Source organism: Bradysia coprophila (genome assembly GCF_014529535.1).
Source record: "Bradysia coprophila strain Holo2 chromosome IV unlocalized genomic scaffold, BU_Bcop_v1 contig_84, whole genome shotgun sequence".
NCBI lineage: Eukaryota > Metazoa > Arthropoda > Insecta > Diptera > Sciaridae > Bradysia > Bradysia coprophila.
In genome coordinates, this window is record NW_023503376.1 from 6,168,707 (window position 1) to 6,312,885 (window position 144,179).

At 34.9% G+C, this 144,179-nt stretch overlaps 4 protein-coding genes and 1 long non-coding RNA gene across 5 annotated transcripts; 1 reads left to right on the top strand and 4 right to left on the bottom strand.

Annotated features, from left to right (window-relative positions):
• Positions 1-5,966: 5,966 nt before the first annotated feature.
• On the bottom strand, positions 5,967-27,865 carry LOC119072966. The gene is made up of 4 exons (XR_005086966.1): positions 27,855-27,865; positions 21,369-21,372; positions 18,910-19,019; positions 5,967-5,977 (listed from the first exon to the last, which is right to left on the bottom strand). It is a non-coding gene; the product is annotated as an uncharacterized LOC119072966 (long non-coding RNA).
• A 17,180-nt stretch (positions 27,866-45,045) lies between these two features.
• Positions 45,046-50,147, top strand: LOC119072963 (toll-like receptor Tollo). Its single transcript, XM_037178283.1, has one exon. It carries the CDS (start codon positions 45,340-45,342, stop codon positions 49,315-49,317), a length of 3,978 nt encoding a protein of 1,325 aa, XP_037034178.1. The 5' UTR covers positions 45,046-45,339; the 3' UTR covers positions 49,318-50,147.
• A 24,389-nt stretch (positions 50,148-74,536) lies between these two features.
• On the bottom strand, positions 74,537-79,104 carry LOC119072967 (coiled-coil domain-containing protein 170). The gene is made up of 11 exons (XM_037178284.1): positions 79,027-79,104; positions 78,081-78,191; positions 77,879-78,019; positions 76,824-76,960; positions 76,225-76,762; positions 75,995-76,165; positions 75,670-75,927; positions 75,335-75,607; positions 75,096-75,266; positions 74,869-75,036; positions 74,537-74,812 (listed from the first exon to the last, which is right to left on the bottom strand). Exons 1-11 carry the CDS (start codon positions 79,102-79,104, stop codon positions 74,612-74,614), a joined length of 2,247 nt encoding a protein of 748 aa, XP_037034179.1. The 3' UTR covers positions 74,537-74,611.
• Positions 79,105-95,303: 16,199 nt separating this feature from the next.
• Positions 95,304-97,797, bottom strand: LOC119073007 (oxygen-dependent choline dehydrogenase-like). The gene is made up of 9 exons (XM_037178332.1): positions 97,552-97,797; positions 97,276-97,472; positions 97,014-97,215; positions 96,834-96,959; positions 96,647-96,771; positions 96,382-96,552; positions 95,863-96,325; positions 95,571-95,796; positions 95,304-95,506 (listed from the first exon to the last, which is right to left on the bottom strand). Exons 1-9 carry the CDS (start codon positions 97,700-97,702, stop codon positions 95,362-95,364), a joined length of 1,806 nt encoding a protein of 601 aa, XP_037034227.1. The 5' UTR covers positions 97,703-97,797; the 3' UTR covers positions 95,304-95,361.
• Positions 97,798-140,594: 42,797 nt separating this feature from the next.
• Positions 140,595-142,476, bottom strand: LOC119072968. The gene is made up of 3 exons (XM_037178285.1): positions 142,344-142,476; positions 141,564-142,285; positions 140,595-141,495 (listed from the first exon to the last, which is right to left on the bottom strand). Exons 1-3 carry the CDS (start codon positions 142,400-142,402, stop codon positions 140,684-140,686), a joined length of 1,593 nt encoding a protein of 530 aa, XP_037034180.1. The 5' UTR covers positions 142,403-142,476; the 3' UTR covers positions 140,595-140,683.
• Between the last annotated feature and the right edge of the window lie 1,703 nt (positions 142,477-144,179).

Genomic DNA, 144,179 nt, shown 5'->3' on the forward strand with positions numbered 1-144,179 from the left:
TACAGGTTTGAAGGGTCAAGTTTTACTAAACCGAAAAGACACATAAAAGCCATGAAAAAATTGGCAAGCGAACACCGGAAACTAATCAACCGGTGCCCAAGATTTGATGCTGTAACACATTTCTCTACAAATAGTCATCTGCAACACAGATTCTGCACCATGTGAAATAAATAACTTGAGTCTGTGGCGCACTCTCACATTTTATTAAAATAATTTTTTTTTCGTTGGAATAGATCGTCTATTAGATGAGTGAAAAAGCGAGTTTGCTCCATTTTTAAATGATTATTTCATCCGCGTAAATACGCATTAAATCAAATTAAATGGTATGAATGAGCCATCAGTTCGAGACGATCATCACATCTGAGAGTATAAATGAAGACATTGCTAATAGCTTCATCACAAAATCATTTTGTTGAATTTTATTGTGCGCATCGTACTGAATTATGAAATGAAAATTTTTTGTTTTTATTTTTCTTTGGTTTGTTTTTTCATCGGAGACTTTTCTCTTCAGATTCGCTTTTATTTGTGGTTCTTTTTCTCAAAAAAATTTAATTGGCGCCACTGAATTACTATTTTCGTTAAAAAAAACGACAAAGACTCATCTCTTTAAAACGATTATTGCGGCTGTCAGCATAATTAACTGCTATTATTACATTTCTTCTGCAACATTAAATTCATATCACGTCAATTTATTTTTGGAGTGGTGACAACAAAAATATATAATGCACGCCAGTGCGTTTACTCGTATTATACACAAAATATTGAAATATGTTCCGCACTAAGCCAATATATATACACGAAAGTAGAAAAGAAATAAACACAAAAACGTTAAAATGTAATTCCTTTGGTGATTTGTTTGTAATTCTATCGTAATTAAAGAGTGCATGAAAAACATTTTACAAAAAAATTTGTCTTGAATAATTTGTGTAATTAGTGGCTTACACGGGTGTGTATGGGTTTTTACATGTACGAAACATTATTTCACTAAATTCACTTCAATCTCAAAGGAATTGAGCGAGACCATATTCACGGTATAAGACATCGAGGATATGTTCGGTGTGTGTATACGACTTTCTTTCATGTTCCATAATTCTAAATATATAAATTATTTACTGAATGTGTAATGTACTAGCTGTACGTCGAGCTGTACTACATAATTCCCCTTTTTATTTTAAAATATAATATCGTGTGTACGTACACACACTCAGCATACCTCTGCTCCACATTTTAGAAAATTTAATGTATCCGAATTATGTAGATTGAGTACCGGGGTCTGGGTTAGTTATCATTTATGAACAAAAGCATTTGCAAAATTCATTTATTAAGATTACTTTCTGTTGCTAACGGTGGAAATCAGCACTAAGACTGAGCATCTCCTCAGAGTTTTATTTTTTAGAAATATATCCAACGCACATGTTGAACATTTTTTGGTGTTCAATACGGTACAGCAGGTTATTTGTTTTTCCAGGCCAGAAACATAAACAGTTGCTGATGTGCTGTGCGGTGCTGTTATTGTTGATGGTTTTCATATCAACCGAAAACCGAAATTCTGTTGTTGATGTCGTAACTTCTGCAGTGTTATTGAGGAAACATAATTTAACGGAAAAAAATATTCGTCCTTGTCCTGACGATAACCTTCGCTCAGGGCCGGATTAGCATTTACAGCGCCCTGGGCAACGAGCCTTGCAGCGCCGCATGAAAAATTTATTAAAGAAATTGTTTCGGAAACAATGTTTCCTACATTGTCAACCAAATCAAATAAAATGTTTTCAACATTTCCTCAAGAATATTATTTTCTAAGTAATGTGTAGTTAGAAACGGCGAGCGAGGCGAGGTGGCAAGCTTATGATAACATATAACCATATATGAATGAGAGATATATGATATAACCAGAGTTTTCGTGATTAATTCGCAAAACTTTCCCACAAACAAAAATCAAGTAAAGTTATAAAAAGGTTTCGCTCGTATTTTTCGGGATTTTAAGTTTGAAGTTTGTAGAATGAATCCGAAACAATTTTTTCTTGAAATTCTTCTTGAAGAACAAATCAAATCAAACAAATTTATTTAGCAAATAGCTATTTTCAAATACAAAGTTCCATAATCACAAACATTGAAAAATGAACACTACAATTCAAATTTACATCACAATTCTATAGTTTCATTCAGGTGTTCTTTCAATTTACACTCGAATGTCCTCTCATTATTCTCACTTTTCACTTCCCTTGGAAGATCGTTAGAACATGAACGCGTTGTGAGGAAAAACCAAGAAAAAAACGTGATTTTTTGACACAATATTTGTGATACTGTTACAGTTTCATTATATTGCGAGATTTACTCTACTTGGTAAGGCAACGCACTGCTCCTAGCATGAACACTACTTTGACAAACGTCGAATTTGGAGGCTTTTGTGATGAGAGCTACCGCTTAAGATTGATTGTATTGTGTGTTTGAGCTCACACAACTAAAACAAGTCACCTATCTTCACAAAAGAAACGCAGTGCCTACTGTGACTTCATCAGCCTCCAAATATTTCTTATGTTCATGCTAGGAGCAGTGCGTTGGGTAAGGTCATGATTCGGAAAAAACGACTTGCGTTGAAGCAATTTCAAGGATCTAGGACTCGGGATCCCAAAAGTGTTAGATCTTGAAATTTTGGTAGTTGGCCTTGGATTTCGACAAAAAAAATCGCGAATATATGCCATGAAAATATATGCCAATGTGCGGAAACGGATTTGTTCGGCAGCTTTTCCAGCTGCTTTATTTGTTCCAAACTCCCGTTGTCCGGCGATCATGAGCAGGTTTCAGCTCATGAGGAATTTTCAAAATTTTCGAAAATTCCTCATGAGCTAAAAGCTTTTCATCATCCGACTATCACCGGCGGCTGACGAAAATGAAGCAATGGAATGGTTATTGAAAATTATTTATTGTGTCTTCAGCCAGAAGCCTCAAAGTTCAACTTTTCTTAAGCAGGACCATCATAAAAACGCTTTAAATAACCAAATACGAACAGCCTTGGGTTAGTCGATGTGCGTGTATTATTCAAAAATATCAAGTTAGATATATGCATTTCTTGTAGCTCACATTTACCCCAAGAATGTAATGTACAGACGCAAGCGAAGCGAGCGCGAATTTTTTTTAATCGACGTTGATTTGTGCATGACTTATGTTGAACGTGAAATGATTACATTGTCGAGAAAATTTAATTTCTAAGCGTCCCTATTTTCCCAGCGCCCTGGGCCGGGCCCACTTTGCCCATGGGTTAACCCGGCTCTGGCCTTCGCTCGTTGTTTACAGAAAACATTTTGGAATATTTCTTTGTATATAACTTATGGATTGGTTGAGGCATATAATGCGCAAATCCATAAGTCAATGTTCAATAATTCAAATCGCATGGTTCGAGTTAGGTAGTTTTGGAAGAAAAAAAAAATAATTCCTTAACCGTTTTAGGTACAAAAGGTTTCCATTTAAATTAAAATCAGGTCGGACGTATATTCGAGTCAAGGTTACAACTGCAGATGTCAATGAGCGACTCGTCTATAGATACTATAAACTCTGTTTTAAGTCATACCCAGCGGGTAAAGGCGAGAGAAAAGGGTGACACATAAATCAGTCACACTTAAAAACGCAATGCCACTTCGGCCCTGCGCCCAACAATTTTTTTTTTGAAGTATTTCTACGTAAGACTTTGCAACTGTATTGTTGAATTCCATAATAGGCAACTACCGACCATCGTCAGGAATTCCAGCGAAAGACTTGCGAATTTCTTTGTTCAAAGAATTGAGTTTTCTTACGACTACCAATAGTTACTGTCTTGCTGGTACATTTTTTGTTGAGGTGTATGGTAAGGTTGCATTTTGAGCCGAGGGCGAGGAATCAAGGAATATATCGAACTTTGACAGACCATGATACCCACTTACACTAAAGAATGTTCAAAGTTTCCCTGTTGTTAAAGTAGATTACGTATCTATGGGAGAACTCATGGAAAATGAATACGAGGAAACCCTTGAGCAAGGACACATTCACCGAGTAGATCCATTTTCCATCATAATCCCATTGATAAGTAAAAGAAATTTTGAGACACCCACTCAGCTCTGTATCAGGCTCATTTAAAAGAGCACTAATTATGCAAGACATTTTTTAGCAATGAACGATACTTTCAACCGAATAAACGACAGTCGACGATACGCTTGCCGTTTAGTTAATAAATATAGGTTTTGTGATTTTAAAACTTTTGACTGTTTCTCTTAACGATTGTAATTTAAACGAGATATTTTTTAACCTTTTTTAACCCGTTCCAACATAGCAACATTAACGTCATTCTAATTTATTGTTAATTCGAAAGGAATTAAAAGTTCGAGTGGAACGTACCATTTTGTAATATATTCAGTCAATTAATCGAATTAATAATATTTTCGATGAATAAGCTGCTGTATGCATGTTCTATACGAAACAGAATGGCATACAACCAATAAACAATTGCATATTTATTTAAAACACATCACTTTTAATTGAAATTTTTTTTTCAACTTAAGCAATTCAAAATATAAATTAAAATGAAGAGAAAAAAATCACATTTCTCAAAACAAATTAGAGTCAATTGAATTGAACTTAATATTTTTTTTGTGTGGATCTTATTGAGTGTAACTAATTTCATATAAAAAAGTTCTTTCAGTGAAAGTGTTTTTTAAGTGGAGAATAGTTTCAATTTTAATCGGAAATTTCAATTAAATTTTATTGGATATTATTTTTATGGTACCTCGGAATATAACATCACATGATTGTCGTAATGTACAAATTTTCCGAAGATTAATATTGCTCACAGTGCGTAATGGAAAGGTTCTTCAGGTATAACAAGTCATATTTGATTCGATTGCCGTTCGCAAAAATTCATAAAACTTACGAATTTTCGGTAATTTACTTATAGTTATCTCTGACCATAATTCCTCTAGGTCGTCTAGCTCTATGTCTTTGACAGATTTTTTTTTTCAATTTATTCATGGAAACTTGTGTACAGTTATTATAAAATGAAATCATCCGACAATTTTTTACCAAAATTGCCCAGTATGCACGCTGCATTTCCTCTTTGGATCGAAATCGAAAGTTTTTGCAACAAGAAATCCAAAGTCCGTTTCTCGCCAGTTTCCTTTTTAATCATTCTGCCCACCGTAGACAAGAATTTTTTCGTGTCGGGACCCATAGGACCAAGCGTCTCGAAAGCCACAGGTGTAAAATTGTAATGCTCTTTGAGTTCCATGTAATGATTGTGTTTACGCCTTTCCGCTTCTTCGGCAACCGATGCAGCAGTTTTTGATGATTGAGACAAGTATGACACAGCCAACGTATTTCGAACAGTAGAATTCCAAATAATTGCTTTCCCTCTGCTCCATGGGATCAAGGACAAACCATCCGGCGTTTTACCATCGGGGTGTGATAAGCCAGGTGATTCCAGAATGCTTGGAACTCTAGCTGATGTTATTGCTGTTGATATGATTTTGTTGTAGTCTGCATGACGTACATATTGTCCACCTGTCTTCATACAAGACAAACCATGGTGACCATTCGTATCTACCATGTTGCCATAAACACATCGATGTTTTTCACAAATTTGACACCCGAAACGTAAAGCTATTGCAATTCTCCCTGAATTATTGTCCAATAGTAAACCTAATCGACGGTATTACTTGCAACCACTTTGATGATTCATTGTTCAATGATGCGAGTAATCTGGCACGGTCAACTTGCTCACTTGAGTTCAACAACTCTTCGAATACAATTCTCATATTTGGAAGATCCCCTTCATTTTGTAGTTACTTTCTTTGCCTTATAACATTCTGGAATGTATACATTATCGATATTGTATTGACTCCATTTTTCTTTCACATCCAAATTGAAATTTTGCAATATTATATTGGATAGATCAGCCGAGCTATACAACGATGACCAATAAGCAGGATGAGATAAATCGGTGTTAAGGAATCTCGCGCCGCGTCATTCACAATAATTCACAAAGTGACATCTTCCTTATACAAAATGTGTCAAAATGTGAATTATTGTGAATGACGCGGCGCGAGATTCCTAGCAACCGATAAATCATGCAACCGACGTCCTAAGCCATCTATAGATATTGGTAAAGACGCTTGGAGCCAATTGCGACCGTCAAGTTTTGTATTCGATATTGATTCCAGGGTTGCACGGAAAAGTTGGTCTGCTACATGAAGAAGATTAGTACTTTCGAATGTTGGGCTGGTGCGAAGTAGATGAATAAATCTCGGCGATGATAATGAGTGACAAAACAGACACAAAACTTGATGAACATCAAGATTCTTTAATCGGTTACACATACTTGCGATGGATTCGATTTTGGATGATACCATTCTTGCCAACCCATTTTTCATTATCGGTGCACCAAGAAGCACCAACAGATGGCAAGAAATTCACTGCACATGTATCGAATCTAGTACTTCCTCTCACTTAATTATTTCCATCCTCAACATATTGAAAAAAATCTTGTACTTCAGTAGTTTCAACATAACTTTGCAATATAAGATAAAATTATATCCGGAGCGTATCAGCTATTCTTGTCTCGTCGATGGTGATAGCAGATGGAAATGTACGATAAGACTAGACTTGGGCTTTTTTCAATTTTTTTTACACCCTACTAAACATTTAAGCTTAATATTCATCGCTATTAGAGGACCAATGTGATTTATACATTTTTGTATACATTTTTGGGGAAGACCTCAATGGAACGTCATCGATACACTAAAAAATATGAAAATGATTCAGTCGGTACGTCTAAAGTATGTTTTTTTTTTTGCCTGATATTTATGAGCTAGAAGGAATAGGTCAATGTTCACGCAAAGAATTTTATTTATTCATTTTTTCTTGAAATCATCTGTGTGTAGTATACGTACAACCGCGTACAAGTATAATTTTCAATCACGTCGTGATCATAATCGATATTTATTCAAAAAAATGTTCTTATAGTTCGGTCCCATGAGCATTTTATCAGATTTAATTTGTGAAAAGCCATTTGTACGATTGAGTGACATTGGAGATATGTTGTAAAAATGTTGAATTTGTGGTGTAAAGTCAATATCATTTAACATTGCCACATTAGCACCGCACTCAAAAACGTTTGACTTTCAATTTTAATAATTTGTTGTCGCAATATAAAATGTTATTGTAACCACTGTGGCGTTTCAGGAAATCAATGCACTTTGAAGCGGCGTAGAGTGATTGATACAATTTGTTGTTAGCCTCTTCTTCACGCATTATTCGTCTGGAAATTCTCCGGTCGATTGATGTACAATTAGCTATGGATGTACGAGATTCTTGGCAGAGGTAAGAGTTGAACCAAACCGTTTTTTCTAAGTCTCGTTTTCTTATAAATATATTCGGCACCGAACTATCCTAAAAAAAATCATGTTAACATATTTGTTACTAGTAATGAGTCATTGCGTAGATGTTTTCTTGTTGTTTCGACGCTTTGCATATTTCTCAGTTTTATACCTCAACGCAATACATAGGCCCCAGAATACCATAAACAAATTACAATTTATTCCATGCATATTGACATACATCAATTGTTTGTTTAGTCATTTTGTGATTGAAATTTTAGATAAATTCTTGTTTGGTGTCGTACAGAAATCTATCTCGGTATTATATGTATATCTGGATATCACCGCATACATTTCCTTAACGAAAAACTGCTGTGTGTTTTATTAACGGTTATAATGGTTGTTTGATCGTATAACATTTACTTTGCATAGAGAGTGTGAGATCCATCGATATACAATAAAGAAAAAAATAAGAACCAAAGCCGGCATGTTTAGTCTGTTGTTTTACTAACATAAGTTGTTTTTGACCTGTGTGCAGAGCAAGTGAAAGGTGATATTATTTCAAATTGGTTAACAAGATGAAAAATACCTTTGAAACAACAACGTTCCGATGAAATATGAGGGAATTGTGAAAAACAAAACCAAGGTCTGAATTGCATAGCTAGCAAATTCTATGCTACCGATTTGACCGTCTTTTCTACGGTCGGTTCAAATGAATTGAAAATAAATCAATAAAGTATCAGTTGTTGTAATGAGAATATGGGATTCGTTTTTATCGAAATTAGACTGTGGGAATTTTTGTTGTACGGTCGGTTAAAATCATGAAGGAATGAAGGTGTCTGAGACATAGTAGATGCAATTGGATCGATACAAATTTACTTAATAATTTAATGTTTCTTTCTTCGCGAATTGATGGATAGTCTCAGGCTAAATACAAATGCAAAAATGGGTGAATTGTCGAGCTTTGAGATCGAAACCGGTCGATAGTCCATCTTCATAGCCGGCAAAACTATTCTCAAGTTTGTTATGTATTAGGAAATCTGTTACTTCATTAATTTTAACATACTGCGCTATACTAGCCAGAGTGAATCGATCATTTCTATAGTCGGTGAGAGATGAAATTATTTGTTTGTTTTTTTCTAGCTAAATCCTCGCATGACTCTTCGTTAGTTTTAGTGTTTCGTTTCAGCCACTCAAGTCTTTAAGAGAATAGTTCCCTAAACCTTTCCCTCTAGTTGATGTGTAAAGAATTTTCATTTATGTACAATAGAAAATAAATCCGAAGAATATATATATTCAAACCAAACCACAATACCAGTTAGTCATTTAATCAGTGAAATTATCTTTTTATTTTTAACAATCTTTCATTATGATAATTAATCTTTTATAGACGACAGACATATCATTAAAACAGCTATTGAATCTATTACTTCATTTGATCGCGAAGCATATTTTCAACAGACTTAAGTAAAGTCTTTTAATTCATTGGGCTTAACATTCATTTTGCCATTATAAGACGACTTTTGCTAGTGCTCATTATCTATTTTTGTCGCCGTTGTCGGCAGATAGTTGATAATATCAATACTTAGACAAGTTAGTCTGTGTATATTAGGGCGTATCGAATTTTGCAAATTTTAAGGACCGCGATAGCCTGTGTGCGGAAAACGTAGATCATCGAAAACTGTGTCCGGGCATGTGGTTGATGGATCCGATGGAGCCCGGGAAGAAGTCCCCCCGGACGACTTTAAGTTTCCGATGGTCATAACTCGGAAAATTGAAAGCATTTTTGAAAACAATGTTCTAGCGGAATGTATAGCTTTGAAAACTCTACAAAACTACCGAAGAAACCGATGGTCCAAAAGGTGTCACTGCCAAGATTGCCTAACATCGAAAATGTGACCTTTTGGTTTTTGACTTATATTTCCTGAGAGACAAATGATTTTGTTTAGCCTGTGGTATGAGATGGTAGAGGAGGTCGAGCACTACCAGTACACTAGGCATGTCCCGATCGGATATACTCTTGAAATCACTTTTATAACATTTGTGAATGGAATTTTTAAGAGTGGCCACGTCGCCCACGAAGCAAGTGCAGACACTGCAACCGGTACTGGTGAGTCGAGGACACCTTGGCCAGTAAGTATGCATAATATTCCATGACAGTAGCTGAACTCTTTCACAAAATATTTGTTATTTCGATGTGGCACATGAATTGAAAAACTATACTACGAACTTCAATTTTTCGTAAATATATTCTTACTACTATTCGTGGGTGAAATAACTAATCAAATCGATTATTTCTCGTTTTTCTCATAAATTCAATTTATTCAGATTTTGTAGTACAAAGTGTGCCACATCGAAATCACAGATATTTTGTGAAAAAGTTCAGCTACTGTCGTGGAGTATTATGCATACTGGCCAAGGTGTCCTCGACTCAACAGCACCGGTTACAGTGTCTGCACTTGCTTCGTGGGCGACGTGGCCACTCTTAAAAATTCCAATTAAAAAGGTTAAAAAAGTGATTTCAAGTGTATAATGGATCGGGACATGCCAAGTGTACTGGAAGTGCTCGACCTCCTCTACCACCTCATACCACAGGCTAAAAAAAATCATTTGTCTCTCAGGAAATATAAGTCAAAAACCAAAAGGTCACATTTTCGATGTTAGGCAATCTTGGCAATGGCACCTTTTGGACCATAGGTTTCTTCGGTAGATTTGTAGAGTTTTCAAAGCTCTACATCCCGCTAGAACATTGTTTTCAAAAATACTCTCAACTTTCCGAATTATGACCATCGGAAACTTAAAGCCGCCCGGGGGGACTTCTTCCATGGCTCCATCGGATTCATCAACCACATGCCCGGACAAAGTTTTCGATGATCTCCGTTTTTCGCATACAGGCTATCGCGGTCCTTAAAATTTGCAAAATTCGATACGCCCTAGTGTATATACGATCTATAGGTTCTGAAAGATGAGGTTAAGACACTTACAGTTAGCAGCAAAATTTGAATGGTTCAATGGATTTTTTTCATATAAAATTCTTGGTACACAAAACGCCCTTTCCGCAGTCGATGGGGGAGCTATTAGAGCACAAGTCTGCTACAACTGCCTTTGTGATCTCAGTGCTTTCATATCCGGTTTTTTTCTGAGTAACTTTCCTTTGTAATTGTTTAATGACATCAGATCATCAGCAAAAGATTCTGGTAAGAACAGATTTGCAATTGCCCGTGTATTCACAATGTGTTGGCAATACTCTTTCAACAATGAGCATAAACATTTCGATAACAACTATGAGCGAATGCTAAGACTTACGTTGATCATAAGGTAATTTTGCTAATTAAAAGGTCTAACCAATTGTAACAGTCGCGATCATTGTCTTGTAAACGTTTTTCATCCCGAAAATCTCAATAAATGTTGGGAAATTGCATTTACTTACTCAAGGTTGTAAAAACCGCTTATGGTAAGCTTTTTGGGTTTGCAACTCTTCCGTCGCTGTTATTTAGACATGTTTACAGAATTTATTCCCTATTTATTCCCTAAAATCATTGTGTCTGTTACTTGTTTCAACAATTTTTTCAAGCTTTTTGTGCGAAAACGAGACAACAACAGTTGCTCTTGTCAACAATTTCCATTTATCCATCTAGACAACCGATTATTCTTCATCACAACATGGCGCGAGTATGATAAAATCTATTACTTCATTAGTTTTATTAAACATTTTGTTATATAAGAGAAGACTGAGCAGAGCTCGCTGTCTATTTTCGTGGAAGTTGTCGGTAACAAATGATCAGCCGTTTCTAATAGGTTGAACACAGGGGCTGATTATGTAGTTTATAATCAACGACTCAAAGATTGGAGGGGACATCTGTGACTCCAATTAAGATCCTTCCATATGACACGTATTACGCTGTGTTGTCGAGGCGGTCAAATTATTACTAGCTTCGTTGAGTTCGTTAATCCAAATCCTTATTTCCTCAACGTAATGTTGTTCCCATATTTTTTTTTTCTTTTTCCTATTTTTTTTACGATCAATATTAGTGTCGTTACACAACCAGCTCTTTGTCAAATTGATATTGTACACATAAATATTTTTGTATAAATAAAGATTTTTTTTTATTGGATACATAAAGAACGAGAAGACTCTGAAATGAATGTCACACGTATATACGAGTATTTTTGGTAACGAAACACAAAAATAAAAGAAATCAATCTTTCGACCGCCCAGGTGTCAAAATATTTAGCCGTAAAGCCAAACAATTTGAAAGAATAAATTTAATATTTTACAATAAAAATGGATATGAGTGTAAACACAATAAAATGGAATTTTCAATAGGATTTTAGGGTACACAATAAAAATTCTATAATTCTAAAGAAATGTGCAAAAAGTCAACTGTTTACGAACAATATCGCGCGGGTAACCACACATTGTGTAAATGAAACTGAATGGTTGATTTTCCAAAATTCTCGACTTCTCATTTTTTCTTTCATTGCTCTAAACACAGGAATTAGACACAATTTAGGGTAATATTATACCTACCTACTCTTTATGTTCTATTGTTGGTAGTTGGTATTGTTGTTCTCTGGTTTACTATTAGGTAAAAGGTATAAATGAATGCGATGGCATTGGATTAATGGTTTTTGCACCAGCATGAATCCAGGTCCTGCAGTAGGACATTTAGTGACTTTTGCATTTTTGTTTTCGATTTTAAATGGCATGTGGTTGCAAAGTGATGTGCATTTTTTTTACACAAGAGTTTATTTGGTAAAGGAGAAATTCAATGTTCATACGACATTGTATGTGGCTAAAACGCCTCTTTTCTGATAAGATATTGTGTTGCCCTGGTGACAATAAAAGTCTTAAAAGTTCAAAAAAAGCAGTCCCATGGTCTCACGTTCCCTATATCTTGCAGTTCCATGTATTTTAAGACCATAAAACTTCATATTTCGAGGTTTTAAGACTTTTATTTAAACCAGGGTACTGAATTTAATCAAAGAATTCGCTTTCTGAGAATGATCATTTTCCTAACTCTATTTCGTTTTCGTTTAAATTAAACTACGCGTGTAGACTACTGACTTACAAAAACGGATTGTGACCTCTTCTTACGTGCCCGAACTACCGCGCACACTCATTATGTCTAGTACAATAATTGTTATACACAACGCATCCATTCACGTTTTGTGTTGAGTAAAGGCAGCTGCAACAAGTTGCAATGGATTGTGACTCGAATTTATTAGCCTTAATTCTAACCAGAACATACGCCATGAACAATGACACCCCGGGTGAATTGTTGGATTATATTTCCGGTATATACGTTCATATCATGTGAAGAAAGCTTGACTTGTCACAACAATTGTTCAATGCATCATATCTTATCACAGTAATTCGTAGATTAGCGCGATGATTTTGTTCAAATTGAGAATGCCCAGCTGGCAACACTTTGAAGCCTGTTTGGCGTGTTGTTTATTAATTTTCATAGGAAAAAGTCAAGACGCAAATATTTCCTCATTGACTGAGTTTTTTTTATGAATAGTGAATTTCACTAAGTGAATTGCAGAAACATGTCACATTAGCTAATTATCAGAAAAATGAAATTTCATTGATGCATCTCCGTTTCAAATAGGTTGACGATTTCAAAAGAAGGTTCTTTATAATTAAAAACAAACAAAATACATAGCAAGGCTATTCGAAACAGAGTTGAATGAATATAATTTCATTTATCTTATAATTCACCAATGTGACACATCTCATTTATACATTTAACTATTCGCATCGGTCAGTGGTTGTTCAATCAAAATAGCCTCTATACAGGTAACGTGCACTCGTCATGGATAACATAGGTATAGTCAAAATAGTGATCGAGTTTTAAGGTGGTTCCAATTGAATTCTGAACAGTGGTATGTACCAGCAAAGTAAGATTATTTTCTATTTATGAACGCCCAGCCCATTCAACATTTTGTCATTTTTGTACGTTTTGGCTCAGCCTTACAGTAATTTTTGGGTGCATTGAGTGTATTGAGTTCAATCGGTTCTTGGCGTCATTTGAAAAAAATGAGTCACGTGATCACTCAATAAATTCAGTCCACACCACATCCGTCAAAAAGTACCCAAAACAGACTTTCTTTATGGTTTCTTAATAAATTCTATAAACGAATAATTTATCGTTGTATTACTCACTGCTGTGTGCAATAAACTATCGACTACAAATAACAACTTTACCCACCCCAGCCATTTTGCGCAATAAAAACAACGTAAATGAATGTTATCGACCTGTAACAAGTATACAAAATCAGTTTTACGACTTTGAATATAAAAACAAAATCAGCAACGGCTGGCGGTTCCATGTTCAGCTATCCATGAGGCAAAAAAAAATGAATGGTAAATGACAATTTTACACAGCTCTTGCGACATTACATTTTATTAGAGTAGTTAAGTTTCAATTTTTCTGTAATAAGCCTCCCAACACGACGCGATGGTATAACGTAAATTCATTAGACGCACGTTATACTGTGTGGAATATCAAATTTTATGAAAATTGACTGGTCTATTTGGGAATACATCACCTGCATGTATTTTGATGTATCTACTTAGCATGAAATGCTGTTAAAACTAACGAACTACAACATGAGAACATAGAGTATAAACCGATTACGAAATAAATATCGTTAATAATTCCCCAAACGAGATAATGGCCAAACACATATAGTTTTTTTGCTTTTATAGTTTTCATAAGGCATATCGCCATCGGAAGATTGAATCTTTCCGATGAACTACATCATGTTCAACATTTCGAAGAAGATTAACCGACCTGATATGGGTGGATCGTCGAAACCAATATTTGTTTTATTATAAATAATATCGGCCGATGGATGATGAAGCAACTTTTTGGAATATTTTTTTCTTCTTTTTCTTCGTTTCATTTCTGATTCCATCACTGTTTTTTTACCATGTCGAGAAATTAATAATATAAATTACCTGCATATAATTTTAACAAAATAAATTTGACAGAACATTATTTGGTTTTTCGATTTTTAAGAGCATGATGTTGCACTAAATAATTTGATATTGATTTATGATTGATCTTGTAAATAAAAATTTAAATTTTTCTTATTAAATTTCGGACGAAAAACATCTTTTCGAAATGCATTTTCGGTTACGGAAATGAGTTGATATTTATACGGGTCGTGGTCATGTTATTATTGCTTTTTTGGAATTCTGTTGTATAATGTAGTATAGACAAAAGCGTGTGGCGATTGTTATTATATGAATAAATGGTTCATTGCCATTTGATGGAAATTATTTTATGGAAGATTGTTATCGTACACAGTGGATTTTAATGAAATGCAGCATGTTTGAGTTTATAATTAAAATTTAATTGCTTTGGATGGCAGCCAATAATAGAGTTTGCAATGACATTATGCGAGCATCCAACAATCCTCGAACCAGCTACGGTATAGCGAGTAGTCCTAAAGATGTTTAGTTATGTCCGAAATAATGCAAACAATCGGAACAAAAACCAAAATCTAAAAATATTGAAATCCTTCTTTCTAACTTATTCTTTTTGACAAGTGTAAGGGTTATAGCCCTTATAGTGCCAAAGGTAAGGGCTGCAATAACACAAAACAAGATACACAGTTGCAGACAATGACGTGAGTTATTTTACTCATACAGTCCCCGGGAAAACAGTTTACTACCTAGTCCAGGTTCTTATGTCGAAAAAAACCGTCTCGCGCGCTAGAGAGTTTGGTAGAATTTCGACCATGGGATATTGTAGAGCGGGTCCAAGTTACCTAACATAATTTTTTTTTTGGGGTTCCCGAACCGGTCGAATCGGTAAAAAACCGGTTTTAGTGTAAAACTAAAAACATCAATATCTCCGTTAAAAATCAATATTTTTTTATTGCGGTAAATTTTATTTGAAAGGCCGATCCATTGCCGACATTTCGTGGAATAATTTTTTTTTGGGATCTCAAAGCTGCCCGAGCTATCTGGGATGTCCTAAAATGTGACACTAAAAAACCGCTAACTTTGACAATCACTGCGGCCTGTAAATCCTAACTGATTTTAATGATCAGAGATGTTTTGGAAAGCTGGAGACTAACTCTTTCAGATCTAGCTGGCCGAGCATACACGTACCATAGGAAGTGTAGATATGGGCCTGGAAACCGAGCATAGCTATAACCGCATTTTTTTCGTACCAATATTATTGATTTTATGAAGTGCCGTGGCTTAGTTTTCCCTATTTTATACTCAAAACGACTAACAAGTTACTCTTAGAGATTTCCTAAGTAGTGGCTTGAGTTTCCTGTAATCTTGAGAGATCCATAACGCTCCCAACACTAGAAATTGATGAATTTAAGGACTTTCCTCAATTTTTCTTCATTCCCAACTGGATTTATAACTTCTATGAGTTGAGAATAGGTCAGTTCCTAACGTTGCACTACTTTTCAGTGCTCATCCTCCCTCCACATCCTAGAATTCATGCACCCACATCACTTCCGTCTATTTTTCTTCATTCCCAACTGGATTTATAGCTTCTTTGAGGTGAGAAAAGGTCAGTTCCTAACGTTGCACTAGTTTTCAGTGCTCATCCTTCCTCCACATCCTAGAATTCATGCACTCACATCATTTCCGTCTAATTTTCTTCACTCTAAACTGGATTTATAGCTTCTTTGAGGTGAGAATAGGTCAGTTCCTAACGTTGCACTACTTTTCAGTGCTCATCCTTCCTCCACATTCTAGAATTCATACACCCAGATCACTTCCGTCTATTTGTCTTCATTCCCAACTGGATTTATAGCTTCTTTGAGGTGAGAATAGGTCAGTTCCTAACGTTGCACTACTGTGGGGGGAGGATGAGCACTGAAAACCTGCCCCATTCAAAAGTTGACCATTGCATATCAACTTCCTCTTGCGAAAGTTATCAATTCCTTCTGGCAGGTATTAAACCAGAATACATTGGATGCTGGTACGTACTTCATTACTTTAGAAATAATTTTGTGATACTCGCAAACTCTCTCGTTTGTTTTTGAGCAACTTTCTTCTGCAACTGTTACTGTTGCTCGACAAATTAAGTTGTATACCTCGCCTTCGGCTCGGGTATCATAACTCTTGAATTTATTGAAAAGACAGTAACCGAAGCTTCTGTTGCTTGAAAGCCTGTGTGTTTGATTTTATCACAAAATTGTTACGATATACAAAACGATATACAAAACGTAAAAGTATAATTTTCGAACATTATTAATCATTATCAAATCTTCTACTTCTTTTGTTCGAAGTTCTTTCAAACGATCGACGGATCGACCCAAAATCTTTTACTTCGTCACTTCGTTACTCATGAAAGTTGGCCCATCACCCATTTTTGTCATCGCTGTAGATAACAGATGATACTTTGGGTTTTTTGGGTTTTCGGTCAAGAATTTTGGATTTGAGTTACATTTGATCTAATTTTCGTCGATTGAAAAATGTGTTTACGAACTTGAAGTGTGTTTTGAGTAATGTTTTTTTGATATTTTCGTTCTTTAAGAGTTTCGGCTCTTAAATTAAAAAAAAATTCGTTGTGGAACAATAAGGCGCAAAAAATTTGTCGATTAGATGATACTTGTCTGGCTTTCAATTCTGAGTATTCTTGTATCACCACAAAATTTTACATTTGCCATTTCCAGCACTAGCTGTAATTTTCTGTAATATTATCAATTACATCTGGCAGGTATTAAACCAGTATACATTTGATGCTGGTACGTACTTCATTACTTTAGAAATAATTTTGTGATACTAGCAAACTCTCTCGTTCGTTTCTTCTTTGCTCGGATATACAAACTCTACAATTTATTGAAAAGACAGTAACCGAAGCTTCTGTTGCTTGAAAGCCTGTGTGTTTGATTTTATCACAAAATTGTTACCTCATGCAGCATCGAATGAAACCTACTATTTACTACATTGAAGTAGTGATTCTTTTACTGTGGATGCAGATCGTATAATCTGTTAAACGATACACAAACCGTAAAAGTAGAATTTTCGAACATTATTAATCATTTGCAAATCTTCTACTTCTTTTGTTCGAAGTTTTTTCAAACGATTGACACAAAATCTTTTACTTCGTTAGTTTGAACATACATTGATGCTATATAACTCATGAACTCATAACTCATTGACCCATCACCTATTTTTGTCATCGCTATCGATAACAGATGATACGTGTCTGGTTTTCAATTCTCAATATTTTCGTTCACCACAAAATTTTACATTTGTCATTTCCAGCACTAGCTGTAAACAAGCATCCCTTTATTCAAACCCGACCTTTTAGTGAATCAAACAAATTTTATTAGTAATAACTTACAAAAAGTGGTTGTCTCTGCCGTCAAATTACTCTTTCGATACAAGGGCCTAACATTCACGATGGAATGGTGCCAGTTAATCATAAAGCCAATTATAAAACCATTACCCGATTGAAATGGTGTTGTAATTTACATTTTATTATGACAAACAATTGCTGGGATTATTACAAGACGTTCATTTTTTGTGGTCAACATTATGACGAATCCGGAAATTTCCATGAATAATTGAATCATTTTTCAAAATAAACGGAGAATTTGTTTTGTTATAATTCAATTTCATAATAGAAACATCAAACATATTAGCGGAAATAGCTTTACTTTTCCAACGTTTCTTTTTTATTATAACGAGACTCAGACTACACGTCACCATGTGCCAGTGGTACACAATTGTAAATTTGAAAATAGAAAAAAAGTGTGCACACAGTGTCGGAAAAGAGAATTTGTTTATAGACGAATAATTACACAACATTTAAACTAATTAGCATAACATTAAACTGTTTGATTTGTTTCCAACAATGTTACGTCTAATGATCAACCGGCAAAGAGAACAAAACCGACTTAAATTAGAAAATTAGAAAACGTGTGTTAGAGTGTCTACTATTTATCACTTCGATGTTTGTCATTTGTTATAGACACGATGTCAGGACGTGGGAAAAAACGGTTTGTAGTCTCTGCTTATAAGAAACGAAAATAAGAAAGAAAGAAATGTTGAGGCTGGCTGTGATACTTTTTTCGGTGGACTGTAGTTTTGACAAAAACAACCTTGAACCGAATTCAACGCTACGGCTATTATTAACTTCTGATGTCTGCGAAATTCCCAATCACTCTTCACAAAGAACAATAAACATTTTTTCGTTTTTTTTTGCTCTAATTTATTCAAATAGTTAACGCATCTGAGGGGGTAATTACTCTGAATAACAATTGGGTAATCGTTGGTTTATCACCGATTAGTCACTATGTAATCATTGGTTAATCATTGATCAATCATTGGTTAAGCATTGATTAAGCATTATTCAATCATTGGTCAACCATTGGTCAATCATTGGTTAGTCATTGGTCAGTCATTAACCAATGATTAACCATTGATTGACCAATGATTGACCAATCATCTAGTGTTAATCAATGATTAACCATTGATTGACCAATGATTGACCAATGATTAACCAATGATTGACCAATGATTAACCAATGATGACCAATGATTAACCAATGATTGACCAATGATTAACCAATGATTGACCAATGATAAACTAACACCAGAAAAACGTGCCATTATCTTTCTTGGAATTCTGTAAAGAAATTCCTAGAAAGTGTGGTCAATTTGACCGCACTCTCGTTTTAGTGTTAACACTAGATGATTGGTCAATCATTGGTCAATCAATTGTTAATCATTGGTCAATCAATGGTTAATCATTGGTCAATCAATGGTTAATCATTGGTTCATCATTGGTTAATCATTGGTTCATCATTGGTTAATCATTGGTCAATCATTGGTCAATCAACGGTTAATCATTGGTCAATCAATGGCTAATCATTGGTCAATCAATGGTTAATCATTGGTCAATCAATGGTTAATCATTGGTCAATCAATGGCTAATCATTGGTCAGTCAATGGCTAATCATTGGTCAATCAATTGTTAATCATTGGTCAATCAATGGTTAATCATTGGTCAATCAATGGTTAATCATTGGTCAATCAATGGTTAATCATTGGTCAATCAATGGTTAATCATTGGTCAATCAATGGTTAATCATTGGTCAATCAATGGTTAATCATTGGTCAATCAATGGTTAATCATTGGTCAATCAATGGTTAATCATTGGTTAATCATTTGAGTCAAGAAACGAGTGCTTACCCCCTCGAACACAACATACTGTGAAAACTTGTCGAAGAACCAATCAATGGTTGTTCGTTTTATTGACACATACGAAGACGTAAACTTCCATGAAAAATAATTCATCACACCACATGGTACATAAAAACTTCCCATTCGCCGACACTTATGTGTTCTGCGGTGCACACGAAATGAAATCATTAAGAAGATGACATGATTGGTCTTCCAAACGGATTTGATCATTTTATGAGGGTAAGCTCATTTCTAAAATTGTAAAAGTTTCCAATTCAGGTTTTTCGATGCGCAATAAATTCATATAAATTAATTAAGTCTAACACGACAGCCGAACCGAAATATCTTCGGAAAAACAAAGATAATTTTTATTAATCTGAATTCTTTATCTTTTCTCTCCTAATTAAGCAACGCAATTAATTAGTGGAAATAAAAAGAAAAGAGAAAAAATGCTTACCAGTTATCCGATCATATACCAATTAATCTCAATAAATTTAATTATTTCATTCTTGAGTTATATTTATAAACGTAATCTCTTCTCAGATGGTGTTACATGAAGAGCCGAGAGACGAAACTTCCTCATATGCATTTTTTTATCGCATACAACACAATAAACTATGAAAATTTATGTTTGTTTTCCTTTAACTAATTTTCGGATGAAATTAAATGAACAGAAACAAGGGCTATATAAACACCTAAAAATAACAATTTGTTGAACAGAGTGTGGGTGTTTTTCTTCGTTCATTGTAGTCATAGAAGACGAGAGCCAAAGATGAAAAAAAATCGTCTCGAAAATAAACTGATTCTCGTAACCCAAATGCGACACCACCGCGACACGTATGTAAACAAGACCCGTGTGTAGAGCTCTTAAAGTGTACACTTTTATTTTCTTTTAAATTTGTTTTGATTTTAATACCGTGAATTGTTGTATTATTATGTATATACCGGACCGGAACGTATATATACACAACACTATTTTATATATTTATGCTAACTCTAATTTATTTAGTATTAATCGTATTTATTTGATAAAATGTTAACGACCACAAAACGAAAATTAATTATTATGATGATCATTTGTATTTATATTTTTTGAATTTTTTTTTTCATCTTCTGTATTTGATATGCGAGCGATACCTATAACACACGATGCCCACACGGATTTTTTTTATTTTCCTTCGCTGCGTTCTCTTCTTCTGTTTATTTTCTTGACATCCGCTAGATGTTTGTAGAAAGATTAAATATTGACAAATTATAAAATTAACGAGGAGGAAGCGAATGATAGAAATGCCCTGTGGCCACTGCATAGACCCGTACGAAGGATTTAGTGCTGATTTTATTCACAAGTTAAGTTAAATGATATTGACGACCACCCAAAATTTTATTCAATTACATCGTTTTGTCCCATGGCGTATTGTAGCGTTTATTAGTTGTGGAAAAATTATTCACTTAAAAGATCTTATAAATGAGCCTGTGAATAGTGGAACAAATTGGAATTTACAGAAAGGTACGAAAGATGGTATCTGCAATTCTTTTGATGAAATTCTATTGATAACCGGCCAGCCACATCAAATACGGTTTATTGAATCTGTTTCTTCTTTTATTCTAAGAAGTATTCACAAAAGATTGATATAAAATCTTGTACTTCATTTAATGTTAACACAGAGGCAATTTACCCTAAAAATATCTGGAAATCAGCTTTAACCGACTCCAGATACACGTAATTAATGTAAGAATTGCTTCAAATAACTTATACCACTTATTTATGAAGAATGCATAACAATTCCATTCATTCTAAAGGAACGGGCACTTGAAGATAGATAGTAAATTGAAAATTTCGTCGTAGAGTGACCTTGCTGCAAACAAAATGTCGTAACAGATGCTCGTTGTGAGGCTGGTATGGCTAGTGTGGTTTCGTTGTAAAGCTTAGACTGCAGGTTGATCAGGCACTATTATTTTGTTGCAGACAGGGTCAACCTGTGTATTACGTGGTCAAGTTGTCGAGGGGAGCCATTTCAATACGAATTAGCTTAGAATTAGTCCCTCTATCCGTTGCGATAACAATCTGTATTCAAATTGACACGTCGGTCCCGTACGGCCATGAGTGCCGGTTCTCCGAAACGGCTGGAAAATTTTGCGAACTGAGTGTGGTTCCTTATAGTACTCGAGTCCCTCAATAAGAATATAAAAAAAAATCAGAGGTAGTGTCGCGACTCTATTTAAGTTTTGTTCAACCCCACCGTGGACAGCTGCCATACTTTTTTGGAAGTTGTTAAGATTATGTTACTTTCATGTGGAATTTCCAATCGAACTTCCACCGAATAAAAATTTACGATAATAAAGAAGAGTTCAAGAAGTTTATCGCTTATCATGTTTGCATACTATCATTAAAAGATCAAGCTCATCAGGCCTGATGCGAATACAAAGAACTCATTGTATCATAATGCAAACGCGCGGGCATGATAAAAGGGCCGAGAACCCATTAGAAGAAGTACAGTGCAGTTCCACTTTCCAACGAAGTAGGATTGGAAATTCGAATAAATTTATTTGCATACGAGAGGATTTCAATTTTATAAAACGAAAATGAAATATTTTCTTCCACTTTTCGCTATTGTGATTTCCGTCCACATCTCTGGCTGCAGAGGTGACACTCTATTCTGAGGAGGGCCATCGAGGTAATCAGAAGATGTTTTCAATTTCAGTGACAATTTACACTAAACATTATGTGGCATGTCAATACAAGTGATGCAGTGTATATTAATGTGAACGGTTGCCGGAATGTTCCGGTTTGATAAGTTAGCGTCTTCGGCTCGTACACACTGGGGCTGTATATATCTTTGTCAACATAAAAATTGCAGCGGACGATGTGAGAAATTGGACAGGCCAGTTGAAGGCGGCACAATCGAAGGTATGTGTAGTAGGGTTTTTTTGTTGTTTGTCTTTCTTTTTCGAATAATATTCTCAACCTATTCGTTCGTAGATCATCATCACTTCAGCCGGTATAACTTCCTTCGAACTGTTTCTTCAGTTAGATCTTGCTAAAATGAATCAACACCGAATCCTTTTGTTTCATCAAAAAAATAAAGGCTAAAAACGCTATGTCTTTCAGTATTTAATGACTATAAGAATCAATCGACCTATCAAAAACATTCATGCAAATCAATCGACCAATGCAGATCCGTAAATATTCCTGAAATTAATATTTCTTGTGAATTGAGAAAAGCGATCAAAGTAGTTATTTTCGAGGGAAGCGAGGTCTGGAATCGATTTTGCTAAACAGCCTTTTAATAGTTATATTTATATGTCCTCAAATGCGACAACTGAAACACTCTACATACATAACCAATCACTTCCGACTAAACAGCAAATTTGTAAGCATCACTTTTACCAATTTATAACATTTTTGCTGAAATCCAATATGGCGGCCGACAGCCATTTTTTTAGGCAACGACAAAAAATCATGAAATTCGGCCAAAGTTTGATTGATTGATTTTATTCAAGAGTTTTCTCTTACAAATTACAATTGAATTTACAAGAAAAAGGACACAGATGCCATCCTTGTTGGGCCCATTGTGTCGTGCTCTTCGAGTGTGGTTGTTGGTGTGATGATGACATTGATGGTATTGTTGGTTTGTGTATGATGTGGTGTGGTTGTACCCCACATTACTCGTCTTTCATTACTCATCGTCATCACATTACTCGCCAAAGTTTACTCGAGATGTTAGCAAAAACGCACCACATTCACTGTACGGCCGAGGAGCCGGATTAGCGCTCGTTCCAAAGAAGCTCACGATTTTGAGCACAGAATGTAATGAACTCTTTATTTTTCCTGGCTGGAATGGTCAATACATATCTAATCTGGATAATCGTTTACTCCAAGTGACCTAGCTCACGATCCGTAGAACCGAATTTCATGAACTTTCAAAAATGGTCGCGCCCTATTTTGTGGTGAAATATTTTCACTCTTCAAAAAATAGATCGCTGCCATTATTAATTTTCAGAGAGTTGATAACAGGTGGCGTCTGCCATCTCCGTGGGGCGGAAGCAACGCCATCTGTTATCATCTATCTGCTAATTTTATGAAGAATTGTGATAGAATTACACAAAGATCTATTACATTTGAGCTTTAGTTTCCAAACAGCATTTCCCTATAAGTCTATCTGAAATTTTCTAGAGTGACTGGTGACCACATTTTCGTAATCAATTCGTTGAGAAAAATATCACCACTGCAACTACAAAAATTACAATACACTTGATTGAACAAAAAAAAAACCTTCACGGTTGTGTCGCCGGAACAGGTCTAATAAAATAAAATAAAAATTAAATTTTGACTAATGAATTCAGATTCGAAAAGTGTAAAACAATATTTTTTCGAGATATTAAAATACGATATCAATATATTCCATGTCAACAGTTCGGTGTACCTATAAATTGTATTATATACCTCTATATGAACGTGTAACCATGTGAACACTGAGATGTCGCTCGTATTTATTATATTTACATATCACAGTCACACGATTTTTTTTCAGTTCTTTTTTTGTTGGTTTTAATACTTTGGATATGAAAAAATGACTAATTAATTCAACGTTTCATTTAATCTGAAATAAAATTATTTTTGATTGCTTCAATCATAAAAATTATTGGAATCGGCGTAAATTTTCACACCTAAATGCTAAATTAAATAAAAAAAGAAGTTTGTTATAAAGAGACTTCATATTTCATTTACGATCGTAATATGTGGGTTTTTTGTTTTTAAATTCCATAAAGCCGATTTTTATTGAGGATTTAAAAAAAAAGAGTTTTTGCCTTATGATGTGCCGAGACTGATTGTTTTCGTGAAACGGAACCCTTTGAATCACCAATTATATTCCAACTCACTACTCACATATTCTATTAGTCTACAATTTGAGTTGAAGTTCTTTTTACAATTTTTATGAATGGCTAGACCACCAGTAGTTTCTTGAAGTTTTTTTTTTGAACCTGCACTGCACTTTAGTAAGCGGGCGTGACGCAAGTCCTCTACTACAAAATTTTCCAAAAATATTTGTTATGACTAAGGAATCATGCCCGCACGTTAGTAAGCGGGCGAGACGCATTTTTATTTTTAGGTACTAAGGAACGTATTTACAGCAACTTTTTGACTTCTCGTCCATGGCTCCAGTGACCCCCAAATGAGACTTTGTGACACTGGTTTTTTTGTAAAATTTTCTTTCAAAATTTTTTTATTGATAAACTTTTGCGTACAGGCGCAGAATGCGTCACCCTCAACGATATCAGTAATTTTGTGAGACATAAGCAGGGCTCGTATTGAAATTCGATTCGTCCTTATAAGGAAATAAGGACAATTTAAATGCAAAAATGAGGACATTCTAAGGACAATTTTGAACTGAAAATAAGAGCAATTTCGCTTGAAAGAAGTATTTTATTTGCGAAAGAAAGTTGTAAGGTAAGCGAGGTAGTAGCTGACCGTCTAAGCAATTTTTCAACTTTGGTCATCAGTATCTCAGGATGATTTCGATGAAGCTAAGTTTTTCCTTCGTCAGAATTTAATTTGCTCTGTTCCCATTCCGTAGAATATCAGAAATATTGACAATTAATTAATTTTTATTGTAAAAAACTGATTTTACTGAAACACTGTTTTTGATGCAGTAGCTGACCACTAAAAAACGGATGTTTTTATGCCTGACCAGTCTTGTTGCAGTAGTTGACCGCTACAAAATTAAGACATTTTTCACATTTTTCGCAATAATTTCGCATTATTCGACACATTTTCACTCTTAATTCACTGATATTAACCAATTTCAATGATAAAAACTCATAAAAACACAAAATATCAACGAATATTAATCACATCATTTTGTACACAATAATGCACATGGAAGGTGAATTTGTCACATGAAGAAAAATGTACGGAATTTGGTGCGGTCAACTACACAAACATGGCATATTTTTGATGCAATGTTTTGACCACCATGTAATTAATCAAATATTAACTTTTAGACGCTATTTACGTTAATCATATTAATTGTCGAACTATTTACTACCTAAAAACACCAAAACTTTGTCCATTAATAATTCTTTTGTCAATAAAAACCTTAAATTAGACCACACCGATCTTACGATTTTCTTAAGAAATGTGCAACTTTGTACTGAGATGGTGCACTGGTTTCATTTTATGGTTTTATCAAATAAGTGAACATAATAATCGCATTATTTTCATGAAAAAATTAATCTTTAGGCTCTAAAGATTAATTATAACGTTCATTTGTAATTATTTTCCAAAACTGATAAATAATGTAGCTGGTCAGGTACACCTGCACGGTCAGCTATACCCCCGCTTACCTTATAGTAGGGCTCACTAGTTGAACAAAATACATCTTTTGGTGCATTTTGGTATAAAAGCGTGAATTTTCTACCATTGATAAATATACATTTGGGGAATCAAAAAGAATTAGGAGACTTTGAAAAAGTGATCTCTAGCGCCATCTACTTCCGATTGAAGTTTTCGATGCAGAGGTAACTTTGATGAATTTCTGTGTAGCGGGAATCGAAGCTACGCAGGTGATATTGGTGTCAAACGAAAGCTAAGGGTTCAAAGTTTTTTTTAGTGCAAAACAATTTCACGAATTTTCCGATTTTCCCGCAGTTTTTCCGAATTTTCTGAAAAATGATATTTTAAAACTGAGGTGAAAATTAAGTAATTTTTAAAATTGATTCAGAAAAGTTTTTTTTTCTTCGCTATTATCGTTGCACATTCAGTTTCCAAAGTTTTAGTTTTTGGATGTTCCGCAGCAGTGGTAACTAGTTTCAGTTTTCATCGAAAATTTGATCCCTTTTGCATGGCGAATTTTTTTCGGCGAAATTTTTTTTCGTAAATTTAATGAGACTAGTACTGGGAATGCTAAGCATGATCTAAAAACAAAATAAAACCAGTTTTTCGATTTTAAAAAAAATATTAGGTTTCCGAAATCTGCTAAAATCTGTAAATTTTCCTCCTTCGACGAACTTTGACAGACCCTAAAAAATCCATAAACGTTTCAAACAGCACAAGATTACTTATAATGCTATGCTGGGACCCTCAGCTTTCAAACGATACCAAACACTCTACTTCCGGATCAAAGGATGTATGCCTTGTGATGTGAGATATGTGGTTGGACCCAATTTCAAGCAAATTTCGAAATATATGAGAGGTAAGTGGAAAAGCTGCAAAAATCATTTTTAAAGGGATATTGATTAGAAAACGGAAGTTGTCAAAAGCTGACTCACTCAAAATAATTAAAATTGAAAACTGAAACTAGTTACCACTGCTGCGGAACATCCAAAAACTAAAACTTTGGAAACTGAATGTGCAACGATAATAGCGAAGAAAAAAAAACTTTTCTGAATCAATTTTAAAAATTACTTAAGTTTCACCTCAGTTTTAAAATATCATTTTTATGAAAATTCGGAAAAACTACGGGAAAATCGGAAAATTCGTGAAATTTTTTTGCACTAAAAAAAACTTTGAACTTTTAGCTTTCGTTTGACACCAATATCACCTGCGTAGCCTCGATTCCCGCTACACAGAAATTCATCAAAGTTACCTCTGCATCGAAAACTTCAACCGGGTGTAGATGGCGCTAGAGGCCACTTTTTCAAAGTCTCCTAATCGTTTTGGAATCCCCAAATGCATATTTATCAATCGTAAAAAATTCACGTTTTTATACCAAAATGCACCAAAATGCTACTATTATGGTGTTTGCGTTTAGCTTGATTTTTTCTTTACAATTTTTTGTTTCAGTTATAGGGTGCCTAATTTTTTTTTTTTTTAAATCACATTTTGATTTTTCCATACAGATGTTGCGTTGGAAAATTAAAGAAAATAAAATTATTTAGAGCTACTCATACTTTTATCTATTTTTTGATTCTGTTCTGTGAACAAAAAAAATCATAAAAATTCAAACAGAAAATAAGGACAATTAGTACAGGAAGGACAAAATAAGGACAATTCTCGAAAAGTAGGAAAAATAAGGAAATAAGGACAAGAACGACCCCTGCATAAGGACTTGCATCACTTTAGAGTTTTTTGACTGACACTTCAATTCGACCATTCATTCCAATTCTTTCTTTCCCGTTCCCTCTTTTTCCCATTCCATCCATTCACATTATATTCCGAAACGAATTGTGTTTGCAAACTAAATTCAATCAACGAACCGAATTATTGGTTGTTAATATACGTGCAACTAAAAAATTATCGAACCAGAACCGCCACCCTTATAATGACCGCATTATTAAATCAAAAATTATCGACATTTACTTTTAAACAATCTTCATATTACCCCTATCATGAATAAACGAACGTCTTCATTTCAATGAAAAAATCATAAACAAAAATTTCATTTGAATGTGAGAAATTTCGTCACCATTGCGCCCGCATGTGAATGGTATGCGAAACCTATAATCTTAATTTTTACGATTTTCAATATAATATACAAAATTCACTCCACATCCATATTGTACCACACACACCTACTTTATCTCAATTTTTGATCGCTTTTGGTGAGAGATTTAATTTAACAAGAAAATAATTCCAATTGATTTTTAGGGTCCACTAAAACTTGGAATTAAATGTTTGGTTGATATGACACATGGAGTAAAATGCTTTTAACATGTCAGTTTCGTATAATATAATGCTGGTGATTTGGGAACGTAAGAATTAATTTTTGTATTATTTTGTATATGTACAAAAGAAGCCGATATACACTCGGGTATATAACAATGACGTTTAAGATGGCTTTTGTAATGATATGGAAGAAATCTTCTAGAAAGAGGTATGGAGATTAGATCATAATTTGGTTTATGTAACAAGTTGAAATCGTCATATTGAGTAATGAGTTGATTAGCAGACAGAGAGTGCTTAATGTAAATCTGAAGTTGTTTGTAGATTTATTTTAGTCAAATATCTTCTGTCGAATCAGTCTTTCAACTGCTATTCCATTTCTTTTATATCCATAATCTATAGAGTCTTAGTTTCCTATTGTGTACAATTGGCATTTGAGACATAATTGTTTGTCGGGGAATTTGTGAGCTGTAAATTACTGCCTGTAACTTGTAACTTGTTTTTGTAAGATAGGTGATGGTGGACCGATACAGTAACTGAAGCACACGTTGCCGATATTGAGAGCATGTCTCGATTTGTTGCCGAAGCACGATATAGGTTAAGGGATGAAAATGACTTGATTTATAGAAAAAAAGTCACTGGCAGACAGGTCACAATGTCAATCATTATTAACGTTTAAAAGAAAATTTTATGTTTACCACTCTAGCTTTCGAGACTTTAGGCTGTATGGGATCTGAAACAAAGAAATTCATTAAGAAACTATAGGAAAAGTTATGAAGACTGCATCAGGGGAACCGCGTTCAATGGATTATTTATTGCAGAAAATTTCAATTGCGATCGAAAGAGGCAACGCTGCTGAGGAAGCTGAGGACTTTAGGACCGGATAATTTTTGTTTCTGAAACATTTAATTTTTGAAAAGATCGTTTTTTACGGGATGTGCCATTTTGAGCAGTCTTTTTTTTCGTCTATTTACATAAAGAATTTAAAACATAAACCTTGGGAGTTAAAAAAAATCTCAATAATAATCATCATAGCCCTAAGACCATAACGTCACCTTTGATCAGTCAATTACCTATAACATGCACGGTATCACATCTGGCACTTAAACTCCTATAAATGAAAAACGTGATACACGCAAAGTCGACAAAAATGACCGACTTCCATTATATGAAGTTATAGATTTCGTGTCAAACAGTATTCGATGAACGAGAGAATTACCAGATTCAATGGAATAATATGGTGATACGCTCACTATTTGCAAGTGAACTTTGTACTACGTGTTCTACCTTATCCACTTCCTATAGTCGTGGTCTCCTATTGCTTACAATCGGTATTTACCTTATGTGTGTCGTGAATTAGAACCTGTTGGAATCATTTTTGAAAGAGCTTTTACCAACCATGAGAGCCGCCATATTCTTCATTCGTCTCTAATTGTCAGTTTGAGCATTAATCGGTGTATATTTCTTCAGGTGTAAGCTTAAAGATAGATATGGTAACTTAGAGAACATCTTCTTCATCTTCATCTTCTCAACTTTAAGTCTGAGATTAGCATAATCTGCAGGTATTTGTTTACCGAGGGAAACATCAATTAATTATTCAATTTTTCAAAACAAAGCTGAGACTACTCACTGTCGAGTAAGATAAACGACGACTTCTGGCTAGTCTTCTATTATAAAGCAAAATGAAAATTTACAACTCATGAAGTAAAAGATTTTTTTACAGTTTGTTCATGTCATTTTTACACAGTTTTAGATATGTCAGAGTTTTAAATGTACCCAGTCAATTAAGTTCTTCCCAAATTATGAATTTTTGGCGCAAAATTTAAAATTTCTATCGCGAATTCAAATATTGCGCAATTTGTGAAGAACTCTGACATATCGACAATCTTTAGAAACTGTGTAAAAATGAAATGAACAAACTGTACCAGCCAATCTTCGTTTTTCAGTAATCAAAAGAATTACCAGATTCAATGAAAACATGGCGATACGCTTGCTGTTTTGTAAGAGTACAAATCGAAAACTTTTTATTAAAAGCCAGCTAAAATACCGATATTATGAGTCACATTGTAGCGGGGTAAAGGGAACTCAACGAAATTAAGCTAAATAAATAAATTGGTGAAGCATCATAGCTGGATACGAGAATGTAAAAACTGAATCTTAATTAGCCTATCCTTTACCGCACAGCACATCAGTTCTATACTTTTACGATCGATTCGCCTCATGCAATTTTAAATTACTGCACTGTATGTTACTACTCCTTCGTTTTTTTTACGGACTTCAATTCCATTGTTACCGTTCAATAAAATGTATTACGACCGGTCGACCATTCATTTTCAATATTGACTTATTGGCAATAAAAAAAAATATCTTACGCGTCTACCACACTACACACTCCACTCATTCCGTATCAAACAAGTTATGGGACGTATTATAATTGTGAATCATCTCGCTTGTACAATATGTTCCCGGGTTATTTATGATATGTTAAACAGCTATGGAAAAGAGAACTCTCCACTGTGGTAACATGATTTAAAATTTAATTTATATCGCGTCAAGAAATAGACATATTAAATGCAGTATAACTTTTATTGATCAATAAGCGATTTGTCTTCATAAAAAATTTATATTTATTCGAAACTTGCTCGGGCATGGCATGGACTATGTAGCCTTGTTTTACGTATTATAAAATAATATTTGTGCCACCGAGAATTGAAATACGACTCTTTTCAGCACTCATTTTAGTGTTGTAAAGTGACTTATTTTAGCATCCGTTTGATGTGATATTACAACTCTCAAAGCAGTGTTGATATGGAATTTGTATGAGTTGTTACAGCATTCGTTTGAGAAAATGCAAAGCAATGTGATCGATCAAATTTGAAGAGTGATTGTTTACAATGAAAATTATGATTTTTTGTGCTATTGTCTATTTCAATTCTCGGTTGGCACAAAGCATGATGTGTTACACGTATTGTAATGAGATTTTTTCAGCACACGACCCAATTTTCCTTACTCGCTCCGCTCGTAAGGAAAACTTGGTTCTAGTGCTGAAAAAATCAACATTACAATACTTGTAACACAACATACTATTATACTTCTTGTTGAGTAAGTAAATGTGTGTATTCGTTTCATCTTCAACGAATTTTTTTTTGTGTCTTGTTGCTGTTGTTTTTGTTTCAACATGAACAACACTATTTAGCCATGGTGTTGAAATGTAATGTGCACGGTATGTGTAACGATATTATGGGTAATTCCAGCTTTTCGAAATATTTTTACCAAATGAGAACCGATTTGAGTAAACTTTTTTTCCTTGAAAGCTGTTGACCAGACGCGTCGTTTAAGTTTAGGTCGGTGGCCGAAAATCTCGGGGAGAAAAAATTAAACTTAGACGATTTGATTTTGATCGGTTTAACGTAATTTTGACTTAACGACGACAGAGATTTTGCCTTTTTGCGTTGTTTTCTGGTTTATCGAAATACGTCAGACGAATGGCTCGCGATTAGTATAATAGCTTCGCGCTGTGGGATAGTGCTAATGTTAGAAATAGTCCGTTGCGCAATGGTAACGTTAAAAAGCACTTCGCATATGTCAGAGTCACGGATGTTTGCAAAATTTATGCAATCAACCTTAATATGGTGAATCTGTTCATGATGTGTCTGAAATATTCTTGTTTTTAGCAAATTTTTGAAAATTCTAGTTTATTTCACGAAACCTGAACCGATTTCACTAAACTTTTTTTTTTGCTGAAAGCTATTGACAAGACGCGTAGTTTGATACCAATATGAGGTCATTTGCATAACGTCTCGGGGAGATATGACCAAAAAGTGTTTGTTTGTATTCGACATTCCAAGATATTCTCAATGAATCTCAAATGATATCTGTAAACTTGTTTCCCTGTAGAAACGATAACGCTATAATTCCACAATTGCACCAAATGACACGAAGTTAAATTTTTAGAAGATTTTTGGTTCATTCTGCTTCGAAGTAAGGTGAAATCACCTCGTCCTCGACCCAAACGCTGCCAAAATTACATTTTTTCATGAATGTATGAGGTTGGTAGCTTAAAATTTGTAATAGATATGTCTATAAAAGTGACATTTTTCGGTGGTCATTAATAGCCAGAATTTTTTTTTTTCGTAATTGGTGGTTGTTGCCCCGCAGAAAATGTTGCTTTGGCTCAAAACCGTTAAAAAAATGATAACAAAATTTTTCGAGATAGCCTCGACGAGTCAAAATTCGAGGATGACACTTATTACCACTGGGAAGCTGATTTCAACTACTTCACTCACCCAATTAACCTGATCGAGCCAAAGTTATTTTTTTCGTGAAGTCATATGCTTTAGCTGTCAAATGACACCGATCTTCAGTTTTTATATATAAATCAGGTTAATTGGGTGAGTGGAGTAGGTGAAATCAGCTTCCCAGTGGTAATAAGTGTCATCCTCGAATTTTGACTCGTCGAGGCTATCTCGAAAAATTTTGTAACCATTTTTATAAACGGTTTTGAGCCAAAGCAACATTTTCTGTGGGGCAACAACCACCAATTTCGAAAAAAAAAATTTCTGGCTATTAATGACCACCGAAAAATGTCACTTTTATAGACATATCTCCCACAAATTTTAGGCTACCAACCTGATATTGGGCTTAAACTGCGCGTCTTGACCATACACAAGTCACACTTCGCAGGCTAAAAATTCTTGTTGACATGAAAGCACTGGGTCTCCTGAGTATTCTAAAATTTATAGACTGATTTGTTACCGCAAAACATAGCCAACATAGCTCACTTTATGCCTCAGAAATGACGAAATTTGTAGGGCAACTAACCCTGGAGTTACCCATATAGTATATCGTATTGTATTTTAAGTAGAGGCATACGGAAGATTTGCATCATTTGCATAATATAATCTGTAGCACATCGAGAGAGCAATGTGTACAGTATATATATAGAGAGATGTGGATATATAATGAAAATAAAATGTATTCCGAACAGTTAACAATAAAATGTAAAATCGAATGTAAAAATACGAGGAGAAAAAAGAATGCCAACGAAGAATATTTACGAAAAAGGAAACAGAAAACTATTATAAATTGCCATATATATTTTTGGAGGGCAATTTTTGGCAGACAGAAAGGACATTGCTTAAATAAATTATTATTTTAAATTATAAAAAGATACAAAAGAACCGCAGTTTACCTGCACCATGTAAACATCCAGTTGTTTGGTTTCCAAAGCGAAAGAAAGAACAGAAAATTACGAGAAGACGGAAAAAAAAACCCCGACTCTCGACAGAAAGGTTCCTTAACCAATAATTTATTAAGCAAATAAAATTCCAATAACATTTTGAAGAGTAAATAACCGACGCATATTATATGACTGAATAAATTAAAGAGCAAAATTTTGTGTATATATTTTCCAAGCCCATTAAAATGTTTCGTTTTCAATTCGAGATTTAATAAACGCTCTAAAAAAAAATCATATACAATAATCGAATGTATGGTACACGTACACAATATAGACGTGCATTATATTGTGTATGCACATAAAATGCAGTTAACATTTAAACTTTCCATCAGATTCCTCTTCAATTTTATTCTTTCCTTTCATATAAAAGTTAAATGAATTGAATTACGGATTCCACACTTTTTCACATACCAATTTTAATTTGAATATTCTCAGTTTTTTCTCTTCGTCTTCATATTCACAAAACAGGAGTTAAACAAATTGTAGACACTCCAAAAGGTTAGTTAGTTTTTAATTTTTACTTTTTTAATATTTTTGATTACCTCGTCTCTTCATCCAATTATACCCATCGCCCCGTATAATATATGTTATGTGTATCATCACGGCATAAACTTTTAATCATTTTTCGAAACGTAAATGGTGTATGGTATTAAAATGCATGTATGGTGGTGTGGTATGGACATAAAAGTTTACTGGGTATACAACCAACCATTCCGTTAAACATGTACCACATAAAATGAAACTATCTGCAACATGATTTATATCGTTATTTCGACAACATGACGACTTCTAATTGTAATTTATTTTATACGAACACAAAAAAATCAACTCCCCAATATTTACGAAAGAAACATTTTGTTCTCGGTTAGTAATACTCATTGGGAAATGGTTTCGGTTTTTTTTTTGTTTTGTTGGATACAAATATATGTTGAGGGATATTGATATCAGGTAACAACAGAGCAGGTGATGATGGTTGTGTGTTGAGTTTTGTTGAATGTTCTTAAACTGTTAGCTCATCGTTTGATAATAGAAAATGTTACCGGAATGTGATACACTATTTAAACCATAAGTGTCGCCTGGAGGAGAAATCTCAGACCCTTTTCCATTTGCAAGAGATATCTGATACAAGAAAAACTTGATTGTTATTGTTGCTACTCGTTTACTATAAACCACGCATCAGTTTTTTTTCCTCTTTCATCTCAATCACTGTGGATTAAATCCAGAAAACAACTACACCTCCAGCTATTCATTCCTCAGTAACCGAAGCGTAAGTCTTATAGAAAAAGAATTCAATTATCTGTTAGCAAAAACGTCTGTGCAAGAAAATGAATTTAATTTTGCTGAACTATAGAAGGAATGAAATCCAAATTTAGTTTCATTTGTCATAGCTTCCGATCAATTGTCTATATTTTTCAATAGGAACAGCTCATCAAACATTCCACACTAGATTCGATTGCCTATTCATATTCGAGATATAAATATTGATGACAACAGACTTGCAGGAATGTATTCTCAAAATAACAATGCAAACCACAGAGGACATTCAAATTTTATTTGAATGTTTTGCTTCTCGATTTGATTCGTTGAAATTTGGTTTCATTGTCGTTTCGTTCAAATTAAATTTTAGCATAAGGTTTTAGCTTCCTGGTTATTTTTAGTCAGCTTGGATGAAAAATGTCTGCTGTGTGGTGATAATCAATTAACGTTAAATTTCTAGTGATTTTATCAGAACCGTATGCTGATTCCCCCTATACGTACCTACACTGAATCACCAAAGGAAAGTTGAAAGGAATCCATGTGAAACAATTCGAAATTATTCAGTATATAACAGATTGTCAGAGTGGTCCAGGCTCAGACAGAAAGAAAATTTATTAGGGAAAGTCATTTGCTTTCGATATCTGAGGAAAATGACCTACCCGAAATATTTCTGCTCTTGTGTCATGTTTCCAATTTCCAGAGCATTTTAAAAACGCTGTGAACATTCGCACGCGCGTGCGAATAACCATTTCACTCTGTTTTAGACTATTCACACGCGCGTGCAAATAGCCATTTCACGTTGGATTTGACTATTTGGACGCGCGTGTGAATAGCCATTCCACTCTGTTTTAGACTATTCGCACGCGCGTGCAAATAGCCATTTCACGTTGGATTTGACTATTTGGACGCGCGTGTGAATAGCCATTCCACTCTGTTTTAGACTATTCGCACGCGCGTGCAAATAGCCATTTCACGTTGGATTTGACTATTTGGACGCGCGTGTTAATAGACATTTCACATTGGATTTGACTATGGAATGGATATTCGCACGCTCGTACGAATACAGCCTTTTTAAAACGGTTACTAATGAAATCTATTACTTCACTTGTTGAAAGGATTTTTATGAAACTTTACAAAATCTACCACTTTAATGGTTTTGTCATACATTTTTCTAAATAAATAGCACACTAACCAAGGTTTATCGTTTATAATTTTCGCTAATGTTGATAACGGATGCTTGCAACGGGTTTAATGCTCAAATGTGTATAAATGAGATTTCTTCGGTCTATATTTGGAGGAGTAAAGGTGAAATATAATTTCTTTACAACGAGCCCGATACCACATTCATCAAAATCAACCAATATCAGAATAGGATGGTGAGCGTATTAAATTCTTGGTTAAGCGTTAAAAACAATTCAATTTACCAATATTATCATGAAATTAAAATATCTGTAAAAGGGAGATTTTCCGTGGTCAATCCAGCAGGGCCTATTATTTGGGAATTGATTTTGGGAATATTTGGGAATATTTGAGAATATTTGGGAATATTTGGGAATATTTGGGAATTTTGGGAATATCTGGGAATTTTTGGGAATATTTAGGAATTAATTCCAAAAATCGATCCTTTTGAATATATTCTGCCAAAATGTTAGGTTTCTTTTTTTGTATTGTTATCAACCAGGCTTTATGAATCGTGTCTAAATGCCACTGACATTTAATGTCATCCATCAGAAGTTTATTTTAGAGAATATTCTTTTGAATTTCGACTGACGGAAATCGGCGCTATTTTTTCCGGGACTTTCTTATATACTACCACTACATATAAGAAAGTTCCGAAAAAAATGGGGCTGATTTCGGTCAGTCGAAATTCAAAAGAATCCCTCTTAGCTGTTCACGAGTGACTTAGGAATATCCAGCGACATTACAGCAGGTATTTTCTATCGTCTACACTTCTCCATCCCTCTACTTCCCAAATATTCCCAAAATTCCCAAATATTCCCAAATATCTTCAAATATTTCCAAATATTTCCAAATATTCCCAAATATTCACAAATATTCCCAAATATTCCCAAATATTCCCAAAAATTCCCAAATATTCCCAAATATTCCCAAAATTACCAAATATTCCCAACGACATCTATTCGCGAAGTAGCAAAGCGAATTTATATCGACAGACTTGAAGAAGAGAATATGATAGAAAATAATTGCCGTTCTACGGACTCAACTCTACTGGATCATCTCTTTTCTAGAATCAGGGCCGACTAAAACTAGATTTATTTATCAGAAATCAATTTAGGGACTTAGATGACAAGGTTTTTGAAGTCAAAGCAAAAATTTGGAACCTCGGACGTAATGTGCTTGACGTGATTAGGCAATGTCAATGCATATTTCTTATGAGCGAAGTGTTATTTTCATTGCACTTAAATTTTTTGGGGTTCCTCCATCAGCTTAAAACAGGTCATTCTGTGTATTGAAAATTTTATAATGATAATATCCACTGATCGTTCAAATATTTAAAGGGTAGTTCCTGAGTGAAAAGACGTCTGCGTCTCTACGACTTCCTCAATTCAGTTCAATATTTGGGAATATTTGGGAATATTTGGGAATTTTGGGAATTAATTACCAAATAATAGGCCCTGCAACCCAGAGAAAATAATCCCTCGCGTAGAATTTCCCAACATTTTTCTTTTGTACTGCTTGAATAGCATTTATTTCTTTCTTTGTACTTTGACAGGCGAACAACAGGAAAATTTGAATCAGGTCTTCGCGTCGCTATGTATAGCTAGAGTAAGTTAGAGAAGTGTGTTAAAAGTACCGAACAAAGAAAAATCGATTCACCTTTTTAGAAGAAGAAAAAAAAAACGAAAATTTTGTAAATTCAAAAATTTCATTAAATTTTTCACCTCTCTTGAGAATGACGTACCCTTTACCCCGAAATGCATTCGTGAATTGATTATGAAACGGCATTATAAATTGAAGCGTATCAATAATACCGAATGATCAAAAAAAATGAAGAAAAAAGAAAACAAAAAATAAATGCAGCGAACGAAGGAACAAAAATACTAAAAAATTATTGTTTATTAAAAAAACATGCAAAGCAAGCAACATTTTAAAGTTTTTTTTTGTTGTTTTGAAATAATAACAACAGTTTATGGGAAATGTAACTATTATATCGATTGATATAGACAGAAACACACCGCACCGAGATATACCACTGATACTTCAATAGCAGGCACCCTGCCAGCATATCGAAAATTGTTTTTTTATTGCCGTGTTATTGTTATTTTTACCATTTTTTCTTCTACCAAATGTTCAGATTTATACTTTACAAATAAAAATTATATCTGTGATAGGATCAGCTAATGTTATTTCGTTTTGTAGTGGCATTTTTGATAGGACGAATTATTTATGTTAAAATTATTCGGAAACTTTCAATCAGCATTGGTTGTATACACAATTTTATATCCTCCTTGTAGATGACAAGGTTACAAAAAGTTTTGCATTTGTGTACAAAATTTAAGTGGTGCGCGAAACATCAACAAGAGATTGCTAGAGGGGAGATGAAGTAGTATACAGAAGGAAGTGTGTAACATTATCCTACAATGTTAAAGCTGAGCGAAACAAAACTTATTTGAAATTCAATACATTAGGTAAAACGAGCAATCAAAGTAACTTTCGATCTAAGTATTATCTGAAGGGATTGACACAATACACGAAATCTTTTACTTCGTTTGATTTAACAAAAATATGTCGATTCATTACACAACACCACTCGAATCTTTAACAAAAATATCGATAAAAAATGATAATGTAAAGAAGACTCATTTAGTCACTTCACCGGATGGGAAGACCGAGCCAATGAAGACATAATTTTACTCAATACGGAAGAATATTCCCATTTACGATATGGTAATCTCTGCTGTTTGCTATCCGCATCACATTATTTTCAAACTTTGATATCCTTGGATCCCATGCAGCACCATCATAGATTATACAACGTTTTTCATACAACACATATAACTAAACAACATTTTAGATCATGAAAAAGCGAAGGAACTGAGAAAAACCTGGTGAAGTGTATGTAACATGGATAGCAATTTCCAGTTTTTAGCTGGAATCAGGGCCTATTATTTGTGAATTAATTCCCTTGACTGAAAGTCATGGGTCTTACGGATGATAAACACTCTAAAATGTTTGTCACACAATGTTCACTACTATGATTGAAAATTCATGAATGTATGACCAAAAACCTTAAATACAGAAAATGTTTGTCACACTTTGATGATTCGTTGATAACACGATAACTCGATTAATTCTCAATGGATTTCCAAAAACTTTTTTTTATTCGACGGGGAATTTAATTCCTGAGGTTAAGTTCGAAGATGGGTTGTAATGAACGGGTGATCTCTGAGATATTCCTAAAAGAATTTTTGTCTTGTCGTTTGATAACACGATAACTTGAGCAATCTTCAACGGATTTGCAAAAACTTTTTTTGTTCGACGGGTAATTAAATTCCTGAGGTTAAGTTCGAAGATGGGTTATAACGGACGGGTGATCTCTGAGATATTCCTAAAAGAATTTTTGTCTTGTCGCTTGATAACACGATAACTCGAGTAATTTTCAATGGATTTCCAAAAACTTTTTTTTGTTCGACAGAGAATTACATTCCTGAGGTTAAGTTCGAAGTTAGGCTATAACGGGCGGGAGATCTCTGAGATATTCTTAAAACAATTTTTGTCTTGTCGCTTGATAACACGATAACTTGAGCAATCCTCAACGGATTTCCAAGAACTTTTTTTTATTCGACGGGGAATTAAATTCCTGAAGTTAAGTTCGAAGAAGGGCTATAACGCACGGGTGATCTCTGAGGAATTACCAAAAGAATTGTTGTCTTGTCGCTTGACAACACGACAACTTGAGTAATTCTTAACGGATTTCCAAAAAACTTTTTTTTATTCGACGGGGAATTACAGTCAAAGGCAGTCAATTTTCAGCATAAATTAGCTTCAGCTGTTTTTCAGCTGATCCATACAAACAATCACAACCGTTTATACGTCTTTATAAGGTTTTACCACTATCATGCGCGTGCGTGTAGCAGCTTCAACCGTATGAACAAGGAAAACCAGTTATGATTGTATGTGTGGATCAGCTGAAAAACAGCTGAAGAAAATTTATGCTGAAAATTGACTGCCTTTGACTGTAAGTTCGAAGATGGGCTGCAACGAACGAGTGATCTTACAGATATTCCCAAAAAGTTTTACTCTCGTCGCTTTTGATAACACAATAACTTAGGTAATCCCCAACGGATTTCAAAAAAAATAACTAGATTATCTGTCTATATAATAGTCATAGAGGTAGACTACCTAGAGGAATTATGCCCCGAAATTCATTGAAAAATTATATCACACACACCACTAACACGAAAACGTCAACTTTGCTTTATTTTGACATTATGGGTCCCTTTACTTTTGACATTAAGAGTCCCATAATAGTCTCCTTATCATACGGAGTAATTTTCGACTTCCCAAAAATTTTTTATTCGATAAGTACTGAAATAACTCGGGTTAAGTTCGTTAATGGAAAATACTGGAATAATAAACTGTGATTTATTCCAAAAAATGTTATGTGTGATTTCTTGCTGTCTATGCTAGAAAAAAATGAATGAGTGTGAATTTTGCATTCAGAGCGAAGCGAGGGCCGTAATCACACGAGTTGCATATGCACACCTTATTCATAAGTAAATGGGGCCGATTTTCAGTAGATTTATTTGCTAAAAAAGTCATTTTTGATCAAGCAAGAAAATATTTTCACCACCGTTTATAGCAGACAATATCACTTAAGATCGTTTGAAAATGTAAGGCATAGCTCGCCTTGTTTTTTAAAACTTTGTTTTGAATAAAATAAAAGGAATAAGCAATTTATAAGAAAATAAGTAGCGCAACGATTGCCGTGAATTTAAGAATTCTCAACGCGTAAAGGTGACAACTGGAATTCTTAAATTCACGAGAATCGACGCCCAGGTGCAGATTTTCGTATTTTCGCAACTGCCAAGTTACGAATATTTAGGGTTACGATCGCATGAGAATCGATGTCGCAAAAATTGATTGAGAAAATCAGAGAAGATCAGAAAATCAGTGGGGCCTAGTTCCCAAAATTCCTAAAATGAACTGAATTGAAAAAGGCGTCTGTAGAGACGCAGACTTCTTTTCACTCAGCAATAGGTATGCAAATACCGTTTGAATATTTGAACGATCAGTGCATGGAATCCATGCTATGGATATTATCCTTGTACAATTTTTAATACACAAAATGACCTGTTTTAAGCCGATGGAGGAACCCCAAAAAAATTTACGTGTTACTGCAATGGAAATGGCACTTCGCTCATAAGGAATAGGCATTGACCTGCCTAATCACGTAAAGCACATTACGGCCGACGTTCCAAATTCTTTCTTTGACTTCAAAAACCTAAATTGATTTCTGATAAATTAATCTGGTTTTAGTCGGCCGAGATCCTAGAACAGAAATGATCCAGTAGAATTGAGTCCTTCGTCCACCCTGGAGTGGTAGTACGGGAATCATTTTCTATCGTCTTCCCTTCTATAAGTCTGCCGATAGAAATACGGCTTGCTACTTCGCGAATAGATGTCTTTCATGGCTTACTATTTGGAAATATTCCTTGGAATTGTCCATACATTCATTATCACTAACTTTCTCATACACCAAATATACAACAATTAGAATAGCTACCTTTGAACTGTTACTGCATAGCACTGCTTCTAGCATTAACACTTTAGTCGCATTTGGATCGATAAATTGAGTAACTTTTAACGAGTAATTTCAATTTCTCATTGCCAAGATCAAGAAACGTACCAATTCTTTTGGTTAACAAACATTAACACTTGTATGTCAGACGTCAAAAGGCCTCCAAATTTCGACACCGAAAATTGACCGAGCCAAAAGTTAAACGAGGAAAATCCCAAATCAACTTTTCAAAAGCAGCAAAACATCCGTTATTGACAGAAACGATCACAATAAGCGATAACATATGTTTAATATGGCTTATAAAGCAAAATGTTCAGTTAAACGATTGAAGTAACAGATTCTGAGTCAGACATTACGGTGTACTTCTAACAAAGTAAGTCACAGATTTATTGATTTCCGCTTCAGAGATTCACAGTCGCGATGTCAGTGAAATTTGGTTTGTTTGAGTGGAACAGCCGGAAAATCAACTGAAGAGAATTCATGTCTAAATTTCACTGACGTCCAATCTATTTTGTAAATAAAATCAGAGCCCTCAAAGATCAAACTAATTTAACTTAACATATTAGAAAGAATCGACTAATACTTGATACAAAATCTATTACTTCGTTAGTTTTCTCATCCATTTTGATATATATGAATGACCACATTACCCGGAGCAACGCACTGTTGCTTGACAGTGCTTTGCCCGGAGTTCCTTGTTCATTTTTTCTCGTTGCTGCTTTTAACAGATGAATAGAATTGGCATTTCTTAAAAGGTCCTACTTCGAGCTTTACTGTGTGGATACAGTTGAGACGATCCAAATCGAACTCAGTTGATATACCGGGCTAATTAAAACCATCCATCAACTCAATTTCTTTTGTTCCATTCAATTACTCCAGGTCAAATTACAAATGAAAAAAACTCTCAAATAATCTTCATCTTCAAGGAAACACAACTTTTCCATCAGTGTGTACTCGTATGAGCCTAAATATGCTAAGCAATCAATCTACTCCACTTTATAAGTTAACTGTATGTGCGTGCGCAAACAAAACTATCTACATGAGTGAATTGAAATCGAATAGCAGTTAAAAGTATTCAATTCTTGTGTTTCGTCCTTTCTCCGATCAAAAAGTGCTCAAGTTTCAAATTACAAACAAAGATAATGTTTTATCGTTTGTTGATCTTATACATTTCTCGTTGTGTGTCGTTTTGTTGTTGTTTTTTTTCTTCTTTTACTTTTACGTTTATATTGTTACATTTAAGTTGCCAGCCCATAATAATGCCTTTTATAACAATACAAAATAACAAAATGTTAAATTGTATCTACATCAATGAAATGAATCGAAATAAAATAGCGAACACAGTTGGAATTTCTTTTATTTCAATATATCTTGGCATTTGTTCAATGTTCATTCAATAATTGTTTACGTTTTTGGACGAAATGTATGTTATATGCCAGCATTTTAAACGTTGGCTCGTTGCACACTGTATCACTTTAGAAAATGTACTCCAATTACCGATCACAGATCTAATAAAGTATCCATTTCTCCTTACAGATAATCCGAAAAAAAACTTTTCTCTTGAATTTATATCTCCCTTTCTGTGTGTTACGGAATGAACGACATACCACATTTTGCAACAGTGAAATTGAATATGGTTTTACGGGTAGATAATGCTCAATCTTTTGGCGCACCAGCACGGGATCGCACACAATTCATGACTGTGTTTCTGTTTCTTTCATTTCCATTTTATTTTGATTCAATTCATGAACAACAAATTTTCCATGGTTTTTGTGTAATTGATAGTGTTGAAATTAATCTGCCGCAAAGGAAATGTTATCACATTCTTATATCGTCAAACGATTAAAACGTCCCGTTTGTAAGGGGAGAATTGCGACAATTCCTTTTTGAATATTTCTTTCGGTCTTGATGGTTGAACTGTTTTAAATTCTTCCAGCTCGTGTTAATGTTCAATTCCATCCAACATTTTATTGTCAGGAAAAATTAAATTTTATTTAAAAAGTGCAGACCTTAGAAGTGGAAAGTCCTCAAGAAAAGAACTGCCACATGATTCACGAAATCACTCAAGAAAACCCCACGAACCATCACATATATGTTCATTCTGTCCTTTCAGATCTTTACAATCAATGCCACGAAATATCATCCTTTGCAGTGTCGGACTGGCCCTATGGGCGTGCGGGCGATTCCCGAAGGGTCTTTAGATTTTTGTATGAAGAAATGGCTACGATGGGCCTTTTGAAAAATTTCCTCATATAACGCCCGAAGGGCTTTTTTGAGCCAGTCCGGCACTGATCCTTTGGTGGTTCAACCTTTCGTTTGTTTAGTAAGGTCAACAAAATTTGGTGTTCTGTGCATGACTGTAACCTAACTTTTTCACATTTCAATGCTGATGATGGCTAGACGATGCGTCTTTCACACTCTACAAATTTTATTAAAAATAAAAAAAAAATGAGAAAAATATTAAGCGTTTTGTGAACGTTGAATAGATCCCATTAAAAAACGAAACGCGGGAACACAATAAATTATAACATCGAAGTTTATATCATTAATCAAATCGAAGTTTCGGCAGTTTAATCGATAAAAGTTTAAATTAGACAAATTTGGGGTGGATTCAATCATAATAAGTAAGAAAAAACTGTCAGCACTCTGGTGCTGAATAAGTCCAAATCTTAATTGTTTCGATTGCTAAAATGTTTCTATCTCCAAATATTGTGGGAGGGCATCTTGAAAAATAAAAAAAATAAGAAATCGTCGGACCCAGACATTTATCAAAATTTCAGACGTTAGAAGAATTGAAGAGGCGCAACATAATAAGCAATTCTTCTTTCTTCAACAAACAACGTCCGAATCGTATTGTATATCTCACCACTAAATGACTGCTAAATACCATCTCAGTTCGTGAGTTTGATTTTAATGTTGACATAATGTTGGCATATAGATATCTACAAGACCCATCCAAAACAACCTATATCCATTGATATACCCATTAAAAATCGGTTAATTGACGAGAGAAAAAAAACTTAAAAGAAAACCAATAAACAAAAGAATCGTCCGAAATCCATTCATAAACAATCACTAAACACATCTAACAAGCGAGCTAACAAGTATGGCATTAATTATAATTTGTCATGATACCGAGCTTGATACACTTTTCCTCTTGCAAATTACCACATAATAAATATGCCGTCGCGGTTTTCGTCCAACACAATAACAGATAATCTGAATAAACAATTAAAATCAAAACACATGGCCGGCAAACATGTTCTGCATCTGCTGAACTAAAGGCACTAAAGGCGGAGTTATCTTGCCAGAGAGATCCCCTTCATACAATGAATTATTATTTTAGAACAGCCGAGCGGACCAAAAAATTTACTCTGCTGCGAAAAGGCGCAAATGTGTACCAAAGAGAAAATGCATTTCCAAATTGTTTGAGTATGTTTATCAGTTGAATCTGCCGGTACAAAACCAGTTTCTGAATGAATGACTCTCTCTGTGTACAAACCATTCAGAGAATTTGTGTACTCATTCAGCCAGCTCGCTCTCATCGTATTTTTAGTACCATTCATGTACGGCTCTTTTCAACTATTATTTTCTCTCTGTTGAAAAATTTGCTTCTGCTGCACGAATGGCATTATACTCGGCTGCTTATTCATTTTAAAATTAGTCTTTCTATAGCTACGGAACGGTTAACGCGTGAAAAGAAACTGCGCTCGTAGTATATCAAAAGTTAGAAAAATTTTAGTTTGAAAAACCAATCTTTTGTTTTTCGTTTCTGAGCTCATTTTAGTTTGTAGTCGAAAATACAACAAAAAAAAACTCAATTCATGAGTTATGTGTGCTTCTCATAAAACGGACTGAAGGAAATTAACGTTTTTTTACACTTATGTGAAATGTAACCATAAAAACGGACATTTGTTTCGTTAAATTTTTAAGTTTTAAATTTTCAAATAAATTGCTGAACAATGGCTATCGGAAAAATAGTGATTGTGATAAGTTTATGCTTTGCCTTAATTTCGGCCAGATCAAGTTTATCGTCACGTAACGATGCAACGCCGAAAGGTTGTAAATGGCAACGTGTTCTGATTGATTCGATGGACGGTATAGAGAATTCAATTAAGCATACACTGTCGTGTAAATTACGGACTATTAGCGGTGTAGATAGTTTGTTGGGTAATTTGAGTGTGTACCAAACGGATCGGATATCATCGCTTAAGTTGGAATGCAGTGATGTGTTATTTTTCGAAAGTTCGTTGGAAGGTGGCCAGCAGGCGGGTTCTTTTTTCAGAACGTTAAGAAATTTACAAGAACTCAATATCGAATATTGTAAAATAAGATACGTGCCATCGATGGCATTACGTGGATTAAGGGATCTGAGAACATTATCGCTACGAACACATAACACAGATTGGAGTGCGATGAATTTGGAATTGCATCCGGAAAGCTTTCGTGGATTAACCGAGTTAAGGCAATTGGACTTAGCCGACAATAACATTTGGAGTCTTCCAACCGACGTTTTTTGTCCGCTGTTTTCGTTGAAAGAACTGAATTTAACCAGAAATCGTTTAACCGATGTCGGACAGCTCGGTTTTTCCGATTGGGGTAGTGGACCGAATGTTCCCGGAAAGGCGTGCAACACCGGGCTGGAGCAGCTTGATTTGTCTTACAATCATATCGCCAATTTCCCGAACAGTGGCTTCTCAGCACTGAAAACGCTGACAATGCTCAACTTACAGGAAAATCTACTCACGTCTCTTGCGGATAAAGCATTCGCCGGACTGCAATCACTGAAAATGTTGAATATTTCAAGCAATCGATTGATTGCTATGCCACCCGAATTGTTTCAATCAACTCGTGCCTTAACTCAACTCTGTTTGCATAACAATACGCTGGCGGTGCTGGCTCCAGGTTTACTCGAAGGTCTCGACAGACTGGAAGTGTTGGATTTATCTCAGAACGAACTGACATCGACATGGATTAATCGTGATACATTCGCCGGGCTCGTACGGTTGGTTGTTTTAAATCTCGGTTTCAATGGACTGAGCAAAATCGATCAGTTCGTGTTTCACGGTCTGTACAGTCTACAAATATTGAATTTGGAACATAATGTCATCGAAACAATTGCAGACAATGCATTCAAAGATTTGAAGAACTTGCATGCTTTGACATTGTCGCACAATAAATTGAAAAGCATTGAAGCGCATTATTTGTCTGACTTGAGTGTGCTGAACCAATTGTTCTTTGAATCAAACGAAATTGCTAAAGTCGATACTCGTGCGTTCGATAATTTAACCGATCTAAACGACTTAAGTTTGAACGACAACTTATTGAGTGACATTCCCGAAGGACTACGCAAACTACGTTCGTTAAAATCATTGGATCTGGGCAAAAATAAAATCCATTCCATCCGGAACGATTCATTTGTTGGATTAGAAGAATTGTTGGGCCTACGTTTGGTCGATAATTTACTGACAAACATATCCCGGGACACATTTAAAACACTCGCAACCATACACGTTTTGAATTTGGCATCGAATCAAATAAAACACATCGATCAATCAGCGTTCAGCTCGAATCCAACTCTGCGGGCAATTCGATTAGACAACAATGAACTCGAAGATATTTCAGGGGTCTTTACCTCTCTACCTGCATTGGTTTGGTTAAATGTTTCGGACAATAAATTACGGTGGTTCGACTACAGCCATCTACCTGCATCGCTCGAGTGGTTGGACATGCACAAAAATAACATCACCGAACTGGGAAATTATTTTGATGTGAGAAATAATCTTCAAATGAAAATGTTGGACGTATCATACAATAGTTTGAGTCGACTCGATGAGGCAAGCATACCAGACAGTCTCGAAACGCTGTTCGCCAACAACAATAACATTGGTGAAGTTGCACCGGGTACATTCCTGAAGAAGAAGAATATCGAAAAAGTCGTTCTCTACGGCAATTTCATCAAGAAAATGGACATATCGGCGTTCGCACTGACACCAGTTCCCGAATCGCGAGAAATGCCAGCATTTTACCTAGGCGATAATCCTATCCATTGCGATTGTCATATGGAATGGTTGCAACGGATCAACGAATTGAGCCATTTACGACAACATCCACGAGTCTTGGATTTGGATTTGGTAATGTGTACGATGGAACACGAGCGAGTAGAAGTCGTTCGACCGTTAATGGACCTGAAATCGCAGGACTTCCTTTGCAAATACGAAAGTCACTGTTTTGCACTGTGTCATTGTTGTGATTATGATGCGTGTGACTGCAAAATGACCTGTCCAGATCGATGCAGTTGCTATCACGATCATACATGGAACACAAATGTGGTGGATTGTGGAAACGCCGAATACACCAAAGTTCCGGAAAGAATTCCCATGGATGCAACAGCCATTTATTTGGATGGAAACAATTTGGGTGATCTTGCCAGTCACATGTTCATCGGGAAAAAGAAATTGGAGTTGCTGTTTTTGAACAACAGCAAAGTGACCAGTTTGCATAATCGTACGTTCAACGGTGTGCCCAGTTTAAAAGTGTTGCATATTGAAGAAAATCATTTAGCCGAATTGCGGGGCTACGAATTCGATCAATTGACGAACTTGAGTGAACTGTATCTCGATCGCAATGACATTTCGTTTATCGGTGATCGGACGTTCGATCAGTTGAAAGGACTTGAAGTGTTGACGTTGAGTGATAATAAAATCGTAAATTTTGTGCCATGGAAACAATTGTCGGCCGCATCCGAATCGGGAACATTATCACGTGTAACATTGCGCGGCACCAAGTGGAAGTGTAATTGTGAATCGGTAGCACGGCTACAAGAATGGATTAAAGACATTAGCGGTGAGTTTGATATAAATCAAATGATATGTATGGACGACCGGATAGTCGGCGAGGTAATTAAGATATGTGGCGATATGAACAAGGACAGCTCCTACGCCACACCAACTGTGCAACGTAATGTATTGATGGGTAATACTCTCATTGGTGGAGGATATGTTCCGCTCTTGGCTGCTATTCTAGTTGCAATTATTGGAACAGCATTGTTAGTTGCGCTTGCGTGTATCTTTCGACAAGATGTACGTTTGTGGGCACACGCAAAGTACGGAGTACGATTGTTCAAAGATCCGACAATAATCGCCGACAGCGAACAGAATGAAAAACTTTACGATGCCTACATTTTGTACAGTGTCCGGGACTCGGATTTCTCAGCTCAAATCATTGCCACAGAACTGAATCGTACCGGCTACAATTTATGCCTTCACCACAGGGACATTCATTCAACCACCTACTTCAACGACTCATTACAAAGTGCCACAGACGCTTCAAAGAAATTGATTCTGATCGTGTCGATGAACTTCTTACAATTCGAATGGTCACAGCCACAATTCCGACACGCCCTGCAAACGGTGATCGAAAACATTCGACCGGCACACCGGAGTCACAAAATCGTGCTAATACTCACAGCACCCATCGAAATCATCAACGTCGATCCAGTCATGCAAATACTAATTCAAACCTGTCCCACGATATGTTGGGGCGAGAAACGTTTCTGGGACAAACTGCGATACGCTCTGCCCGATCTATCACAGAATCGAGTTGTGAAGAAACTGGGCAATGTGTCGCGAAGTCCGAATCTGCGATATACACCAGCACCAACGACACTGGATTCATGGTGTAAAAATCATCCCGGCGCGGCGATACCAGTCATAATCGATCAGCAACAACAACACCATCATCAACCGCAGCACATTCCCTCACAGAGCACTAGTCATACCGAAGACGGATCATCATCGTGTGCATCGTCTCAACACTACGAAGCAGCACCAATCCAAAATTACGTGTGTCGATCGACGGCCTCATCGCTGGGGCATGTGTATTCGACGATACCGGAAACACCACAAATGGGACGCAATGAACGAGCTTACTTTGTGTAGTAGAATTTTGCGTTTGTCTTTTTCGTTGTAATTTTGGTTTTGATTTTGTAAAAATTTAAACAACAAAATCCGTGTCATTAATTGCCAATTGCCAGTGTACTTATTAAAAAGAAAAGATACAAAAAATGACGAAGCCTAAAAAGCCTATTTTATTATGCAAAAATGAGTTGAATATGATAAAAGAAAATTAAAATTAATTGTGCGTCCAAAGAGCAATTTGAAAATATGGTTGAGCTCGCAAAAATATGTTTAATTGAATATTGATATACAAATTGATGGATATTTTTCTTAAACAAACACGTGATATTAGTTTTGTAATGGTTAAGTGTAAGTGTAAAACTCGAAAGGATAAAATAAAAAAATTTAAAAAAAAATCGTAAAATTGGCAATTATTTTTTACAAGAAAAGACGTTTTTTTTTGGTTACCTAAACCTATGTTGTGTGCGGTGTTCATTTCGATAAAATGAGATTTTATAGATAATATAGGAAAAGGAAGGAAAAAGATTGATTGTAATTCAATGCTTCAATAGTTCTCATGTTTTTGATATAATATACACACAGGTAATGTTTACTCAAACGTTTCTTTTCACCAACTTTTTTTTGTATTTTATTTTTAAATTTAATTATTCATACTACACACAGCCAACTCGAGAAACACAATAGACCTGCCACATATATATTAGATCTCTCGTACGTAATTTGTTGTTGTTGATTTTTTTCTTCTCTCTTTTGTCGTCACCCAAACATTTTATTAAAGTGAAAATATAATTTCCATTTCCTAAAACGAACCAGCAAAAAAACCAGTCAAGTTCTGCTCCAATTTGCCAACCCGAAAAAATAAGCAATGATGAGGTGTTCATTTCTGATCATTTCTGATCATTTCTGATCATTTCTGATCATTTCTGATCAAACGGTAGATACTCTTCTTCTATGGAATAGACGTTGTGGGTATGGAAATGTATTACTTTGGTGTAAGATACACACAGAAAAAAAGTAATAATAATGAAGCAAATATAACACACAGAAGAAATAATAATAATAAAAAAAATTTCAAACAATTATAATCTGACAGCATGCCGTCTTTGAACTCGATACAATATTCATTGTTCGGTACCCACTGCTGGTTAAATCTCTTCTTAAAACTTTTTTTTAATTCGAATTTAAATCAGAAAATGACAAGCGTTTTTCTTTTCATTTCTTTTTTTTCGTCTGATCTCTACTACTTTTGATGGGATGTGATTTTTTTTTTGTTCCAGTCTTCATACAACAATATAACACCTAACACCAGGTCATGTACTCTGATAAAAAGTACTTGTGGTAGATAAAAGAAGAACACAGTCGTCATTTTACGGAGGCTGAACGAGTGAGATTCAGTTAATTCAGTTACGTAATGATTGAGAATTTTTCGATTGGATTCAATTTAACGAGTCAATTTTTGGAGAGAAGGTTGGGTCGGTAGGATTTGGTGATTTTTATAACTTTCACTGACGATAGAGTTTTAGAGTATTTTCAGAATTTTTTTTCGGATTTTCAAGATCAAAATCTTTTACTTCATTAACTTAAACAATCCGTTTATCTATTAGACAACCGATATGAACCAGAGTTCATCACTTATATTTTTGTCGTAACTGTCGATTACAACTGGAATACTGAAGGGCCTTCAGTGAAGGCAAAGTTTAACTTCTTATCGATCAAATAGCTGATCTTGAATCTCGTCTTGAATTTAGTACAGTTGCTAATCGATGTTCTCTAAAACCCTGGTGGTCTAAGGCTCGGAACGGGTCGGGTTCGGTCAGACCGGAACCCGAACCTGATCTTGACCCGAACCGGAACTTGACCCGAACCTAAATTTTCGATTTCGGGTTCCAACCGAACCCGACCCGAACCCGAAGTTATTCAACCCGTACTTGACCCGAACCCGAATTTCCATTTCGGGTTTGACCCGAACCTGACCTGAACCCGAGATCTTCAAATAAATCAGGTCCGGTTCGGGTTAACCCGAAATTTTTGGCATTTTTTAGTGTAAAATTTTCGGGTCACCCGAACCGGACCTGATCTATTTGAAAATTTCGGGTTCAGATCAGGTTCGGGTCAAACCCGAAATGGAAATTCGGGTTCGGGTCAAGTACGGGTTGAATAACTTCGGGTTCGGGTCGGGTTCGGTTTGAACCCGAAATCGAAAATTCTGGTTCGGGCCAAGTTCGGGTTGAACCCGAAGTCTTAGTTCCGGTTCGGGTCTAAGACCGGTTCGGGTCATAACCTGAACTGATCAGGTCAACCCGAACCCGTTCCGAGCCTTATGGTGGTCCCACAATTGATCTTGTTACAACAACTAATCCAAGTACACCTTCTAATCAGCAAGCTCTTAAACCTCTATTGCTCCTACAACCGATCGTGTTACAACAACTAATCCAATATAGATGCTAATTCAACGTTCAAACAAATAATTTTCAAAACCGAATTCATTTCAATGCTTTTCAAAACCAAATGACTTCAATGCAACCTGTACACCACAACTACTCAAGTACTGCAAATCCACGTTACACCATTCGAATACGTATACAAGTTCAGGAAGAATTTTCTTTCCAATTCTTTTCTTTTTTGCAATTCGTAGTTACGTTTCTTTCATGTCAAGCCGTCTTCCTCGTTTTCAGTTGAATATAAATTTCAAAGTGTTACAAATAATAAGGAATGGTAATAGAAGACCGTTGTTGATTTGATTAATTTTTTTTTTTGCTCCGAAGAAGAAGAAGAAGAGTATGAGATGAGAAGAAGAACAAAAAAATGCCTCATCGGAATCCACAGAATGGGCAATAAGATTTCTTCTCGATGCGATGGTTTTAAAATGTAACTTATATTATATTCAACCCGCATAGAAAAACATTTTTTATTTCTTTAAATTCAATAGCGTTACCAGTGTAGAGAGAAGTCGAGAGACGAAGGAAAGGCGCACAGAAAAAAAAACTTTATTAACCGGATTGTTGTAAAGTGTGTATAGATAGATATAAATTCTATTTTATTCCATTCATATCATTCGTGTTTGAAGCTCAACTTTACGTTTCTCGTGTACGTATATTTATAGACGTACATAACATATATCTCTCTACGATTACTACAAACATTTTTTTTTGCTTTCTTACTTCTACTCTATTCTATTTCCAAAGAAACCTCCACGAAACATGATCTTATGATTAATATTTTATTTTTATGTAATACTCATGTTAGTTTTTCAAAGGCATTGTTACCTTATTTTTGATACGGATCAACAACATACAACATAAAAAATGAAAATAATAAAAAAAAAGAAAAAATTGTACATTAGAAACCTTGATGTATATTCACTATATTGGTTACACCGAGCAAATGATATATCATTGAGAATGTTTTATACAAATACAAAATCGAGTATTTGAAACACTTTCGAAATGTATTTAATTCCAATTGTTATTATAGCAAATTCATGCTGTATATCTAGACCTGAGGTATACCTATATGACTGAGTGGTAGAATTTATATCGATGGATAGATAGATAGAAAGACGAAACGAAAAAATAAATCAGATCGATATATAACTCTTTACAACAATTATATTTTGTCTGTTTGGATTTATATATAGAAGTACGGATTGGTATGTATACTGTACATTCGTTGGAAGGTTCATCAAACATCATAAACCAATAATAATGATAATGACGTTTTTTTCCTCTCTTTATTATGATTATTTCTGATAGAAAAATAGAAGCACGGTTTTATTGTTATTGAGGTTGCCTTCTGTGGTTTTTGGCTTCACAACGTTCAATATTATTATTTTTCTAAATAAATTATTTCTTTTTTCTTCCATTTTCAATCAATATTATCCGAGCATAAATCAAATTTTAAAAATAACTCTTTTTTTTCTCTCTTCCTTCCATTTGTTATTATCGTTAACCCCAACGATTTATCATCAATCGGAATGGGTTTTTATCCATTAATAAACCATCTCGTTGTTTCGAGCAACAGAGGAAGAACTATATTTTCAATTGATTATTACCGTGTGGTTCAAAAGATCAAAAACTCGGTAACGTTGTGTTGGAAATAAGAAAAGAAAACACGAGCATCTTTCACAGTATACCACTGTCAGACAGTCTTGCATCACAACTATCGTACGAAAATTTTTTGTTTTACTATGGCAATCATTATGAAAGACCAATGACTCCACTAACAGTCGATTATTCGATTGAACACCAATCACAATGTTAATGAAAATCCATTTTTAATTACCTTAATAACATGCTTCCATTTGATGTATAGATTGATAGAGAAGAGAAAGAGAGAGAGAGAGAGAGAGAAAACAAATTCATATTTCACAGTCGTAATCGAATCAAAATGTTAAACTCGGTAATTAGTCCAGCTGGAAACAAACGAAACAGAAAAAAAAAACTTGAAAGAAAATATTTCCGTCCGCATCAAAACTGTTGATTAAGTGTTTTAAATGATGAGAAATTTATCTAATCCGTTAACCATAAGGGGTCTAGAAAAATTACCCTTTTATGGGCTGGTTCTGGTTTATTATTATCAAAGAAACATTTTATTACGCGGCGATAAGGAAAATATCTTCGCCTTTTCGTCGAACATTCGTTTAACATTCCACCGTCCATATATTATCGTATACATCGGTGTGATGCCAATGGCATTAATTATGTCGACAAAAAATATGAATGATAAAAAAGTGAATACGATTTCCCCAAACAACATCTTTTTACCTCGATATTATATTCACCATTTTGCTATATATCAAACATAAAACATTTCCATAATCGAAAATTAAAATTCCTTAGCCTACATTTGTGTATACGGTGCTTAGGTTTTCGGTTACAAATATTTATGTGTTTTACTCTTCACATGATCAGTTTTTTCCTTCGGTCTTCGTCTTCTCAAAATTTATATATTTATACAAAAATATCATAACATCTGACGGTTGATTTACAAGTTGTTATGATATTATTATTAACCCACTTGATTTGTTGTAAATTGTTGATGTTATATTGGAATGAAAAGGTGAACTGAGAGAAAGAGAGAACGCAATTCCGTTTTGAATGTAACATAAAATTGCAACAGATTGTTGTTGTTTTTGTTTGTTACCTTAACCGTCCTCGGATCGATCTACTTGAGGTTATATTATAAAGCATTGTTTCGTAGCCTTAAGGTACAATTTAGTTGAAAACGATTTTTGTTTTGTTTTATTTTGCTCATTCTCTCTTATATTCATCCAAACTTCTCGGTCGAGAAAAAACGAACCTAATCTTCCCACCAGCACATAATTAAAAACATTACAATTACATCTCGACTTGTTGAAAATGAATTTAAAAAATAAATAAATAATAAAACAATGTCCATATACACCCACTAAAAAAAATAATTTGTGCTGTGTATAACCGAGGCATCTTCAATGGCTTCACCACAATACGTATTTAGCAGCACTAAATGTATAAATTCAGTTTCGAGATTGCATAAATCTGTTAACGCCAAAAGAAATACCTAAATTGATCTTTATCACATCGCAAAACATATTTTAAACGTAATGTAATAAGATAGCGAAACTAAATATTTACTCGGCTTTATGTATGTGCTATACATATCTCGACGAAAGAGTTTTTAAACGATAAACACAACAGAATGGAGAGAAAAATGAGGAATAAAAAAAAGAACTTATTGACCGTAATGCTGCTAAATAAATCTAGCTTCTTCACTCTAAGTTCTACTCCACTTTTATAAAATTTATAAATGTAACGAAAGCTGCTGAAGAAAGAAAAAAATCATCGCCTTTTAATATCATAAATAAAAGCATGCCCCGGCTCTAACTGCCGACGGATAAACGATTTTATCTTGCATGTGTAAACTAATATCAAGTAATAATATATATAATCAATTTGATAACGAACAACAAGTGGTTAATATATAAATTGAACTCTGTCAAGTTCAGTATATGTTTTCTTATTGTAACATCTCTCTGTGTTTGTTGAGTAACTATATGGTAATATATTATAACACAAAACCAGAGAACCACCATACACATATGGGGGATTTGAGATTATTTTTTTTGGTTTTGCTTCTTCTGTGAAAACAATATCTCTTCCTACTTTACCTTTATAACAAGACGAAGACGAGGTAAAATATAGGTGTATATCGAAAAGGTATATATTGGAAGGTTTAAAAACATTGTTAAATGGCTAGGATGGTGGTATATCTATATCTCGTCTATACATGTAATTTTTGTGATGTTGGTTTTTATATCGAAGACGAAGAAGAAGTTGAAAAAAAAAAATATTCTTGTTCAACTCATGCTGGTTTAACTATGTGCTCAACGAAAATATTTTATAATGCCTAACCTCTAGTTAAATTTTCTTGTTTTTATGCTTTTGTGTTTCGGTTTTTTGTATATTATACACACTGGTTAATACCTGACTGGTATACCTTCTTCCAATCTCGCTCTCGCTCTCCGGTTAGCTTTTATTAAAATACGATGGATACACATTCGTGGCTGGATTTTTCGACGAAGAACAGCAACAACCTTATAGCAAACAAAAACATAGCGAATGCATAATAAATTAAATGTTCACTCAACTTGAGTGTGTTGTGTGGCTGTTATGTATATTACAAGCATCCAATATTCCTACCGATATATGTAGATATATGTACACACAGAAAATTTTTGTTTGTACATTTTATATTCTACTGTGTACCACGAACCGAACCGTGTATCAATTTTTTAGTTTTGTTGTTGTTGTTGTTGTTGTTGGGTTTTGTTTCGTTCAAATATTCATTTCGTCGTCGTTATTATTTATTCTCAATATTATCTTTAAATGAACAAAATGAAGAAGAAGACGAAAAACAAAAAAATCCATGCAGATTAGTTGTAGGTAACTGGTTGTACGCTGCCATATCACGCGGATGGTAAAAACGAAGAGAGCTCTTTTTTTCCGTCTTCCATTTCGTTTTACTTTAATTGCTGCCTATTACTATTGACAGGTTATAACGAGCTGTTAAATTATCCGAATAAATGCTTTTATGAATTAGATTGCGTTAGTGTAGCCGTTTTTTCGTATTATGTATTTGGTGTGGCTTTTTTTTGGATATGTTGTTCGACGTTACACACGGAACACATTATTATGCGTGTATGTAGAATGGGCACATTATGTTGATTCCATGCATTAATTTCAAATTTAATCCATGCTCGTGAAGCGATAATTTAAGACATATCGAGACAAATATGTGTTCAAATGGGAAGATCATCGCGGTATTTCAGACGTGTTGTGACAAATATGGGAAGATCGGCAAGGTAGATTTGAACGTTAATGTTTGGCCAATAGATTATATGAAAGAGCTGTTGAAGAGCTAAATGAAATACTGACTGAATCTTTTATCGATATCACTTGAACGAAACGTATGAAGTGCTGTGTGAACGACGGAATACCCATCACATTATCGATGCCATTTTTCTCACACATTACCCTTAATCTACCCTTTGACTACAGCGTACAGCTATCACAAAAAAGATAAATTTACGCTGCAATTGCGCTACAGAGTAAAGTACCGTAAGAAAAATTTAAAAAAAAAGATTTTCCGAAGCCGCATCTGAGCTTTTCATACAAAGCCGATCGATCGTCGTTGAATTTATCTTTTTTGGGATATCTGTACCAGTCCAACATTTCATTAATTTGAGAACAACTAATTTGTTTTCCATTCAAATTGCTTATTTTATCGGGTCCGCCTGCATTTCAAATAATTTTTCGAATCGACAAATTGATTCGGTAGTTAGGTTTGAACTTGACGAGAGCTGATTAATTTCTTGATATTTAGAGAGAGACAATTATGGAACTTCGTTTTCTTGTAGATTGATTGAAAAGATAACCGAAAGTACTACTTAAAAAATCATCACATGCCGAAATGAAAAACGTTTTTGTACACAATTTCGGTTATACCCCTGAGTAGTTAAAAATCATTTATTATGTGGAAGGTAAAAGGAAAAAAAAATGTTTTTTTTTAATAAAATCTACACACAGAATGACGTGGGTTACTTACCAAAATGAACGAAGACGGAATAAAAAAAAATCAAAAAATGTTTTTATATCCATCCAGACATAACATAACTAATTATTAAATTTTCTCTTTTTATAAATTATATTCTGTTTTCAAATAATTTCATGTTTGGGGATATATATGAGAGAAGTTTAAAAAAAAAACGATATCGACAACAACAACAAACTCAAAATTTCATTTTAAGTGCGATAACCAGAGAAATATTTAATCACTATAATTACTATGGCAGTTAAATCGTCAGACGTCAGACTTTAACAAATTTTACAGATCAATAATCACAGAACAAATTGAAAGTAAAGGAAAAAAAATCAAATTTTTTCGTCTGTTTATTTATTCTAACAGTCATAATGTGTTTCGTTTTTCCATCAAAGCTCTCAAATGTGTATGAGCTGTGGACGGTTACTTGATTATACGGTTTTTTCTTCATTGCATCATTTAAAGAAGAAGATTTTTTTTTGGTTCGGCTATTTAATTCCTTATCCACCTTTCCGAAGTCAATCAAGTAATCGTTAAAGTGTAGTTTTGAATTTATGAAAAATAGTAATTAAAAATGGATTTAACAATAATCAGACAGAGAATGTGGATATAAAAATATAATTTACCTGAGACGAGGAGTTTTTTTTTATTTATTTATTCCGATGATATTTATAAATATACGAAAATGATTTCGTTGAAAGAAAATTTATATTTAACCAGACAACCCAGCATAAAACATCAACACACGACAAAGAGTTTTAAATTATAAACTTCGGATTATAACATTGAGGGATTTTTTTTTGTGAACAAAATTTCATTCCGAACTAACGATTCGATCATTTAATTTATTAATAATAAATATATTTGGAAATGTACACGAAAAAAAAAACTGAAAAATAAAAATCGACACACAGACAGTGAGAGAGAAAAACAATTTTTTTTTCAATAAACCTAATTATTACCTAATAAAAATTTATTATTAACGAAAAATACGCTTACTATAATAATAATATAACTTAAATACTGTGTCAATAATAATTTTGATAATAAATTAAACAGACCATTTAGCTATATAAATATTATACGAGATATAAGAGAATGAGTAAAAGTATAAAGAAAAAAAAAATTATAAGAAACATAACTCAACAAGAACAACAACAACAACAACAAAAAAATCAACACAAACCTATAACATTACCTTGAGAAGAATGAGAGCATTAAAAAAATAAAATAGATTTTCAAAAAGTAAATATTATAGGAAAGGTTTACACACACTCGATATAATATACCCAACATGTTGTTGTGTCTTTTCACATATATAAATATAACTTTTAATTGGTTTTTTTTTTCTTCTAAATAATTTTTATTTTTTTTATTTTTCCTTTCCACCAAAGTGTTTGATGTACCGACCGATTATAGGCACAAAGCATGGCGTCCAACGGACTAAAACTCATTGAATTGTGTGAAATATTTGACATAGTTCTGGTGTTTTTTTTTTCTCTTCTGTTCTGTGTTTGTTTTAAAAATCTTTTTTTTTTTTGCTTTTATTTTGAATTGTTTCTGTAAATCAGATGAATTTACGATAATTCAATGAAAGTGAAATTCACAAATCTAGATGGATGGTCGATTTTTGTGTGTGTGTAAAACCGAGTCTTTTACAGAATGAATAAAAAAAAAGAAGAAAAAAAAGAAATAAAAATAAATATTTATATTCAAACTCTATATTGCTGACAGAGAAATGTTACGAATATTTTTTTTTTGTTTGGTTTGTTTGTTCGTTGGTTATTTAGCAATGTGTAATAAAGAACTGAGAAAAGCATTATACCTACTTATGTATTATATTAAATTAATTAAAATTTAAACTTAAGGTTTCATTACGAATGTACTTGTAAATAGATTTTTTTTTATATTTTATTTAAATTATCGAAAACTTTAAATAAACAAAAAATAAAACTCAAAAAATCAATTTGAATTCTCTTTTATGTTTTGTTGTTTACACAAAAACGCAAAAGTTTTTTTGTTGAATGAACGCAACACGTAACATAATATCCACTTAAGTACACACTCATATACCCAAAAGGTAAGTTCTTTACTCACACCTTCTGATCAGAATCAGTTCAAACACAAAAAAAAACCTGAAAATTTCAACTTTGTCCAACTTTAAATAGATGTGTTCGATGCAGGACCATTGAGTTTAGTGTTTGTCTCCCAGGTTACTTATTTACTTCGACATGGTAATATTGTAGCCGTTTTCAATCGGAAATAATTAAGATGATCCATAATATAAAGAACTAGACTGTTGTGTTAAGACAAACCACCGTATCGCAATTGTGTCTTCGCTTTTAAAGAGTTTTCGATAGCTTTAAGCTTCTCTTGTATTTCACTTTTCCTGTGGAATCCAAAAACAGCTTAAAGCTTTCGAAAGCTCTGCAAAGCACACAAACAATGCTACACGTTTAGCTTAACCTTAACACGACAGAAAAGTGGTTTGTAACTAATTACACGACTAATCGAGTACGTTATTATTCGGCACTACTTTAAAGACAAGTCCTACGGAGAGTTGCGTTACCGGATGGCACAGTATTGGAGTATCTGGAGGCCAATCTGTATTCGTCTGACGAGTCTCATATTGCACACGTTTCCATTGCGTCCAAGTTCGTCCAAGTTAATACGTAGATAGAGCGAGTTCCGCGAACTGAAATGACACCGATTGAAACAATTCCATCGATAAGCAAAGTGTATTGAAAGAAGTCAGTGTCCACGTCCAGTGGGCACACGTACACTGTGAAAGTGACCGGTAAGACTAATAACAACGATAGGATTAATTGAAAGGATATGAGATATGACTATGGTTGGGATATTGAAATATCCTGCGCGCCGAATATTATTTCGTAAGATTCTAATAAGTGGGATGGCATTGGGTGGCAACAATATTTTTCAATAATTTCTATAAAAAAATTATATTTTTTTTTTCAACTTCATCATTTCATTTATTTTAGTTTCAAAGTGATTACAAATACAAAAACATCTGCGTAGCTCTAGTGTGACGAAGTCAATTCGAAAGAGCTCCTTCTTTTTATTGAAATATGAAACTCAAAATCGCACACGGTCTATTGCACTGAAGGCAATTCGTATATTAAAATCTGAGTTCACATGAACTGCACTTTCTTCTGAAACGTTTTGTTATGCAAAACCAACCTTAAACATAGGTCACCATGCATCTAATCACACTACCCTGTTCGTTTTCTAACGAAATTCGAATAACGAGCGAAAATTGTTACTTTTTTCCAAGTTTCTACAATTACTTCGATGCCCCTTTGGATATACTCCACTGCAAATTTCATAGCACGTCGAAAATTACGCTGTAAAATTGAAAATTTGTTGTCGAAGATTTGATTAAATTTCTTCCATGCAATTTCGCAAACAAAAACAATTACACTTGCCGTCCAACCACACCAAACAAACGTTGGCACAACAGATTCTATTCTCGATTCAGGTCTTATTAGATGATGACGATTCATTTCCCACATACTGGCAACGGCTTCTATAATATCGTCTTTATACCACTTTTGCATCAATCCTGCGCTATTCAACTGGTGTGCTATGTCATTTACGGGCTCAGTGAAAGGAAAATCATCAGTGACACCAACTGACATCCACCGCTTATAGATAATCTGTTTCATCCAATGGTACACTTTTACGTTCAACCGTTTCTGGATTTCTAGATATAATTGTGCGTCTTCGGTGCCAGTAAAAAAAGCCGTTGAACCGTTCCATTTATCAAATGCCCACGATACATAATCAATGCCCGGTGCAAACACTTTACTACTCCATCCACCATAATTCGTTATGTTTTCCAAAAGTTCAACATACGGATCTTTGGGTTCACCTTCTTCGCGTACTAAAATCGGGATTGAGGACGTGTACAAATCCTTAAGTGAGCTGATTTGAGGCTGGTAAATTGGTAACGTAAGGTAACTTTGGAATAGCGAAAAAATGCCGTTCATGACGATCAGACCAGTAAATGTCAAGGGTACAATAATAAAGGCCTCTCCTCGGTGAAGACTTCGATATCTGATGCCGCCGTTATCGTTCATCAAGAGATTTATGACGTCAGCCATACTTTGAAAAGGAAAAATTTTCTTTTTTTTCAAATGGCTGAAAAGTATCAGTAGAGGAGCTGACACCGCAAACACGATTAATAAATAAAAGAAGAGATGCGCCCAAGTGCCATTTTGCAAATACACCATAAAATCAGAATACGGGGTGGCATGAGGAACTATTATACCATAATCTGACTGTCGAAAGGGATACACTATTCCTCTCAATTCATAAAATTCGTCATTTATAGCAATTTCGTAGGTAGACACATCTGCGTAAATTACTTCGTCTGTCTCGTCAGCCCCTTCGTCAATTACTGATGCATTAAACACATAAATTACCGCTTCCCATAAATTGCCAATGGGACCTCCCAATCCAACTGGAATCTTTCCAAATCCGGTCCTCCGGTAGTTTGGAATTTTATCGAAAAAATAGTCCCGAAGTGACACACATCCTGTCACATTAATCAAGTGAAAGGTTCCGAAGGGATCGTACTTGAAAACGTTGAATGAAGCGTCTCCATCCTCAGAATACGAGGGAAATGCACAGAAAATGTTCACAATACCAGCTTTCCAGCTCCAACGGAACAATTGCACTACGATATCGAAAGAAGTGATGTTGCGAGCGAAAAAAACACCAATTTTCACTTTCATGTCAAGCTTGCGTTTGGATTTAACCTGCGCCAACAACTGCGAGCCATCTTTAAATTTTAAAGCCTCGATGACAATAACGACAAAAGCATTTTTGCCAATTCTAGCACTTAATGCTACTTGTTCAGTAATGGTTACGTCGTCAATAGTGTAAATTGTTTGAGGTGTGAAGGTGTCCAATTTCCCTGCAGAATCAGTTGACACCGTTAGGAACCAACGGCTCACGTCGATTGAGGAGTCTATAAGAAAAATGTTGTGATCGAAGCGAAAAAAATTATTCAGTCGATTGATTAGATGTACGCCATCCTGGTCACAAATAACCATCGTCGACGACAGGCATATGATTTTTGTCAATACAATTATGGAATTCATATCGTTGGTTGTGGTTCAACTGGTGAAATTTTAATCTGCGCTCTGCTTTCGATAAAAATCATCGAAACACTGACTGAACAATAAATGGTACGTTAACCTCAGACACGTTGAAATGGTCGTCGAGCAATGGAATTGGTGGTAATTAAATCGGAGAGAGTCGTAAATATTAGGGTGGCTAAATTTTAATCCAAATTGGACATAATGGTCTTCGATAAAATGATCAGTGATCTCTGGCGGTTATGGTACACCATGTCCATTTTGCATTGAAATTAAAATTTTAAAATCGATCCACCCTATGACACACTTTATGTTTGCGCAATAAATTGGGGGTTTTCTGTCGACCCGTCGACTGCGACCGCATCGATTAACAAACTGTTTTCTGATACAAAATGAAAGTAGAAAAGGAAATTTCATCATCAATTATGCAATAATCACGTTTAGTCACGTGTAAATTTTCGTTTAACGTTTCGATGATCCAACAATGTAACCAATTAATTAAACTGTCAGCAGTTGGTTCAATAGATTTTCGACAAATGCTTGAATACTAGTTCTGGTACAAGTCGTTGAAAATACTATCACATCTCGAGGCCGCAACAGATTCAATCACGTTCACTTAACGTGGAATTTAAGGGTAAGGGAAGAGGAAGTGGACCTATGCTAGAGCATGTTTTAGCTCTTCACATTGCTCTCATATTTGTTTTGTTGTCTGCATTTGCAATTGACTTTATCGCACTAGTGCTGACGTCACACAACGAATAGTTTCGATATTTATTCGATTTTCTTTATTACATAAAACGTTGTATGCAACATGAATCGTATGCTGGTATATTATCGCACACGACGTCTCACCAACCTCGGTTTCGCCTCGGATTGGCAATCTGACATTGAGAGCGACAATATACCTTCATATGATTCTTGTTACATAAAGAATGTTTAAATTAATCCCAACAAAAATCTCTTCGAGAAAAGTGTGACGCAGTCTTTAAAATACAATTTCTAAAATGAATGATATCGCTAGAGTTGACGCTTTCAGCTTCGTTACGCAAAAATTAAATTTTACACCCAATTAGTTCAAACAAGCTGGCTTAGGTTTTCTCATCATCTGCCAAATAATTTTTACAAAAAAAAATTTGACTGGAAACAACCAAAATTTTACCAAAAAAATCTGCGTCGCAAAGTGGCAGATGTTCAGGAACAGACCAGCAAGAAAATTTATCTGCCACATGCGACGCAGATTTTTTTGGTAAAATTTTGGTTGTTTCCAGTCAATTTTTTTTTTGGAAAAATTATTTGGCAGATGATGAGAAAACCTAAGCCAGCTTGTTTGAACTAATTGGGTGTAAAATTTAATTTTTGCGTAACGAAGCTGAAAGCGTCAACTCTAGCGATATCATTCATTTTAGAAATTGTATTTTAAAGTCTGCGTCACACTTTTCTCGAAGAGATTTTTGTTGGGATATCAGTCGTTTTAGAAGTGTAGTCAACACTGCTTTTTATAACAGTTTACAGTTTTAATTCAAAAATTTTACGAAAATCGAAAATTTGACGAAATTCGAAAACTTGACGAAATTCGAAAATTTGACGAAATTCGAAAATTCGACGAAATTCGAAAATTTGACGAAATTTGAAAATTTGACGAAATTCGAAAATTTGACGAAATTTGACGAAATTCGAAAATTTGACGAAATTTGACGAAATTCGAAAATTTGACGAAATTTGACGAAATTCGAAAATTTGACGAAATTTGAAAATTTGACGAAATTCGAAAATTTGACGAAATTCGAAAATTTGACAAAATTTGACGAAATTCGAAAATTTGACAAAATTTGACGAAATTCGAAAATTTGACAAAATTTGACGAAATTCGAAAATTTGACGAAATTCGAAAATTTGACGAAATTCGAAAATTTGACGAAATTTGAAAATTTGACGAAATTCGAAAATTTGACGAAATTTGACGAAATTCGAAAATTTGACGAAATTCAAAAATTTGACGAAATTTGACGAAATTCGAAAATTTGACGAAATTTGAAAATTTGACGAGATTCGAAAATTTGACGAAATTCGAAAATTTGACAAAATTTGACGAAATTCGAAAATTTGACGAAATTTGAAAATTTGACGAAATTCCAAAATCTGACAAAATTCAGAAAATTTGACGAAAATCGAAAATTTGACGAAAGTAATTCTCTATCTGCCACCATTCAAGAAATATCTCCAAAACCCCAATTGACCCACCCATTTCCAACTTTCGACATTTTTCACATATGCCCCTCTGTTCTACTCGTAAAACTCTGAGACTTTGCCGAAGAAAGTAATTCTCTATCCTCTCATAACCCAAAAAAATATTAGTCCTTTCATCCTACGCTCGAGTAGCTCAAAATTTGGTCACTCTAATCACTCTAGCTCAAACGAATCTGCCCCGATTTTTTTAATTATTTTTTTGTTCGAATCGTGTTACGAATACCTTTCATTTGATGGGTCGCACGCCTCTGTAGGTTTCAATACAGCTAAGCTACAGCCGAAAACGCGTTCCCGACCCTCGAAAACCACACTCAGAAACCACTTCGAGGCCAATAAAACAAAATTCTGGTTTTTCCTAGGGTAATGGCGTATCACATTTTCATTTTTATGCCCACCCTGAGGTTCCTGCAAAATTTCATGGAGATCGGCTGACTAGTTTCCGAGATCGACCGTCGATAGATAGACAGATAGATAGAAACATACAGAGTACGTTGAATGATTTTGATTGTTTGGAAAACGTTAATTTGGTGCATTTTCTATCAAAATGACCAACTTCAAAACGATGTATCTCCGGCAATTTTAAAGTTACATAGTCGAGTGATAGCTCGTTTTGCTCGTATTTGAAGCGCGAATAAGAATAGGATTTGTGGTGATACAGGCTAAAGGAAAGAAACTTAAATTCTCGCCTATATATAGTTGCCGCGTCTCAAAAAAATTTCTTCGTTCTTTTTTTGGAAGTTAGACTGCGGCAAGTCCTCCGCTATCGCTCCGGACATGATTTGCATTAAAGAGACCATCCAAACCTTCAAAATTTCAGATAAATTAATTAAGCCAAAAACGATGAGTAATTTGTAACTCAATTCAGTGAACCTTTTTTTCGCGTGTTAAGACACAAGAATTTCAACTGTTCGATTGAGTGATAAGCTGTCAGTTTACAGCATTTTGAAATATTGAAGCGATAAATTTCGTGTGAACACTATTGCATGGACCTAAGCGTTAGAGGTGAATTGTGTTGTTATCTAAAGTGCGAATCGAATACTGAATTAATATCCGCAAAAAATATACGACGAAATTGTGCCACAGACGAGTATTGCTGTATAGATAGACACATTTGTACGAATTAATTTTTGTTAAAAGAATAACAAGAATGCCATCACCAAAGAGTGATAAAATATAAGTGCGGCTGACACGAAAAACGACCGTCCACAATGTTGGAATATAGAGAGTGAGAGAGGAAACTGTATAATTAAATGATTATAATTCAAAGCTGTATCCCATAAGGCATTTTGCGTCGTCAAAGTGTAATAAAATCGTTCGTTTTTTCCCCGTTTGTTTCAAATAAAATTTTAATGCAAAAAACAACAACTTTGAGTTAGAATTATTTTCGAATCATTTCCAGCTTAAAGGCAGTTGCTCAACAATTAAAATTCAAAAGAGCCAACGATTATTATACCAATTTTATTTCTTAGAAAAATATAATTCTTTAATATGTGCAGCAGCAGCAGCAGTAGAGCATAGAAATTTATATGTGATGATGACGATGATGACACACAGAGACTGCTATTATTATTACTTATGTTGTTTTAATTAAACGTTTCCAGCCATTAGGCGGAATAATAAATTATTTTTTTTATTCGGAAAGTTATTGTTATCGTAACAGCATCGCAATAAAGATGTCTTTGAGTCAGTAGATAAAGTCGGCCAAAGAGTGTCAAAAAACAAATTTTATTACATCGAGACATAACTAAACGAGTATTATACATGGTACACAAATCCACGGCACTTTTGATGTATATACGGCATAAACCTATTAACACTAGCAGATTCTTTATTTTTTTGTGCCCACGCCCGTGAAATATTATATTGAAATTTAATGGATATAAATCGAGACCCGAAAAACCGTTTTCGTATAAATAAATATCGAACAGAACGAATAAATTATCGACACATATACTGTCACATTCAAGGAAGCTTAAAGGCTAAGAAAAATGTCTTATTTGACCTTCTCGGATGCGGGAAAGTCTCAGACTTCATGATTGCCACAAATTAATTGGTTTGCGTTCATCATCAGCATTAAATAACGGCCGTGGTAAATTATTATTTTTTTGGCAATATTTTACGTTCTGTGCTGCAAAAAATATGTTTTTCATATGTGCGATTGTGTGATTTACTTTTATTTTTCCCCCTCAAAGCGGTTTGATTGGTCGAATGACATTTCTAGTGAGAGAAGTTCTCCCGTGGTGAGAAAATAGAGTTTTTCTCGCGTGAACGGTAAATCTCTGAAAGAAATAGGAAATATCGCTTTGGCTACAAACATCCCACTTGTTGGAATTATCTGTTTTCTACCCATGGTAAACAAATAACTATTTTAGTAGTTATGCGAGTTACCTTTTAGTTAGAGCTTGTAATACTGCAAAGGGATTAGTCTTGGGATACCAGAATTCGCTCTCAATAAATGATGAGATGTCAATACAAAATACAAAAAGCTCATCAAATTTAACTTCTAGCTTCACTTGATATTTAACCTGCCACAGACGGCAAGCATATTAACAGTTTTACTATCTGATCTATTCATTTGATCGAAGATTTTCATAGATTTATTCAGAAATCTTTTACTTCATTTGTTTCGAACATTTCTTTTGCTATATAAGACCTCATCGGCCAGAGATTGTCGTTAATTATTGCTGTCGTTGTCGATAAAAAATGAAAGCCGTCTGTAACAGGTTAATACAGGCTACGCAATCTAGAGAAGTCTGTGGCTTTGCTATATGAGAGAACGTTTTGTAATATAAGAGAACTTATAAAGCAGCGCTCATCTCTTATTTCTGTTGTAGTCAGTGTAATTTAGACATACAATTGCTTCAACTGTTTTTCGGTTGGTGCACTAACACAAAAGAAAGCTTGTTTATTGGGTGAAATAGTTTCACGCGCGTGGTAGTGGTAAACCCGTGTAAAGACGAAGGACGATGATAAGACATTTGATCACTGTTTGGATCTCAGATCTAAGATCTGTGAGTTAATACGTCTTTCCACGTTTGCCTTTCGACTATGCAGTTCATTGATACCATTTCTCATCGGGTCATGGCGACAGTTGTACTCGATACAGTGCTATATCGAACACTATACCGATTTGCTTACGAAAAAGTCTAGCGAATCATAGTTGAAATGTAATTTCAACTCATCACCAAACTTCCTAACTCGTGGCCAGTCCTATGATAAAGCTACCACAAAGCGAACAAAGCAAAGCAGGGTTTTGCATATACGTAAGTCCCAATATTCGGAGTCTGTAAAACAGCTGAAGCAAATTCATCACTAAATTTAACTGAGTCAGTGACACTGACGTTGACTATGAAAGGTTAATAATGTTTGGCTGATCTATAAAGTGATTCTCACCGATCAAAGTCCATTCGGGATCCAGGGGGTGATTGGACTACCTATCACCAAAATTATCAATGCTTGGTGTCTTAAAAAACTTAAACTATGTGATCAGTTGATTAAATCTCACCGTGCAGCCGTGCTAATTTGTTTTGTAATTGTTCAGTCTCAACGGTTCTTCGAAAGTAAATTTTTACCAAATATCTGCTTCAAATCGATACATCAGACCAGCATCAGTTTATCTTTTTGCAATAATAATAAACATAAAAGAAAAACACTACTTCTGTAGAACGATCAGATTGGCCAATATCACCGTCGTAAATCAATGTAATAATGTTTTGAAAAAAAAAAGATGAAACGGTTATGTAGTCATACGATTGCATGATAATCTAAAAACGTTTGCACTTTTCAAACATAAAATGCTGCTACGTGCATTATTATTATTGTTGTTAAAATAACAAAACTGAAACTGGCCATTTGAGACGGCCGACGAGAGAGGAAATGATGATGACTGGAACATAAAAATTAAATAATAAAAAGAACGAAAAAGATTGCTTCAAACAAATTGCATGTTCCAAAAATGTTGAGCCAATAATGCAAAAGGGAATAGTAAGGAAAGGATTAAGTTTTGTATAGAGAGAGAATATTGTCCATCAAGATTATAAATAATAAAAAAAATGTGTTTGCCAATAAATCTATTTTGTTCTCACGATTTCGGTGTTACAAGTTGGAAAAATATATTTTGCCATTTTATAAAAAAAAAAGTTTGTGTGTACAATAAAATCATCTAACTCTAATATATCAAACCAACACAGCATAAAGGTATCAAAATGGTGTGGCATGGCGTAAATATCACCATCACGCGTATTTCACATCGTGGTTCGGTGTTTTTTTTTTTCTTCTTTCTTTCAATTCTTCATCATTCCTTCAAATATTCGTTTCGTTGCGTTTCGTGTTAATGTAAATGTGTTAGAGTTTTATCGTATGCTTCAATCTACCAAACAAGCCATTTACAAAAATTAAATTGATATAAAAATATTTAAAACAAAACACAAAAAACCAACAAAATAAATAAATAAAATTCTACATAATATGACTCTATGTAGCATGTTATGTGAGTAACGAAATGTACATTTTATGCATACGGAAAAAAAATTTAATTTAATATGGAAAAACATATAAACAAACAACATATAAATATACGGGTGGTGTACATACCTATAACTTCGATAAAATGTTTAAAAGTTTTTTTTTTATATATTTATATGCATGCAGGTACTAATAAGAGAGTCCCTATTAAAAATAGGTATATTCATTTCAGCGCGTCGCGGATTGGTTAAAGCCATTCCTATACTCATGTGGAAATGACGTGAGTATATTATAATTTGAAATTAAAATAAAAAAAATGGTTCATGATACTTTGCACAACTATTCGGGCCTACCGAAAAAAAAGTGTTTGAGAAACAAGACAGAAAAAAAAATGAAATAAAATCCAAACAGTCAGACAAGTATGTTTTAGCTGCTTGAGTAATTTGATACTGACAAATCACACATGCGGCTTTTATAATACGCTACAACAACAACAAACAAATTTATTTATCTCGATTTGATTCGGAAAGACTTCTATTCAACAGCTATGACACTCAAATGCACACTAAGCCTTTGAGGCGTTTTTTTGATTGTACAACAATGATTGGCTCTGCGACATCGAATTGATAGCAGAATAACTGGCCGATATAGAAACAAAAAGAAAGGACTACTTTTAGGAGCTGTTAGTCATCTATTAGCAATAACAAATTACAAAAATAAGCGATTAACCAGATGCGGTGTTGTTTTATATAAAACACTGTGTGAACAAATAAATGAAGTAAAAGATTTTGTATTAAAGAAGCAATAGATGTGATGATTCTTTCGTGATACGTTGGCTGCTTGAAAAAAAAAACAGAAAATTTCTTAATTTTAATATAAGAAAAATAAGAATCCTGTACTTCGTATGGGTCTAACAGTTCCTTGCCTAAAAGTCATCAGATTCACATGTGTGGACATTTTCATATTGCAATCTGTGCATAAATTTCAATGAAATTAAAGAATCTGGATGCCGATTTGAATGATCTCTCATTCTTAATCAACTTTTTGAATTGGAGCACCGTAGGATATAGTTTTAACCGTTTTTGAATTTCTCCTATAAGATCTGGGATATGTTGATGAGTTGTTGCTATCCGTCTTATTCATAAATAAATCGTTATCCATTTAAACATCTCCATAAATTTAAGAGTGGATTGTCCTTAAATGACGGTCAACTATTTCTCCAGCTTTTTAGAATCATCCATGATTTGGTGGACTGAGAATGTGTGACACGTTATTATCGAGGCAAAGACTTTAAAGACACATTTCGAGTCTGGCTTTGTTTGTATGACAAAAGAGTACCAATCTTTGTATTAGAAACTATGTCAAGAAAACTTAATTTTTACAAATTACAGTATACTATGACTAGAGAAGATATAGAGGTACGACCTTTTTTACACTCTCTAAGTGTATTTCTCAAATTTTACAAAAGAGGTTGCGCAACCCCTAGCTCTTTTTCTTGACATAGTTTCTTCTAGTTTCTTAGTAAGGTTCAAATCTTCCAGAATTCCTCTGAAATTAGTTACACCATTTCCATTTGTGATATTGTACAAGGATAACCATTGCCATATATAGACAACAAAAATAAGAGATTAGTTTCGTCCAGTGTGCTCTTATATGACATAATGTATGAAACAACAAATAAAGTAAAAGATTTATTAGCTTCAATATTCTTAAAATACTTCGGTGAAATGAAGCAACAGACTTGATAATTACACTAGTGATGTGGTGAATAAGTTTATGTACCGTACGTCACAAATATTAGGCCGGAAATTCTATTAGACCAACGCACTTCAAGCAAAAGTGTTTCGAGTGACAGCTGCCAAATAGAGTACAACTTTGTATGAAAAATGTTTCCAGATTTTTTTACAGTACCAAAATTCGTTTGATACCCTGTCCCGTTTAGTACTCTATTTGGAGTACCACTCATGCACATGCTTGAAGTGCGTTGATTAGACATAATATTGGTCTGATGGTCGTTATTCTGTAATCATTTCTGTAGAAATTCTAAAGGGTGAATGTGATTCGCTAGTGATTACTTAGTTGCTCTTAGTTCGAGTTTTTTGCTTAGATTTTTATTGGTTTTCTGACTTAGCCGCGCGAAACAATTTCTCAATTTAAAAATCATCGTTGATTAGGTAGGATTTCGCCACAATACTGCTCTTGGCATGAACATTGAATTGCCATGTGTCAAATTTGGAGGCTTTAGTGATAACAGCTACCGCTTAGGATTGTCTGTTCTGTATGTTTCTGTTTCTGTATGTACAAACGCAATACAATGCCTCCGAATATTTTCTATGTTCATGCTTGAAGCAGTACTGTGATTTCATAGAAGATTGCGATTTTACAGAATGATCTGTGTCGACCAATGCAAATTAATAAAAATTTCTCTGAAAGGAAATAACGCTTCTCTGTCTGGAAAGAAAATTACAAACGTGCAAGAAGAAAACGGCAGGCAAACAACTCTCTCATGTATACAATTTATTCGAAATACTAATGAGTCGACAATTTATTGTCTTTTTTATTGTGCACACATGTCACTTTTTCACATTTTATGACGCTTTATCAATGTTTACAGCAACGTTTACAGCGCCCCATTCGCATCATTCTAACTGTGTTATGTCTCTATAGCCATTTGAATTCAATTTCTTTTCTTTTTTTGTTTTTATCGAAGCCATAGCCTCAAAACTTATAGATATAACCCAAAATGATATTTTATAACGTAACCGTAAAACTGTGTGTTGTGTCTAGATGAGTGGCTTTAATGTTTATTTTTTTTGTTTCTTTCGTTTTTCTGTTACTTAACAATACGTGAAAGATACTGACCGGACCGTTCATTCAATAATATACCCAAATCCAGATGATTATCGGTCACCATTCACTTAACATTTTTCTCAGCATCATATACTTATACACAAATGTATATATTTCATCCAAATATTTGTTGGAAAAAAATGTATTTTTTCTGTAACTCTTTGCATAAGGTCATTTTTCCGAGAGATTGCTAAAGTAATGATAAATATTATCTCAAGTCAAATTCGATGAACTGTTACATGAATTTTAAATTTATTTGTTCACATTTGTAAATGTTCAATGTGGCACTCGTTGTTATTATGATATGTGTGTGTCTCAACATGAAAATAAATGCGCTTTAAAATGTTTATTAATTTGCTTTCATTAGGACTGATGGGCATATATACACAAAAACCAACATTCGGTTATCGTAATTTAATTATATTTGATATTGTATTTGGAGGAAGTTGTGTGATACTTGAGTAATTATCGCTGTTGTTGGTTGTACATAGAGAATTATTGGGCATCTTAATGTAATGCGTGTTGTGGATTTACAGTAAACTGAATGTGTAGAACTATAGCTGCAAATCTTATCAGTTTGTTCTTAATACAATTTTGATATGCTTTCGGCAATCACAGTTTGATTTGAAGCGGAACAAGACTCTTGTTACAAGAGTATGTATTTCGTATGAGGAGAAGTGTACATTTATTGTAAAACTATTTTCTGTCGTTGTAAACAACTATCTTCAAATGTTACTATCAACCGTACTACACTCACCTCAAAATACTTAGCAAAATTCATGCACTTCTCGGTTTTTCTTAGTCTCACACGTTCCACAAGTTTACTGCTCACTCGTGCACGCGACCACAGAGGTAAAAATGCAAGGGAAATACTGTTTGTCTTTAAAAATGAACCAATCCATACAAATTCTTGTCCCTAGTGTTCTGAAAGGATGTATTTACAAAGAAAATTTGTAAATAGCCCAAAGTCAAAGAATTGTGAACTTTATGTGACGTATTAGTAAATTATAAGAAGAATGAAATTCGTGTTTTTTAAAATGTTTTCGCACAACTACCTCATTTTATCGGTTTATAAACCATAGTCATCTAGAAGACAACTTTTCTCAACACCATGGACAAAAATGTGTATGGATTGGTTTAGTTTTAAAGACAAACGGCATTTCGCACTAAATCCTTGCATTTTTACGTCTGGGGGCATGGCCTATTATTGGTAAATTTAGTTACAAAAATAACAGAAATTTACCAAAATTTACAGTGAGAGAAAAGTGAATTTTGAAATGTTTTCTAATTTGTTAGTTTTTGCGGTTCGTAATTTCGTTGAACAAATAAAAACCTAGACTTTTATTTTCTGAATTTTGGATCGACACGCGATCTCAACAAGAATGAAACACTGAAAAAATCTAGATTTTCATTTTCATTTGTTAAACCAATTTTGTGGGGTATCATTTACAGCTTTCAAAATGTCGAATTTCACTCTTCTCTACATGGATCGATAAATTCAGTAAATATTCGGTAAATTTCAATAAATCTTGGTAGATTTCTGTAAATTCTGTAAATAATTCGGACACGTGATAATTGAGACAACTGAAGCAATGTGCACTGAGTGTATTATATTGTGAGAAGGGTAACTGTTGACTGTCTTGCTAACTATTTTGAGGTGACTGTAGTGACCATAGCTCGGGATGTATCGAATTACTTACCATAAAATCTGCAAGCATTTAACAGTTGCTAAGAAATTGAAAATGATATTGACCAGGTGCCATCCGTATACCTCTTACATAACATGATATAACATACCGTGCACCTACTAATTTCGAAGAGAACTTTGTCAATATTGTGCTTAGTGAACCCGGGGCTTTGGAGCTAGAGCTGTCGACTCATAATCAAGAGGTCCCGTGTTCAAATCTTACTCATAGACATTCTAATAGTCCGTTGCCAAATTCGCAACGTTAAAGTCCTATTTTTTAAGGAAAAGGCTCATGATCCAGTGAATCGTGCAGAACTGGACTCATTTTGATGTTCTACTGATTTTTAACAATTTCGGAATTAACCTCATAACTTCGATGACCTTTGACCTTACTCATCGGAATGTTCGACACAAATAGACATTTTCGGTGTCATTATCCACAAATATGAAAGCCAGTACCATATCAAAAACAACTACGGCACATGGCATATTTCTTCCATTTGCCATGCCATTGAAGTGACTCAAGTCAAGAAATGACAAAACTTTCTGACTCAATCTTGTTGCGTGCTATATTGCATGCAATATCATTTTGGGTAATAAATCTTGATTATTCGGTTAGACAGATATTGGTATTGGTACAGTTACATTAGTACGTTGTAACAGAATAACTCAGAAATTTGGCAACAAGAAACAAGATTCAAATCGATAAAGGACTCGTCATTTGTTTTACGATGTTCTAAGGATGGCGAATTATAGCTGGCTGAGTGGATTAAGAAAACTTTGTTGAAAATTGGTATTGAAATGCTCTATTGCAAAAGTATTACGGTGAAGAAATGAAAAAAGAACGTCGCTTGATAAGCAACGATGAGTCCTAGAATTTCTTGTGAAATTCAAACTCATCGTCAAAATGGTCGTCCATTCCGGAGTCATCGAATCTGCGCATATGAATGGAACTTGAACTGAGTGGACGGCATTGAGTTGTTGGCGGTACAAGTTCATCAAACCGTGGACATGGATGTTCATTCACCAACGGTGATGTGGTATCATATCGCCGTGATAGGGTTGTGAATTCCTAGAATTTTGGTTAGTAGTATCAGAAGAATTTGAACATCTTATTGTTTGTCGAACCTGATGAGCATGGCATAATGTTTGAAGCCGTTGCAAAATTCCAGCATGTGGAATATCTCGTAGATGCAGTAGACGAGCAACAGAGCTCCGGAATGCTTGCAATTGAGACAACCGATGATTTAAGTCAGATAGTTGGACCTTGATGCGGGATAACTCTTCCCTCAAATTCTAAAAAAAAATCGAAAATTAATTTCCGTTTTCGAAGGTCCGGCCTCCGACCAATTTACATGAATTGTTTGTTCGTCTCGTCGACCTTTATCGTTGGAACATTCGACCGCTGACCGTGCCCTAGTCTTATAACTAGCCAATTGAGTAATCAAATTAGCTTTCTCTCCTTCCATATCCGCAATCCGAGTTTGTAGGTCTTCAATCTTACGAGCCCGTTCCAGGGCGGCAATCTGATCATTTGAAGAAAGAACTTTTTGCTTTAATTGAACAGCGAGATTTCTACTTGCTAAAAATTGACCTTGTAATCAGCCGCATCAGCTAACTGTGACTTCAATTCCGAAAGCTGGGCTTTCGCTTCGATTAATTGTTGGGCGGTTTTTTCAGCCTGTTTGGTAGTCCTTCGTGCTCGGTTCATAGCTTCATCTCTCTCATTCAGTGCGATGCATTTTCCTCTGGCTCCGTCTTCCAACAGGGCTAATTTTCGTCTGAGCAATTCTAAGTGCAAATCTCTTCGTTGAACCTGCTCTCGGAGAACTCTAACGCGTCTTTGAAGGCTGTACATGGCTGTGCTCTGAAAGGAATATTTATTTTTCTAAATTTTTCATCTAAGATCCACGCGATATGCTGGCATACCTCTTTCAATGGAATGTCATGACATGATCTCTCTCGACGTAGTTTCAACGAATGATGATGTGTTGGAAGTGTGTGATGGTGATCGGCGTGGTGCTTATCAAACGATGAGTGAATGTGATTGTCGTGATGAATTGATAACCGTTCGGCTCGTTCAAGCAACGTTTCAGCCAAGACTGTCGTATCAGTTCCATGTTCCGGAGGACTTGTGCACTCACTCCAGCTAAGTGCTCGGGACAGTCGAACCAAGTAGTCACTCAACTGCAGGCGAAATTGAATTAGATTTTTCTCTTTGTCGGTATCAGAAGCCAGACTCTGAAACACTCACATTGCAATGTTCAGCTTTCATTTTTTGTAATTCGTCATGGGTTTTTTCCAGCCGTTCCTCCAGACTACACTTTTGAGATTCTTCCGTTCGTAAACGGCAAGTGGTCGCTTCCATTGCTTCTCTGTGACGTCCTGTATCCGCTGCAATTTGTTCGCGCATGCTCACAATTTGCTGCTTGAGAAAATAGATTAATTTTCTCAAAGATTCCAGTGGTAATTGAATTAAACTACCGAGTGCTGTGACTGATTTTCTGTCAAAATCTCGCGAATCTTATCCTTAATGAGTGTCTCACAAGGTTCAGGTACACAAAGGATCGACGCAATATTACGTAAGAATTGCAAGCGATCATTTTGAAAACGGTCCAAGTTATTTTGAAGTCGACAACATCTCGATTCGAATCCTCGAAGTTCTTCGCGTAACTTATTACCAGTTACGTCGCATTCGGTTAATCGATCTCTCGTAATTTGCAGGTCTCGTTCAGCCTGTCGACTTCGGTTCTCCAAATCTTGACTCAATGCCTGCAAAGCCTCCACTTGGGCTTGCAATCGTTGCTTATCGGAACATGCTGTCGTACGTGTATTCAACAATTCCGCTTCGCAACCATGCAACGTTTCGGATGTTGTGCCTAATTTGGTTCGTAGACGTTGAACCTCAGCTACAACATCGGTGGCTTTAGCCACAACCGTTTCTGGTGTTAAATGATTTGATTCGCAAGGATCGATACCCAGGCAGAGACACAAGCGACGGACTAAATCTTGTAGTTGACATCTAAATACAACATTTTGATGAAAAATGAAGCGACAGCTTTTTAGGAAAACTAGTAAATTACCGCGCCTGTTCTCGATGCGTTTCTTCTGTAGCCAAGTCACCTTCCAATCGTCGATTTCGCGAAACTAATTCCTTGTTCTTCTCTTCGAATGATCTTTTCTCACGTTGTAACAGTTGAGTAGCTGCCTCGCTACGAGTCTATCAAAATTTTGTTAAATGTTTTTCAAATGCAGTAAAAGGATTCTGGATTCTGGCTCACACAAAATAGAATGTCTCCCTCGTGTTTACCGAAACAAAAAATGAATTCATGTACTTGATTGCATCCACCAATGTATAACAAAACACTTAGGACTACATAAACCTTCACAAAATGATCATCTTCTTCTAATAAACGCAACCTACCATAAACGGCAAGGATATTACATTACAATTAAATCTGTTACTTCTGTTGTTTAAAGAACATGTTTGATGGAAAATCTACTACTTCACTAGTTTTACTAAACTTTTTGCTATTTAAGAGTACACATGTCAGAGGTGATCTCTTATTTTTATCGTAGTTGTCGATAACAGATAACTGCCCGGTAAAAAAACGTATTTGAAACTCTCTTTGAGATCGAAACTTTTGTATAGCTGTGAGACTACGTATTTCGAGCCTTTGAGAACATTTGAGACCGAGAATTTATAGGAATTGTTCATTGGAGTTCATCCAAGATTCATGAGACCTGTCATGGTCGTTTTTAATAGGGTATTTAGAGATTATATTCGCAATAATATCCCAAGTCCGATTTTCAACCACTTTCAACTACTCATCGAAAGAAATCGGTTTCCTTCCCAAACTATTATCCCGATTAGTTTACAATCCCAATTTTCAATTTCTTTTCTTTTGTGTACAGGAATGTTTTATTCATATCGGACACGAGAACACATAATTGCTTTTACCATCTCTATACACACAGCCCCCAAATTGAATGTCGCTATATTTTCCATTATAATGCTCATATACTTTCAACATTATTAAATCGATAGAGGAAAAAAAAACCGTATTTCGGCTCCATTCCTTGGTGTACAACAGACATTCTCGGTGTTCCCAACAAAATAATGACTTTAATGTCATACCTGCAAATTTCGTTCCCTGTGCTCAGTCGCCTGTAAACGAGATTGTAACGACGAAATTAAGGCCGATTGTCGTGCTGTTTGAGCTCTCAATGTTTCGCATTCTGAATCACGGGCAGATAAACTACTTTTTGTATCCGAAAGCTAATGGGAACAAAATGTTGTAGAGAAAAATCACAAAAGAAAAGAAAATCTGCCACTTCACCTCAGCTATCAGACGATCCCTCTTATATGTTGAGGCAGCTAGTTCACTGCGTAAGGTTGTCACCAAATCCAGTGAATGTGTTAAATGATCCCCACAAGCTGGTTCAACTATCTGTGAATGGTAGAATGAAAATTTTATGGAATGATTTAGGTGATAGATGAATTATGATATGTTTAACATGATGATGATGCATTGGTGGTGGAGGATGTAAAGATTGATGATGACTCGAACGATGAAAATCATTATGACGATGATGATAATGGTGATCTGACATAATTCACTTTTTATAAACAGATATTTTAAGCAGCTCGTTAAAGAAGTATGGTCGAAAAGGGACTACGCTGTACGGCTTCAATATACCAACTGAACGTAACAAAAATGTGAAAAGGTTAAAAATGGAAAACAATCGAGACTAAATTTAGGTCGTGCCTCACGTGATCGGGTTCAACTGTTATTCGAAGAAAGCTTTAGGTTTCACAAAAATATCTAATGCGAATATTCTAATGTAGGCTATAAATAGACTGTGTAGTATCGAGTTACGTTCCCTTTTTTTAGTGATATAAACCCACATAGAATACCCCAATGGGGTGGTTGTAACTATGTTCTATAATATTATCATGCATACAAACTATGAGAGACACATTCTTTGACACAAACCACCGTAGGCATTTTATGTTTGCCTGTACATAACAGATATGGGTTTCACCGGTATACAAAACAAAACAAATCTGAGTCTGTTGGTTACCATGGTTAATATATATCCGTTTTACATGGCACCGGATCATTTAATGCATTCGTCGCAAATATTTTTTAATAAAAAGAATAAGATTCGTGCCCGAGGATATTTAGTTACGTTGGGATCAGAAATAAATCAAATTGATTTTTTTTTGTCAGACGGAACGAAAAAACCAAAGTTTGCATTCGACGGAAGGCAAAACAAACTCACATCCTTGCACAATACATCGAAAATTTCCCAATCCTGTTCACTGTTTCCGGTCGATTCTTCGTCGCACTTAACCGACATCGTTCACAATCATTTTTCGAGACAAAATTAAAAATTTGAAGAATTTAATTGGAACTGATAATGCGTTCCATTATTTGTGCTTTGATAGAAATTATCGTGTCCCGTCTGGAATAAACATTGAAAGTTACTGAAAAAAGGAATGAGGGAATATTTGTTATGTTTGTGGTGGATGGAGCTTTATTTACAATTTATTTTCGTAGTGTATGCATTGGGGGTTACAAAAAGGGTAGTTTGATTTTTGTAGACCAATTGTAGCAACGACAATAACACTTCCTTTATCTAATGTGAATTGTGACTTTGAAATTTAGCACAAGATGACCTTAAATCTCACTTCATATTGCTACTTCAATCACAATTTGCTGGAGAGAAATTTATTTTCTGATAAAATAGTGCAATAATGTCTAAATCTGTTTAAAGAATCGAATCAGGTTGATGAGAGCCTGATGTTAGCCCGAACCCAAACATAAGATCAGGTTCAGAGGTAGGAACCTAAAAATTTCGTTTCCAGATCCACCTGGAACCCAATGGCTTTTTTGAAAACTGTTTTGGTTGAAAAACAGTAACAGCTGAAGCAAATTCATGATGCAATTTCATCGCTGCTGATTGTAAGCAATTTAAGAAAGCGTTACCTCCAACGATATCAGTTGTTTTGGAAGTAAACACAAGGACTTGCGTCACTTTTTACTCTTTTAAGGGTTTTTGACCGATCTATACTACGCCGTAGGTGAAATATTCGATATGCACATGATCGCAAAACATCTCCAATTTGTTGAATTGCAACAGGTACAGCATGCATATAGTTCTCGGAATCGATCAGTTATGGGCTAGAATTCTCCCCCAGACAAGTTACTAATAAAAAAAAACTATTTTGGACGAGAATTTGGTTCAAATTTATTCTTTTATTACAGCCGGAAAGGTCAACTTTTTTTCAAATGGTCCGCAAATCGTGCGACACAAAACTTCTGAGGTCAAATTTTGATATGTGATGGTGGCTGAGGTCAGCTACTATAATATGTAGTCAGCTCCTCAGAACAATGATGTTTCAGAGATACAGCACTCTTTGAAAGTTGACCATACTTTGACTGATGGCTGGCCATTGGTGGTGAGTGTGGAAGTCAGGATGGGCTCAAATTGTCGGCCGTGGACAGGTCAACAATCCTACAAAGTTTTAACTTTTTGGATTCCTCTTTCCCCAAGATATTGCTAAAAAAAGTGTATTCACCACCCCTTGACATCATATGACATGTACACACATTACACCCAAACTGGATTTTTTTTGTAAAAAATGACAGACGAACGGGTTAGAATTGAACGACGAATCGAATTAGCTATAACTCAATAATATCGGAGATAGCTTGTTTTCCAAGTGGCCGAAAAATTGGCGAATTGACTCTTAAAAGACAGAAAATAATTCTGAAAATTTCTAATATTCTCAAATAAAAGAGTTGTCAGAATATTTGATTATTTTTAAGAATTTAAGAATTTAAGAATTGAAATTACTTCCTGAACCTGGTCAGATTCAAATCAAGTTTTCTTATATCAAGTCCAAGCCAAGTCAAATCTGACCTGTTACAGTACTTGGACCGCATAAGCAAGTCAAATCTGATTACAGTACTTGGACCGCATAAGCAAGTCAAATCAGACCTGTTGCAGCACTTGGACTGTATAAGCAAAACTGGATGTCTACAGTGAGTCAGTATTCTCTTATACAACAACAAAATGCATGTTACACAAACGAATAAAAATGCTTTGTATGAAACACTGTGCCCCACTTTATGTACACGAAGTCCTAGATTTGATTATATCGTGACACAACGATATTAGAAAGGATTAACACATTCAAAATAATTGCGGCTTGTCAACTTTCGGCACCCTGGACTTACTTAAATAGTTGTGGAATGCCTCCAAATAAATTTCTAAAAATCTAGAATTCAGTTTTGGATTTTTATAAATTTATTTGGAGGCATTCCTCGACTATTTAAGTAAAGTCCAGGGTGCCGAAAGTTGGCAAGCCGCAATTAATTTCAAGATGTTAAGATGGCTTTCAGGCATTAAAAAACAAAACAAAATCATTTTTACATACCCCTTTTACCGAGCCTTATAGTCTCGATGTTTCCCGTGGTCTGTGGTTTCTTCCGGCTAAAGTCAACCATTTAATACCTGACATAATGGATAGTGCAAATCGAACTGCATTCGAAATTATTAGTATACAGGTTTCTAAGCAATTCGACACAAACATCCTCAGCAAACAAACTTTCGTTAACTACCATGTAATGTTGGATATTCCAGAATATATAATTGCCTACATTCCCCATTCTATTTTTCTGTGTTTTGTGGCCATAAATTTCAAATCTAAATTAATATTCTTTGTATTATTTTGATAACTTTTTTTTTGGTTTGATATTCGTTGGGTTCTTTTGATTACGCACGATAGGATGATTGATTGCTAAAAATATTTCAATCGATGAACATAATTCGGTATTGTAGTTTACTGATCGAATAATCTTTCAAAAACATTTTTTTTAAATATTTCGTTCATTAAAATCATTTTGATTTAATTCATTTTGGAATGTCCAATGTGTTACAACGTCTCGCTCTCAGCTCAATTTCGATTTGTGATATTTCTTTTAAAATGAAAATTATTTTATTGAAAATAATATGTATGTCAGTTACACAATTCTTCGGTTTGGGATTTAAAGTTAAGGTGCGTCCTGATTTAAATCTCTTATAAATGATTGAGTACATTTTTATTTAATAATAATAAAAGTGTTCGTTCGGTTCGTTTTTTTTCTACTTTCGTCAATATTGCTTATTGCCATTGTTATTCCATTGCCGCGCATTTAATTTAAAAAAAAAAAAATTGTATTGAACTTATATGTGTTTATCTCTGGAAATAATTTTTAAAGTTCAGATGAGTATAGAGAGTAATAAAATGTACAATCAATCCAGTTGTGAGCGCTTTGTCGGCGTGTAGTAATGGTTAAAATTACCATTTAAGTAACAACTTTTCTCAAAAGAATAAAATTCAAATTATTAAAATCTGATTTTGAATGTTTTATTGACAGTCAATCATTCTGATCTTAATTTTGTATTGTGGTATTTAGAATCGGAAAGGTGCTTGGTAAATGGCTTTTATTTGAAAGTTTTGCATTTTCATTGTACAGACTGGTTCCACGATTTAATTAATTCATTTCTTGCTTAACTATTACCAGAATGGTGTCCTTGTTAAATCAAATTAGATTTTAACATCTTCACTGGAACTTTTATATTTTTTATTCAAAAACGTGAGTCGTAAAGTTGACTTTACTGCACGGATCCAAAACTTTACCTCAAGTTTTTGAATAAAATACCTTACTTGCCAATGGTGAAAATGATGGAAATGGTAATTCTTGTATGTTTACCGACCTTGGCTACGCCTCAATCGGCAAATTTCACACAAGAAGTACCATTTCCATCATATAGTTATCTAATCTATTACTTCATTTGATCAGTGTTAGTAAAATCTTTCACATAATCAATTTTAACATACAATTTACTATTTATAAGAACCTCTCACCTGGAGCTGATTGCTTACTTTGTCGCATTTGTCGATAACAAATGACACCATAGCGTCTATGCCTTTATTAGAATCAACGCACTTCGTAGGTTGTTAGATTCCAAAAGTTTTATTTTTTAAATTCTGGAACAACTATTCAAATTGTGGAATTTGTTGTATTCGTTATTGACCTCAAACACTGTAACTTAAACAAATGTAACACTATCCCCTCATTTCCAAATTTCCAAATTTAATCCATGTGAGTAAACATGCGGTTAATATCGACCTGTAAATCTTTTTTTTTTATAATATTACAACCTGTATGATGCAGTACAATCGGTCAACAATATCTAGCTATAAATCTGTATACGAATCAAAAATAATTTGGGCCGATTTCCGTTGGTCTATTAACTTTTTTATTGTCACTGCAGTGAGGAGGATTTTATTAATTTTCAATTGAAAGCATTCTATTCACAATAAAACCCGAGAACTTAATTTGAATTATTTCGGTATTTATCAATAACATCAAAACAGTACATAAGCCTTATAATCTATTGCTTATTTTGTTAAAAGTATCACCTCGTGTTTGAGGCAAAATCTGTTACTTCATTGCTTTTAACACACATTTTTGTAATTGTTGTCGTTAACATATGAAAGCACTTGAGGTTGTGATAATGTAAATTAATCTATACTTTCCATGGTATAGCCTAAAAACTGCCAAATTTGTTGACATTATGGTCAAGATGCACAGATCTAAAGTACAGAAGAAATCAGTTTTTTTTTGTTGTCTTTACGGACTTTAATTCATCATTAAACCAGACCGAGAAGTCGATGTACTGACCAAGTTTTTTTTTTATTATTATAAAAACATAAAATAATTTGTTTACGTTAACCTAAATATGTTTTCCAATCTATTATAGTCAAGCATCACACATCTTGAATGGATATATGGCATATTTCACTCATAATAATAAAAACGCAATGTACAAATGGTGATTTGCTCTCGGCTCACACCAGCGAGATGCTCATAAAATTATTAATTACACTTCTTTGATGAGCGTTCCTACTTTCTTTGTCATTTCAGAAAAATTTCATATTTTATTATTGGAATTGTTACATTGTTCTGCCCATTAATCACTAGAAAATGTCAGAATTTCAATGAGTTTAAATTGTTCCCCAACTTTTATATATTAAGTGTATTTCTAGTTTTGTGTTAATTTGATGGAAGAAGAAGAAGAAGACGAAAAAAAATGAGAATGAAGAGAGCACATATAACTCGTTTTTGCATTTATTTGTTCATTATTATACGGCGAGTGACCATTAATCAAACGTATGTTACATTCATATTAAAACAACAAACGAACAATAATTATTATGATTTTCATTTTCGTTTCGTTTCAATATTCAACATGTAATTATCACATAATATGTTTTTGGATGCTGTTCGTTAAATGAAGTCAAATAAATATCAAAAGGTTAATTATGTTTGATGTTTCAATTTATCATCAAAACTTCATAGACTCGAATGTCGTTATCGATGCTGAAGATGTGTTACGTAAAAAAATATTAAAAATCAACCAAATTCGTGAATAAAAAGGTTCATCGTCTCATTTATACAGATACGCATTCGGTTATCCTAATCAATTTATTTATTAATTAAAAACGCAACGTAATGCACCATTTCTTATATATATATTTATATGAGGGTCTTATGCAACTTAAGACAATATGCTACAGGCGTAGAATGGTAAGATCTTCTGATGTTAATCATTAATCATTTAATGCTTTTATGTGAAAGCAGAGACTGTGTGAATGGCTGAAAGTTTTGTCGGAACATAAATTTTAGTTGTAAATGTTACATTCATCGGAATACTGGCCAATTCCATTGGTACACTTAGCACTACTTTGAACTTTAAAAGACATCAAAGGAAGTATTATAGCTCCTGCTTTGAGACTATTATCCAACACTTTTCTTATACAATATTTTAAACCTCAGAAGGCAATCAGTCAACGCACTTCAGTCAACGTGATCGAAGTGGTCAGCTGCAGCAAGTATTTTATATGAAAATATTTATACAGTGTTTTACAGTTGTGTCACACATTGTCAAGTTTCAGTACTCTATTTAGAGTACAACTCATGCTTGAAGTGCGTTGACTCAGTGCAAAAGTGCCTGAGTTAAGTCAATGACAGTCTATGTGAATTGGCCAACATTTTTCACTTTTTGATGGAGTGGGAGTGGGCCACTATGAAGGAAAATTTCGTTGAGATCTATTGTAGAAAAATTCACGAAAAATGTTAAAAATGTAAAGTTCATCTCACTCAACCTTAGACCACAAATTGGAAGTAATTCTGTACGTAATTTCCTGTCTAAGGTATGATTACTGAGACAGTAAATTACGTACAGACTTACGTAAAATTTGTGGTCCCGGCATAAAATACCACGGCAGAGTAAAATAAACCTGGCAGGAGCGGTTCATTTTCGAAACGTCAAATAAGGAACCTAATACACTGTATGAAAATGAACTCAAATGAACACTGACATAAATTGAAAAATTTTATTCGCAAAAAAATATAGGACTACTAGATTATTCAGTCAAATCAGCGCTCCTGTCTGATTAACTTTACTCTGTCGTGAAAATACGTAATATTTGATAGTGCGAGTTTTTCCCTTAGAGTAATTATAACTAGAGAGGAAATTTGTACGACGAAATGTGGTCCCAACATCAGCTTGCATAAGATACACATTTCGTAAAATTTTCCACCAATTTATGTATGCGTTGACGCTTTTCGCTTTCGATAGTTCAATTTGACATCTGAATTAAGATGGCAAACAGATATACCAATAAACATTTCGTATTTCATGTTGAGACCACATATTTTACGTAATTTTGTTCGAAATTTCCTCTCTAGGTAAAATTACCTCTTAGGTTTTTCCCCACTAAATTGGTGGGCAAATTAGCGCAAATAATTTAAATAGCACTGCTTGTGTCAGCATTTGTTAAATTAAGACAAATAGACAAAAGGACACATGCTGTAGAACAAGGCGTGGGAAGGAGTTGGTCGACAGCATGTTAATAATGATAATGATAATGATAATTGAATTTCAGTGAAAAATAAAATTCGTATGCAAATGAAAATAAACCGTAATCATCTGTTATCTACAGCAACGACAGAAATAAGCGATTAGTTACGGTTAATGTGAAGTCTTAAATAGTAAAATATTGCTTAAACTAATGAAGTAAAAGACTTGTCATGCACTATACGTTACTTTGAACAGCAGAAGTACCAGATTCATGTCGGTCTAAAAGGTTGAGGAGAGATCACGAAACTGTTAATTATAACGACGAAAAATTAGACTTTTGCTGAAATGTTTTACAACCAGGCATGTTAGTTTACTAATTCACATTGATGTAGAGCTAGATCGGTATCGCTATCGCATCAATGATTGGTGTAGAAATCGACTACGAGAATCGTATAAAAATATACTCACCAAGCACATTTGTGATAGCAATCTGGCTTAAGGTGAGTAAGAGATAATACATCTTGACAAGGTTACTACCGTGAACAGCTTAACAACGTAAAAATCACTTTTGAAATACCAACAGCCCATACAACAACGTATACGTACTTAACATCAAAATATTGAATGAGAAATGCAGTCCGATTATATTTGTACAAATCTACAGATAAAACGATATTCGATAAAATCTATTATTTTTATTGTCTAATCCTCTTTTATTCCGAGCGAATAATTCTCTGAATATTTCCAGCGAATTCACTTCGTATAAATTGCAATTGTCTGCCAATGTAGTAAATATTTTCAATGGCAAAACGTTTTTTTTCTTCTGTTTCGTTTTGTTGTTTTTGTATAATACACATCCAACAATATTATAAGCCTGAATGGAAGACATTTTCAAAGAATGTTCGTTATGTATGTAATTATGTTATGTTAGAATGCTATATCGCCACTATCACCATGTTAAATCTATGTTCAACAATCCATTTTTTTTAAAATTTGCAAAACCGATAATTGGATAAAAATAAGTTTTTAGCGTTCCCGTTGAGTAATTTTAATGGCACACCACACATTTAGCGGAGGGAGGAGCTAATAGTTGCTATTATAACTTCTGGAGTTTAGACCTCCTCTATTTTCAGCTGAATCTAAATTAATGAACAGCTGGCTGCAACAAAAAACGATATTAGCTAGTGAAAATTAATAAATTTCATTGGGAGCTCATTTGATTGTGTTGTTGGAATATTTCCATTCCTGTCAGTTGGTCCTATTCCTATAATAACATTTGATTTTCAGAATTCGAATGAACTTTTCGACCAGCAGAGTACCTATCAAATGTGAATACCTCTAAATCAAAAGATATGATTTTACGAACAACTGAACATCTGTTATCGATAACAACAACCAAAATAAACGAGTGTTCTCTATATATTGCAAAACATTTGTTAGAACTAATGAAGTAAAAGATTTTGTACCAAACATTAAAAACTACTTCACCTGTCAGTAATTATCAGAAGTAGCAGATTACACCATCATATGTTTGTAATTCGTAGAAACTTAATATAATATAAACTATATCAATTTTCGCTTTTATGTTATTCTACAACGTCATGTTTGTTTTTCGATTCTGACCAAATATCTTCTCACGTTGGAGCCCAACAAGGCGATCCCAATTCACCCATTTATCGAAATGCTGACTTCAGAACTAAATGTATGGTATACTTAGACGATGGTACTTTGGGTGGTGATCCAGAAACAGTCCTACATGACTTCGAAATTTTGATTGAAGAATGTAGAAAAATTGGTTTAGAAAGAAAAATCCAAGTAAAATGTGAAATTTTCTACTGTGGAATGGAGGACAAAGACATAACGAAGAAATTCGATAATCTTTCACCAGGTATTAAAGTAGTATCAGACGGTCTTGAACTATTAGGTGCAGCAATTACGGAAGAGGCTGAGGAGAGAATCTTCACCAAGATGCACGACGAAATAAAATTTTTAAAATTTTTGTTCGAAAGGCTTCAACAATTGAATCATCGCATAGCATTTTATCTTCTGAAAAATTGCTTCGGAATTCCTAAACTAACTTACTTATTACGAACGACAGCGTGTTTCAAACACGAGCGTCTTCTCAGAAGTTTGGATGAAGATATGAAATCTGCCATGGAATCGATTTTTAATTCAAATTAACGATCAAAAATGGTGATTCATAAGTTCGGTTCAATCGGTTATCGATCTCGTCACCTCGATGTACCCACAATTATCAGATGAGACAATGGTATCCGACTACAGCCGTGCTTTGGAGAAGTGGTTTACTCATTCCGATGAAATTCCGGTCCATGTGTCGAACCAAAGATCTTGGGATAACTTGTTAATTTCTCAAAAGATTGAATCTTTAACTTTCGATTCTCATTTAGATAAAGCAAGATTCTTAGCATCAACGGTAAAGGAATCGAATTCTTGGCTGGCAGCCCTCCCGTCGAAATCAACAGGAACGTTACTTGATAATAACACGTTTCGAATTTCAATCGCATGGAGAACCGGTACAGACATTTGTAGTCGTCATAAGTGAGTATGCGGTGAATTTGTAAGCGAAGATGGAACCGATGGATTAAGGTGTCTTTATAGTGCAGGCAGGATTCCTCGTCATTCTGAATTTAATAATATAATGCATCATATTGGGTCACATTGATACCATGGTGTAATGGTCAGGTGTTGGTCTGGGATGCAACATGTTCCGACACCTTAGCTCCATCATACATAGGTTTTAGTTCAAAAAAGGCTGGTTCAGTCGCGAGAAACAGAAGCAGCAGATGTCAAATTGAACCGTTACAAAGAGCTTTCCGACCAAGGTTATTTCATTTTACCATTCGCAGTAGAGGTCCTTGGTGCGAGGAAGCTGTTCGGTTCGTGGATATTCTTTGCAATTTGATCTCTGAAAGAACTGGTGAAACAAGATGTAAGGCTTATTTGAAGCAAAGAATACCTATTGCTTTACAGCGTTCAAATGCAGCTTGCGTTATGGGTACGTTTAGAGAAGATGAATTCTGATTTCATGGTTTGTTGAATTTTTCCTTAGTTAAATTTTGGAAATAATGGGAAAATGTTTTCCAGCAAATGGTTCGTGGTCGGTAAAATTGACCATTTTGTGACTTATCTTATTTTCAAAACTTGCAGAACATTCTTAGTAGATATTGAAATAAACTTCTTCACCGAACACCTTTCATAATTCTTTTAATAATTTTCCTAGCAAACTGTTTATTTGTGTAAAACACCGTTTCTCAGCAGATAATTCCCAGCGTCGAGTCATCACAGTTATGTACATCGTTGTGTATTAATCAAATATACTGGTAATAAACCCAAAGCCAATAAAACAAAATTGCAAAATAAATTATTGAAAACGTTCATCGGAAACCTATGAATTTCGACGAAACGAAAATGTGCTTGATCATCACCAAACCAATCGGTTAAATACGTTTCCACTCCCGGAAACCAGACACCTCAACTATGCTCTCACATGGTATGGAGTGTGTTATAATCAGATATGTATTTATAGGTGCCAGAGATAAACAATCATAATTTTTTAATAATAAAATAATTGTCAATTTGAAAATAAAAAATTATTTAAATTCATCAATTTAATTTAATAAAATTGAAATACCTCTCTAGATACACACACACTGTGTGTTGTGTGTTATCCAATCAATATATATATAAATATATACAACATGCCTATATGATTATCGATGGACATCCAAAAGTGGTCATGCAACCCTTTTTTTTATTTATAAAATCTTGTTTTGACTAATGACTTTATTCAATCTTGATAAAAAAAACACATTTTGAATTATTGACGATATTTTTTTTTTAATTTATCACCTTTGCCAACGTATATCCATCAATATATGAGGTGTGAAGCGGGAGATGAAGGCGGCCAGTTAATTGGCTGGTATGTTCAAAGTCAATCAAAATACTTTTTATTCAAAATTAACAAAAGAAATATGATTTATTTAAGTAATTTATATAAATCAGAATAGTACATTTTCTACCTTGGTGTATATTTCGAGAATAACTTCGTATGTACAATTGTATATAACGAGCGCCAGCGAGTGTATATACAATTGTACATAAGAAGTGATTCGAGAAATATACACCAAGGTAGAACAATGTTTTATCTCCTGCAAGCTGATATTTCATACATTAGCGAAATAACCACAAAAATTTGGATTTAAAATTAATTAATTAAGCATGTTGTTTTAAAACGCATTCACAACAAAAAAAACATCATACAGAGAATCCTTTATTTACTTACTCACACACATATACTATCCACCTCAACATTTCGTTCAAATCACATCATTCCGACTACTCTGATCATTTGATCGATGTAGAAGTGACTAACGAACCACTACCGACACCAATTGCATCGCGTTATGTGATTTGTTGGCGTAGTGGTCAGCATGTTTGGTTGATATGCTGCTGGTCCCGTGTTCGCTTCCGCCGTTCGGCGATTTTTTTTTTCAAATATGTAGATGGAAAGTAAATTTACCCTAGGTGGGTTATGTGTGAATTATCCAATCGTATAGGCTGTGGTTATGTATGTGTTTGTGTTTATATGCAGAAACGCGTAATGTATGAAATATCAGCTTGCAGGAGATAAATGTATTTATATCAATGTGCTGTCCATCATATAGAGATGAAGATGAAAAAAAAAATTGAGTAAAAATTCTAATACATGATCTCCTGTTGTATACACACATTGGATGGATGTTCGATGTGGTTCATCTATACTGTTTTTTGTTTTGTTTTGTTTAATTCTCTTAAAGCTCAACAGAATTTTCGTTCGTACAGTCAGCCGGTCGAGGTTAAATCTTTTTGAAAATTAGTACTTAGGCCGATATGAATTATGACGAAATAAATATCAAATCGATTGTATTATTGTTGTTTCGTTTCGAAACAGTTATGCTCATTTTTTTCCCGTCTATAAATTCGTGTTTTACAAAACTACATAGATGTACCGTATCGATGATCAATAACTGGGGAAAATATTATGTTTTTATGAAAAGAATATATTGTAAAATATTTCACAAGCAATATAATGCATTTGCTGGTCTATACACTGTACGTGTGTACTTATGAACACTATACAATATACCAGTCTGATAATTTTGATAAATCTAAAAAATAATTTAATTTAAAAAAAAAAACGTTCAACAATATCCTATAAACTATATTCGCCTACAAACACGTTGGCATTTCCAGAGTAAATGATAGTTAATCGAAAATGAACACGTTTGTTGGCTGAACCAGCAACATTCACATTCCATGACAAACAAAATTTCGACGACATGGAATGGGTGTTAGCATGAAAATTGTGCAGCTCCTCGCTAAAGGTAACTACAGGTTTTTTGGTGGGTAATGTTTTCTGAAATAAATTAAATATTCGAAGGGGTGGAACCCCTGACCTATTTTCTATGGTTGTTGTATATGGAAATCGGTGATGAATGATTGAGTTTTTATCTTAAGGTTATCAACTGATTCTCTAAAGACTTGATATTCATAAGCAAGAAATGGTTTCCAACACGTCGTCACCAGACTCGTCGGCAGTCAATTATAATGAATCACCAGTAACGTCATTGAGAATACGATATTCATCTGTTTTCGATAACGACGACAAAACGAGCGATAGGCTTAGGTTGACTATCTTATTTAGAGTAACATCTATGTTTAACAAATGAAGTAATAGTTATTTGTGTATCTAAAATCAATCGTCCAAAACAGATACTCAAAAAAATTTTCATGTAAGGGGTCGAAAACCCGAGAAAAATCTCGAAACTCCCTCATTTTCGGCCCCGACACATGAAAAAGATTTTGCATCAAGCCTAAGAGAATTTATATTTAAAGCTGTGTGTTTGCAAAAACCACAAAAACGATTAATTATACGGTCAGACGAACGCAACTGGAGCATAACAGCCATTCCAAGGATACCTTCCTTTTAGGAATACCTTACCTAGTCATCGGTTATTGAAAAATACAACTAACATGAAAGCGATGTACTCTGATTAGTGTTCTGTCCTATATCAAAACGTGAGTTTAAACAATGGAAGCTAAAAGTTATGTATCAAATAATTTAGATGTTATCAAGAGAAGTAACAGACTTACATAATGTTTCTTATACCTGATTTCAAGTAGTCAAAATCAGAAACATCAGTTTCTGCAAAGACAGCATGTGTTAAAATGTACTTGAAGTAATAGATTTGTTTGTGTGTGCAGTATGAGATTAAAATTTTCGGCTGTAGATTAATATCTTGATTCCAGAGCTTATTATTATTATTAAAGCATGAACAAACTTTTATTTTTAGGCTCTTACAGACGCAAAATTCGCTTCTTTTATGGCCCAAATAGAAGGTCGAACATTCGACAAAGACAGAAAAGTTGATCGACTTCACAAAAAGTTTCTTAATTTCAAACAAAATGTTTATTCTATTTGACCAACCACTTTTAATCCCACTGGACCGTAATCTGTACCACTATTCCTCAATTCAACGTTACATTGGTTTATTTATCAAAACTTCACCATGTCAGACCTAAACTGATTTATTTGATCTAAAACTCGCTTGAAACTTAAAATTATGTGAGTGTAAAATGCGTGATGTAGAAGAACCCGTCAACGCTGACACGAATCCCACCAAAAAAACGGTCTTTGTTTTTAGAAAATAAAAAGCGATCGCCTTTCAACAAATTGTTTCGCTCATAGAGTACATTTACTATTCATTTGCACCTGATTGCACCCTACAAGACCATATATATAAAAATCGAACGCGCATAACATTAAAACTTTACGCGGCCATAAAGAGAGGTGTTCTATTCCAAATTTGGACTAAGTGTTTTCCAATTTCGTTATGTCAATACTCATCATCATCACTCACTCATCAAAAATACATTGATGCTTGAAAAATCATCCAAAAATGAAAAGTATAATGACCCCAATCCCAATACGTTTTTTTTTCTTCTACTTCTTACAATATAAATACAAGAAGAATCTTTTTTTTCTTCCTCTTTACAGAATAATAAATACCTACTTACACAAGATATTCAATTAACACATCGATCGATGAGTAAGTGTAGTGTAAAGAAAGATTTAAAAATCTCTTTTTTTACCGAAACGAAGGTGTGAAACTGTAGTTTAGTGGTTCTGGTTACTTTGGCGTCGTTAAAAAAGATTCAAGTCTAGGCGACGACCGTGATATTGGACATTTGAATAAACATAATAAAAATCAACTTCAATTCAATGTCTGTTTGGGAAATATTTTCTTTATGATTATGTACAGATTCCCGGCTCTGAGTTGTGTCTTTGTCTTCCACATTATTTTTATTGCACCGAAGGCAAATTCAATTTTGTACTGAAATAATTCGTCCGAAAACTAATAGGAGAAACAAAAGATTTCTTTTCTTTGAAAATTCTTTCTTTTTTTAATGGCCACAAAAGACAATAGTCGAATCGGAATTTATGTTTCACTCTGGCAGCGTATTTTCGTTCAAACGATTTAGGAAATTGCTGAAAACAGCAGAACGGACATTGAAATTTGGAATTCGAAAAATGTTTCGCTACAGAAACAGAATTCACATTCGAAAAGTTACTGAATCAAATGGAGTTTATTTGAACGGTTCACATGAGCCTTCTCAATCTAATAGCTGTTTTCCATAAAAGTATTGGAAGAGAAGAATATTTCGCATTTGATGTGAGGCTAATAGTACGAATCGAGCGGTAATTTGGCAACCTAATTCGTCAGTGGAAATATCCATTTCACGTTATCGAATAAGATTGCAATATACATGCTGACCAAAGTCAAAGTACCTAACCGAAATCAGAGATGATAAAGCGTCATTGTTGTCCCCTTTTCTAAAATTTTAAAGTACTTCTCCCGTGTGAAAATATGAATCATTGAGCTTTTCAGTTATATTTAATGTCTCCTGCTGAAATTCGCTAGAATTTTCACTAATAAATCAGAGCATAACTTACCAACCATAATTTTGCTCAGTTACATATACTAACTATAGTCGCAGCTTTTATCGATACAAATAATGACAGAGCAAATAATCTGTCCTACTGATTTATGTATTACATGATGACAATACACTCTCTATCAAACAAACTCCGTTTTGACGCTGTCAAAATACCACCTTATTTCGTTAATTGTAGAATCATGCACTGTTGACCAATTTCTGACTTAACATGTAAAATGTAACTTGTTGTAACTTGTAGCAATTATTTCCCTCCAGTGCGGGCTCCAAATCGTTCGATCCTTATCCCAGTTACATAAAGTGTACTGTTTCGGTGATAATTATTTTTCAACTCAATTTACATGTTTGCGGGTCGAAAATTGTTCTTTTTATCGAATTTTCTTCGCCCAAAGCATGTAATAGTTATTTATGCAACCGCTTAAATGCTTTTTCAGGCACTAGATGTGACTAGCCGCAGGCCGAGTGTGACAATACACATCGTGTGCCTAAAAAATGATTTATCACCGAGTTGCATACAACGTTTTTCTCAATAAAGGCAACGAAAGTTTCCCGTTTCGTCACTGAGTTGAGAAAAGTCAATTTCAAAACGGCGTAGGGTAATTTGGCAAACTGTGCTGAAATATCGCATTTTTCAACTGAGTAAAAGGTGAACTCGCACATGATTTGTCGATTCCAAAATTTTGTAAAAGGAGTCATAAAGTCGATGGCTAAAAAACATTTGCAGCAATAAACTTGCGTGTGAGAGTTCACCTTTTACGTAGTTGTAGTTTAAAAGTGCGTGTGCCAGATTCCCCGATACATACAAAACTGGGCATAAAAGTTGAAAAGTCTCGTTTTTATGTGTTTACTGACCTCGGATCAACAAAATTCTACTTTTCAACTTTTTATCCGTTGACGCGTAATAGTAATTTATGCAACAAGTTCCGAAAAGATGTTGTTTTCGTCACTAAATGTGGTGTTATCAAACGAGCGGAGCGAGGTACATTTTGTTTATTCGCTCATTTCATTCAAAATTATATTTGTGCGTCACATTGACAAAGTTTGTGAAATTGCCGTAATTGAGCTAGATACTATCAATCATGTATCCTCGATAAAATCGGTCGCAATTGTCTATTAGTCTCCGAGTAATCGTGTGGGATGTTACGAAATTGACAACTTCAAATTTAATTTAAAGTCATTTCACGTTCTACAAATATCATTAACACTCATAGTCATTGACCTCTCCCGAAAATATTTCATTCAAAAAATTTCCTCGTCAATTTTCTATTGATTAATGAAAGTTTTTCTTCAAAACGTGGAGTAGGTAAGTTTTCCTTCGTAATTGTTACGGACAATTTCTTCGTCACCTTCATGTGAGAATTTGCATTGGATAAAAGTCAGACAAGGTTTTGAAGGTTTTGATTGTTCCGCGGACTTTTGTGCCCTCGTTGTCAATTTTAGGAGTATGTCATGAAGAAGCGATATGATGAAATCAGGCAGACCCGATTACGGCTTTTACTTTCCTCCCGAATTTCCTTTTATGGGCCCATTTTCGACTAAATGTTGCCTGCAAGGATCAAACTCTGTACTCTGTAATGCTGACACGACGTCATTCGGCATTTTTGATTCTCTAAGTTTCAACCAATTTTTATTTTTTATCAATCACAAAATACACGCCGTCCATCTCGTACATCATCACGCCAATCATTTTCTGCTGCATGCATATGCATCTAGAATGAGTTGAGAGGTTTTTTCTGCAATCATCATGGTTGGTGCATTTGTGTTTGCATTCGTCACTCTCGTCATCACACTAGCATCGACGATGCGCAATCGTTGAATGCCGCGAACTCTGTGAAAATGAACGCAATTTATCTTTGTTGAAGTGATAACCGAAGAAATTTCAATTTTTTTACCGAAGTTTGGAGTCGACAACTGCATTGGGATCTGTGGATTTTCCCATTGAACAAGTGCCGGTCGGATGCCAATACGGAACTCCTCTTTGGGCAATGTAACATTCCCAATATTTTGCCGATCGAAACACTAAATGGGAACATTTATCGGGCGTTGTGTCCGTACATACTATGTCCATCTTCTTGAATTGTGTCGTGTTCGTCACAATCTTAAAGGCCAATTCAATGGCTGCAACAACGATGAATGTAATTAAAGAAGTGTTGGCGTGAGCCAGAATCAAAGGGAATTTTCTACCTTCAACCACCACTTGCACATCACTAGGCACTGAAAATAGGCGAGGATCGATCACAGCCAATTTCAATGTGTCTCGTTCGCCATTCAAGTACGCAGTAGTATTGAATCCGATCTCACCATTCGATTTCATTCGGCAACCAGTTGCATGCATATACAAATCGACACTTTGAGGGAATCCTACACTTGCGGTGGCCTTATTTTGAACCAAAGTCAGTTGAATGTCTGGCCAATTGGGCTCGCCATCTGCTTTTGCAATGGATGAGACAACATAGGCTTGACCGGCATTCCAATTAGTCAAAAAGCCCGTTCCTCCAAAATATTTTTGCAGTTCCGTTTCCACATCGTCCTCGTCTAATGCCTCCAAAAATGCTTTATTCGGCTTGTTTGCTGTGAAATGTAAAGCTACGTCACCGTGTTCTTGAAAATTCTTTCCTACGCCCATTAAGTCACTGATAACGGGAATCTGAAATGGGATTTGGATTTAAACTTAAAACAGAAGGAAGGTGAAGGGTGAGCTACCTTGGCTTCTACTAACACTTTTTTGGGTCCTACACCTGACTTCATGAGCAACATTGGCGAGCCGATCGTTCCAGCACTTATAATCACTTCCTTAGTTGCATGTGCAATTTGGACCATTCCGTGTCGTCGGTAGAGAACACCATATGCCACTTTGTTTGAATCGATGAGTACCTAGATTACGAGTCATTGGTTGGACGTTAAAGCGACTCAACATGAAGGTTTAGGCTGTACATAAACTACAGTTCGATTAAAATCCAAATTTTACCTGTTCAACATCGGAATATGTTAAGACTGTCAACGTCTTCCGCGAATCTTCAAATGGTTTAACAAACGATTTGTAGGCAGTTTGCCGTTGGCCGTTTACGATTGTCCATACAATAGGAGTGAAGCCTACGGCTCACGCCAATATTTTATCGTTTCATTTTCAAAATTATCTGCAAAATCAGTCTCACTTTCTCTTTGATATCCATTGCAATCGTCAACGGGGTAATTGAGTTCCTTAGCGGCTTGGAACCATGCCGATTGAATCGGTTGTATTTGTGACTCAACAGTGAATGGTCCTCGATCGCCGTACAGGTCTGTAAATCTGGAGTTCGTAAAACCGTAGAATGAATTGGAATTGTAATTTCAACCTTTTCGTTTCGTTTCATTGACTAATGTGCCGATATATCGTTCCATATTTTTAAAATGTTTCAAAACATTTTTATAGGTCCAACTGTCGTCACCAGTAATCTTAGCGAAATTGTCAAAGTCATGTGGCGATCCTCTGTTGTACACATTTCCATTGTGAGATCCACAACCGCCAAGCATTCGACCGACGATATAACTTAGTATCTGAAGCAAAATTATTTTTATTTAGTGGAGATGCGGGAAATTAACATTTCATGTTCCTACTCCACCGGTCTCAAGACCACAATGAGTCTGCGGAACTGTGGAATATATGTAATTTATTGCTGGATGGCGTGCTACATTTGCCGTCAGAAATTGGTTATCGGTGGCGGGAACCGGAACGCCTCCCTTTTCCAATAGCAGAACATTAAACTTTTCAGAAAGTCTTCCAGCAATGACTGACCCGGCCGATCCTCCTCCAACTGTATTTAAAAACAAAAATTCTGAATAGTAAACCCTGATCATCCCTGCAGGTACATATCTGCCATAATAAATGCTCACCGACAATGAAGTCATACGTGGTGATTCTTGGAAAATTTAGATCACCATCCAGTGTCGAAAGCGTTTTGCTATAGTCTTTTGCTTTGTCGTAATCAGCAAAATTGTGAATCAATGCAGTGATCGATGCCAATATGATAGGCAATAGATTCATTTTTGTATTTCGTTTCTATAAAAATTCTTTTAAACCAAATCTTCCCAGTAACTTCACCGATTTAAATGTCTCTTAACAAAAGTAATGAAATTTCAACCGCGAGATATGGAATTGATCTGAAGAAGAATTTAAACTGCTCGGCAATTTATATATCATTCAAAAGCAAGCGAAGTCAATAACCGTAATAACCCGGACGACGCGACACAAGAAACACACCTTTTTTAATGCATTTTCTTTTTTCATGTTTCAGGTGAAAAGCCTACATAAAACACTTGGTTAAACAGCAAAAAAAAATTGTCACTTTAATCTTTGAACAGTTGCAAATGGTGACTCCTCCAAAAATAAAAGTCAGTTGCAAATATAGACTGGTCATTAACAAAGTGCTTTGTCATTAACCAAAATTGCTATTTACGATAATAGTAGATTACGTGTCCCAAATTCCCAAATTTTTATATTGACTAGTAGAATTGACTAGCCAAAGGAGTAGTTTTGGACGATGCAAGTATGCTATTTTACTCGTTAAATAATTGAAATATCCACGGAAAAAATGAAAAGTAATTGATGAGATGCTGAATCCCTAAACTAGTCAAGTTAACCTTTTAGAAACGGCAAACGTATCGCAACAAAATCGGCTACCTTATTTGTGTAGACTATCCCCTTGTATTTGATGTAAAGTCTTTATTTCTCTATGGCAAATTCCGTTTTGTACTGAAATAATTCGGCCGAAAACTTATAGTAGAAACAAAAGATTTCTTTTCTTTGAAATTTCCTTTTTTTAATTGCCACAAAAGACAATAGTCGAATCGGGATTTTCATTCAAACGATTTAGGAAATTGCTGAAAACAGCAAAAAGGACATTGAAAATTGGAATTCGAAAAATTTTTCGCTAAAGAAACAGAATTCACATTCGACAAGTTACTGAATCAAATGGAGATTATACGAACCGAGCGGTAATTTGGCACCCTAATTCGTGAGTGGAAAAATCTATTTCACGTTGTTGAATAAGGTTTTAATATCCATCATGCTGACCGAAATTCTTAAAACCGAAATCAGTGATAACACGTCATTATTCTCACCTTTTCTTCGCTGTTATCAATGTCACATTTTAAAGTAGCTCTCTCGTGTGAATCATTGAGCTTTCGTTTGTTTCCAGTTATGTTTTATGTATTGCATGATGACAATACTCTCTCTCTCTCTAGCAAACAAACTTCGTTTTGACGCTGTCAAAATACTTCCTTATTTCGTTGATTGTAGAATCTTATCTTATTTTTACCACCTTAATAAATGTAGTTAGGTCTCTGCAGGGTATTTGTGATGACAATGTAAATTAATAGGAATGTGCTACAAATCCTTCGATCCCAGTTGTATCGAGTTTACTATTCATATAATTCGTCCACAGCTACAAAACTCGGGACAAAAGCTGAAAAGTCCTACCTACGAAATTGGTAATGCCAACAGCAGATGAGTATGGCAAAACAATGTGTTCGTAGCACATCATTTAGATAGACTATCGAGCCAGTTTTTTTTTAAAACTTTGATGTCGAAGTAGCCAACAATTCTAAATTTTGTATCCACCAAGCAAAACAACCGGAAGATCCGTAATTAAATTTTGTATTACCACAGGATCCTTTATACAATGCAAAAATGGCACATGCAAAACATCTATCGAACTAGTGCGAAAAGGGCATATGAGGGTTCATGTGAAAAGTTGACATTTCAAATTCGTAGAACGGGGAGAACGGAGAAGTACTGTTTTCGTAAGTAAATTACAAAAAATACAATTCCGACTGTCTATAACGTTGAGATTAACGACGTATTTTCGTACTATAAACAGTGGAAACGAAGTGCATCTTTGACAATATAAAATTATCATTTGTTATCCACTTACTGCGTAAAAGTAAGACAATTTTTCGTTCAACATAAATTAAAGTCGAGCTTACACACATATTGTACTACATCTAGTATAAGGTAAGATTTATTTATTTTTTTATTTAAATTTATCGTATTTGCTTTAGTCACCCTTCGTCATTTATATTTATCAGCATAAATAGGAGGTTGTACTGTTTAATATCAACTAATTCCCAATGTACACATTCACACATACACAGCCTATTAATTTTACAGGTTTAACCTTTTCTGGATGAGCATGTGACATAACAAACCTCAACTACTCAATAAATTATGGGGATTTAAAATATCCTCTTTTTTTCTGTATACTCTCGTAATATTATGTGCTTTTGTCTGTTTTCGGTTGGTATACACAATCTAGGGAGTAACAAAATGCTGTAATATGTGCGCGCTGTGCACATACCGTCTAAACGTTCATTTAGTATTGCATTGTTCGTACATATGGTGAGATAATTTTTAGTAGGGACGCATTCAATTTACAACAACGTAATTGTATGTTTGCAGTTCATTCGCAGCGAAGTATACTATGAACTGCGGTAAAAGTTGATGCGATCTATAGGGTAGACGAACGCAGGTGATAGGTCACAAAATACAACAGAAGTAAATGTAATTTCGTTAATACCTCTAACATCGAAAAGTCTAAATGAAAGGCTAGCATCGTCAGGCTAACCAATGCCTTACTCTTGCAGGGCCTATTTTTGGAATTTTTTTTGTAAATTTTGGAAAAAATTGCCAAAAGTTTCCAAAAACTGCGAACGTCCGAAAACCGCATTTTTCGATAACTTCGAACGGTTTTGGCAACTCTTCAGCTCAGCCTTGTGTTGTAGCCGGCTCTCAATGATTTTGTGTGTTTATTGACGCTCTCATCTTTCAAATTATTCATGCTCGACTTCATTTGAAAGCTGATAGTGTCAAGAATCAAACAAAATAATTCAGAGTTAGCTAAAACGCAAAGCTGAGGTTTGGAGTTGCCAAAACCGTTCGAAATGGTTGAAAAATTCGGTGTTGGAAAATTTTGGAAAATTTCCAAAAATAGGCTCTGTTCTCTAGTCAACATAAACGATGGAAAATAGTTACCGGATTCTTATTATTAAACAAATGTAGTAATAGATTTTGTATCAAGCAATACTAAACAAAGAAGTACTAGATTTTATTATTGTTTCGACGTGTTCGAACGCTCAACAAAAAATACTCAGTGAGAGAGCCGTGAGAGTGCGAGCTGTCAAGTAAACAAAAAAAAATTGAATTTTGTCTCTCTCGCAGAGTCCTTTTTTTGTAAGTGTAATCACGCGGTTTTTCAACATATTTTTCAAACAAATCTACCGATTCGACTGTACTATTTTATAATGTATGCGCTTCTATGCCTTGAATACTCTGTACGCTGCCTAGTCATATGAGTGCTGTGCTTTGTTTATACCCGAATCGAGATTTATGTTACGTTCATATCTAAGCCAATAATACGAATTAGGGTGATTGGAACCTTACCAACCATTTTTGTAACATCCACTCATCATATTCCATGTTGTTTTTTTTACTCTCAATAATATTCCTTGGTTTTGTTTACAGTTCGTATTCCACATGCATTACAAATGGGTGCTGTTGGTGCTGTTCTTTTTTAAACATTTTTTTTTCTGACTCGATTCAATAAAAGGTTGTTGAACATTTATTTTTTACTGTACAATAAAACCAACCATAAACTACCCTTTCTCATCGACAAAAAAAAAAATTTATTGTAAGGCTTAACAATCGCGGCGCATGAAATATGAATTAAAAATTGCCCATAGAAAGTATGAATTTGGAGTATCTTTCGTAATAAATAATTTTATGTGTAACACAATGAAGAATTCATTTCAACCATAAAAAGACATCGACGAACATTATTTATTCACTGTAGCGAGGGATAATTTCTACAATGGAAAAATTGGGAAAAAAGGAGAGACAATAAGAAACTAGTTTCGACTTTGTGATACCTCTGAGTGTACACGGTTAGGTAGTGGATCATCCTTCAAACAATTGAGATAGAAATCGGACGGGCGATGGGAAAACAAAAACGAATCTTTTCCATTGCTAATCCCGAGATAACAGTAGACGAGTAGACAGGGCATCTAACAAAACTGTTCTGATCGATTAATTTATTAATCTTCAAAAAAATGTCGTGACACGTTTAAGAGCTTAAGGAATTGTTGTTCGCCTGACAACCCTCAACAAACAACTGTACACAACATATATACAACGGATAAAGGATATAAATCTATTTGCGTTAGTTAGTTTTTTTCCCTCTATTCGTTCATGTCTTCGTTCCGGTCTGCTGTATGTTATATATCCAAGGAATGCTCCGTAATTAGTACGGATGCACGTTCTTCACAATCATAGGCAACGAGAGATTTCAAATTATAAATTGTTATCCAACGACACTAATTGAATGAATAATTTAAGACTTTCCCCGTTTGAAAAGTATAATTACGAACGGGTGGATCGGGACGCAATTATTTTTCAGCCTTGTTTTCGTTTTATAGCTTAATCGATTGCGAACAATGCTTTCAGTAACAAACAAAAAGTGATATCCTGTTTCGTTGTACGTGCAGCAATGAACTTCATATTACAATCGAAAAATCATTATCTCGTTTATGAACTAAGTAATGAAGCGTATCGACCAGGCGGGTATACTCATTCTATAAAAAAAAAAATTAATCAAATTTCACACACACGTTATTATATGTTGGACAGTTGCACATAATATGTTGTGACTACCACAACCGGAATTGGGCGAGTAAAACATTTTTTTATTAAAAATATTTTTTTTACAACAACAAAAAAAGACGGCAAGGCTGACCTATACAAATTGGTCAGTGTGTCCAAGGCTTCCGTGTTGTTTAAATAGTTTCAAAAAAATTGATGTTTCAACATTTTTCTAGAACGGAGGCACCAGCAACCTTGCAAATATAAAAGAGTCAACACTTGATTCCGGAGGTCTGGATAACCAGACTTAAAATCTTCACAATTTCTATATTGAAATACCGACAGAGAGATATGCTCATCGAACGCATATTTTGTTAAGTTTATTAATTTTCGAGTTGAATACGTATTCACAACAATGTGATTCATGTGAATGCTTGATGCCTGTACAAATACGAAAAAAAAGAGAAAACAAACACAAAATGCCTGTGCCTAATTCACATAATTTGATTTTGAATACATTTTGAGCTGCTGCATGCACACCAAAATCTGGTAAATCTGTTAAAATGTCTTTCAAAGTTGTATAAATTTATGGAGAAAAAGGGTGAACATAAGACAAATATTATTTTAGGGTTTCCAATAAAATATATTTACTAATGTATTTAAAGTGTACATTATTAAATGTACAAGATACTCTACTCTATATATGTGTTTTAGAGCATCATCATCATCTTCGGAAATATTTTTACGACTGTGCGAACTAAGACTTGACTGTGTCTATCTTCTGGAGAATAATGAAATCATCTGTAAAATGAAAATTTCACTGACGTCAAACATCACAGCAGTGTTATTGTCGATTCTGCTACTTCTTTTGTTCGAAGTATTTTCGACAAGAAAAATCTTTTACTTCACCAATGTTAACGTAAAATTTAATATAAAGGACCGAAATAGCTAGAACGCATTGCTTTCTTTGTTGTCGTCACTGTCGATAACAGATGTTATAGCCGATATGTATAATTTTTTTTGTTTTGGTCTGTTTCATTCTACAAAAGCAAAAGAGAAATTACTCTCGCCCTTGTTGGCACCGCACATAGGACATTAAAATAATAGGGGAAACATCCAAGAATACGATAAAAGAAAACTATTATTACCTTCGCTCCAGCTATATATACATGTTTTGGATATTACATTCGGAGTGAATACTCCGTTCAATTTTTGTATTGCTTTAGTAAGCGGAAAAAAACGACACAAAAGAACAAAAACATCGAAAATCTACACAAACTCATATCAAGAGCAAAGTTTGAGAAACTTTTAGATGTCAAATGAGTCAAAATTCTAGACGATGACAGTAACTCAAGCAGAAAATTAAATGAAATGAGCAATTACATTTCATTACCCAGTGGCAATTAAAGTTTTAGCTAGAGACGACAACACTGCAGAGTGCACTGCAAGTTTATTATTGAGGAAAAATGGAAATATCTTAAAAACTTTGCGTTGATTACGATGTTCCATTCTTCCATATGGATATAGAGATACATACAGCAATGCATGCATGCTAGCACTTTCCCACGAATAATAATAATAACCGAAGCGTCTTCTGAACCATTCAAATGTATTTATTACCATTATCTACCATAACATATTCCCACTTTAATAAGATTGCGTCCTGAATTCAAAGTGACATCATATTCATGTTGCACACATAATTAAACTAAATCATGGCTAAATATCTTTGGTGTATGAATGCATCTTAAACGACATTGTAGAATGCAATATTTTTCCGCGTGACTATGTGGCAATGTATTAAGGCATGATACAAGGAAAAACCTACACGAAACACGTTGGTTCTCTATCGTGTGTACATTATAGGCTTCGTTCGTATTTATTTTTCGAAAAATAGCATTTTATTTTAAATAACAATATAATATTACTTTATTGTGTCACTATGTTACACATAATATATAAATGGTATATTAACGTGTTCCGTATCGTAATCGTGCACCCATTAAGGTGGTATTTTCTTAAGAACAATGGTAGGTATAAACTGTGCTACTTTATCGTTTCTGATTTTAACATATCCATTTTCGTTAATTTATAAAATAATTTTTTGTTGTTGTTGTTGTTGTTGATGAAAATAAAACAATAAACTCTGATAATTCTATGCCAGACCATTTATAGGGACATGCCTTGTCGCTACAGTCAGTGTGGCATTAATTTTCAAACATGACAGAGCCGTATCAAGAACACCCTGTGTTCACTAAAGCCTCAACCGAACGAAATCTAGCTCAGTCTGAGGAGACTTTTGTACGAAAAATCTCACTCGAAAGTACATGCAATTACCTATCTAACGACATGACTTTGTACGTTTCGTGTACCTAGAGAATTTTCATTCCGAAAAGTGCATATATACGGTTGTTGCTCAGTGGTTTTAGCTTCTAGAGTTAAATACCGTTGGTATGCTGTTTGTGAAAAGATAGGTTCTGTTCCTAATTTATGCTAAAAGGATTTTTAACGAATTCGAATCCAGAGCTGCCTCAGGTTCAGGGCCTACTTTTGGAATTTTTTTCCAAAATTTCCAAAAAATTGCCCAAAATTTCCAAAAACTGCGAACGTCCAAAAACCAAATTTTTCCATCATTTCGAACGGTTTTGGCAATTCCTGAGCGCACCCTTGTATCTAAAATTAATCATGCTCGACTTCATTTGAAAGTTGATAGTGTCAAGAATCAAAAAAATAACTGAGAGTCAGGCAAAACGAAAAACTGAGTTCAGGAGTTGCCGAAACCGTTCGAAATGGTAGTAAAATTCGGTTTTTGGAAACTTCCAAATTTCCAAAAAAAAAATCCAAAAATAGGCCCTACTCAGGCTCGTGCCGAAAAACCCTCATTCGGTAAAAAAAATCCTTTTTCGCAATTCCGGTCCATAATCATCACCTTTCCATGCATCCATTTAGTGTCGTTTTGAAGGTATTTATTTCACTGTATTTCTGGACACAGTGCGATATCAACTTTTTTTTTCGCACGCTAAAGAACCTATTACCTTCAACGAAGGCTAAATTTTTATAAATAAAAATCTTGCATTGACCAGAAATCGAACCCCCGACACCAAAAGGTTTTTGAACACAAAGCAGCGACTATAGCCATTCGGCTATAGAGTCACACAATTATACCGAACGTATTGTTGAAGCGTATATACTAAGCATTGACTACTCGATTTCATTCAACGCGTCTCTTTACATCACAACACATAGCAATGTGTATTATAATGCAGCCTTCTTGATCGTTCAAATGAATTTCTGTATACACAAGAATTTTGGAACAAAATGTAGGACATGTTTTGCATTGGAAAGGTGATTATGGCCCGAAATTGCGAAAAACGTTGTATCTACCACGGTAGGTATGCCGGTATTTTGTCGCACACGACATCTAGTGCGAAAAAGTACCTTCATACCTACCTTGGTAGATAAATAACTATTATCATGCGTTTGGAAAATAACAATCCCAGAGCTCATTTCTGTCAAAAATATTTTTTGTTTGTCATTTCCAGCCCACTACAAACAAAACGTTGTTCCTAACTTATGCTAAGAGGCTTTTTTAGCGAACTTGATTCCAGCACTCGCCTCCGGCTCTTTCTGGAAACCTCTCGTTCGCTAAAAAAATCCTCTTAGCATGCGTTAGGAAAAATACTATTTTGATCAGATCTTCCAACTGCACGAAGTTTTTCGAGTAAAGGAAGTGAGTCTCAATCTCAAACTCACAGTTTAAAGGTACATTCTTTGTTTCATGCATATTTGATGTCTTTGGTGAGAGCAGTAGTTAAAACGGTCTTTGGATGTTTTTGTTGCATTTGGTATGTAGATGACATTCTTCCCCTGCTGATATCTCACACGACCAGACCATGGCACGAGTGGAAAGATTTCATTAAAAAAGTACATGTTTTTGGGTTTTCGATCACCTCCCACTGGCCACACAAGCATCCAGAATTTTTTTTAAATGGTTTTTGGTTACCATAGGTACATACAAAAAAGCCCAATGAAAATTGCTTCTGATTCCGGGTTAGCAGTTATTCAAAAGAATCCCCCAAACCGATATAATCATTAAATCTACTACTCTTTTGTTTAAAGTATCGACAAAGTGATTGACAAATCTATGAGCTCGATTCATTAAACTTAATTCATCTATATAAAAAATTCTAACCACCCTGTGTCGCTTATTTTCGTCGTCGCTGCTGACAACAGATGCTACATGACGTTTCGACCTGACCTCTGAATGTGGCCTTTGTTCAGGAACTCAGCCCTATGAGTATTCAGATGCGGTACTGTTGGAGAAACCAAAGTAGTATGATCTAACTAGAATCAATTGTTCTTATCACGTAGTGCGGACTTAAGTTAAATTCTAAATTTTCTTTGTCATTATTTAAAAAACTATTTCGACCCAACAATCCAACAACATCTTTCGTCATTCGTTCCCCAGTTTCCGATAGGTACTGCAATTAGGAAGTGCTAAATTTAAATTTTAAGCTGCGTCACATCCTCCCTTATTGTGCAAAGTGTAAGTATATTAAATATGCAAATTTTTATTGGTATAGAGCCGACTGGTTATTGCGTTATTGCGCAACACAACTTGATAAACCAATTCACATTCACATCCTAATTCGAAATCTAAAAGTATATTCAAACGTATTCAGTTTTATCAGCGCAAAAACAAAAACAAAATATTTCTGTTGTGACTGCTTATTTCCCGTTGGAAAATATTTGATTTTCATAAATATATATTGCACTGTACTCCCAATAAACACAACGCATAAATAAACTATGAAGACCCTTCTTCATATCTCTCTCTCCACTTTCTTTCTCCTCCTATTGTTCAGCAAACGCATGCATATATTTTGATTTGTTTGCAGAAATTATTAAATTTGATTGATCTGATCCCATCGTATATATAAAATGTACATTTATCGTTTGTCTTGTCTGCTCCATATAAATTTTTATCCCGCCATGCTATCAACTTCGAGTGTGAGACCGACGTGGAATTATACGAATTCCATTATGTTTACATGCATACGTAGTGCTGCTTGTTTGATGAACGTACATATAGTTTAAGATCTATCGTTGTCATGTCGCACATAATATTCATTTATTTATTGTGGCTGTGTTGCTATATCTTCTCGTTTGTTGATCGTTTCAAATGAAAGAAACCAGTTTTGTGCTTCAGGAGTTTATACAATGTTTGCACTTACATATTGCAAGAAATGCGCACAAAAGTTTTATTGAGAAAACTATGTTGCATTGCACTTAAGTTATCTCGTCACAAATACCTGAAGATACTTCTTTTGTTTGAAGTATAATTTTTTGAAACTCATTGGAGGCCTTCTTGGAGGTCAGCTGCGGTCAAAAACCAGTTTGACCTGAAGATTTTTCGAAAAATACTCGAGCTGACCATGCTTACTTAAATGAACCTGCTTTCTTCAAAAATTGTCAGACAACCTGAAATTTTCAGGGTATATGTCACGTTCTAGGTTTGACCTGATTTTTATATTTAGATTTCAAGTTATATCTCATCAGGTTATGGTCAGATTTGCGGCTATCAGAAGAAACTGACTATGAATTTGTAGTGTACTTGAACGTTTCTTGTTGCTGGTCTTTCTACAATATACCATTTGTAAAGCCCACAATGTCCTAGTGGCCTAGAACTATAATAAGCAAGATGTAACATTTGGAAATAACATTCTTTACGACAAAGAATAATATGAGCGGAAATAAGTTGTAAAGGAAACCATAATGCTACACTTGCATGTGAATGCCAATGCATTATAAGACTATTTTTCACTAGTCATTTGAGTTCATTTTGTAACGTCAACGAATAACGACATATTGGAACATTTATTTGCGTTTTAATACTTAGTGAAGTCCCACATGGGGGCTCAACCGGAATTTCACCCTTTAATTTTTTACCTACACCTTCCTACAGAAATGAATCATTACATGATGATTAGCTGTCACCTTCGTTTCAGTAGGATTTTGCGTTGTTATTTTGAATAGTTAGTCAAAACTCATTCCCTTTAGCTCTCCTTATAATAATAAGTAAATGCCGAAACGAGGGCGTAATCTATTCCTTCATTCGATGAAAAAATCATTGTTGGTTTACATATAGCTCAGAGATGGCGCGATAATCGCAAAATATCGGTTACTTTTCAGCTATCTTCATTCAAACAATATTTAAAGGCCAAATAAACAATTGCTCTAAATTGTGATTGATACTACAACCAAAATATTATACATAAAATACCGTTCACCATTGAAATCGTAACGAGCTAACGTTTAAAAATCTAATGAAAAATTAGGTTTTTTGTAACCGTAATTGCTGTAAAACGAACACCAAAAAAAAGCTACATTCAAATGAATCATGGTATCAAATCACCTTGAGCCCGTACTAAAAAAAACGAGTCAACATGTCATATTAATACTTAGCATGTGTGCACATATAAAGCATAACATATATTGCATTGTATACAGAGTAGAGAGAGGAGATTTTTTTTGTTCATTCTAAGAAAATAGATTTTGACACATTTGTAAAATATATTTGACATGGGTCAATTATGTGATTGGATTAGAAATGTAGCATTCTAGTTTGGATTAAATGTTTGGATTGTCTTCAAAGTGATCGAATGCGTCATACAACTGGAGATATTATTTTCAGTCTAATGCAGAGTAAGAACGAGGTAAAAGTAAAAAAATAAAATAAAAATTAAGACTCTGTGTAGTGTATACATTAAGCTGAATGTTTTGTGTAACATTTATATTATCCTCGGTTTCAATCATCTGATATACGAATAAAGAGATCAAAACTGTATCTACAGATGGATCTGAAGAAAGGTGCTGAGATTTGTCAAATTTGTAATGAAAAATTTTAATTAAAAAGAATTTTAATTTGAAAATTATTTTATTCTTGTAAGAATGTGTCATTGCGCGTATCAGCCGAAAAAAAAAGAAACGATGATGATTCAAGCGATGGGTATGCTGTATAACCTAGTCACGATAATTTCCATTCATCGTGGTTTTTGATTTGAAAAACGATTTTTTTTTTAATTTATAATACGAAAATATATTATACTTCTACCGTACGATTTCAAAACTAACGATATGAGCAATAAATTTTATAAATACGAACATATTACCTACCTACCTTCATTTTATGTTATTTTCATTTTTAAGAAACACTTTTTCAAATTTACAATCGTCGTTAAATTAATTCAATTTTTTCTTCTTTCTACACTCTTCATTCTTTGGTTCTTTTTTTCCTTCATCGTCGACGTCTTTTTTCATCATAAAAATACTGATATTTGACATTAATCGATAAGAAACATTTTATTGTAAAAATAAAGAATAAAATTAGAAAAACTGAATAGTTTTAGATTCAATTAAGATGGAGTTATGACAACGTCGACTTACTTTTATAAGGCGACAGGTATTTAAAAGATTAAGAACAGTTAAACGAGTGAGTAGAGAGATAGAGAAGGAAAAAAATTCGCTGTAGTCCGCTATAATATAGCACTTATGTAAAAACGTTTTGATGGTTAGCCGAGAGTCGGTTTTTTTTTTCAAATATAATAAGTATTGGATTTAACACTTATGTGATTTTGATAGGATTTCGAATATCGTATCGATTTAAATTTATATCCAATAAGCGAAGCAAGGCAGCAACAAAAAAAACTGTTTTCGTTTTCACAAATTTATATTCTGATTTTTAAGGTGAATTTCGTTGCTTCATTTTTAATTTATCGATTTGATATAACATAAGCGATAAGTCACCGTCAATAAAATGATAAAACAAAAAAGAAGTTTCGTTTCATTAATTAAAATTAATTGCGAAAATCGTCTCTTCTTAAATAAATAAACAATAAACAAAAAATTATTTAGAATTTTACGATGTTTTATTGGTACAAATTAAGCTGTAATGCCATAATAGAACATTTTTCATTGGAAATAGTTTTTTTTCCTCTACGTTTTATTGAGGGCTTTTGAGGCTATTTTTATAGGAAAAAAGAAACGAAATTAAATTAAGGTTGCAATAAAGTCACCATTTACATATTATGACCAGGAACCCAGTGCCGGTCTATATTTTAGACGAAATCGGCAATTGGCCATGACGCTGGGAAAAATAGACATTGGAGAACTTAGCACTTAATAATCGTATTACCGTGGAACATTTTAATTTGAATGAATGACAAGTCGTCACAGATGAACATTTTACTTTCGTCAATGGCCCCCTACCTTTGCCTTTCATTTGTTAACATCTGTTAACGACATCAAGAACAGAAATCAGCGGTGAACACTGGGTAAAAGTTTGTCTTAAGTAGTAAAATATTTGTGAAAACTAATGAAGTACAAGATTTCGTATACAAAGTTTAGAAATGTTTTTATGGAAAGAAGTAGTAGATTACATAATTACACTAGTAGTGACATGTTTGCCGTCTACTTTATGGTTGAACAACAAAAGGGGCTTTCTGCTAAAATCAAAAGCATTTCAGTTAGTTTTCGACAGTTCTGAAATCAACGACGAGTCGTTAATAAAGGGGTTCTAGTTTGTGGACGCTGAATATCTTTCTCCCAAATCACGGTAGCTCAAGTGGTTAGAGCATCACCTCGGTAAGGTGGCGATTGTAATTTTTTCATCTTCTCTCCTATGATTCGGTGCTAAGGCCAGTAATAGTCCTCGGAGTGTAAATTTTGGAATGTAGTAGTATGCCAGTGGACCTGGACATGCAATTTCAAATGAGAATTTGTAAAATATTGAGAAGAACACAAAATAAAACTTATTCTTAGTCATTGGCCCATGTATGCTTTCAGATTTCATATCAAATGCTAGTACACAGTTCGTGAGAACATGCAAAATGCACTTGAAAATTGAGCGTTTACAGCTTGGTTTTATTTTTTTATTTTATTATAACATTTTTCAATCATTTTGCAACGTTTTTCAAGAAATTTTCAAGAACTGTGTCCCCATTCCTCGTACAGAAAATTTCAACAATGTAAAGTACCATCTACGTTGGATGGAATTTTTAACAGAATCTTTATATCCTCTCCATAATGAGCATATTTCATTCTTCAGTTACAATAGAACATTTTGAATTGGACACTTGAACATAGGTCGATATAGTCGTTTTAGCTTGTGCGGTTGCCAATTTTATTTTAGCGATACATATTCATATTTATGGCACAGAGTCGCTGCAGACGCCAAATGTTTGTACTGCTCCAAATAATTGTCATTAGTCTACGTTTCGAAGAAACCAAAAAAGAAAACCTCTTCACCATACCCAACGTGCTGACTAGTTTTTAATGAATTCATAATTAATTTTCGATTTTTTCTTTGGTCTCAAATATTTTTATTTCAAATCGATAAAATTGATAGGAGTGACACGTTCTAGGAATATTTAATTTGAGAACAAAGAATTTTTATTTTTGAAATTTAATATTATAATGATACATTGGATTGATTGTCTACCGATAATGATCTACTGTTGGGTGTTAATCGTGTGGCATTGATTCCAAATTTGATGCTACCAAGTTTTTTTTTTCGTTTAAGAATTTGTGTCGCCTTTTGAACAGATTCAAGTTGTATCCAAACATAAGTAGTAATAAAACGCTTAGCATCGAGATTCATGTTTTTATGCAACAGAGGCATCCAAAGTTCACAGATTTCGAACATTATGATGGTGAGATGCATAAATTCTTTGTACTTTTTTCAAAGCCATAAGTCATCTGTTATCGGCAATGACGACAAAAATAAGCGAAAGCTCTTGCTACAGTCGTATTAAATAACAAAACGTACGTTAAAACAATTGAATGAATAGATTTTGAATTAATATTTTCATCTCTTGGTAAAATTTACAATTTTTGTTTAGAAAGGAGGTAATAAACCTCATCCAGGGCGTGTGTTGATGGCAATGTTCCAATAACTGACGCTACATTGACCTGTTGTATGTCTATACTTATTCTTTGTTTTAAGTATAGAGTAGATCTTTTTTCGTTCGTTTGGCGCTCGTAATTTTTTACCCAAAACGTTAACAAATTGCTTAGCGTGTTCACCCCAAGGTCCTAGAGTCTCGGAACCAAGCGGAACGAAAAAATATTGTGGAAACAGTGGTCCATACAACGATATCTTCTTTTCTTCCGCTGTATTTGCATCCCAGCCCACATTTCTTGAAGTGTGACTCAGGTATGATTTAGCAACTGTGTCGCGAATTGTTGCATCCCACAACAGACATTTCAGGCCATGGAATCAGAGTAAGTCCATCGGGATGTTTTCCATCTTCCCGAACAACTCCTGGTGGTTCTAGCATAGCGGGAACTCTAGCGGAAACCAAACCTCTTCGAATTGTTTCGTTTACAGAATGATGCCGTGGAAGACGTCCAGCACATTTTTTACAGCTTAACCCATGATAGCCGAATTCGTTTACATTCTTTCCACAAATTTTCGAATTAATCCTTTCAAAATACTTCGATTAAAAGAAGTACAGACTCGTTATATCTGCCGTCTTTGTAAGCTTTTAATTGGTTAATGACATCCATACCACATCTTAGGGATCGTATTGAAATAATGATGAGGCTTAGTGCCACACATTTCTTCATTTCGCCAAAAGTATGTCCTCATGGCTTCACGGTGAAAAGTCAATTTAAAGAGTATCTTGGCCTAAAATAAGTCAAAAAGGTCTTAAGGATATTTGGGTCAATTGTGACACTGATTTGCGTGACGCAGTGGAAGTAGGTCGAAAATGTAATAAAACGTCGTGACGTCACTTGTAAACGCCTACACAACAATTAAGTTCATGCATCCGTCCCGAACATTGATCCTTGAACCTTCCACACTTTTAGCAGCCGAAAGTACGACAAATATTTGTGGAACGGATTGAAAATCGGTTACATCTAAAAGATTGTTTTCATGCGTCAAATGAACCATATTCAATAAATAACAAAAACCAAACGCCGGCCGGTCACATTTCCCATGCAGATAAATGGTCATAATCTACGTTCAGAGAATGTTCGACTACAGTTCCCTCCATACTAATATAACAACAATGAAACGTTTATTGTTCGCATTATTTGAGATGGATTGATTTAATTTTCGATTTTAACGCGTTCGTCATGCATTTCATGCCCGAAAATAGAATTCAATATGTATCTAACAATTCAGTGGTCTGCACTAAATAAAAATTTAATTTAGATTCTCAACCTACGATTTATGGTTGAACAAGAGAAGGAGAAAAAAAAAACAATTTCTGTTCTTTAACTAACTTTATATTATATTACACGGTGACGAGTAATTTTCTATAAAATTCGAACATTTTGACACCTTTTAAGATCGATTAGTCCACATCATTACCGACATATGGTTTTTCAATTAATCCGTTCGGAGACCAGAGACGAGAACAGAACGAATAAAAAATGAAATGCGGTCTGTGTACAATGTTTGTCGTTTCGAGAGGAAATTATAAATGATTAAATTTCCAGTTTTATCAGACGGATTTATCGACTTGACTAATACAATGTTTTGAACCCTCTTCACACGGACAAATGAAAATATATCGAAAAAAGGCGAGGAGAGAGAATAAATATATTTAAAAAAAAAACAGAAATTAATTTCCTATATAAAATTCTAATGAAATATTATATCTAATGTTTTCATACATTTACAACATCGGATTATATCCTTAAGAGTCCCATAATTCCAATCGAACACAAAAGACTCGCTGTCTTTGCCCCAACGATCGTACATAAGTCATTCTGTCTGTGGAATTATCGTTTCTATTCTATTCAGCTATTTGTAACATTGTAATACACACAGTGGGTACTCTTTGGGCGATCCAGTAAATATTCTCGTTTTTTTTTTTGGATATTCCTTTATTTTTTCTCGACAGGGACAGTTGGATTTTTTATTGTCTGTTCATTGAATTTATATTGTGACTTGTGACAAATCTTGATACACACGGTCGAAATGTTTCGGAAAACCGACAACAAATTTGTTGTTGACCGCATATGCTTTTTAGACCCGTACGAAGTACTGGGGTCTTATAGGTTTACGCATACGTTTGTAACACGTCGAATTGGACTCTCTGAGTAAGGGGAAACCTATTGTGGTTGTCTAGAGATGCCAAATCCGCGAAAAAAAAATGTCCGTCTGTCCGTCTGTCCGTCTGTCTGTCTGCACGATAACTTGAGTAAAACGCATCCGATTTTGAAAATTCTTTTTTTTCCCGTTTGGTAATGTCAAAAGACAGGCTAAGTTCGAAGATGAGTGATTTTGGATCGACCCCTCCCGAGCTGTGGCCCAATAAGTGCTTTACGGTTTTTCGAAGATATCTCCGGACATTTAAACGTTAAACTTGTAAGTGATACGTCAAATAAAAGGTATTTACAATACCGATCGACAAAAAAAAAGTTTATGGAAATCGGATGACCGACTCGTGAGTTAGACCCCTTGGTGTGGAACAGGCACAGGGCGGCAAGCAGTTTTTGCTTGTAGGTCGGCCACATTTGAACATATTTCGTCTGTTTTAGCTTTATTATATAGGTCTGATTGACCGTACCAATCAGGGAAAATTTTTTTTATGAAATTATGTTCTCCGGAGCGTGAGCTAGGTCTCTTGGAGTGAGCTCTTATCTGGCTACTCGGAAGTACAGTGAAAGTGGTGTATTTTGACAATATCTCGAGTAAATTTTGACCGAATTTCATGATTTTTTTTTTGTTTGAAAGGTATTAACGATTGTAAAGCGTCGGTACTATTTCCGGTCTCCTAACAAAATGGCTGCCGGCGGCCATATTGGATTTTAGTAAAATAGAAATATCTTGGGAAAAATGATACTTAGAGAGTTTCTGTTAACGTGGAAATAATTTGTTATGTGTGTGGGGTTTCAGGGATTCCATATACGGACATCTATATATACCTATATACAGCTATATTGAGCTATATACAGGCATATAGAGCTATATAATAGCATATTCCTCTGTGAAATGTTTATTTATAGTGAAATATAGTTAAACATAGCGGTATATAGCTGTTTAAATAGGAATTTATGAAATTTGTCTTCGTACGGGGCTGTCTATATTGCCTCCGGCAATTTAGTTGTATATGATAACAAGGCAAAGAGTGGATAATGTAAGTGATTTTAAAGGGAGAATAGTTTTTCAGCAGAGAAGAAAATGAAGTAAGAGAAATGAAGAGTTTCACATTAAAGGCTTTTGATACGAATAGGTGTTTCGTACGGGTCGGCGTTAGCTATGTTTTTCACCTTTTGGGCTTGGTGTGTATAAAATTACAATTTTTTTTCTCTCTGTTTTCTTTAAAAAATTGAATTTAACAAGATAAAGTTTGGATAAGAATTGGTGTTGTCCTTTGGGTCAAGTGGAGTGTTAAATTTAAAAAAAAATTATTTTTATAAAGACAAATGCACAAAGTTTCTACTTTCATTAGCGACCATAATTGAAGGGACCACCAGTGTACCGTATCAACAATTAAAATTAAAATTTCTTTCTTTCTTTGATAATTTTCCAATAAATTAGGTCGTTAAATATGGGTCATCAGAGCCAATTATTTTTTATAATTTGTTGTCGAACGGAATTGTAAGCAGATTGCAGAGGTGCCTTACAGTAAATATATTTTTCGAAAATATTTTATTCGTCTCACAGTGGCCTCAGGTATACGATCCGAATATCGAAACGGAAAAAGGATGTTTGTCGGGTTTGCCAACTGTTGACAGTTTACAAATGTAAACGGATAAAAATTTGAAAAATGATTATCTTCAATTTATTTAACCAGAAACGAATATGCGCTACTGTTATATGGATGGTCGATGTACCACTCATCCATACTCATGTTTCGACCCAACCGAACCAACAACGATAATCCTGTAATTTATTTTAAATTTATTTTCGGAAATATGTTGAAAGTGATTATATTTATACGGCGACAAGGACTGCGATATTGTAAGTGGAAGAGGTATCTCTTGTATACGACATGTGGCGTCGAGCTAAATCCTCTGTATGCACTCAACCGTTTTCCCAAATTCAATCTTATAAATTTTTCGTATATCCGTATGGCTGATGCACTTGAAGATGTATAATAGATAAATGTTTGAACAAAGAAAATATTAATACTCATACACTGTGTAGCACAACGTATGCCGGTCATGTTCATACTAGCATATCTTCTTTACACATTCGTACGATTGGTATTAAAGAAAATCTTTGTGAAAATCCGAATGTTCCCTGGGTTGCATTTTCTTCAAAATTTAATTAAACTTTGAGGATCTTGAGATTGTGCAGCAGGCTTGCGTTAGCTAATTATAATTTCAAGGCATGCATATACGTCGGTACTACGTGCTCAAATAATGATTTATTATGCTACTACACACTACTACCTTCTGCATCTTCTACACCATCATACATTTTCGTTTCATAGCAGTATAATAATGATGAATCCAGAATGAATCCAGTATGCTCACGTAGCAATGCATCCAAAATTTTAGCCTGTTACGGACGGCTATTCATCTGTTATCTACAACGACGACAACAGTAAATGATTAGCTCTGACTAATGCATTCCTATATAGCAAAACTTATGTTTTAACAAATGAAGTAAAAGATTTTGCAAAAATTTCTTGAAAATATTTGACGGTTGGAAGTCACAGATTCGATCTTTGTACTAGTGATATGCTCGCCGTTTGTCACAGGTTAAGCCATCTGATGAGAACCACTATCTTAATATTCTTTAAGTGCATCTGCTTCTTTTGAGGCGAATATCAGCCAAAAAATTCTTATAAAAAAATGTCTTCCAACTTCGAACTTTTTCATTCAATGAAATCTAAATCCCCAAAAGAAGGTGCATTTTCAGCCAGTTTTACGACATTCGCGATGACATCAAATTGCCATCATCGCAACGATTCAGTTAAAATTCTCTAACCGATTAAAGTATTAACTCATTAAGTCGCATTTGTCGCTTCTTGAAAAATTTCGCATTTCAGTATCACGCAGAGATAATTCAACTGGAAATATGCAATAATTAAATTGAGCTGTCAATACTCTGTGGAAGAAGGAAGAGTCAAATGACGAGTTGTGTGGACAAATGTTTGCAGAATTGTTTTTCTGTATTTTAGCAACATTTAATGTCTTGAGTGTAAATTGATATAGAGGAATAGTCTTTTATATCGAGGAATAAAAAGATGAAAGATATAATTTTTGTGTGTATTTTGTTGATATGAGGTGAAGCCGAGGTCAATAACCTGACGGAAACGATGCTTTTCGTGTTTATTCCGAGTCATGAACTGGATTTTACATGCTTCTGAGCTTTAAGTCAATTTACTTTTCATCTATAGGGTTGTAATAAGCCATTTCAATACTCTCTCTAGCAAACAAACTCTCAGCTTTCTGTGTCAAGTCGTGTTTCATTGGAGGTCCATGTATAAGTGCTACCCGTAATATCCTGCAGCCCGTCCTCCACTTCCAACAGGTTATGGTGCCCAGGTTATACAATTTTGGTGCTAATTCAGTATTCATAAAAAACGCTCGTGATCGCTCAGGAGAAAGTGTTTTTCGCGGTAATGGCAGTAACAGTTACATAAAGGCACTGGTTTGTGCAGTGTTTTTCGCGGTAACGGCAGAATCAGTTACGTAAAGAGTGGTGGCGGTAAACTCAGGAATTATGGTGTAATTTGTCTTGGAGGTAGTCACATAAGGATTCACTCTAATGGAAAAATGGTTTCGAATGTCAAGCCGAAAGTCGGTAGACAACGAAATGGTTTCAATAGTCAAGTCGATAGACAATGGTTTCAATAGCCAAGCCGAAAGTCGGTAGGCAAAGGTTCAAATATTCAAGTCAAATGCCAAAATGGATTGGAAACGAGCCGTAAGAACAGTCGGAGCGTTTGCTGCGACTGAGCCCCGTACAAACCCGTACATCTATTGCGTACGTGACCCTAGTTCGTCCGTCGCCCTACTCTTACCGTAAGCCTACTGCGCCCGTAAACGTCGGTAAAGTAAAATTCTTATGAAATGTGTACGTCTTAAAAATTGCGCATAGCGCAATTACGAAGCCCCGTACGACGTTCCTTTCAAATGTAACACAAATTTCGAATTGACCTAAAATTAAGTTTTCACCGATTTATATTGATTTTACAAAAATCCAAAATGGCGGCCGGCGGCCATTTTGTTAGGAGGTGGAAAGTAGTACGGCTGCTTTACATTCGTTAGTACCTTTCAAACAAAAAAAAATTGAAATTCGATCAAAGTTTACTCGAGATATTAACAAACGAGCCGTCAGAACAGTCGGAGCGTTTGCTGCGACTGAGCCCCGTACAAACCCGTACATCTATTGCGCACGTGACCCTACTTCGTCCGACGTCCTACTCTTACCGTAAGCCTATTGCGCCCGTAAACGTCGTAAAATTCTTATGCAATGTGTACGTCTTAAAAATTGCGCATAGCGCAATTACGAAGCCCCGTACGACGTTCCTTTCAAAAGTAACACAAACTACACTTCCCACTGATCAGTGATTTTGGAATTATCATTTTCACCGATTTATATTGATTTTACAAAAATCCAAAATGGCGGCCGACGGCCATTTTGTTAGGAGGTGGAAAGTACAACGGCTGCTTTACATTCGTTAGTACCTTTCAAACAAAAAAAAGTTCATGAAATTCGGTCAAAATTTACTCGAGATATTGACAAAATACTCCACGTTCACTGTACGGCCGAGTAGCCACATATAAGCTCACTCCAAGAGACCTAGCTCACGCTCCGGTAAACCGAATTTCATAATTTTTTTTTCCCTGATTGGTACGGTCAATACCTATCTAATAAATCAAAATCCATCTAAATCCGTTCAAATTTGACTAACCTACAAGCAAAAACGGATTGCCGCCCTGTACCTAGTGTACACAAAGGGGTCTAACTCACGAGTCGGTCATCCAATTTCCATAAACTTTTTTTTTGTGAATAGGTATTGTAAATACCTTTCATTTGATGTATCACTTACCAGTGTAGCTTTTAAATGGTCAGAGATATCTTCGGAAAACGTTAAAGCACTTATGGGGCCCCAGCTCTGGAGGGGTCGACACAAAATCGCCCATCTTCGAACTTAGCCTCACTATTTCAACTACCTTTCAGGGGAAAAAAAAATTTTTGAAATCGGATTTGATTTACTCAAGATATCGACGTGACAGACGGACAGACGGACAGACGGACAGACGGACAGACGGACAGACGGACAGACGGACAGACAAAATTTTTATTGCGGATTCGTTATCTATGAACATAGGCAAACACTTTGCCCTTACCGTCTGCTTCGAATTCCATCAATTACACACGGCATCGTAATCCTATAAGCCCCTTTGTACTTCGTACGGGGCTAAAAACACCACCTTCACTGTACGGCCGAGTAGCCACATATAAGCTCACTCCAAGAGACCTAGCTCACGTTCCGGTGAATCGAATTTCATAAACTTTTTTTCCCTGATTGGTACGGTCAATACCTATCTAATAAAGCAAAATCCATCTAAATACGTTCAAATTTGGCCAACCTACAAGCAAAAACGGCTTGCCGCCCTGTACCTAGTTCACACCAAGGGGTCTAACTCACGAGTCGGTCATCCGATTTCCATAAACTGTTTTTTTGTCGATCGGTATTGTAAATACCTTTCATCTGACGTATCACTTACAAGTGTAGTGCTTAAATGTCTGGAGATATCGTCGAAAAACAGTTAGGCACTTATTGGGCCCCAGCTCCGGAAGGGTCGACCCAAAATCGCCCATCTTCGAACTTAGCCTCACTATTTTGACTATCTTTCAGGGGAAAAAAATTTTTTGAAATCGGATTTGATTTACTCAAGATATCGACGTGACAGACGGACGGACAGACGGACGGACGGACGGATAAAATTTTTATTGCGGATTCGTTATCTATGAACATAGGCAAACACTTTGCCCTTACCGTCTGCTTCGAATTCCATCAATTACACACGGCATCGTAATCCTATAAGCCCCTTCGTACTTCGTACGGGGCTAAAAAGAACATGGCGGTAAAGTTAATCGGCGATGTGGTCGATGAAATGGTGCAACAAGGTCAATGTTGTGCAATGTGTGAAAGGTGTTCGATGGTACATATGAAGAAAATAAAGATGTCGATGGTCGGAAAATTGGTCGTTTGCTTCAATTGAGTGGAAGAATGTCATATGTGCAATTGAAGCGTCAGTCTTACAATGTGGTCGATCATACTATGGTATTGGTCACATCAAGTCAATGGACGAGTTATTCTGTGGTAGCGACCGAAATCAAAGTAATTCAAATCGAAGGTCTCTCGTGGAGTACTTGCGATTGTCGTGGATGCACGCAGTTTATCAATCGAACAGTAGAGCAGTGTTATGAAATTGTATCGTTTGAGTGGGAGTATCGATAGAATTATAACAATTGAGTGGAGTGTTCTATCTAATTCTATCTGGTGATATAGTCAAGTAGTCTAAATGAATCGTAAGGACGTAGTGTCCTTAGTTAAGAGAAAAATGTTTCAGCCGAAAGGCAAAGTCGTGTTTTATTAGAGGTCCGGATAAAGGTCTTATCCGAAATATCCTGCAGCTTGTCCTCCACTTCCAACACACCTAATTTCTTTGTATTCTACAACCACTATTATACATTTTGACTGACTACGCTGTAATTTACATGTAAATTCCAAAGGCACTTGACACTTTCACCGCCTTAATAAAAGTAGTTTGTTTGCTGGAGAGAGTATTGGCAACTTTCCACCCTAGTGAAAAATTGATTTAATTAAGTTAAAAATCGCATACAGTAGCACCTCACACGATTGAGGGTGTGATTGTAAAATGCGTTGCAATGGCTAACCTTCTCCTCATAGTTTAAATTCTGTAGTGGTTCTATATGGACGTATGCAGCGCGTATTAAGCGAGTCTCACGATTGATCTAATTCGTTTCATATTTTCATCGTTCTTGTATGTTTCTTCGGTGCTATTATACAGTAGGAAACACACAATTTTTAATTAAAAAAGCCAAATCCAATAGTAATAAGAAAAGTGTTCGGAATTAAGAGCGGTGCATGATGAGTAAATGGAGATAATTCATTTCTGATAAAAATTTCCGATGACTACTGTGTAATGTGCCCAGTAATACATATCCATTTAATAGGTTTCAACCCGTAAATCTGATACACTATTTGAATTGAAATTCAATACCAAATTAAAAAAATTGGTAGGTGTCCGATCGGAGTTACATAGAGAGAAGAAAAAAAAACTTTTTTTTTATTTCCATCGAATTCTTATTTATTGCTTCATCAGTAACACTTCAGCACATTCGCTTTAGAAATTGGTAATTATTATTTGGAAATAGATAAAACTGTTAAAGCTCCAGCAGTGCTTTCAGATAAAATGTAATTTTGTTGCGCTGTACGTGTACGTCCGTTGTAACTGTTTTATATCTACAATGGAACATGGGAGCATGAAACAATTATAGAAATTAAAAATAAATTTTTTGTCGGTTCATCTAAAAGAAACATTTTTCTATAAAAATGAGAAAAAAAAATGGGAAAGATGAAAAAAATGTTGTTAAATTGCAGTTAAATTTTGTTATGATTACGAAACTGTACATTTCTATAAATAAGAAAAAACTTAAAAAATTTTAATTCTACTTATAGCAAAACAGTCGGTTGAGAGTGCTATTCCGTGGAATTCTTCTCCTTCCTTGCTAACTTTTTCTTGGTGTCATAATCAATGTCAACTAAAAATTTTTTTTTTTCGTTCCAACCTAAGCGTAAATTCTTGTACACGACTCAATATTCCACTCTGTTTTTTTTTCTCTTTCGGTTTGTTGTGATGGAAATGGAAACGGTTTTTTTTTCACTCTCCGTTCAAGTCCTCGACAACAGGGATTAAAAACATATCCCGTGAAGTATTTGTTTTGTCGTTCGTTTCAGTCAAAGTCGTTCACAAAAGAAAAACAATAATGTAGGACACCAGTCGAACGAATAAATAATGAGAGTGCGGAGACAAGGAAATTCAATCTTGTTTGTTTACAAATTTTTTTTCTGTTTAAAATGTTTGCGATCGCTTAAGTGTTATGCTGGAGTACACATTTTTAAAATGAAATAACAAATTTGCGCTGGGAAACTGTGTATACCGAAAAAATGAGTCTTAATTTGCCGTTGTTTAATAGGTTTATGGACACACCGTTTAGGAATCTAATTTTTTTTTTGTTAATTAAATATTTGAGATCAAATATTTTTTCTTCTTCTTTCAAACATAAAGGCGATGCTATGGAAGGTAAGGAAACAATTAAGCGAGAGACCTTTTTTTGCAAGTTGTTTTTAATAATTGATGGGCAAACAATATTTTTCTCAGAAAGAAAAAGGTTCAAAAGTCTGGTTTTACATGGGGAAAATAATTTTCGCTTTTCTAGTTAAGGTAAAATGTTATCGTTATGTCATCTGTTAACGACGGCGACGAACAGACATGCACAATTAGCTGCAAGTAATGTGGTCTTGAATGCTAATACAAATGAAGTAAAAGATTTTATATCAATTTATTGAATATAACTAAGACTAAAAGTTGTAAGAGACTCGATACTGACTACAGTGAAATTTCAATGCTCTATCTGGAGTTTATATAAAAACTGTTACTTTTCAGAGTACATGGAAACACATTGAACGTATTGAACGTTGTGACAATAATTATTCTTCAATGTTCTTATCGCTAGGATGCAACGAAAGATCACAATCTATGAGAGTTTATATTATCATTAATGTGAAATGCATTCCTAACAGTCAGTGCCGCTATTGAGGCCAGGTGAAGGCTGTTTATTTACCTTGCGATAGTAAACAGCTTCGCTTGGCTTCACCTGCCCCAAGGGCAATTTTCAAATACTAATTCTGGGCGTCAAATGTTCAAATACGAAGTGCAGATATCTTTGGCGACTCAAAAAACGCTTTTTGTAGTTCCCGGTGCCAATTCGTTCGGGCACTTTACCAAAATGTCCATATGAAAAAGGTGGCACTGCCAAGAGTTCGCGGTGTTCCTTTGGAAACTTGAAGTCTACACAATAGTGTAAACATTAAAATCAACATCCAGTGGCCTGTATAGTTGGAAGAAACTAAATTTGTGGCATCATTACGTTTTCGTAAGCCACTGCATGTGGATTTTAAAGTTGATAAAATCGAATCACCCTACTAAACAATCATGTTTTGTTCTGCATTGATATAGAATACAGCTGGAATTCCAGCTGTTATCGATAGCAAGATACTGTTGGAATCCTCCGAATATCAGCGTCAGGACGAATAAAATGACTTAAGCTCAATCCGAATATGGTTTTATTACGAGCAATAGAATTTAGATGTAGTTTCCGAGAAAGTTCCAAACAGAATGAACAAAGTATGTTCACAACTTACTAGATTGAATATTTAGTAGGTTCCTACAATCCAACACTTCTCCTCAATCTCGAAATATTCATTCTACACGTTAAATCTCCAGAATTAAACCAAATGCTCCTCCTGAATGTCGAATGATTTGAGTTGTTGCAGGAACACATGAAACCCACATCATTCCGACCATTTGATGTACTATGATTGATCACACTAACTTTCGAATAGCTGAACAATCAACTTGAAATTTTTCTGTTAGTGCCACCAATGCAGCAAGCTCGCGTCTCTTTTATCCACAGATATGATCCATGAACAGTGTCGCATCCGCACGTATGAATATTGACAAAGCCAGCGTCAATATTCAAACAACAGTTCCCATTGTCTCTATCTCCTTTCTTCTTACAAGTGAATCCTAATGTGACTACATTCGTTGAAACTTGGAAGTTTACCGCCACCACTTGACTGTGCATCTGCACCGAATTTAACTTTAGTTGCATCCGCAATTTTACCCTCAGTTGCGTCCGCATTTTGCCCTTAGTTGCATCCGCTTTTTGAATTTATTCTTGAACCAGATTGTTCCTCGACACTACCCACAATTGCTTCGTTTCTCTGTTTGTCGCTACTTTACATGCTCTTCATCTTCCTCTGCGACCTTCACAATTGTTTTGTTTCTCCGTTATGTGTCCGAAATTTGATTCTGTGCTTTCTCCCGATTTTCATAATAAAGCCAAATTTAATTCACTTATTATCCTGTTACTGGGCCCATAACCTGTTGGAATCCTCCGAATATCAGCGTCAGGACGAATAAAATGACTTAAACTCAATCCGAATATGGTTTTATTACGAGCAATAGAATTTAGATGTAGTTTCCGAGAAAGTTCCAAACAGAATGAACAAAGTATGTTCACAACTTACTAGATTGAATATTTAGTAGGTTGCTACAATCCAACAGATACAAGTAACAATCAAGCTCTGGCTATTCTGGTCTTATATAGCAAACTGAATGGTAAAACTGATGAAGTAAAAGATTCGGTATAAATCCATGGAAAGCATCTTTATCTAAAAGAAGTAACAGATTTGGGAACTATTTATACGGCATGATGGCAGTTATGGAAGGTTTAAAAACAATTGTAAAATAACTTGCAACCAAAACACAATCTTGTCTTGCTCTCAAAGTGCTGCAAGTAAGAAATAATATAACGGAGAACTTTGCACTGTTTTATTTTGCCCTTAATCTCAAGCGAGCTGTGAGTACTTTCCGTGCTGCATCTATACATATAAATCTGAACATCGGCGCACCACGACGCCCCTCGGAGCACCTCGGAGCACCACGGAGCACCTCGGAGCACCACGGAGCACCACGGAGCACCACGGAGCACCAAAGGGCCTCCTAGGGGTCAGCCGGTCAGCCCTTCGAGGCCATTTTTAGAAATCGGCCTCCGACGAATCATCCGGTCAGTCCTCCGAGGCAGATTTTCAAACTTGGCCTCGAACAGATCAGCCAGTCAGTCCTCCGAGGCCATTTTTTGAAATCGGCCTCCGAGAAGTCAGCGGGTTGGCTTTCTGAGGCCGTTTTTCAACATCGACCTCTGACAGATCAGCCAGTCAGCCCAGCGAGGCCCTTTTGAAAATTGGCCTCCGAGAATTCAGTGGGTCAGCTCGCCGATGCCGTTTTTTGAATCGACAGATCAGCCGGTCAGTCCCCAGATGCCGTTGTTCAAAATCGGCTTCCGATGGAACGGCATGTTAGGCAGTACAAGGCGATTTTGAAAAACGTCAACTAACGCCATTTTTCGAAAACTACATTTGAATCTCATTTAGTTTTTCAAAATCCGTCTCAGATGAATCAGCTAGCAGAACCTAAGAGTGTGTTTTTCAAAACGTTTTCGCGACAAAATTTACAAAATCTTTTTTAGGATTTAATTTAAATCCCCGAGCGAAAGAATATTGGGAAATAAGACACGAACAAAGGGATAATAATAACGTTAAAATGAATGTAATAATTAGGGTTACACTAAATACCCTTAAAAGTGAGGACAATATTTCCCACAAATTGTGGGCGTGTTCGCTGAACATTTAAATTCTCAGCAACTGATCTAAAATTCTTATAAACAAATTCTCTGTACATCTTTTATAATAAAGGCAAGAGACAAATGTATTCGATGGCCTTACATTTTTGGCAGTCCGGTGTTCGGGAACGAGTTAATATTCGAAGCGATTAACACCGCAAGGAATTGAAAACTGAATTAAAACCCAGTTGGTGTTGTATCGCTGGTCGCAAATACAGAATTGATCGCTAAAAAGTATAAAAATTGATCACTGTGACAGTTTTCGATCACTTATTCTATTTTATATCGATCAATTCTTTAATTTTTGCGATCCATTTTTATGTTCTTGCGGTCATTTCTTATTTTTCACCATCGAATCCAAGCTTGAGTATTTGTTGTTTCCATTATCATTTTTCATTGTCAATTTCAATGAAACTATAGCCTAGATTTGGACGTTTTGTACTTTCAATGATTTTTATATTTTTATAATCCTTTTTCTAAAATGCAGAACAATTATTTCTACAGCATATGTGTCAAGGGATTCTTTTGATAACGGCCTTGCCGAAGTCAGACGCATTTTACAGTGGACCTATTTTTATGCGCCACGTTAGGTGTTAAGCACTAGAAGCCGAATGAATTTTTTCATTATTTCTTTATCAAAAACAAAGAAAACCAAGATGGGCGAACTTTGACACTATGTCACACTATGTGACACTCTGATTCCTAAAAAGTAAGTACAACACGTATTTTGGCCAAATCTTTCCTGTGCACGAAATTGTTTGAGTGGAGGAAGCAAGTCTCAAATTTTCACTCCAAAGGTCCATTAAATGTGTGTCACTACCCATGTATGGTTGGTGGTGCTGGAATCCTGATATCAGTAATTATCATAAGAAAGGATGTTGTCGTTGTATTTTGCATGAAGAGGAATCATTAAGAGTTCACCGAAATTGAAAAATGTTTACCCATTTTCCAACTGCTCATATCTCAGTTTAAATGAACTTTCACCCCACAAGACCCTTGATGCCCCAAAACTACTTACATGTAATTATATTTCCACGACCTTGCAGGCTTTATGTATTTCGGAAGTTTTCCGCAAGTAAAGTGCATCTTTTCGGCTTTGTATCGGTTTTCTCGTTAGATAAAAATAGAATAGTTTATCTCAGATCTCAGATATTTTTGTAAAAGAAAATAATACAATTCAACTTGTAATTTTCCTTTCTAATATTAGAGATATTGATCAGATGCATGTGATACGACACTTTGGGTTGATAGTTTCACAAGTAACGAAACTTTATTTTGAGTAATACTCCTGGAATCAGCACGACCCGGCCGAAGGCCGGGAAACAGTGCTAGTCAAAACATAAATACGCAACACAAAGTTATAACTTACGTATATCATCCAACAACAGTACGAAGTTGGGCAGAACACGAGATACAATTTACCCCAGTTCTTATATTTAATTTACGTCCTGTTGTGTTCGGTATCTGGAACATTTTTTTCCAGCTCCAATAAATATCCCACACACCACACAGGATTCCCATAATGGTTGAAATCTATCGATTTGAAGATAATTTCATTTTTATGGTTTCCATTTTTCAAAAATAATTCTAAAAATCATAAGGATCAATGCACAGCCCATCCATTACACGGTGTAAACATTTTGATGACTTATTTCCTAATTCAGCGAAGAGGGGGGCTATTACACCCATTATCGCCCTTGTATCCGCATATATATATATTCGTTGAAGTTGTTGCGTTGTTTTCGGTTTTTGTTTTTTCTTACGCTCGTCTTCTCTGAACGACACAGGTAGCCGTGTACAAATTACACGTTTACACATTTATCATAAACATTTTATTCTCTGCACATATCTATATGTAGTATAAGAGAACAAATAATATATAACATAATGTTGAAAAATTTCACGGTTTGGGTATGAATTTTAAATAAATAAAATATAATAACAACAAAACGAATGCAGCCACACACAGAGATCACAGCAAGTGAAGTTTTTCAATCACTTTAATATTCATTAGCGATGCGTCTACAATATTTATTGTTTGTTAAAGATTTTAGGAATCTTATTGTAAATAATAGCCTTTAGAGTGTATATAATAACGTTAGAACACTATTCACGAGATAACGAGATTCTTAGCCATATGCACAAAGTTTGTTGAGAGCTAGAAAATATTATATTTAATCAGTTGAATTGAGCTGAGTTTGATGAAATCTTAATCCCGTGTGTGAGAGATTTAACACTTTATTTATAAATGGATTCGGACACGTAAATTTATTCAGTAAAATCAATTCAGCAACTTCGATTATGTAGCTTTCATTAGGATCATAGATCAATAGTGTCGACAGACCGTTGCGAATCTTACTTCAACATTTCACTTCTCAGTGCCAGTACTTAGGATCGGTAATAATTTGCAACAAAGATTCGAATTTATTAAGGTTGGGTTTGGGTGAGCCGGCAATAATATAATTACTATCGTCGTTATATGGTCTGATTATTACTATAATTCCTTCGGTTTCTGCCATCAAGTTGAGACATAAATACAGTCTTCAAATCGAATTGATGTAATTAATTTCTACCATTTAGCAACTGTGATTTTATTCCGGTCAAATGTTGACTTCAATGAAATTAATTTAATATTGAACACCTGATTGCAATTACTTTATTTTGAGCAAAAAGTTGTTGGAAAACAACTTTTGCCTTCGAATACACATTTTTTTCTATTTGTAATTATTTAATAAACTTCTCCACCATCGATTGGTAATGCATGTACTGTACAACACACACCAGTTCAGACATCACGTTGCTACACATATTGGTATGACAACTAATTCGGATTAAAGCTTTGCCGTTTTAATAAGCTTAAACGTTTATATAGAACTCCAGTGACACGTAACACAGCGAAAATAGTTTCATAATATGTTGGTCACTGAGACCAGACATCGACAATATTGTAATGAATTATTTCCGATTTATTCATGGATTTCAGCGAGGATTTTAGACATTTTTGTGTCATTATTTTTAAGCTAAATAAACTCTTGAAATGAACACCATCATTGATGTTGTCATAGAATTATTAGATTTAGCAGAGACAATCCGCGGTGGGATTTAGTGAAGTTTCATTAGCAATTGGATGCACTTTTGATTATTTTTGGATATTATCAATCAACTCGGAGACCTGAACAAGGATCAACCAAATTTTTAATTTTCCTCTACACCATTTGGTTCACTGGATCCAACGGAACCCAGTCTTCCCAGTGGAAAAAGATTGGGGTGAAATCGGTGACCAAAAATAATTGGAATTATGATAGATATTGTACAAAAAAAATGGGTCCCACTGGTGCAAGGGAAGCTTGTGAAGACTCGTTGAAGTTTTGAATTTAAGATTTTTGGATTTATTCATGAGAAATATATTATTTAGTTAGTCATAGAGATACAGGGCCATTTGTGCAACTAATCATAAAAAGGACATTTTTGGAAACGATCTCCACGATCGTAGTGCAAATTTTCATACGAAGTGGTTGTCATTGTTAAACTGTTTAACTTAAACAATAGGAAGCGTTCTTACAGTCGTTTCCAAAGATTTTCTATTTGTGATTAGTAGCAGCATGGGAGAGTCAAGTTAACATTACTCTGTCGTGGTAGCAGACAATCACTAGACAATTCATTTTTCACATGAAATCAAAGAGCTATGTTATCATCATCTACATGTGTTCTCGAAAAAAATCTGTGTCTAAGTTGGTCTTACATAGCAGAATAAATGTTAAATCTAATGAAGTAAAAGATTTTTTCTCATAAACTGTTGCTTCAAACAAGAGAAGTGAAAGTATGTTTTACGAAGACCTTTATTTGTACCTTCTCCCTATCATTCATTACACCAAACGAAACAGAAAATTTCCGTATATTAAGTGAATAAGAAGCTGGTTTTATTCGTATAAATTCAAATAACCGACAAATTAATGTCCCAACATTTCAAGTTTAACGAATGAAAATTCAAAAATGATTTTTTATAGAGCCAAGCAGAGATTGATTGGGTTCGGTACGGTGTCAGTTATAAACGATAAATAATAATATTTGTAAACATGAAAAAATGGCATCAAGGTTCTTTACAAATTATAACGAGACTATAGAAATTGATCTACGCCATTGAACATTTTTAATTTCTATGTGCAGCTCGGTCTTTATAATAGCATGAATTCGCATGGAAAAAATTATGAATGAACTAGAGGTGCTATTCAATTCAAATAATCAACAACTCTCTGTTCCAATTACATATTTTGCGAGCGATTGAAAAATTTAAATTCTATGCTCAGAGTTAAGTGGTGGATGGTCAAATCAATTTTATTCGAAATAATCATTAAAAAACCCTCCATACAACGACTAACAAGAAAACCTCTTTGTCAAGGTCTAGTTTAATATTTCCAATTTATAATGAAAAATTAATTTCTATTTCTTCAAATATTTTGATGCATCTAATCAGTCTCAGCAATTTCAATATTAATGACCAATCATAAATTTCAATCTACTCGTAAAAATTTCAAAAAAAGTTACAAAAAAAAATCTCTCCATGTCTGCACTGGTGGACTGAGTTAGTACTATGAACTCAAAGTTAATAAATAAGATGTAATATATCACCCGAATGGTGGTTATAACTATGTAAACTGAGAACCATATACAAAAGCCACACAAACAAACATGTGTGTTCTTAACGTTTTCAGACTTATAAAGGTGTGGCGGCGTAGGCATCTTAATAGTTTCTTGTATTTTTTGTGTAAAAAGATAATAAAATCTATCTTTTACTTTTGTATAAACAAATAACGGATCGTATTGAATTTGAAATAATAGAATTTATAAAATCTGTTTATCGTTATTTATGTCGTGAGTCTTAGCTAATAACGTACAGATATCTACCATATTATATAGAGAAAAGAAAACGAGTAAAAAAAACCACGACAACAACACTCTCTGAATCACACATTATGTTCGATAAAAAATACCCATTCGTATACTAATCTGTCACCTTTATCTAAAATATCTCGTTTTTATTACATGTCTTGTGTATCAAATTAGTTTTTGTAGCAAATTCATTTTTTATAAGGTCGACATTCTACACGATACGTCCAACAAGATATTCGAACAAGACTTTTTGATCGTAAGTAAATTTTTCGGCACAAACAATAAATTTATTAGGAAAAGTCATAAGTCAATTTATGTTTTTGGAGTTCTTTTTTTTTTCATTTATAAAAAATAACTGGGCAAGGTGGCCAATGATTTATTAAATATTTAAATGAAAATCGGTAACTTTTATGATATAAATATATACAAAAAAATGCGATGTTCGTACCATCACATCACACACAATTATTTTTTTTTTCGCTTCTTCTTTCTTTTAAAAGTTTTAAATTGTGCGATACAATTTAGAAAGTTGGCGCATAAAAGAATGTTTTGTTTTTCCTTCAACACTCTACCGATTTATTGTGCGGTGCATGACAATGATCCGATCGAAAAGCATTTATCACTTTTGACATCATATCAATTCGCGAGAGGGATCTGCCGAACTTATTAATTTGACTGAACTTCCCATATTCAAAAGAATTACTTTATAGTGCAGGTGCCTGCGTAATTCTGTGCGTTTCATTTCTTATTTTCAACGAAAAGTTGTGGAACAAAATTTGTAAGATGGAAATGGTACATTTTGTTACGAGTGATGAAAAGTTATCTCTCTCTCTTCTCTCTCTCTCTCTCTGAGAAGTACAGAAAATTTGAACTTTTCGATCGTAGAATGCGTGCCGAAATCCGTCGAATTTCAGTCTTCAAGCACAAAATTTACTTTTCATGCTTCGGGGCCGAAAATGAGGGCAATTTTTCGAATTTTCTCGGGTTTCCGGCCCTCTGCATGAAAACTTACATGTGCACCTGCTTGGGACGGTTGATTTAAGGCACTTTCGCTTGTAAGCCTCACTTCGTTCGGCCTACAATCCGCGAAATTGCCTAAAGTCAATCGTCCAAAACAGGTACACAAATAACCATTTCGAGCCGGAAAAACCATTTATATAAAAACTCTTAAAGTCGATTTTCCTTCAAAATAGAGGTGTGCGGGCCAATGTTTTTTTGAAGCCCGGTCCGAAATTCATTTTTAAAGCCCGGCCCGAACTGGCCCGACGTACTTATAGCCCGTCCGGCCCAAGCCCGATCGGGCCGGATAAAAACTCGGACGGGCCGACATTTTCGGGCGGCCCGAAAGCAAATTTCATTTAAAAAAACGCGAGAAACTTTGAAAATCGGGCCAAAAATTTAATTTTTGAGGTCCGGACCAAGCTCGGCCCGACAGATTTGGAGCCCGCCCGGCCCTGGCCCGGTCGGGCCGGATAAAAACCCGGGCGGCCCGACATTTTCGGGCGGCCCGCACATCTCTACTTCAAAACTATAATATCTTCTTGGAAAATTTCTACTGTTCTGGAAAGTATTTTCATGGAAGAGGTCATTTCCTAAAAAAGTGACATCATCATGGTTCACAGTCTTCCATATCCTGGAACCTGTAAATTCTTTTAATGGTTAAGGTCACTTCATAAGAAAAAATCAGAAGGTAACCAGAAAAAACGGCTGAACACCCTGTAGTTCTATAGTTCTAGTATAGGGAAGATAGTGAACCATGATGATGTCCTTCAAACTTGTTAGAAATTCGAATTTTAGCTGAGAAAATGGCTACAAAATTAAGCAATGTCGAGCGCCTGGAACAAAGAAAAAGGAACGTACGATTTGGACATTTTTTTGGATGAGTTTCACTTTACGGAAGAAAGAGTGAGAGAGATAGAGAGTCACGAAAATAATTGCATCGAAGAACGAACCACGAAAATAGTTATTTCACACGAAAAAGCTTTCATAAAATTAAATTGTAATTTTCGTAAGGTAAATCGTCAATATCGTCACAAAATGGAACTTTCCATAATCCTTGAACGGAAATGAAGAAGAGGGGAGGTAGTGATTAGATGTCTCTGCAAGAAACACTAGAAAAACCGACTCCCCACCAAAAAAAATTCTTCCAAGAAATAGCGGTAGTGAGCCATAGAACCGAACTAATTTTTCAAAAAGATATTGAAGTTGATATCGACTTTAAAGGTTTTCATATAAATGACTTTTCCGCTTGAAAAAACAATTTTTCATTTTCCGGAAAAAATGTTTTTCTCCACAAATTTTCATGGCAAACAACATGGAAAAAAGAAAAGTTTTTTAAGAACTTAAGAAACCATTATTTTCGACACAAGGACCTGGACTACACATACTTTTAACATTCGGGAACAAAATGATTTATCGTGGAATAATTGAGTGAAGGTTGATGTGTTTCTGCACACACGGGAAAATCGAAGGCAACAAAAATATCAGTATTATACCTCTAGGGGAACACATAGTATATATAATGCAATCGACATATGTGACCATTATATTTTCGCATGTAGAACGTGTTTTATACTTCAACATTGTATGGGCTGTGACCTGCTGCACATTCTCTAACCAATTTCACTCCCAACACGTTAGTGCAATATTGTCGTTTTAATAAATCTGATACCACGAAAGTTGTATGTAAAATGAAAACTTGTGAACCCTTTATGAATTCAGTTCGTGTGTTGCAGGAAAAAAAAATGTCAGAGAATAATCACAGTCACAAGGATGTGCTACATGGACACGATTAATCACAACGGATATTGAAACAAAATGACAAAATCCTGGCAGTTTTTTCTCTAATACAAGTTTGATTGCAGTTTGATTGTTTGACTGGAGTTCGTTCTGCCCCATTTCTGTTTCTATCTTAGAGTAGCACATTCATATAACAGATACTGAACAGAAACGAGACTCCCTACTTGAACTATATACAGTCAATTCATTTTGTGATTTTGAGAGCGGAAGACCGGAAAATCATTTCAGTCGACATTTTTCAAGATTGAATTTATTCGAGTATTATCCAACGTAACTTGTTGAAATTGTACGGAAACATTCAGATTGAATGAGAAAAGTTTCAACTAAAGATTGGCAAACTAATTAATCTTTCCCATTCATATTTTCGCGAGTACCATCGGCGAAATGAAACTTGCTCAATATGGAAGACGCTTCCCTTTTTTTCTTCTTCGTTGTACAACAACAACAAAAATGCAAATTGTGTTTTAATGGGGAACGACAAAATGAATGGAAATGGAAACTCTAATGTTGTATTATACACACAGTCGTGGAGGTATATATTGCAACGTGAAATGAATAAATAAATAAGAAGAAATCTTCAAGTATAAATAACCAAAAACCTGGCAGCATATAATTACATTTTTCCCGCAGACCATCCTAAATTGTATTGTGTATTAATTGCAGACGTATTCATTTCATGGCAAAAAAGAACCGGAGCTATTCAAATTCGTTTTTTTTTTCGAATCCAAATAATGGTAGCGTTTCTTTGGCATTATGCAAAATAAGAACCTGGCAAGATAAGAGACCGGAAGATATAATTTGTAATGTATAACTCGCTTACTATTTTTTAAGTATTACTGAACAAGATTAACAAGAATCGTATGGAAGCCAAACAGCAGTGGAATTCATAAAAAAATTTCTGAAAGAATTTTATTTATTTTTTCGTCGTCTCTTGTGTGTCGTACAAGAAGTTCAACGAGATGCCCTCTTTAGAATATTATATATGCTCGCCGGAGACAATCAATTCTTTTCTTGTGTGTAAATATACAAATAAATATCAGGCATATCATAACTGAAAAGTATGCTTTATTATATCATTCATACACCACGTTATTATATACGTTCCCTTGAATAATAATCAGTTTTTGTCAAATGACAACATCCGTGTTTTTATTCAAGCGGCGACCTTTCAAGGCTTTATGGTTTGTTCCAGATAAATACCCATATCAATTGAAGATTTAAACCGCATGACAAATGCGATTTGAAATGAGGTAGGAATATATCCCATACACACATCCATTTTTCTTTCTTCCTTTGCTCGATTCATTTCGAATGGAACAACCAAAATATTGTTAGATTTAATTTTCGTTTTTTTTTGAAGACTCCGTTCTTTCTTCTCTAACTTTTTATCTATTCCCGAATAGTGTGATGCACATTCACATTCATATCAACAGCATTATACATAAAATACATAAAACGATTCCAACAAAAATGTGTGTTCCACCTAAATATTATGGCTTCGACACAATGAGATTTAAAGCATAAATATGAGATTTTCCTTCTCTATTTGAATCGACTGGCAACCGGTATGTATAGGAATGCTGATTTATTTTGGTGTTTTCGTTGATTATTTTAAATTGGCTTATCGATCACACAGACAAAATAATTCAATTCCTCTTTTCAATAAAATATTTTCGATTCGATTTGGAAAATAAATTTTTATAACGAATTAACCACGACTGAAAGAATGTCGAAACAAACAAAAAAGATTTTCTCTCGTTTCCAAAATTGAGTTGAGAAAATGATGAAGGAAATTCGACTAAACCGATTGTAGTTTTCTTTTACGGGCGGCAAGCATATCACCACCATAACTATTACATCCAATACTTCTTTAGATCTAAGTATTTAAAAAATATTGATACAAAATCTTTTACTTCATTTGTTAAACATTAATTTTGCTATATAAGACCATACCATAGACAGCTCAACACTTTTTGTTGGGGTTGTCGATAACAGATGATACTCAATTTGAAACATCTAACGGCTGCATCTGCTTAATTCTCTGTTCCTTTGACCCAACTCTAGGTTAATCCAAATTGGTATCAAAATGAAAGCAGCAGTGCCGACGACCGAGATATTCATAAAGTTTACTCTCATTAAACCACTTTCAACATTTTTTCCAGCCACTGTGTCGTCACTCGGAGGTGACTGATATCTGATAAGTGATTAATGCTGTTATCTTTCCTGTTTTTCTCCCACAGGTGATGAGGGAGATCATTAGATAGCTGATGTCGATGTCATGTAGTTACAGGCTAACATGGGTTATGTGGGTTGTCGATGTAATCTAGTCACTTTGAGAAAATGGCGATTTTAGACTGAAATGGCTGAGCTTTGAAGGGTACTGTAGCTCTCCTAAAACAACTCATGATATAAAAAGAACGTCTGCCCGCAATGCACTCTGTCAATACGTGACCTATTTGAAATTGACAGCTTATTTGAGAGTATTTGAGATAAGAAACCTCTATTTGACATTGATCTATACGATTAATCACGACATAGTAAAGTTTATTTTACTCTGCCGTGGATTAATTTATTATTATTACTTAGCTAAAAAGAATCTGTGCGAAAGGTTTGTGAAGTTGACGTTCTAAAAAGCATAAAATCGTAGAATCTTCCTATTTACCAGGCCCAATATGTTGGGTGGGTGAGGTCACTTGACTGCCTCATTTTAATATTTTAATAGCTTTTTGTAATTGTAATGGTCGTGCTTGAAGCAACTCTTTGTCTTGCTCTATCATAAATTGTTCATCCCATTTTATTCAAAACAAATTTTCAGAATAAGTAAACAAAGGGATTTGCTAATGAAACGCTACTCGTGTGAATTCGCACTCTTGAAAACTCATGAAAACTTTATTTTCGGAATAAATACTAGGCCATTACTCCAGCATTTTCCATGAACGAACCCAAAGTCTTCATCGATTTGGGAAATCATTAAAATTACTGAAGCTTTCGTATGATATAGAGACCAGACAGTTGCTGTTTTGGTAATATCTTTTAGATCGCGATGTCCATTATAGAGTAAAATATACCAGGCAGTAGCGGTTCATTTTCGAAACGTCAAATAAGGGACCTAATACACAGGATGAAAATGAACTCAAATGAACACTGATATAAATTGAAAAATTTTATCTGCAAAAAATATACGGCTACTAGATTATTCAGGTCTCTATAGTCAAATCAGTGCTCCTGCCTGGTTAACTTTACTCTGTCGTGATTATAGCGCATCGTTGAACTTAACCTCGCTAATTTCATTCCCAGTCGGATCATTTTTTTTAAATCTGTTGAGGATTACTCAAGTTATCGTGTTATCAAGTGACGAGGTGCTCCAAGATTTCTCAGCTGTACGATCGTTCGATGTCAAGGGACATATTCCGGGAAAAATACAGTCATGCATTTTACTTTCAGTCAGGGAAATTAACGAATTTTAACTTGGCTTAACCTGTTACAGACGGCTGTGATCTGTTATCGACAACGACAGCAATAATAAACGAAAAACTCAGCCAAATGTGGTCTTATATAGCAAAAATCGTGTTAAAAACAAATGAAGTAAAAGATTTCTGAAATCAATCCCTGGAAATCTTCGATAAATGAAGTAATAGATCAGATATTAAAACTGTTAATATGCTTGCCGTCTGTGACAGGTCAATGTAAAAACGAAGCATGTCATGTTAGCGACTTATTAGAAAAATGAAATTTCGTACATTAAGCTCCATTTTGACTAGGCTTACAACATTTTTTAATTTAAACTGTCAAAAAGACTTCTTTCACATCGTAAGCCAATTTGAAACGGAGTTAAATCTCGATGAAATTACATTTTCCTTAAAATTCGCTAATGTGACATGTCCCGTTTCTGCAATTAAACACATATTATAAACCATGTTCGTCTATAAATGTAGGGTCGACAGATATGACATCTACATGGTATCAACTAATTCCCACCAACAAAAAATTAAACTTTTCCCGATTTATATACGGCAAATTATCATCGAATGCGTTCATGGTCGGATAATAATTGTCCTCCGTATCAGGTTATATTCGACATAAAAATAATTAATAGAATTCATTGATGAATAAAAACGACCACTCATTCACCCATTCCCAACATTTGTTGTTATTTATGTTTGTGATGGGCCAGATTCGGTTTATTTTTGTATACTATGCAGATGTTGCACATATAAATGTATAAGGGGCAGAGATTTTTTGTAATTTTATTTTTATTTTTTTTCGAATTGAATTCCATGATGTGACATATGATAAAAAAAAGCAGAGCCAGATAAAATCTATCCATGTTCACGCTTGAAGATCAAATATCCTTTTTATTAACTTTTTTGTTGTTAGTGGATGGCTGAAAAAATCACATATAATATGCATTTAATGTGCATAACATGAAAATATTACATCGAAATACTAAGGGTGAATAGGAGGATAAAATTAGCAGCGTGACTTGAATGTTTTGATTCCTGGGCGGTATGTTACGTTCAATAAATTGCAATAATTTACGCAGCTACCGAAATAAATGACAAGATAAATATTTAGTAGGTTGGAGGGCTTGTTGTGTGTGAGTGGCATGTTTTTTAGGACTATAGACAAACGGTATGGGTATTATATTACTATGTTGTTCATGGCTTTCATCAATATTTCGATCAATATGCTAAACTTTCAGTGCATAAAATTAGGTGTGCTGTAGATGTACCGAACGTGGTGGGTTAAATTAATGCTCCATACTAAATTCAAATGGATTGGTTATCTGAATGTATATTGCTTTAGCGGAGCAGAAGGAAATACGCTGCGGCGCTTTTTATTTTTACGACGAAGTGTGTCGTGATGTACATAGTTTGCCTAATTTAACACGAAAATGAAATTCATAGAGTTCCCTGAAGAAATTTTGATTTTCCAGCTGGCAGGAATTCTTGTTTTCCATGAGATCTACCACTGACTCGGAGGAAGATTGAACTCTGGTAGATAGTTTCATTGCGAGATTTTGAAAATATGAAAATTTTTGTTCAAAAAAGACTAACAGTCCTCAGGAGCACTGAGGAATATCAGAAGTTACGGAAATCTCACTAACAAACACGTCAGGTCTGCCTTAAGGCCAGGTTATGGTGTTTACTATCGCAAAGATGTAAGCGAGCATAACCTGGCCTTAATTAATTTATTTTTTTAAATTTGAGACGATAATATCGTCCAGGACGATAATATCGTTTTTAATTTATTTAAAATAAAAATTCTAGACGATAATATCGTCCTGGGCGATATTATCGTTCTGGATGGTTGTTGAAGACGAAACACAAAATCTTGTAGATAAACACCTTTTTATAGACGGCAAATATATATTAAAAATTGGTTCATTTGGTTCCGTAAATTTAAATTTTATGTAGAAAAATTACACAGGCTAATTATGAGACGATGCGAGAAAAAAAAATAACTCCTAAGTTCCGACACCGTTCCGGCGCCCGGCTCGCATTGCGGCCCCTTAGCTTCGCTCCGGGGCAATGGACCGGATAGCTCGGCGTGTTAAAACGCTTTTAATGTACAATCAAAGTTGGTATTCATTTCGTAAAAAGATGAATTATTTAGGGACGAACTAAACGCCTTTTTTAAACACTGATGTGTAGGTGATTTCCTCTGACAATTGTTTTTCGATATTTTGGAAGAGAATTCGGTTCTTGCTGCACCTCTGAGTAAAATTGAGTCCTGGACAATATTACCACCCAAAACTAAACGATAATATCGTCCTGGGCGATATTATCGTTTTTTTAAACGATAGTATCGTCCTGGACGATATTATAGTTTAAGAAAACGATAATATCGCCCAGGACGATATTATCGTTTTGGACGATATTATCGTACAGAAAACGAAAATATCCATTAGATTTTCTAGAACGGTAATATCGTCCAGAAAACGATAATATCGTTTTTTGAACGACAATATCGACAAGAAAACGATACTATCGTCCAGACAATATTTTATAATTTTTCAATTTAGACGATATTATCGTCCTGGATGAAAATTTTTTGGGCGATAATATCGTTTTTTTGGACGATAGTATCGTCTAAAAAACGATAATATCGATTTTGAAACGATACTATCGTCCAAAAAACGATATTATCGTTTTTTTGGACGATACTATCGTCTAATAACGATATTATCGTTTTTTAGACGATAGTATCGTCCAAAAAAACGATAATATCGTTCCTGACGATATTGACGGTGTGGAAATGTCCCGCCACCTCAATGTTAATCAATGTTAATCACCGATTAACCGTTTGGATTCACAAAACTTATGTTTCTGATTAACAGATTAACTGATTAACCATGTTAATCACAAAATAGTGGTTTCCCCCTCGCTTAGACATAGGTGCGGATAAACCATAGACCCAAACCTTCTCTCCGACCTGATGCATAATGCTAGTCTTAATACACTGAGTTATATAAATAGTATATTTCAACATACCCCAATACACACACATCGCCCGCGCGTGCACACACATCGAGTATTGGGGTATTGGGGTATTTTGAAAGTTATTTTTCTGTAATAGTGAGAGTGTGTTGGTGCATTCCTTCCCAACCGTTACTTTCCTTCTCGACCGTTTACTTTCCCTCAGAGAATTGTTAATATGACGACTGGGTCGTTTCAACGGATAGAGGGAATATGTCGAATGACAGTTGGGTTTTTGAGAGAGAATTCAATACATTTTCGCTCAACCAATTTCATAATCATTCGACATATTCATGCTATAGCTCACCAATACACTCTCACGTATACAGAAAAAATCATTTATCATTGAGTTGTATACAACGTTTTTCTCAAAAAAGTAAACAAACGGTTGTTATTTCGTCACTGAGTTGGTATACATCTGTTATCGACAACTACGAAAAAACAATTAGTTGGCAAGAAAGCAATCTAATATAGCAAAATGTGTGATAAAATTAATGAAGTAATAGATTTGTGCCAAGGTTTCCACGCCATGATGACTTCAACAAAAGGAGTAGAAGATTTAGCTATTGTATCCATACAACAAACAAACTGTACGAGGTTTATGTGAAGTAACCACTTTTCCTCAATTTTTTCAATTACAGTAAAATACCAGAATTTCAAATGCCGCTACTTTACCAATTTATTTCCATTTACAAGTCAAATACATAACGAACGTAATTTCACAGTGAAAGCCACACATCAGTTTACCATCTACTTCGGATCGTATTTTCGGCAGATAACTTTCCGATCCGTTTTCACGTGTGTAACTTTATCACCCGAGAAAATCAGCTTCTCATCGCAATTTCTATTGTATCCTTTGACCGCTACACCGGGCATAACCTTTTTAATTACAACTCTTTTGCTGGGCGATGCTAGACTGATCAGCAGTGCAATTTCATCGAGATCGGTACAATCGTTTGGCGAATCGTTCATGGTTTTCGGTGTGGCGATCAACGAACTCGAAATATTATTTGTGGCACTTGACTCGGAACAAATCGAAGTCAATCCCTCGTCGCGCATAGTTTCTGGTATAGACTCTTCAATATCGGTTAGGGTGACATAGTTATTGGTGTTGTTACCGCCGCTTTCAGGCAAAACCTTCAAATCGACTGATTTCACATATTCGCCCTCCGAATCGGTTGGCTTCTGGTTTGTCGTAATAGAGTTTCGCGTTCCATTAGAATTTTCATGGAGTGGTTTTCCTGCTTCTGTGATTTTATTGCCATCATCCGAATGATTCATCTTTCCCTTTTCTTCGGCTCCATTTTCAAATCCGTTGCTCCATAAATTATGTCTGTTCGACCTCTCGTTCATTTTTTTGTTTACCTCATCCACAATGTCTCTGTCGGGCTGCGAAAATGGCTCACTAATAATTGTCAAACCTTTTCCGTTCCCTTTCCCTAGATTATTATTCCAATTGTCTCCGAATGCAAGCAATTGAGGCAGAACGATTCCTCTTACGTACCTGTTGTTTGCTGCTGTTGATCGACGTGATGTATCAAGCGATGTCTGAGAGGTTTGATCTGTAGGTGGTAGGTATTCAATAGCTTAGCAGTCTAGCATGTCTAGCAGTTGACTCATCATTACTTACCACAAAACAATGACCCAGATGCGTCATTATATTTGTTGCTGTTGGTTGTCTTAATTTGTGAATTTGATTCGCTGGACTCTTGAGCAAATCGTTGAAAAATTCGATTCAAATCTGCTTTCAAATCCTGATACATAGCCTCAACCGTTAAGAGTTTCGAGTTATCGCTGTACGGTTGGCCGTCATTCTGATAACTGTATGGATTTGTGATTGTGCTCTCGGATTGTTCACACGATGGAACTGATCGATTTTCATCAATTGATGGGGACGAAAATGGGCGTTTAACTGGCGTTGAAGTAGCTTCAGGAAAGTATTCGAATTCTTCGTCATCTGGACGTAATTTTGCTTGTGGTGAATGGGGAGAATCGTAACTGTCGTAATTAGAATTTGCGTCGATTGTATTATCACTTTCGAAATGACTATCCAGTACAGGTTTGGCAAGCAACGACTTTCTCACACTACGCTTTGAAGATGCGGCCGAAGGAACTCGGAAATTTGGCTGCAAAGAATTTCTTTTGTCGGTCTTCTTGGGCTGAGGACTGCTCGTACATGATCTGGTTCTTGATATTCTATTGCCGACAAAAGTTTTCTTTGGAATTGTTGAAACCGTCGACTTCAGTTCGACATCAATTTCGCTTTCGATCAATTTAAATGCTTCTAAGGTTGATTTCATATCATCCTCAACAAGACTTTTGATATAGTCAATCAAGAGCCTTGCGGTTGACCTGTAAGAACAATTAAAATAAAACTAAATCGAAATAGTGGGAAGTTTATGTGCTTTACAGATTGGAAACTTGGCTGTCGATCGTCGAATTTATTGAATTTTTGTGAACTGCTTCCATTTCTGTTTTGGAAATTAATTTTTTTTTTATTGTGTAAAACGAAATGACACTACTGTAAACACTGGTGGCGTGTAAGGTTGCTATATTTTTTTAACTTAAAGTCAATAGCTGCCAGATGAACCAACAGGTTAAGATACCTCTGGATCATGAAAGATGTGGCAAACAAATTCTACGTCATTAACAGCGACGACAAAAATCGATGAACTCTGGCTAGTATGGTCTTATATAGCTAAATGTGTGTTAACAACAAATGAAGTAAAAGATTGTTTTATTGATCTTATGCTTGAATTGGAAGAAGTAATAGTATGTTACGCCACTGTTTGTAAATATTTGTTTAGACAAGTGTGAGGTTTGCGGAATGAGCCGAAGGCGAGTGGAGCAATCACACGTGCCTAAGCAAGCATTTTAGATTTTTAGCCCCGTACGAAGTGTACTAAGGAAATTATAGGATTACGATGATGGAACTCGAAGCAGACGATTAGGGCAAAGTGTAGGGCTATATTTATAGATGACAAAACCACAATAAAAATTTTGTCAATCCCTTGAGTAAATCAAATTCGATTTCAAAATTATTTTTCCCTGAATGGTAGTTGAAATAGTGAGACTAAGTTCGCAGATGGGCATATTCGCGTCGGCCCTTCGTGAGTTAGGGCCACCTAAGTTGTAAGGTCTTTTGAGTATATCTACGGCAAAATAAACGATAGAAATGTAAATGAAACGGCAAACGATAATGCAGGGGCCACTGAAGACCAGGGCCTATTTTTGAGAATTTGATTCCTAAAAATTCCTAAAATTCCTAAAATTCTTAAAAAATTCCTAAAATTCCAAAAATTCCAAAAATAGGCCCTGCTGAAGACCCTGTGTCCGAAGTGAGGTCCGGAGCATGTTAAAGTGTTTTTCGGAAGAGTTTAGTGCCCTGATGAAGAAAGGTTAGGGTGCCAGGCTGAGTTCCTGGGCAATAACTTTTGGCGGCGGCTCAAAGCCGAAAATCCGTGTTTTTTCACTACTTTCATTGAATATCACGAGAACCCGAAAAGAAAAAAAAATGGTTTCTTCGGGAGAAATCTAGAGTTTTAAACTCTGAACAACATTGCCGAACACAAAAAGTTTGTGGAAAATACAGGATGGGCCGAAAAAATCATCTAAGTCGAAATGTTTGAGGCATTGAAGAAAACGCGGAATTTTGGGCCATTTTCTTCTCTTTTAAGTGTTTCACGAATATATATTAAGTGAATCTCTAAATTCTGAACACGAATGAAGAAATTGGAATGTACAGGGTGGTCCGAAAAAATTGATCTTGGTCGAATAATCGTATTTTTCCGTACAATCTTCGATTTCGTGGTTGTCCAACATATCTATATCTAATCTACCTTGGTTAAGTTAGCTTTTGCAAGAAAATGCACCAATCTAGTTAGTCATATGATAACTACTCTTGGTTTAGTGTCCCAATCACGAAACGTGTTCCATGATGGTTCTACTAATAATGCATCCAAATTACGTCTGTAGCTATTTCTGTAATAGGGTAAAACCAATGCGATCGATAGGCATCATAACCGAAAATTAAATCTTAAAACCAAATCATCCCCAACCGGTGGTAGTGATACAAACATCGAATATACCTCAATGTCTATTAAAAATGTTATTTTTGAAAAACAATTTTTGCCACAAAATGTTCTCATTCGTTTTGTTTGAATTTCCGAAAATGTACGTTCCACTAAGTAAATATACAATCTGCCTCAAAATCTCCGAACATAAAATTGAGTTTCGGATTTATATA

Bases quoted from the DNA above. Each gene is read 5' to 3' on its own strand.
- LOC119072963 (XM_037178283.1), top strand. From the start codon at position 45,340: ATGGCTATCGGAAAAATAGTGATTGTGATAAGTTTATGCTTTGCCTTA.
- LOC119072967 (XM_037178284.1), bottom strand. From the start codon at position 79,104: ATGTCGGTTAAGTGCGACGAAGAATCGACCGGAAACAGTGAACAGGAT. The intron at 78,020-78,080 runs GTGAAGTGGCAG...TGTTCCCATTAG, and splicing joins GGGATCGTCTGATAGCTGAG to CTTTCGGATACAAAAAGTAG. The intron at 76,166-76,224 runs GTAGTTTAATTC...TTTCTCAAGCAG, and splicing joins AAAATCAGTCACAGCACTCG to CAAATTGTGAGCATGCGCGA.
- LOC119073007 (XM_037178332.1), bottom strand. From the start codon at position 97,702: ATGAATCTATTGCCTATCATATTGGCATCGATCACTGCATTGATTCAC. The intron at 97,473-97,551 runs GTGAGCATTTAT...TTTTAAATACAG, and splicing joins CACGTATGACTTCATTGTCG to TTGGAGGAGGATCGGCCGGG. The intron at 96,326-96,381 runs GTAGCTCACCCT...ATCCCATTTCAG, and splicing joins AAGTGTTAGTAGAAGCCAAG to ATTCCCGTTATCAGTGACTT.
- LOC119072968 (XM_037178285.1), bottom strand. From the start codon at position 142,402: ATGGAAGCAGTTCACAAAAATTCAATAAATTCGACGATCGACAGCCAA. The intron at 142,286-142,343 runs GTAAAGCACATA...TTGTTCTTACAG, and splicing joins GACAGCCAAGTTTCCAATCT to GTCAACCGCAAGGCTCTTGA. The intron at 141,496-141,563 runs GTAAGTAATGAT...TACCACCTACAG, and splicing joins ATCTGGGTCATTGTTTTGTG to ATCAAACCTCTCAGACATCG.